We start from the raw sequence: 144,179 nt of genomic DNA, 5'->3' as shown, positions 1-144,179 counted from the left end.
TCTTCTCATTGTTTGTGGTTTACTTTGAACGTTTCCTGGGAGATCAGTATCAGATTCCGATGCACTACTGCAGCTTTACGCCAACCCTTGGACCTTCACATTGACGATGAAACACAGATATTGCGTCGTGATTTAATACAAAAGGCACAATGCCGACTTAAGTACAAGAAAAGAAAATCTTCTCATTGTATGTGGTTTGCTTTGAGCGTTTCCTGCGAGATCAGTATTAGATTCTGATGCACTACTGCAGCTTTACTCTATCGCTTGGTCCTTCACATTGACGATGAAATACAGAAATTGCGTCGGGATTTAATACATAAGGCACAATGCCGACTTAAGTACAAGAAGAGTAAATCTTCTCATTGTCTGTGATTTTTCTTTGAGCGTTTCCTGGGAGATCAGTATTAGATTTCGATGCACTACTGCAGCTTTACTATATCCCTTGGACTTTCACATTGACGATGAAACACAGAACTTGCGTCGGGATTTAATACAAAAAGCACAATGCAGACTTTAGTACAAGAAGAGTAAATCTTCCCATTGTTTGTGCCTTGCTTGGAGCGCTTCCTGGGAGATCAGTATTAGATTCCGATGCACTACTGCAGCTTCAGTCTATCCCTTGGTCCTTCCCATTGATGATGAAACACTGAAATTGCGTCGGGATTTAACACAAAAGGTACAATGCCGAGTTAAGGACAAGAAGAGTAAATCTTCTCACTGTATGTGGTTTGCTTCGAACGTTTCCTGGGAAGTCAGTATGAGATTCCGATGCACTACTGCAGCTTTACTCTATCTATTAGACCTTCACATTGACGACCAAACTCAGAAATTGCGTCAGGATTTAATATAAAAGGCACAGTGCCGACCTATGTCCAAGAAGAGTAAATCTTCTCATTGTTTGTGGTTTTCTTTGAGCGATTCCTGGGAGATCAGTATTAGATTCCGATGCACTACTGCAGCTTTACTCTATCCCTTGGACCTTCACATTGACTATGAAACAGAGAAATTGCGTTGGGATTCAATACAAAAGGAACAATGCCGGCTTAAGTACAAGAAGAATAAATCTTCTCAATGTTTGTGGTTTGCTTTGAGCATTTTCTGGGAGATCAGTATTTGATTCCGATGCACTACTGCAGCTTAACTCCATCCCTTAGGCCTTCACATTGCGATGAGACACAAAAATCGATTCGAGATTTAACACATAGGGCACTATGCTGGCTTAAGTACAAGTAGAGTAAATTTTCACATTGTCTGTGATTTGCTTTGAGCGTTTCCTGGGAGATCAGTATTAGATTCCGATGCACTACTGCAGCTCTACCCTATCCCTTGGACCTTCACATTGACGATGAAACACAGAAATTGCGTCGGGATTTAATACAAAAGGCACAATGCCGACTTAAGTAAAAGAAGAGTAAATCTTCTCATTGTGTGTGGTTTGCTTTGAGCGTTTCCTGGGAGATCAGTATTTGATTCCGATGCACTACTCCAGCTTTACTCTAATTATTGGCCTTCACATTGAAGATGAAGCACAGAAATTGCGTCAGGATTTATTATAAAAAGCACAATGTCGACTTAAGTACAAGAAGAGTAAATCTTCTCATTGTTTGTGGTTCGAGCGGTTCCTGCGGAATCAGTATTAGATTCCGATGCACTATTGCAGCTTTACTCTATAACCTGGACCTTCACATTGACGATGAAACACAGAAATTTCATAGGGATTTAATACTTAAGGCACAATGCCGACTTAAATACAAGAAGAGTAAATCTTCTCATTGTCTGTGGTTTGCTTTGAGCTTTTCCTGGGAGATCAGTATTAGATTCCGATGCACTACTGCAGCTTTACTCTATCCTTCGGACCATCACATTGACGATGAAACACATTAATTGCGTCGGGATTTAATACAAAAAGCACAATGCAGATATAAGTACAAGAAGAGTCAATCTTCTCATTGTTTAAGGTTTGCTTTGAGCGTTTCCCGGGAGATAAGTATTAGATTCCAATGCAATACTGCAGATTTACTCTATCTCTTGGACCTTCACATTGACGATGAAACACAGGAATTGCGTCGGGATTTAATACAAAAGGAACAATGACAACTTAAGTACAAGAAGAGTAAATCTTCTGATTGTTTGTGGTTTGCATTGAGCGTGTCCTGGGAGATCAGTATTAGATTCCGATGCACTACTGCAACTTTGCTCTTTACCTTGTACTTTCACATTGGCCATGAAAGAAAGTAAATGCGTCGGGATTTAATACCAAAGGCACAATGTCGACTTAAGTACAAGTAGGGTAAATGTTCCCATTGATTGTGGCTTATTTTGAGCGTTTCCTGGGAGATCAGTATTAGATTCCGATGCAGTACTGCAGCTTTACTCTATCCCTTTGACGTTCTCATTGACGGTGAAACACAGAAATTGCATCGGAAATTTAATACAAAAAGCACAATGCCGACTCAAGTACAAGAAGAGTAAATTTTCTCACTGTTTGTGGTTTCCTTAGGGCGTTTCGTGGGAGATCAGTATTAGATACCGATGCACTAGTGCAGCATTACTCTATCCCTCGGTGCTTCACATTGACGATGAAACACAGAAATTGTGTCGGGATTGAATACAAAAGGCACAATGCCTACTTAAGTACAAGAAGAGTCAATCTTCTCAATGTTTGTGGTTTGCTTTGAGCGTTACCCGGGTGATTAGTATTAGATTCCGATGCAATACTGCAGATTTACTCTATCTCTTGGACCTACACATTGACGATGAAACACAGAAATTGCATCGGGATTTAAAACAAAACACACAATGAAAACTTAAGGAAAAGTAGAGTATCACACCTCATTGTTTTTGGTTTGCTTTGAGCGTTTCCTGGGAGATCAGTATTAGATTCCGATGCACTACTGCTGCTTTACTCTATCCCTTGGACTCACACATTGACGATGAAACACAAAAATTGCGTCGGGATTTAATACAAAAGGCACAATGCCGACATAAGTACAAGAAGAGTAGATCATCTCATTGTTTGTCGTTTGTTTGAGCGTTTCCTGGGAGATCAGTATTAGATTCCGATGCACTACTGCAGCTTTACTGTATCCCTTGGACTTTCCTTTTGACGATGAAACACAGAAATTGCGTCGGGATTTAATACAACTGGCACAATGCAGACACAAGTACAAGGAGAGTAAATCTGCTCATTGTTTGCTGTTTGCTTTGGGCGTCTCCTGTGAAATCAGTGTTAGATTCCGATGCACTACTGCAGCTTTTCTCTGTCCCTTGCAGCTTCACATTGACGATGAAACACAGAAATTTCGTCGGAAATTAATACAAAAGGCACATTGCCGACTTAAGTACAAGTAGAGTCAATCTCCTCAATGTTTGTGGTTTGCTTTGAGCGCTTCTCGGGAGATCAGTATTAGATTTCGATGCAATACTGCAGATTTATTCTATCTCTATTACCTTCACATTGACGATGAAACACAGAAACTGCGTCGGGATTTAAAATAAAACACAGAATGCCGACTTAAGTACAAGAGAAGTAAATCATCTCATTGTGTGTGGTTTGCTTCCAGCGTTTCCTGGAAGGACAGTATTAGATTCCGATGCACTACTGCAGCTTTACTCTACCCATTCGAGCTTCACATTGACGATGAAACACAGAATTTGCGTCGGGATCTAATACAAAAGGCATATTGCCAACTTAAGTACAAGAAGAGTAAATCTTCTCATTGTTTGTGGTTTGCTTTGAGCGTTTCCTGGGAGATCAGTATTAGATTCCGATGCACAAATGCAGCTTTACTCTATCCCTTGGACCTTCACAATGACGATGAAACACAGAAATTGCGTCGGGACTTCCATACATAAGGCACAATGCCGAATTAAGTACAAGAATAGTAAATCTTCTGATTGTCTGTGATTTGCTTTGAGCGTTTCCTGGGAGATCACTATTAGATTCCGTTGCACTACTGCAGCTTTCCTCTATCCCTTGGACCTTCACATAGACCATGAACTACAGAAATGGGGTCGGGATTTAATACAAGAAGCACAATGCCGACTTAAATAAAAGAAGAGTAAATCTTCACATTGTGTGTGGTTTGCTTTGAGCGTTTCCTGGGAGATCAGTATTAGATTCCGATGCACTACTGCAACTTTACTCTATCCCTTGGAGCTCCACATTGACGATGAAACACAGAATTTGCGTCAGGATTTAATACAAAAGGCACAATTCCGATTTAAGTACAAGAAGAGTCAATCTCCTCATTGTTTTTGGTATGCTTTGAGCGTTTGCCGTCATATCAGTATTAGATTCCGAAGCACTACTGCACCATTACTCTATCCTTTGGACCTTCACATTGACGATTAAACACAGAACTTGCGTCGGGATTTAATACAAAAAGCCAATGCCGACTTTAGTATTAGAATAGTAAATCTTGCCATTGTTGTGCCTTGCTTTGAGCGTTTCCTGGGAGATCAGTAATAGATTCCGATCCACTACTGCAGCTTCAGTTTATCCCTTGGTCCTTCCCATTGATGATGAAACAATGAAATTGCGTCGGGATTTAACGCAAAAGGCACAATGACGACTTAAGGGCAAGAAGAGTAAATCTTCTCATTGTTTGTGGTTTGCTTGGAACGTTTCCTGGGATGTCAGTATGAGATTCCGATGCACTACTGCAGCTTTACTCTATCTATTGGACCTTCACATTGACGACCAAACTCAGAAATTGCGTCAGGATTTAATATAAAAGGAACAATGCCGGCTTAAGTACAAGAAGAATAAATAATCTCATTGCTTGTGGTTTGCTTTGAGTATTTCCTGGGAGATCAGTATTAGATTCCGATGCAATACTGCATCGTAACTGCATCCCTTAGGCCTTCACATTGACGATGAGACACAGAAATCGAGTCGGGATTTAACACATAAGGCAATATGCCGGCTTAAGTACAAGTAGAGTAAATCTTCACATTGTCTGTGATTTGCTATGAGCGTTTCCTGGGAGATCAGTATTAGATTCCGATGCACTACTGCAGCTTTACTCTATCCCTGGGACCTTCACATTGACGATTAAACTCAGAAATTGCGTCGGGATTTAATACAAAATGCACAATGCTGACTTAAGTACAAGAAGAGTAAATCTCCTCATTGATTGTGGTTTGCTTTGAGCGTTTCCTGGGAGATCAGTATTAGATTCCGGTGCACTACTGCAGCTTTACTCTATCCTTCGGACCATCACATTGACAATGAAACACATTAATTGCGTCGGGATTTAATACAAAAATCACAATGCCGATATAAGTACAAGAAGAGTCAATCTTCTCATTGTTTAAGGTTTGCTTTGAGCGTTTCCCGGGAGATAAGTATTAGATTCCGATGCAATACTGCAGATCTACTCTATCTCTTGGACCTTCACATTGACGATGAAACACAGGAATTGCGATGGGATTTAATACAAAAGGAACAATGACAACTTAAGTACAAGAAGAGTAAATCTTCTCATTGTATCTGGTTTGCTTTGAGCGTGTCCTGGGAGATCAGTATTAGAATCCGATGCACTACTGCAACTTTACTCTTTACCTTGGACTTTCACATTGACGATGAAAGAAAGTAATTGCGTCGGGATTTAATACAAAAAGCACAATGCCGACTCAAGTACAAGAAGAGTAAATTTTCACATAGTTTGTAGTTTGCTTTGAGCGTTTTCTGGGAGATCAGTAGTAGATTCCGATGCACAACTGCAGCCTTACTGTATCCCTTGGACCTTCACATTGATGATGAAACACAGAAATTGCGTCGGGATTTAATACAAAAGGCACAATGCCGACTTAAGTACAAGATGAGTAAATCATCTCGTTGTTTGTGGTTTCCGTAGGGCGTTTCGTGGGAGATCAGTATTAGATTCCGATGCACTACTGCAGCTTTACTCTATCCCTCGGTGCTGCACATTGACGATGAAACACAGAAATTGTGTCGGGATTGAATACAAAAGGCACAATGCCAACTTAAGTATAAGAAGAGTCAATCTTCTCAATGTTTGTGGTTTGTTTTGAGCGTTTCCTGGGAGATCAGTATTAGATTCCGATGCACTACTGCTGCTTTACTCTATCCCTTGGACTCTCACATTGACAATGAAACACAAAAATTGCGTCGGGATTTAATACAAAAGGCACAATGCTGACATAAGTACAAGAAGAGTAGATCATCTCTTTGTTTGTGGTTTGTTTGAGCGTTTCCTGGGAGATCAGTATTAGATTCCGATGCACTACTGCAGCTTTACTCTATCCCTTGGACCTTCCCATTGACGATGAAACACAGAAATTGCGTCGGGATTTAATACAACTGGCACAATACAGACACAATTACAAGGAGAGTAAATCTGCTCATTGTTTGCAGTTTGCTTTGAGCGTCTCCTGTGAAATCAGTGTTAGATTCCGATGCACTACCGCAGCTTTTCTCTGTCCCTTGCAGCTTCACATTGACGATGAAACACAGAAATTTCGTCGGGAATTAATACAAAAGGCACAATGCCGACTTAAGTACAAGTAGAGTCAATCCCCTCAATGTTTGTGGTTTGCTTTGAGCGCTTCCCGGGAGATCAGTACTAGATTTCGATGCAATACTGCAGATTTACTATATCTCTATTACCTTCACATTGACGATGAAACACAGAAACTGCTCCGGGATTTAAAATAAAACACAGAATTCCGACTTAAGTATAAGAAAAGTAAATCATCTCATTGTTTTTGGTTTGCTTTGAGCGTTTCCTGGGAGATCAATATTAGATTCTCTATCCCTTGGACTTTCAGATTGACGATGAAAGAATGAAATTGCGTCGGGATTTAGTACAAAATGCACTATGCCGACATAAGTACAAGAAGAGTAAATCTTCTCATTGCTTGTGGTTTGCTTTGAGCGTTTCCTGGGATATCAGTATTTGATTCCGATGCACCGCTGATGCTTTACTCTATCCCTTGGTCCTTCACATTGACGATGAAACACAGAAATTGCGTCCCTATTTAATACAAAAGGCACAATGCCGACTTCAGTACAAGAAAAGAAAATCATCTCATTGTCAGTGGTTTGCTGTGAATGTTTCCTGGGAGATCAGTATTAGATTTCGATGCACTACTGCAGCTTTACTGTATCCCTTGGACCTACTCATTGACAATGAAACACAAAAATTGCCTCGGGATTTAATACAAAAGGCACAATACCGACTTAAGTATAAGAAGAGTAAATCTTCTCATTGTTTGTGATTTGCTGTGAGCGTTTCCCGTCAGATCAGTATTAGATTCCGATGCACTACTGCAGCTTTACTCTATCCTTTGGACCTTCACATTGACGATTAAACACAGAACTTGCGTCGGGATTTAATACAAAAAGCACAATGCAGACTTTAGTACAAGAAGAGTAAATCTTCCCATTGTTTGTGCCTTGCTTTGAGCGTTTCCTGGGAGATCAGTATTAGATTCCGATGCGCTACTGCAGCTTCAATCTATCCCTTGGTCCTTCCCATTGATGATGAAACACTGAAATTGCGTCGGGATTTAACACAAAAGGCACAATGCCGACTTAAGGACAAGAAGAGTAAATCTTCTCACTGTATGTGGTTTGCTTCGAACGTTTCCTGGGATGTCAGTATGAGATTCCGATGCACTACTGCAGCTTTACTCTATCTATTGGACCTTCACATTGACGACGAAACTCAGAAATTGCGTCAGGATTTAATATAAAAGGCACAGTGCCGACCTATGTCCAAGAAGAGTAAATCATCTCATTGTTTGTGGTTTTCTTTGAGCGATTCCTGGGAGATCAGTATTAGATTCCGATGCACTACTGCAGCTTTACTCTATCCCTTGGACCTTCACATTGACTATGAAACAGAGAAATTGCGTCGGGATTCAATACAAAAGGAACAATGCCGGCTTAAGTACAAGAAGAATAAATCTTCTCAATGCTTGTGGTTTGCTTTGAGCATTTCCTGGGAGATCAGTATTTGATTCCGATGCACTACTGCAGCTTAACTCCATCCCTTAGGCCTTCACATTGCGATGAGACACAAAAATCGATTCGAGATTTGACACATAGGGCACTATGCTGGCTTAAGTACAAGTAGAGTAAATCTTCACATTGTCTGTGATTTGCTTTGAGCGTTTCCTGGGAGATCAGTATTAGATTCCGATGCACTACTGCAGCTCTACTCTATCCCTTGGACCTTCACATTGACGATGAAACATAGAAATTGCGTCGGGATTTAATACAAAAGGCACAATGCCGACTTAAGTAAAAGAAGAGTAAATCTTCTCATTGTGTGTGGTTTGCTTTGAGCGTTTCCTGGGAGATCAGTATTTGATTCCGATGCACTACTCCAGCTTTACTCTACTTTTTGGACCTTCACATTGAAGATGAAGCACAGAAATTGCGTCAGGATTTAATATAAAAAGCACAATGTCGACTTAAGTAAAAGAAGAGTAAGTCTTCTCATTGTGTGTGGTTTGCTTTGAGCGTTTCCTGGGAGATCAGTATTTGATTCCGATGCACTACTCCAGCTTTGCTCTACATATTGGACCTTCACATTGAAGATGAAGCACAGAAATTGCGTCAGGATTTAATATAAAAAGCACAATGTCGACTTAAGTACAAGAAGAGTAAATCTTCTCATTGTTTGTGGTTTGAGCGGTTCCTGCGGAATCAGTATTAGATTCCGATGCACTATTGCAGCTTTACTCTATAACCTGGACCTTCACATTGACGATGAAACACAGAAATTTCATAGGGATTTAATACTTAAGGCACAATGCCGACTTAAATACAAGAAGAGTAAATCTTCTCATTGTCTGTGGTTTGCTTTGAGCTTTTCCTGGGAGATCAGTATTAGATTCCGATGCACTACTGCAGGTATACTCTATCCCTTGGACCTTCACATTGACGATGAAAAACAGAAATTGCGTCGGGATTTAATACAAAAAGCACAATGCCGACATAAGTACAAGAATGGTAAATCTTCTCAATCTTTGTGGTTTGTTTTGAGCGTTTCCTGGGAGATCAGTATTAGATTACGATGCACTACTGCAGCTATACTCTATCCCTTTGACCTTCACATTGACATTGAAACACAGATATTGCGTCGGAATTTAATACAAGAGGCACAATGCCGACTTAAGGACAAGAAGAGTAAATCTCCTCATTGTTTTTGGTTTGCTTTGAGCGTTTCCTGGGAGATCAGTATTAGATTCCGATGCACTACTGCAGCTTTACTCTATCCCTTTACGATCACATTGACAATGAAACACAGATATTGCGTCGGGATTTAATACAAAAGGCACAATGTCGACTTAAGTACAAGAGGAGTAAATCTTCTCATTTTTTGTGGTTTGCTTTGAGCGTCTCCTGGGAGATCAGGATTAGATTCCGATGCACTACTGCAGCTTTACCCTATACATTTGACGATTACGTTGACGATGAAAAACAGAACTTGTGTTGGTATTTAATACATAAGGCACAATGCCGACTTAAGTACAAGGAGAGTATAGCTTCTCATTGTTTGTGGTTTGCTTTTGTGTGTTTCGTGGGAGATCAGTATTAGATTCCGATGCGCTATTTATTTATTTATTTATTGCCAAATTATAGACCTGTTACCTGATGTTTAAAACAGGTCGTACATCTTACAATTTTCATTTTTCATCTTTTTTCAGTTTTCTTTCCTTTTGTTTTATCTACAAAATTTACAACGAATGATTCAAAATAACAATAATTTGAGGTTGAAATATAAATAAAATTTTGTTGTTTTTAAGAAGAATATCAAAAGAAGATAGGATAGATGAGAGATTTGTTAGTACCATCACCGAGTGTGACTGACGGCGAATACCTCGGAATGGTTTGATCGAGCCGTTGACCGCCAGTCACACACACACACACACAAATGGTTATTAGTAGAGAAATGTTTCTTATCCTGTTTGTTACTAATCCTATGTATTAACTACATTAGGTGCGCATCCATGTACAGCATTTGGTGTTTTCTTGGCTAGATTGCCAGCAATTTACTTATTTACTGTCACATCTCAGCTTCCTCCTCCTGTTCCTCCTCATTGTCACTATTTTCGCTGTCACTGTGGGTATCGCTGTCCATCCCCTGGACATTTCTGTTACGCTGCACATAGGCATGTCTGTGACGTCGTGTCCGCATATACTCTTCATGTGTTGTTTTTGAAATACTGTTTGTCAGTGCGTTTAATTGTGCCCATTGTTCTTCGTCTCTTATTGCTGTGTATATATCTATGTCTGTATCTGTGTAATCTAAGTGTAGTGTATGTCTATTGTTCGCGTATTGCCCGTAGAAAAAGACAGTGTGTTCTGGGAAACCTTCTTCCCCGCATGTGCATGTAGGTGTCTGTCTCAGACTCACGCGGTTTAAGTGCGTGGGATAAGGTCCGTGCCCGGTTAAGAAATGTACCATACTGCGGCTGGGATCGATATGTCCCATTCTCAACCGCTCCCTTATGTCAGGGAGGAAGTTGTGCAATCTACGTCCCTTATCACTTACATCCCACTCACCTTGCCATGTATCCAAACGCCAACTTTTAAGGTGACGTATCGTCTCTATGGGCACACCGGTTATTGTGTGTACCTTATCTAGTCTCCCCACCTTTAACCAGTACCTTGCAGCTCTGTATTTGATCGTGATATCTATGGGGCATATTCCGAGCACCACACACAGTGCATCCGCAGAGGTGGTACCGAAGGCTCCGGATAACCTAAGTAGGACACTTCTCTGCCCTCGTCTGACGGATGCTTTGTTGGTGACCACGTTCAGTCTATGTGCCCACGTGCTAGCTGCAAAGCTGAGTACTGATTCGAAGAGCGCACAGTGGTATGTACGTATGACTGGTAGAGGTAGTCTGTCATCATCATCATCTTGGACAGTTTCCAGCCACTGGCTGGGTCTGTCGGGAACACAAGCCTCTCCACCGTGTTCTGTCTTTCCACCATTCCCCCTCTTCCACCTTCGTCCAGTTCTCTCCTCTTCTCATCACACATTCCTTCACTCCCTTCACCCATCTATCTCTTGGTCTTCCTCTGGGCCTCTTCCCCTCCAGTTGCAGATCAAACATCCTCTTTGGAATTCTTCCCTCATCCATTCTCTTCATGTGTCCATACCACTGCAGTCTTGATTTTTCTATCCTGTCCTGTACTGGTTCCTCCTTTAGTCTTTCCCTCACATACAAATTTCGCAATCTGTCTCGTCTTGTTACACCCAACCTGCTCCTCTGGAACTTCATTTCACTAGCCTGTATTCTACTTTTGTCGCTTTTGTGCATTACCCATGTCTCACTTCCGTATGTCAATATGGGGACAAAGTAGGTTCGGTATATAATTCCCTTGGATTTCTGTGGCACCTCCTTGCTCCAAATAAGCCCCCTAATGCATTTGTAGAACTGCCCTGCTTTTCTGCATCTTTCATTTATTTCCATTGCGTTTCCCCCCTTACTTTCAATCACGCTTCCCAGGTACTTGAAGTTCTCTACCACTTGTAGTTTTTCCCCTCCACAAGTTATATCCACATTTGGCCTATTCTTCTTCCTTGTTGTGACGATTATTTCACTTTTCTTTGCAGAGAAATGCATTCCATATTGTGCTGCCGTTGCCTCCCATGCATCTAACTGCTCTTGCACCTCCTTCACGCAATTTCCCCATAACATCAGGTCATCGGCAAAAAGCACTGCTTTCATTTTATGATCTCCAATTGCATCTGATACTTGCTGTAGGATTTCATCCATAACAATAATAAACAATAAAGGCGAAAGTGCACTTCCCTGTCGCAGCCCATTTTCCAGCTTGAACCATGCAGTACGTTCCCTCCCCACTTTCACACAACTCTCACTTCCCTCATACATTTTTCTGACTTTTCGTGTAATCTCTTCATCTATCCCTTTTGCGTTCAGCACATCCCAGAGCTTGTCCCTACAGATACTGTCATACGCCTTCTCAATATCCAAAAAGGCCATGATTAAGTCCTTCCCGTACTCATAGTGCCTTTCCTGCAGTTGCCTTACCGCAAATATGAGGTCCGTTGTTGATCTTCCCGGTCTGAAACCGTACTGCTCCTCTTGCAGTCTACTTTCAATACTGCTTCTTATTCTCTTCTCCAGCATCTTTTCATAGATTTTTCCACAGTGGCATAGCAGGGTGATTCCTCTGTAGTTCTCACATCTCCTTTTATCCCCTTTCTTGAAGATCGGGACTATAATTCCTTTCTTCCAATCCTCAGGAATTCTGTTCTCCTTCCACACCACCCTCAGCACTCTGTATAGCCACTGGGTTCCTACTTCTCCTGCTGCTCGTATCATATCCACTGTTACTTCGTCCCAACCTGGTGCCTTGCCCCCTTTCATCCTCTTTATGGCTTCTTCCACTTCGTTCCAAGTTAGATCATCAATTTCCCCACTATTATAATCGTCTGCTGCCTTAGGCTCTCCATCGCTGTTAGTTACCTGCTTGGCAGCATTCAACAGATCTTCAAAGTACTCCTTCCAAATCTTTTTGAGCTCATGCATTTCCTCCACAACTCTTCCATTATTATCCATGATCCTCAGGCACTCGCTTCTGTCATTCCTCTTATTTCTTACCATGGTGTAAAGTACTTTTTTGTTCCCTTCACTGTCCTCTTCTAACATTCTTGTCCATTTTTCCATCCACTTCTTCTTCTCCGCCCTTACTATGGTCTGTGCCGCTTTCTTGCTTTCCTTATATTTTACCCTAGCTTCCTCTGTTCGGGTCTGGAACCATTCTCTGAAGGCTTTGTTCTTTCGAAGTACTGCCTCTTTACATATGTTGTTCCACCATGGGGTTTCCCTACTTCTCCTCTTTGTGCTAGTTCTTCCGCACACAGTCTCAGCTGCCTCAACTAGAGCCCTCTTAAAATCGCCCCATTCTTCTTCCACTGTTCTCTGATCTTCCTTTGGCAGCTTCTTCCTGATCAGTGTCTGGTACTGGGTCCTCCGTTCATCCTCTTTCAGCATCCATGTCTTCAACCTTTTCTCCTGTATATCTGTTGCCCTCCTATCTTTTTTCTCTCTTAGGGTGGCTACCAACAGCCGATGGTCGCTGTCTAAGGCCTCAGATGGTATGACCTTAACATCTGTGAGGCTGCTCATCATCTGCCTATCCACTAGTACATAGTCTACTACTGAAGTTTGGGACCAGTCCCCACTGTACCAAGTTATTTTGTGACTACTCCTCTTCTTGTACCACGAATTTGCGATCGCCAGCCCATTCCTCTTGCAGAATTCCAGCAACAATTTTCCTTCTCTATTTCGGTTCCCCCAGCCCTCTGGTCCCATTATCTCCTCGAATCCTTTCCTGTCTGTGCCAACATGTGCATTGAGGTCCCCTATTATACTGTTTTGAATTTAGCCTCACCAGTTTGTGGAGTATTTTTTCTGCTTTGTCTGTTGTTAGCCTTATGTGTTCCTGGAAATTCAATTTTTCATCTATGTGTACCCCAAGATGGCGCGTAATGCGTGCTCGTTTGATGTTTGTGTCCCCAATTTTAACCGAAGGATTCCTTTGGAGTGATCCTTTCAGTAAAGTGTATGTTGTTTTGTTTTCGGCTATCCTTAGTTTGTTGTTGTGACACCACTGAGTAATTGTTTGTAGTGATCCACTGGCTTTCTCTTCTAACTGGGCTCTGTTGTTTGCAGTGACTACAACTAATAGGTCATCTGCGTAGGCGACAATTCCGTGTGACCTGTCATCCCCATCCAGAAGTTGTAGGAGGGGTTCGATTGTTATGTCCCAGAAGATGGGGCCGCAGATTGACCCTTGAGGACAGCCTTTGGTAATTCTTTTAATTACTTTCCGGCTGTCCATCTGCCATTCGACTACTCGGTCTTTACAGTAGTCCAGAAAACTGTTGTACAGTGATTGCGGTACCTCCAGATGTTTTAGCCTCTGAAAAAGTGCTGGCCACCAAAGATTATCAAAAGCTCCGGCAATGTCAATCATTATTGCCATGGCGTATTTCTGTTTTGTGGTGTTAACTATGTGCAGGGCCTGGTTGATGGCATCATCTATTGATCTGCCTGCTCTGAAGCCGAACTGGTGTTGGCTCATACCCCTGAGAGCTCTGTGTGTTTGCAGGCGCTTGCACAGTAGCTTCTCCTGAATCTTTGCTAGGGTGTTTATTAGGCATATTGGCCTGTAAGTCTTTGGATCTGAAGGATCACTGTCCGCTGATTTCTTAATAATGACTGCTTTGGAGGTTTTCCATACTGCAGGTACCCTGCCCAGCCGTAAGGCATCGTTCAGTAACGTTGTTAGGAACGGGGTGATCTGCGGTGCTAGTTTTTTCAGTGTTTCCGAGTGGATACCATCTGGTCCAGGTGCTTTTTTGTTTTTGAGCTCTGAGATTGCTAGCGCAACCTCTTCTTGCGCAAAAGGACAGGTGACAGTTGCAGTGTTGTATGGTGTGTGTAGGTTTCCTCTTAGTGTTGCATGATATTGTGTGTCTGTATCGATAACGTCGTCAGGGAGCAGTTTATACAGCAGAAACTCCGCTGTATTCCTCCATCCCCTCGTCATCGTGCCGTCATCCTGCCTTAGCGTTCCCAGAACTAGTGGGGTTTTTATCTTCTCTGTCAATATTTTGTATGGTTCCCCCCATATATTTTGCTCTGTTTGTGTTGTTACAAATAGCTCCCATTGTTGTCTACGCGTGTTGTATAGGGTCTGTCTGTATAAGTCTTGTGCAGGCCTATGTGCTTCAAGTCTTATTCGTCGGTCCCTATCTGCTATCGCCCTTTGATATAATTTTCGTTTGCGTCTTGCGTCTTGTTTGAGTCTCGTAAGTTCGTTGGTCCATGGTACTGGCGAGTAATTTGTGTTCTTTGCTGTCGGTATTGATGTGTTTTGTGCATGTTGTATCACCTGTGTTAACTTGTGTGCTCTATAATCGATACTTCCATTGATGTTTTGTAGATCGTGTCGTTGTATAATTTCCGTTAATTTGTTCCAGTCTGCTTTGTGCAACAGCAGGTGTCTGGTGTGTGATTTGGTCATTGTGTTCTGAGTGTGAGTTAGTGTGTATGTTATGACATTATGATCACTACTGGTTATGTTGTCGTGTACAGTCCAGTTTGTTACGTATGCCATTGCTGCATTATTTGCTAGCGTGAAGTCGATATTACTGCTCGTACCATCGAACCCTGCATATGTTGGTATAGGTCCTTCCGTATTCATTACATGTAGTTGTGTTTCTTGTATTAGATCGGTGATTATACGTCCTCTGTCATATGTTCTGTCTGAGTTCCAGAGGGTCGATCTGGAATTAATGTCAGCACTTATCACTAATTTTTTGCCTCTGGCATACATTACTAGGTCTCTGATGTAGTCTGCATACGGTTGTATTTGATGGCTGTATTGGGCGTACATGGATGCAATAACCCATGTGACGTTCCCGTTAGTTATCTCTACGGTAACCAAGTGTTGATTGCATAACTGTGTTACCTTAACTATGTTATAAGTTCTATTTAGAATTACTATTGCAGCCTTACAGTCATTGCTGCCTGTTATTGTGGTAGCATGTTTTGGTAGACATATCAGTTGCCCGTTTCTGTTATAGGGTTCTTGTAAGCACATGATGTCTGCCTGCAGGTCTAGTGCTATTTTAGGGGTTTCCGCGCTGACTGTCGTACTGTTTTTTGTATTATGTTGTAAGATATTCATTTTTTGTCTATGTGTTCTGGGAGTTTTACGTGTACAAAACATTTACTGCCAGTCTGTGAGTAATCAAAATATGTTCGTCCGTGTGCTCTTACATGATCTATATATGTTTTGTCCAAGTCGAAAGATTCTGACCTGCGCAGGCAGACCTGGAGCATGAGATCGAGTAGCAGCTCTGCTGATGTAGGAATATTTTCTGTCTTTAGGATGATTCTGTCTGTTTGCTCAGTTACTGGAAAACAGAGAGAATCTCCCTTTGGATGGCACAATCTAAGTAGCATCCGCTGCACTGTCTGCAGTATCTCTTTTTTCTCTAGCCTACTTAAAAGTAAGTTAAGTTCTAAATTATCATAATTAGGTGCAGCTGGATTGCTGTTGGTGCTGGTCTCTGTTGCGGTCTCTGAGGTGGTACTGGACGGATTGTGGCTTGGTGTTGGCCGCTGATTGGGGGACATTTTAAGACCTCTTTGGGATGTCACACGGTTACTTTTCGTTTTGTCACACGCCTCTTCAATGCTGTTTGCCTTCACACGTTTTTCACTGATGTTGGTGGTGCTTGCTTGCGTGGTGTCGGCGATGGTGGTGATTTGTATGGAACTGACTGTATATGTTACGTTGTCTTTGTTTGTGTTTGGAGTGGAGGTTGTTGCTAGACGCACGTTGACATCGTTGCAAATGTCACATGTCTCTCCCTCAGATTTGTCCTCATCTAATTGGTCTACTTTTATAAGTCTGGGTCCAGTAGTTTTGAGTTTTGTATTGGTCTGTAGCCTGAGTGTTTCGATGTGTTTTGATTCAGGGACTGCATGCCTGTCTGTTCCTTGTTCCATTTTCCCGGGGTGAAGAGTGCCTCCCGAGACAAATTTGACTGCTTTGATGTACTGTTCACATTTACGTGTGTCGTAGGGTTTTCCATGTGATGATGATTCTGGTTTGTGTTCATCCTGTGTATGTGTGGTGTGATGTACTTCGGCTGGGAGAAATTGTGAGGGAGTATGTCGGTTTTGTTTGTACATTTTCTTGTGCACAATATATGTAAGTTCATCTTCCAACTCATCTATCCTCTGCATTAATGTTATTTGGAAGTTTATCCAGTGGTGTAATTGTCTTTTAATTTGCTTTGCCACCTCGTAGTGGATGGAACCACAGATTGTCATGTCATCTATATATTCTATCGTATTAATGCAGCTATCCTGTAACGTCGTTGAGCGTGTTAGGGGCGGGATGGGTTCATTATCGACGTAATTCTCCGGCAGAAGATTCATTTGTCTTCTCCAGGAAATTGCTCTTTGGTAGCTTCTCTGTAATGTTGACGGTGATTTGTATTTATGTGTTTTGGGTGATTGGCTTTGGGCGTTCGTGTTTCTTGCGTGTGTGCTGATTTTAGCTGCCATAGTCTATACTGTCCAGGAGCCGGTCATGCAGCTGTTTATAGGTCTGACGATCACCTCCTTTTGTTTTATTGCAGACGCGGCCTCTGTATTTGCAGGGGATACAGACGCAAACCGCGGACCTGCACTCACTGCGCTTGTGTCCTTGGTTGCCGCACTTGGCACACGTGACGTCGGTTTTTCTGCAGGTTTTAGTCGTATGTCCTAGGTCGCAACACTTAAAACACTTGTTTACAACTGTATAGTCTTTCACAGAAAGTGATTCGAAGTCTATGTAGACTCTCTGTCTTCTTGTAAGGACTCTGTACAGGTGTGGGCTGACCTCCAGTATCTGGTGACTGAAACCCCTTCCCCTAGGCCCTGTTTTGAATCTTATTTTGACCTCTCTGTCGAAGTCTTCTTTCGTGGTGTCACCGCTTAGATTCTGCTCATAAAGGCTTTCTAGAAACTCTTCGTCGGTAAGTGTATCTGGCACGTGATATACTGCCACGAGTGGCTTGCGTTTTCGCGGTCCTTCACAGACAATGGTGTGCAGGTCTTTAGTCTCTTCTATTATTTTTCGACAGTCCTCCTGTGTTTCCGTTTCTACTATAACTGCAGTCTGCGTGGTTCTGATTGATTTTATATGTATATTCTCTTTCCTGGGATTTATATTCTTGGTGATGGTCTGTCGGACAGCTTTGGCGTCTTGATTTTCTGTCGATTTGATATAGAGGGTTGTGGCCTGTTTTGTTTTAGCCTGTTCTATTCTTCGAGCCTCTTTGGTTTTGGGCTCTATAGTTAAGGGGGCAGCATATGTCAGTGTCTGTGCTTGTGTCTGTGCTTGTTGTGTGACTTTATTAGTTAGTTCTCTTATTTGTTGCTGCAAGTCTTGGTTCGCTACACTCAATTAGCTATTTTCGTTCTCTAATTTCTCAGCCTTCTCTTGCAAAGTTTGTATTAGTAGGTCTTTGACTGGATTCGAGGCTCTCTGTAGTTATAGCCTTAGTCGCCTATTTTCATCGTTTAGGCAGGACAGTTTAGCTTCGAGGCTAGTTATTTCGAAAGCCAAGGGAAACACTTTGTCTCTAATGACGGTTAACAGGGCAGATGAAACATGCTTAGCTTTTAACTCTGCTCCTATTTCACTCAATATTTTGTCTATGGCTGCTATCTTTTGACTGGGGGACATGGGCACAAGTTGTTCCTCCGTGTGTTCCATACCTGGAGTGACGTTGATGGCTCTAGCAAGCGTCTTACCCCATGCTTTCCTTCTTCTTCCGTCGGCCTCTGGTGTGGTGGTGTCGCTGCTTCGTCGGCTGGAATCCAGGGCCGAAAGTAGGCAGTCGGTTGTTTACCAACAGCAGGGAGCACAGCTGGTGGCCGCTACTGCTGACGTCGACGGCGGGGCGCGGGGCAGCCGGTGGCCGCTGCCGACGCGTCGGATTCCGCTGCGGCTGGCGAGGTGAGGTGTCGCAGCGCGCGGCGCGGAGAGTGCTGACACGCGAGAACCGACGCTGCTGACTGGCGAAACCGACACGCGCTCGGCCAGCGGGAGAGCGACGGCCTCTCCGTTGACGCGTTTGACACGACGAACGCACTAAAGCACTTTAATCACTCTCTCTGTTTTATTTACAGTATTTAAAGAGTAAACGAGAACGGACTGTGTAAGACAACACTCCCGGTACACGATAATTAAAAATCAGTGTTCACAATCAAATATTTACCGAGAAAATCTGCGTCTGAATGCGGAGCCACATCACACTGCAACCTACTCGGCCGCCATCTTGACCAAGTAAAAGAAGAGTAAATCTTTACATTCTGTGTGGTTTGCTTTGAGCGTTTCCTGGGCGGTGCACTACTGCAGCTTTACTCTATCGCTTTGACCTTCACATTGACAAACAAACTCAGAAATTGCGTCGGGATTTAATACAAAAGGCACAATGCCGACTTAAGTACAAGAAGAGTAAATCTTCTTTCTGTTTGTGGTTTGCTTTGAGCGTTTCCTGGGAGATCAGTATTAAATTCCGATGCACTACTGCAGCTTTACTGTATCCCTTGGACCTTCACATTGACGATGAAACACAGAAATTGCGTCGGGATTTAATACATAAGGCACAAAGCCGCCTTAAGTACAAGAAGAGCAAATCTTCTCATTGTTTGTGGTTTGCTTTGAGCGTTTCCTGGGGATTGGTATTAGATTCCGATGCACTAATGCAGCTTTACTCTATCCCTTGGACCTTCACAATGACGATGAAACACAGAAATTGCGTCAGGATTTTCATACATAAGGCGCAATGCCGATTTAAGTACAAGAATAGTAAATCTTCTGATGGTCTGTGATTTGCTTTGAGCGTTTCCTGGGAGATCACAATTAGATTCCGTTGCACTACTGCAGCTTTACTCTATCCCTTGGACCTTCACATAGACCATGAAACACTGAAATTGGGTCGGGATTTAATACAAAAACACAATGCCGACATAAGTAAAAGAAGAGTAAATCTTTACATTCTGTGTGGTTTGCTTTGAGCGTTTCCTGGGCGATCAGTATTAGATTCCGATGCACTACTGCAGCTTTACTCTACCCCTTGGACCTTCACATTGACCATGAAACAGAGAAATTGCGTCGGGATTTAATACAAAAGGAACAATGCTGGCTTAAGTACAAGAAGAGTAAATCTTCTCATTGTTTGTGGTTTGCTTTGAGCATTTCCTGGGAGATCAGTATTTGATTCCGATGCACTACTGCAGCTTAACTCCAGCCCCCAGGCCAACACATTGACGATGAGATACAGAAATTGCGTCGGGATTTAATACAAAAGGCACAATGCCGACTTACGTACAAGAACAGCAAATATTCTCATTGTTTGTGGTTTGCTTTGTGCGTTACCTGCGAGATCAGTATTAGATTCCGATGCTCTACTGCAGCTTTAATCTATCCCTTGGACCTTCACATTGACGATGAAACACAGAAATCGCGTCGGTATTTAACACATAAGGCACTATGCCGGCTTAAGTACAAGAAGAGTAAATCTTCACATTGTCAGTGATTTGCTTTGAGCGTTTAATGGGAGATCAGTATTAGATTCCGATGCACTATTGCAGCTTTACTCTATCCCTTGGACCTTCACATTGACGATGAAACACAGAAATTGCGTCGGGACTTAATACAAAAGGCACAATGACGACTTAAGTACAAGAAGAGTAAATCACCTCATTGTTTGTGGTTTGATTTGAGCGTTTCCTGGGAGATCAGTATTAGATTCCGATGCACTACTGCAGCTTTACTCTATCCTTTGGTCCTTCACACTGACGATTAAACACAGAACTTGCGTCGTGATTTAATACAAAATTCACAATGCTGACTTAAGTACAAGAAGAGTAAATCATCCCATTGTTTGTGCCTTGCTTTGAGCGTTCCCTGGGAGATCAATATTAGATTCCGATGCACTACTGCAGCTTTACTCTATCCCTTGGACCTTCACATTGATGATGAAACACAGAAATTGCGTCGGGACTTAATACAAAAGGCACAATGACGACTTAAGTACAAGAAGAGTAAATCACCTCATTGTTTGTGGTTTGATTTGAGCGTTTCCTGGGAGATCAGTATTAGATTAGATTAGATTTCTATGCAGTACTGCAGCTTCAGTCTATCCCTTTGTCCTTCCCATTGATGATAAAACACAAAAATGGCGTCGGGATTTAATACAAAAGGCACATGCCGACTTAAGAACAAGAAGAGTAACTCTTCTCATTGTTTGTGGTTTGCTTCGAGCGTTTCCTGGGATGACAGGATTAGATACCGATACACTACTGCAGCTTTACTCTATCTATTGGACCTTCACATTGACGACCAAACTCAGAAATTGCATCAGGATTTAATGTAAAAGGCAAAGTGCCGACATAAGTACAAGAAGTGTAAATCATCTCATTGTTTGTGGTTTGCTTTGAGTGTTTCCTGGGAGCTCGGTATTAGATTCCGATGCAATACTGTAGCTTTACTCTATCCCTTGGACCTTCACATTGACTATGAAACACAGAAATTATGTCGGGATTTAATACAATAGGAACAATGCCGGCTCAAGTACAAGAAGAGTAAATCTTCTCATTGTTTGTGGTTTGCTTTGAGCATTTCCTGGGAGATCTGTATTTGATTCCGATGAACTACTGCAGCTTAACTCCATTCCTTAGGCCTTCACATTGACGATGAGACACAGAAATTGCGTCGGGCTGTAATACAAAAGGCAAAATGCCGACTTAAGTACAAGAACAGTAAATATTCTCATTGTGTGTGGTTTGCTTTGTGCGTTACCTGCGAGATCAGTATTAGATACCGATGCACTACTGCAGCATTTCTCTGTCTCTTGGACCTTCACATTGACGATAAAACACAGAAATTGCGTCGGGATTTAATACAAAAGGCACAAAGCCGACTTAAGTACAAGAAGAGTAAATCTTATCATTGTGTGTGGTCTGATTTGCGCGTTTCCTGGGCGATCAGTATTAGATTCCGATGCACTACTGCAGCTTTACTCTATCCCTTGGACCTTCACATTGACGATGAAACACAGAAATTGCGTCGGGATTTAATACAAAAGGCACAATGCCGACATAAGTAAAAGAAGAGTAAATCTTCTCATTGTGTGTGGTTTGCTATGAGCGTTTCCTGGCAGATCAGTATTAGATTCCGATGCACTACTGCAGCTTTACTCTATACCTTGGAGCTTCAAATTGACGATGAAACACAGAATTGGCGTCGGGATTTAATACAAAAGGCTCAATGCCTACTTAAGTACAAGAAGAGTAAATCCTCTCATTGTTTGTCGTTTGCTTTGAGCGTTTCCAGTTAGATCAGTATTAGATACCGATGCACTACTGCAGCTTTTCTCTGTCCCTTGGACCTTCACATTGACAATAAAACACAGAAATTGCGTCGGGATTTAATACAAAAGGCACAAAGCCGACTTAAGTACAAGAAGAGTAAATCTTATCATTGTGTGTGGTCTGATTTGCGCGTTTCCTGGGCGATCAGTATTAGATTCCGATGCACTACTGCAGCTTTACCCTATCCCTTGGACCTTCACATTGACGATGAAACACAGAAATTGCGTCGGGAGTTAATAGAAAAGGCATAATGCCGACTTAAGTACAAGTAGAATAAATGTTCTCATTGTTTACGGTTTACTTTGAGTAGTTCCTGCGAGATCACTATTAGATTCCGATGCACTAATGCAGCTTTATTCTATCCCTTGGAGCTTCACATTGACGATGAAACACAGAAATTGCATGGGGATTTAATACATAAGGCACAATGCCGACTTAAGTAAAGAAGAGTAAATCTTCTCATTGTCTGTGGTTTGCTTTGAGCATTTCCTGGGAGATCAGTATTAGATTCCGATGCACTACTGCAGCTTTACTCTATCCCTTGGACCTTCACATTGACGATGAAACACAGAAATTTCATCTGGATTTAATACAGAAGACACAATGCCGACTTAAGTACAAGAAGAGTCAATCTACGCATTAGTTGAGGTTTGCTTTGAGCGTATCCCGGGTGATCAGTATTATATTCCGATGCACTACTGCAGCTTTACTCTATCTCTGGGACCTTCACATCGACGATGAAACACAGAAATTGCATCGGAATTAAATACAATATTCACAATGCCGAATTAAGTACAAGAAGAGTAATTCTTATCACTGTTTTTGGTTTGCTTTGAGCGTTTCATAGGAGATCAGTATTAAATTCCGATGCACTACTGCAGCTTTACTCTATCCCTTGAAGTTTCACATTGACGATGAAACACAGAAATTGCGTCGGGATTTAATACAAAAGGCACAATGCCGCTTTAAGTACAAGAAGAGTAAATCTTCACATTGTCAGTGATTTGCTTTGAGCGTTTCCTGGGAGATCAGTATTAGATTCCGATGCACTATTGCAGCTTTACTCTATCCTTTGGTGCTTCACACTGACGATTAAACACAGATCTTGCGTCGTGATTTAATACAAAATTCACAATGCTGACTTAAGTACAAGAAGAGTAAATCATCCCATTGTTTGTGCCTTGCTTTGAGCGTTCCCTGGGAGATCATTATTAGATTCCGATGCAGTACTGCAGCTTCAGTCTATCCCTTTGTCCTTCCCATTGTTGATAAAACACAAAAATGGCGTCGGGATTTAATACAAAAGGCACAATGCCGACTTAAGTACAAGAAGAGTAAATCTTCTCATTGTTTGTGGTTTGCTTCGAGCGTTTCCTGGGATGTCAGGATTAGATACCGATACACTACTGCAGTTTTACTCTATCTATTGGACCTTCACATTGACGACTAAACTCAGAAATTGCGTCAGGATTTAATGTAAAATGCAAAGTGCCGACATAAGTACAAGAAGTGTAAATCATCTCATTGTTTGTGGTTTGCTTTGAGCGTTTCCTGGGAGCTCGGTATTAGATTCCGATGCAATACTGTAGCTTTACTCTATCCCTTGGACCTTCACATTGACTATGAAACACAGAAATTATGTCGGGATTTAATACAATAGGAACAATGCCGGCTCAAGTACAAGAAGAGTAAATCTTCTCATTGTTTGTGGTTTGCTTTGAGCATTTCCTGGGAGATCTGTATTTGATTCCGATGCACTACTGCAGCTTAACTCCATTCCTTAGGCCTTCACATTGACGATGAGACACAGAAATTGCGTCGGGCTGTAATACAAAAGGCAAAATGCCGACTTAAGTACAAGAACAGTAAATATTCTCATTGTGTGTGGTTTGCTTTGTGCGTTTCCTGCGAGATCAGTATTAGATTCCGATGCTATACTGCAGCTTTACTCTATCTCTTGGACCTTCACATTGACGATGAAACACAGAAATTGCGTCGGGATTTAATACAAAAGGCACAATGCCGACATAAGTAAAAGAAGAGTAAATCATCTCATTGTGTGTGGTTTGCTATGAGCGTTTCCTGGCAGATCAGTATTAGATTCCGATGCACTACTGCAGCTTTAATCTATACCTTGGAGCTTCAAATTGACGATGAAACACAGAATTGGCGTCGGGATTTAATACAAAAGGCTCAATGCCTACTTAAGTACAAGAAGAGTAAATCCTCTCATTGTTTGTTGTTTGCTTTGAGCGTTTCCAGTTAGATCAGTATTAGATACCGATGCACTACTGCAGCATTTCTCTGTCTCTTGGACCTTCACATTGACGATAAAACACAGAAATTGCGTCGGGATTTAATACAAAAGGCACAAAGCCGACTTAAGTACAAGAAGAGTAAATCTTATCATTGTGTGTGGTCTGATTTGCGCGTTTCCTGGGCGATCAGTATTAGATTCCGATGCACTACTGCAGCTTTACTCTATCCCTTGGACCTTCACATTGACGATGAAACACGGAAATTGCGTCGGGAGTTAATAGAATAAGCATAATGCCGACTTAAGTACAAGTAGAATAAATTTTCTCATTGTTTATGGTTCACTTTGAGTAGTTCCTGCGAGATCACTATTAGATTCCCATGCACTACTGCAACTTTATTCTATCCCTTGGACCTTCACATTGACGATGAAACACAGAAATTGCATCGGGATTTAATACATAAGGCACAATGCCGACTTAAGTACAAGAAGAGTAAATCTTCTCATTGTCTGTGGTTTGCTTTGAGCATTTCCTGGGAGATCAGTAATAGATTCCGATGCACTACTGCAGCTTTGCTCTATCCCTTGGACCTTCACATTGACGATGAAACACAGAAATTTTATCTGGAATTAATACAGAAGACACAATGCCGACTTAAGTACAAGAAGAGTCAATCTTCGCATTAGTTGAGGTTTGCTTTGAGCGTTTCCCGGGTGATCAGTATTATATTCCGATGCACTACTGCAGCTTTACTCTATCTCTGGGACCTTCACATCGACGATGAAACACAGAAATTGCATCGGAATTAAATACAATATTCACAATGCCGAATTAAGTACAAGAAGAGTAATTCTTATCACTGTTTTTGGTTTGCTTTGAGCGTTTCATAGGAGATCAGAATTAGATTCCGAAGCACTACTGCAGCTTTACTCTATCCCTTGAAGTTTCACATTGAGGATGAAACACAGAAATTGCGTCGGGATTTAATACAAAAGGCACAATGCCGCTTTAAGTACAAGAAGAGTAAATCTTCACATTGTTTATGGTTTGCTTTGAGTGTTTCATGGGAGATCAGTAATAGTTTCCGAAGCACTACTTAAGCTTTACCCTATCCCGTGGACCTTCACATTGACGATGAAACACAGATATTGCGTCGGGATATAATACAAAATGCGCAATGCCGACTTAATTACAAGAAGAGTAAATCTTCTCATTATCTTTGGTTTGCTTTGAGCGTTTCCTGCGAGATCAGTATTAGATTCCGATGCACTACTGCAGCTTTACTCTATCCCTTGGACCTTGACATTGACGATGAAACACAGAAATCGCGTCGGGATTCAACACATAATGCACTATGCCGGCTTAAGTACAAGAAGAAAAAATCTTCACATTGTCTGTGATTTGCTTTGAGCGTTTCCTGGGGGGTCAGTATTAGATTCCGATGCACTACTGCAGCTTTACTCTATCCCTCAGACCTGCACATTGACGATGAAACACAGAAATTGCGTCGGGATTTAATACAAAAGGCACAATGCCGACATAAGTAAAAGAAGAGTAAATCTTCTCAATGTGTGTGGTTTGCTTTGAACGTTTCCTGGCAGATCAGTATTAGATTCCGATGCACTACTGCAGCTTTACTCTATACCTTGGAGCTTCAAATTGACGGTGAAACACAGAATTGGCGTCGGGATTTAATACAAAAGGCACAATGCCGACTTAAGTACAAGAAGAGTAAATCTTCTCATTGTTTGTCGTTTGCTTTGAGCGTTTCCAGTTAGATCAGTATTAGATACCGATGCAGTACTGCAGCTTTTCTCTGTCCCTTGGACTTTCACATTGACGATAAAACACAGAAATTGCGTCGGGATTTAATACAGAAGGCACAAAGCCGACTTCAGTACAAGAAGAGTAAATCTTATCATTGTTTGTGGTTTGCTTTGAGCGTTTCCAGGGAGGTCAGTATTAGATTCCGATGTACTACTGCAGCTATACTCTATCCCTTGGAGCTTCACATTGACGATGAAACACAGAAGTTTCTTTGGGATTTGCTACAAAATGCACAATGCAGGCTTAAATACAAGAAGAGATAATCTTGTCATTGTTTGCGGTTTGCATTGAGCGTTTCCTGAGTGATCAATAGTAGATTCCGATGCATAACTGCAGCTTTACTATGTCCTTCGGACCTGCACACTGACGATGAAACACAGAGATTGAGTCGGGATTTAATACAAAAGGCACAATGATGACTGAAGCACAGGAAGAGTAAATCTTCTCATTCTTTGTGGCTTGCTTTGAGCGTTTGCTGGGAGATCAGTATAGGATTTCGATGCATTACTGCAGCTTTACTCTATCGTTTTGACTTTCACATTGCCGATGGAACACAGATTTTGCGTGGAGATTTAATACAAAAGTCTGAATGCCGACTTAAGTACAAGAAGAGTAAATCTTCTCATTGTTTGTGGTTCAATTTGAGCGTTTTTGGGTAGATCAGTATTAGATTCAGATGCAGTACTGCACCTTTACTTTATCCCTTGGTCCTTCACATTGATGATGAATCACAGAAATTGCGTCGGGATTTAACACAATGGGCACAATGCCGACTTCAGTACTAGAAGAGTGAATCTTCACATTGTTTGCGGTTTGCTTTGAGCGTTTCCTGGGAGATCAGTATTAGATTCCGATGCGCTACTGCAGCTTTACTCTATCGCTAGGACCTTCACATCGAAGATGAAACACAGAAATTGCTTCGGGATGTAATACAAAATGCTCAATAACCAATTAAGTACAAGAAAAGTAAATCTTCTCATTGTTTGTGGTTCAATTTGAGCGTTTTTTGGGAGATCAGTATTAGATTCAGATGCAGTACTGCACCTTTACTTTATCCCTTGGTCCCTCACATTGATGATGAATCACAGAAATTGCGTCGGGATTTAACACAATGGGCACAATGCCGACTTAAGTACTAGAAGAGTGAATCTTCACATTGTTTGCGGTTTGCTTTGAGCGTTACCTTGGAGATCAGTATTTGATTCCGATGCACTACTGCAGCTTTACTCTATCCCTTGGACCCTCACATTGACGATGAACCACAGAAATTGCGCCGGGATTTAATACAAAATGCACATTGCCGACTTAAGTACACTAAGAATAAATCTTCTCAATGATTGTGGTTTGCTTTGAGCGTTTTCTGGGAGATCATTATTAGATTCCGAAGCGCTACTGCCGCTTTACTCTATACCTTGGACTTTCACATTGACGATGTAACCCAGCAATTGCGTCGGGATTTAATACAAAACGCACAATGCCGACCTAAGTACAAGAAGAGTCAATCTTCTCGTTGTTTGTGGTTTGCTTTGACCGTTTCCTGGGAGATCAGTATTTGATTCCGATGCACTCATGCAGCTTTACTCTATCCCTTAGACGTTCACATTGACGATGAAACACAGAAATTGCGTTGCAATTTAATAAAAAACGCAGAATGAGGACTTAAGTACAAGAAGTGTAAATCTTCTCAATGTTTGTGGTTTGCTTTGAACGTTTCTTGTGAGATCAGTATTAGATTCCGATGCACTACTGCAGCTTTACTCAATTCCTCGGACCTTCACACTGAAGATGAAACACAGAATTTGCTTCGGGATTTAATACGAAAGTTACAATGCGGACTTCAGTGCAAGAGGAGTGAATCTTCTCATTGTTTGTGGTTTGCTTTCAGCGTTTCCTGGGTGACCAGTATTAGATTCCGATGCACTACTGCAGTTTTACTCTATCCCTTTGATGTTCACATTGACGATGAAACACAGAAATTGCTTTGGGATTTAATACGAAAGTTACAATGCCGACTTCAGTGCAAGAGGAGTAAATCTTCTCATTGTTTGTGGTTTGCTTTCAGCGTTTCTTGGGTGATCGGCATTAGATTGCGATGCACTACTGCAGCTTTACTCTATCCCTTGGACCTTCACATTGACGATGAAACGCAGAAATTGCGTCGGGATTTAATACAAAAGGCACAATGCCGACTTAAGTACAAGAAGAGTAAATCTCCTCATTGTTTTTGCTTTTGCTTTGAGCGTTTCCTGGGAGATCAGTATTAGATTCCGAACAATACTGCAGCTTTACTCTATCCCATGGACTTTCACATTGACGATCAAACACAGCTATTGCGTCGGGATTTAATACAAAACGCACAATGCCGACCTAAGTACAAGAAGAGTCAATCTTCTCGTTTTTTGTGGTTTGCTTTGAGCGTTTCCTGGGAGATCAGTATTAGATTCCGATGCACTACTGCAGCATTAATCTATCCCTTGGACCTTCACATTGACGATGAAACACAGAAATTGCGTTGGGATTTAATAAAAAATGCAGAATGATGACTTAAGTACAAGAAGATTAAATCTTCTTATTGTTGTGTTTTGCTTTGAACGTTTCATGTGAGATCAGTGTTAGATTCCGATGCACTACTGCAGATTTACTCTATCCCTTGGACCTTCACATTGGCGATGAAACACAGAAATTGCGTCGGGATTTAATACAAGAGGCACAATCCAGACTTGAGTACAGGAACAGTCAATCTTGTAATTGTTCGTGGTTTGCTTTGAGCGTTTCCTGGGTAATCAGTATTCGATTCTGATGCACAACTGCTGGTTTCCATATGCCTTGGAACTTCACATTGACGACGAAACAGAGATATTGCGTCGGGATTTAATACAAAAGGCAGAATGCTGACTTGAGCATAAGAAGAGTCAATCTCCTCATTGTTTGTGCTTTTGCTTTGAGCGATTCCTGGGAGATCTGTATTAGATTCCGAACAAAACTGCAGCTTTACTCTATCTCCTGGACTTTCACATTGACGATGAAACACAGCTATTGCGTCGGGATTTAATACAAAACGCACAATGCCGACCTAAGTACAAGAAGAGTCAATCTTCTCGTTTTCTGTGGTTTGCTTTGAGCGTTTCCTGGGAGATCAGTATTTGATTCCGATGCACTACTGCAGCTTTACTCTATCCCTTTGACATTCGCATTGACGTTGAAACTAAGAAATTGCGTCGGAGTTTAATCAAATATGCACAATGCCTACTTAAGGACAAGAAGAGAGAATCCTCTCATTGTTTGTGGTTTGCTTTGAGTGTTTCCTGGGAGATCGGTATTATATTCCGATGTACTACTGCAGCTTTACGCTATCCCTTGGACCTTCACATTGACGATGAGACGCAGAAATTGCGTCAGGATTTAATACGAAAGTTACAATGCCGACTTCAGAGCATGAGGAGTAAATCTTCTCATTGTTTGTGGTTTGCTTTCAGCGTTTCCTGGGTGATCAGTATTAGATTCCGATGCACTACTGCAGCTTTACTCTATCCCTTTTACGTTCACATTGACGATGTAACACAGAAATTGCGTCAGGTTTTAATACAAATGCACAATGCCGACTAAAGTACAAGAGGAGAAAAACTTCTCGTTGTTTGTGGTTTGCTTTGAGCGTATCCTGGGAGTTCAGTATTAGATTCCGATGCACTACTGCAGCTTTTTTCTGTCCCTTGGACCTTCACATTGACAATGAAACACAGATAATGCGTCCAGATTTAAACAAATGGCACAATGCCGACTTCAGTACAAGAAGAGTAAATCTTCTCAATCGTTGTGGTTTGTTTTGAGCGTTTCCTGGGATATCAGTATTAGATTCCGATGCACTACTGCAGCTTTACCCCATCCATTGGATCTTCCCATTGACGATGAAACACAGAAATTGCTACGGGATTTAATACAAAAGGCACAATGCCGACGTAAGTACAAGAAGAGTAAATCTTCTTATGTTAGTGGTTTGCTTTGAGCGTTTCCTGGGAGATCAGTATTAGATTCCGATGCACTACTGTAGCTTTACTCAATCCCTTGGACCTTCACATTGACAATGAAACACACATATGTTGCGTCGGGATTTAATACAAAAGTCACAATGCCGACTTACGTACATGATGAGTAAACCTCCTCATTGTTTTTGGTTTACTTTGAGCGTTTCCTGGGAGATCAGTATTTGATTACGATGACTACTGCAGCATTACTCTATCCCCTTACGATCACATTGACAATGAAACACAGATATTGCATCGGGATTTAATACAAAAGGCACAATGTCGACTTAAGTACAAGAACAGTATTTCTTCTCATTGTTTGTGGTTTGCTTTGAGTGTCTCCTTGGAGATCAGAATTAGATTCCGATGCACTACTGCAGCTCTACCCTATACCTTTGACGATCACATTGACGATGAAAAACAGAACTTGTGTTGGTATTTAATACATGAGGCACAATGCCGACTTAAGTACAAGGAGAGTATAGCTTCTCAATGTTTGTGGTTTGCTTTGTGTGTTTCCTGGGAGATCAGTATTAGATTCCGATGCAATACTGCAGCTTTACTCTACCGCTTGGACCTTCACATTGACGATGAAACACAGAAATTGCGTCGGGATTTAATACAAAAGGCATAATGCCGACTTTAGTACAAGTAGAGTAAATTTTCTAAATGTTTATGGTTAGCTTTGAGGAGTTCCTGTGAGATCAGTATTAGACTCCGATGCACTTCTGCAGCTTTACTCTATCCCTTGGACGTTCACGTTGACGATGAAACAAGGAAATTGCGTCGGGATTTAATACACAAGGCACAATGCCGACTAAAGTACAAGAAGAGCAAATCTTCTCATTGTCTGTGGTTTTCTTTGAGCGTTTCCAGGGAGATCAGTATTAGATTCCGATGCACAACTGCAGCTTTACTCTATCCCTTGGACCTTCACATTGACGATGAAACACAGAAATTACGTCGGGATTTAATACAAAAGGCACAATGCCGACTTAAGTAGAAGAAAAGTAAAACTTCTCATTGTTTGTTGTTTGCTTTGAGCGTTTCCTGCGAGCTTCAGCTTCAGTCTATCCCTTGGACATTCACATTGACGATGAAACACAGAAATTGCGTCGGGATTTAATACATAAGGCACAATGCCAACTTAAGTACAAGAAGAGTAAATCTTCACATTGTCTGTGATTTTCTTTGAGCATTTCCTGGGAGATAAGTATTAGATTCCGATGCACTACTGCAGCTTTACTCTACCCCTTGGACCTTCACATTGACGACGAAACACAGAAATTGCATCGGGATTTAATACAAAAGGCACAATGCCGACTTCAGTACAAGAAGAGTAAATCTTCTCATTAATTGTGGTTCGCTTTTAGCGTCTCCTGGGGATCAGTATTACATTCCGATGCACTACTTCAGCTTTACTCTATCCCCTGGAGCTTCACATTGACGATGAAACACAGAAATTTCGTCTGGATTTAATACAGAAGAAACAATGCCGACTTAAGTTCAAGGAGAGTCAATCTTCGCATTGTTTGTGGTTTGCTTTGAGCGTTTCCCGGGAGATCAGTATTATATTCCGAAGCACTACTGCAGCTTAACTCTATCCCTTTGACTTTCACATTGACGATGAAACACAGAAATTGCGTCGGGATATAATACAAAAGGCTCAATGCCGACTTAAGTACAGGAACAGTAAATATTCGCATTGTTTGTGGTTTGCTTTGTGCGTTTCCTGCGAGATCAGTATTAGATTCCGATGCTATACCGCAGCTTTACTCTATCCCTTGGACCTTTGCATTGACGATGAAACACAGAAATCGCGTCGGGATTTAACACATAAGGCACTATGCCGGCTTAAGTACAAGAATAGTAAACCTTCACATTGTCTGTGATTTGTTTTGAGCGTTTCCTGGGAGATCAGTATTAGATTCCGACGCACTACTGCAGCTTTACCCCATCCATTGGACCTTCCCATTGACGATGAAACACAGAAATTGCGTCGGGATTTAATACAAAAGGCACAATGCCGCCGTAAGTACAAGAAGAGTAAGTCTTCTTATGTTAGTGGTTTGCTTCGAGCGTTTCCTGGGAGATCAGTATTAGATTCCGATGCACTACTGCAGCCTTACTCTATCCCTTTACGATCACTTTGACAATGAAACACAGATATTGCGGTGGGATTTAATACAAAAGGCACAATGTCGACTTAAGTACAAGAAGAGTATTTTTTCTCTTTGTTTGTGGTTTGCTTTGAGTGTCTCCTGGGAGATCAGAATTAGATTCCGATGCACTACTGCAGCTCTACCCTATACCTTTGACGATCACATTGACGATGAAAAAGAGGACTTGTGTTAGTATTTAATACATAAGGCACAATGCCGACTTAAGTACAGGGAGAGTATAGCTTCTGAATGTTTGTGGTTTGCTTTGTGTGTTACCTGGGAGATCAGTATTAGATTCCGATGCAATACTGCGGCTTTACTCTACCCCTTGGACCTTCACATTGTCGATGAAACACAGAAATTGCGTCGGGATTCAATACAAAAGGCACAATGCCGACTTAAGTACAAGTAGAGTAAATTTTCTAAATGTTTATGGTTAGCTTTGAGGAGTTCCTGCGAGATCAGTATTAGATTCCGATGCACTATTGCAGCTTTACTCTACCCCTTGGACCTTCACATTGACGATGAAACACAGAAATTGCATCGGGATTTAATACAAAATTCACAATGCCGACTTAAGTACAAGAAGAGTAAATTTTATCACTGTTTTTAGTTTGCATTGAGCGTTTCATGGGAGATCAGTATTAGATTTCGATGCACTACTGCAGATTTACTCTATCCCTTGCACTTTCACATTGACGATGAAACTCAGAAATTGCGTCGTGATTTAATACAAAAGGCACAATGCCGCCTTAAGTACAAGAAGAGTAAATCTTCTCATTGTTTATGGTTTGCTTTGAGTGTTTCATGGGAGATCAGTATTAGTTTCAGATACACTACTGCGGCTTTACTCTATCCCTTGGACCTTCACATGAAACACAGAAATTGCGTCGGGAAATAATACAAAATGCACAATGCCGACTTAAGTACAAGAAGTGTATATCTTCTCATTGTCTGTGGTTTGATTTGAGCGTTTCCTGGGAGATCTGTATTATATTCCGATGCTCTACTGCAGCTTTACACTATCCCTTGCATATTCACATTGACGATGACACACAGAAATTGCGTCGTGATATATAACAAAAGGCACAGTGCCGACTTAAGTACGTGGAGAGTAAATCTCCTCATTTTTTGTGGTTTGCCTTTAACGTTTTCAGGGAGATAAGTATTAGTTTCCGAAACTCTACTGCAGCTTTACTCTATCCCATGGACCTTCACATAGACGATGAAACACAGAAATTGCGTCGGGATGTAATACAAATTGGCACAATGCCGACTTAAGTACAAGAAGAGTAAATCCTGTCATTGTTTATGGTTTGCTTTGAGTGTTTCCTGGGAGATCAGTATTAGATTCCGATGCACTACTGCAGCTTTACTACGTCCCTTTGACGTTCACATTGATGAAACACAGTCATTGCGTCGGGATTTATCACAAAAGGCACAGTGCCGACGTAAGTACAAGAAGAGTAAATTTTCTCATAGTTTGTAGTTTGCTTTGAGCGTTTCCTGGGAGATCAGTATTACATTTCGATGCACTACTGCAGCATTACTCAAACCCTTGTACCTTCAAATTGAAGACGGAACACTGAAATTGAGTCTCGATTTAATACAAAAGGCACAGTGCCGACGTATGTACAATAAGGGTAAATGTTCTCATTGTTTGTGGTTTGCTTTGAGCGTTTCCTGGGATATCAGTATTAGATTCCGATGCACTACTGCAGCATTACTCTATCCCTTTGACTTTCACATTGACGATGAAACACAGAAATTGCGTCGGGATATAATACAACAGGCACAATGCTGACTTAAGTACAAGAAGAGTAAATCTTCTCATTGTTTGTGGTTTGTTTTGAGCGTTTCCTGCGAGGTCAGTATTAGATTCCGATGCACTACTGCAGCTTTACGCTATCCCTTGGACCTTCACACTGACGTTGAAACACAGAAATTGTGTCGGGATTTAATACAAAATTCACAATGCCGACTTAAGTACAAGAAGAGTAAATCTTCTCATTGTTTGTGGTTTGCTTTGTGCGATTTCTGGGAGATCAGTATTACTTTCCGATGTACTCTTGCGGCTTTCCTCTATCCCTTTTACCTACACATTGACGAAAAAACACAGAAATTGCGTCGGGATTTAATTCAAAAGGCACAATGCCGACTTATGTAGAAGAAGAGTATATCTTCTCATTGTTTGAGGTTTGCTTTGAGCGTTTCCTGGGAGATCAGTATTAGATTCCGATGCACTACTGAAGCATTGCTCTATCACTTGGACCTTCACATTGAAGATGAAACACAGAATTTGCGATCCAATTTAATACAAAAGGCTCAATGCTGACTTAAGTACAAGAAGAGTAAATCTTCTCATTGTTTGTGGTTTGCTTTGAGCGTTTCCAGGGAGGTCAGTATTAGATTCCGATGTACTACTGCAGCTATACTCTATCCCTTGGAGCTTCACATTGACGATGAAACACAGAAGTTTCTTTGGGATTTGCTACAAAAGGCACAATGCAGGCTTAAATACAAGAAGAGATAATCTTGTCATTGTTTGCGGTTTGCATTGAGCGTTTCCTGAGTGATCAATATTAGATTCCGATGCATAAATGCAGCTTTACTATGTCCTTCGGACCTGCACACTGACGATGAAACACAGAGATTGCGTCGGGATTTAATACAAAAGGCACAATGATGACTGAAGCACAGGAAGAGTAAATCTTCTCATTGATTGTGGCTTGCTTTGAGCGTTTGCTGGGAGATCAGTATAGGATTTCGATGCATTACTGCAGCTTTACTCTATCATTTTGACTTTCACATTGCCGATGGAACACAGATTTTGCGTGGAGATTTAATACAAAAGGCTGAATGCCGACATAAGTACAAGAAGAGTAAATCTTCTCATTGTTTGTGGTTCAATTTGAGCGTTTTTTGGGAGATCAGTATTAGATTCAGATGCAGTACTGCACCTTTACTTTATCCCTTGGTCCTTCACATTGATGATGAATCACAGAAATTGCGTCGGGATTTAATGCAAAAGGCACAATGCTGACTTAAGTCTAAGAAGAGTAAATCTTCTCATTTTTTGTGGTTTCTTTGAGCGTTTTCTGGGAGTTCGGTATTAGATTCCGATGCACTACTGCAGCTTTACACTATCCCTTGGAACTTCACATTGACGATGAAACACAGAAATTGCGTCGGGATTCAATACAAAAGCACAATGCCGACTTAAGTACAACAAGAGTAAATCTTCTCATTGTTTGTGGTTTGCTTTGGGCGTTTCCTGGGAGATCCATATTAGATTCCGATGCACTACTGCAGCTTTACACTATCCCTTGGACCTTCACATTCACGATGAAACACGGAAATTGCGTCGGGATTTAATACGAAAGGCACAATGCCGACTTAAGTACAAGAAGAGTATATCTTCTCATTGTTTGTGGTTTGCTTTCAGCGTTTCCCTGGAGATCAGTACTAGAGTCCGAAGCACTACTGCAGCTCTACTCTATCCCTTGGACCTTCACATTCACAATGAAACACAGAAATTGCGTCGGGATTTAATACAGAAGGCACAATGCCGACTTAGGTACAAGAAGGGTAAATCTTCTCACTGTTTCTGGCGTGCTTTGAGAGTTTCCTGGGAGATCAGTATTAGATTCCGATGCACTACTGCAGCTCTACTCTATCCCTTGGACTTTTACATTGACGATGTAACATAGCAATTACGTCGGGATTTAATACAGAAGGTACAATTCCGACTTAAGTACAAGAAGAGTAAATCATCTCATTGTTTGGGGTTTGTTTTGAGCGTTTCCTGGGAGATCAGTATTAGATTCAGATGCACTAACGCAGCTTTACTCTATCCCTTGGACCTTCATATTGACGATGAAACACAGAAATTGCGTCGGGATTTAATACAAAAAGCACAATGCCGACTTAAGTACAGAATGAGTAAATCCTGTCATTGTTTGTGGCTTGCTTTGAGCGTTTCCTGGGAGATCAGTATTAGATTACGATGCACTACTGCAGATTTACTTTATGCCTTGGAGCTTCACATTGACGATGAAACACAGAAATTGCGTCGGGATTTAATACAAAAGGCACAATGCCACCATAAGTACAAGAAGAGTAAATCTTCTCTTTGTTTGTGGTTTGCTTTCAGTGTTTCCTGGGAGATCAGTATTAGATTCCGACGCACTACTGCAGCTTTACTCTATCCCTTGGACCTTCACAATGACGATGAAACACAGAAATTGCGTCGGGATTTAACACAATGGGCACAATGCCGACTTAAGTACTAGAAGGGTGAATCTTCACATTGTTTGTGGTTTGCTTTGAGCGTTTCCTGGGAGATCAGTATTAGATTCCGATGCACTACTGCAGCTTTACTCTATCGCTAGGACCTTCACATTGAAGATGAAACACAGAAATTGCTTCGGGATGTAATACAAAATGCTCAATAACCAATTAAGTACAAGAAAAGTAAATCTTCTCATTGTTTGTGGATTGCTTTGAGCGTTACCTTGGAGATCAGTATTTGATTCCGATGCACTACTGCAGCTTTACTCTATCCCTTGGACCCTCACATTGACGATGAACCACAGAAATTGCGCCGGGATTTAATACAAAATGCACATTGCCGACTTAAGTACACTAAGAATAAATCTTCTCATTTTGTGTGGATTGCTTTGAGCGTTTCCAGGGAGATCAGTAATTGTTTCCGATGCACTACTGCAGCTTTACTCTATCCCTTGGACCTACACATTGACGATGAACCACATACATTGCGACGGGATTGAATACATGAGTCAAACTGCAGACTTAAGTACAAGAAGAGTAAATCTTCTCAATGATTGTGGTTTGCTTTGAGCGTTTTCTGGGAGATCATTATTAGATTCCGAAGCGCTACTGCCGCTTTACTCTATACCTTGGACTTTCACATTCACGATGTAACACATCAATTGCGTCGGGATTTAATACAAAACGCACAATGCCGACCTAAGTACAAGAAGAGTCAATCTTCTCGTTGTTTGTGGTTTGCTTTGACCGTTTCCTGGGAGATCAGTATTTGATTCCGATGCACTCATGCAGCTTTACTTTATCCCTTAGACCTTCACATTGACGATGAAACACAGAAATTGCGTTGGAATTTAGTAAAAAACGCAGAATGAAGTGTAAATCTTCTCAATGTTTGTGGTTTGCTTTGAACGTTTCTTGTGAGATCAGTATTAGATTCCGATGCACTACTGCAGCTTTACTCAATTCCTCGGACCTTCACACTGAAGATGAAACACAGAAATTGCTTCGGGATTTAATACGAAAGTTACAATGCGGACTTCGGTGCAAGAGGAGTGAATCTTCTCATTGTTTGTGGTTTGCTTTCAGCGTTTCCTGGGTGACCAGTATTAGATTCCGATGCACTACTGCAGTTTTACTCTATCCCTTTGACGTTCACATTGACGATGAAACACAGAAATTGCTTTGGGATTTAATACGAAAGTTATAATGCCGACTTCAGTGCAAGAGGAGTAAATCTTCTCATTGTTTGTGGTTTGCTTTCAGCGTTTCTTGCGTGATCGGCATTAGATTCCGATGCACTACTGCAGCTTTACTCTATCCCTTGGACCTTCACATTGTCGATGAAACACAGAAATGTCGTCGGGATTTAATACAAAAGGCACAATGCCGACTTAAGTACAAGAAGAGTAAATATTCTCATTGTTTGTGGTTTGCTTTGAGCGTTTCCTGAGATATCAGTATTAGATTCCGATGCACTACAGCAGCTTTACTCTATCCCTAGGACCTTCAGATTGACGATGAAACACAGAAGTTGCGTCCGGATTTAATACAAAAGGCACAATGCCGACTTAGGTACAAGAAGAGTAAATCTTCTCATGGTTTGTGGTTTGCTTTGAGAGTTTCCTGGGTGATCAGTATTAGCTTCCGATGCACTACTGCAGCTTTACTCTATCTGTTGGACCATCACATTGACGATAAAACACAGAAATTGCGTCGGTAATTAATAGAAAAGGCACAATGCAGACATGGGTACAAGATGAGTAAATCCTCTCATTGTTAGTGGTTTGCTTTGAGAGTTCCATTCGGGATCAGTATTAGATTCCGATGCACTACAGCAGCTTTACTCTATCTCTTGGAACTTCACATTGACGATGAAATACAGAAATTGCGTCTAGATTTACCACAAAAGGCACACTGCCGACTCCAGTACAAGGGGAGTAAATCTTCACATTGTTTGTGGTTAGCTTTGAGCGTTTCCTGGGTGATCAGTATTAGATTCCGATCCACTAATGCAGCTTTACTCTATCCCTTGGACCTTCACATTCACGATGAAATACAGAGATTCCGTCAGGTTTTAATACAAAAGTCGCAATGCGGACTTAAGTACAAGGAGAGTAAATGTTCTCTATGTTTGTGCTTTGCTTTGAGCGTTTCCTGGGAGATCAGTATTAGTGTCCGATGCACTACAGCAGTTTTACTCTATGTCTTGGAACTTCACATGGACGACGAAACACAGAAATTGAATCGGGATTTAATACAAAAGGCATAATGCCGACTTAAGTACAAGATGAGTTAATCTTCTCACTGTTTGTGGTCTGCTTTGAGCGTATGCTAGGTGATCAGTATTACATTCCGATGCACTACTGCAGCTTTACTCTATCCCTTGGCCTTTCACACTGACGATGAAATACAGAAATTGCGTCAAGATTTTGTACAAAAGGCACAATGCCGACTTAAGTACAAGAGGAGTAAATCTTTTCATTGTTTTTAATTTGGTTTGAGCGTTCCTGGGAGATCAGTATTAGATTTCGATGCACTACTGCATCTTTACTCTATCCCTTTGACGTTTGCATTGACGATGAACCACAGAAATTTCATCGGGATTTAATACAAAAGGCACAATGGTGACTTATGTACAAGAAGAGTAAATCTCCTCACTGTTTGTGCTTTTGCTTTGAGCGTTTCCTGTTAGATCAGCATTAGATTCCTATGCACTAGTGATGCTTTACTCTATCCTTTGACCTTCGCATTGACGATGAAACTCAGAATTTGCGTCGGGATTTATTAAAAAAGGCACAATGCCTACTTATGTACAAGAAGAGTCAATCTTCTCATTGTTTGTGGTCTGCTTTGAGCGTTTGCTGGGTGATCAGTATTAGATTCCGATGCACTACTGCAGATTTACTCTATTCCTTGGACCTTCACTTTGTCGATCAAACACAGAAATTGTGTCGGGATTCAACACAAAAGGCACAATACCGACTTCAGTACAGGAAGATAAAATCCTCTCATTGTTTGTGGTTTGCTATGAGCGTTTCCTGGTAGATCAGTATTTCATTCCGATGCACTACTGCATCTTTTCTCTTTTCCTTGGACCTTCACATTGACGATGAAACACAGAAATTGCTTAGGGATTTAATACGAAAGGCACAATGCCGACTTTAGTAAAAGAGGAGTAAATCTTCTCATTGTTTGTGGTTTGCTTCAGCGTTTCCTGGGTGATCAGTATTAGATTCCGATGCACTACTGCAGCTTTACTCTATCCCTTTGGCTTTCACATTGATGATGAAACACAGTAATTGCGTCAGGTTTCAATAAAAGAGGCACAATGCCGACTTAAGTATAAGAAGAGTAAATCTTCTTGTTGTTTGTGGTTTGCTTTGAGCGTTACCTGGGAGATCAGTATTAGTTTCCTATGCACTAGTGCAGCTTTACTCCATCCCTTTGACATTAGCATTGACGATGAAACTGAGAAGTTGCGTCGGGATTTATTACAAAAGGCACAATGCCGCCTTAAGTAGAAGAAGAGTAAATCTTCTGATTGTTTGTGGTTTGCTTTGCGCGTTTCCTGGGAGATCAGTATTAGATTCCGATGCACTGCTGCAACTTTACTCAATGCCTTGGACCTTCACATTGACGATGAAACTCAGAAGTTGCGTCGGGATTTAATACAAAAGGCACAATGCAGTCTTAAGTACAAGAAGAGTATATCTTCTCATTGTTTGTGGTCTGCTTTGAGCGTTGCCTGGGAGATCAGTATTAGATTCCGATGCACTACTGCAGCCTTACTCTATCCATTGGAAATTCACATTGACGATGAAACATAGAAATTGCGTCGGGATTTAATACAAAAGGCATAATTCCAACTTAAGTACAAGAAGTGTAAATCTTCTCATTGTTTGTACACAGAAATTGCGTCAGGTTTCAATACAAAAGGCACAATGCCGATTTAAGTATAAGAAGAGTAAATCTTCTCGTTGTTTGTGGTTTGCTTTGAGCGTTACCTGGGAGATCAGTATTAGTTTCCGATGCACTACTGCAGTTTTACTCCATCCCTTGGACTTTCACATTGACGATGAAACACAGCAATTGCGTCGGGATTTAATACAAAAGCCACAATGCGGACTTCAGTACAAGAAGAGTCATTCTTCTAATTGTTTGTGGTTTGCTTTAAGCGTTTCCTGGGAGATCAGTATTCGATTCCGATGCACTACTGCAGCTTTACTCTATCCCTTGGAACTTCACATTGACGATGAAACACAGAAATTGCCTCGGGATTTAATACAAAAGGCACAATGCCGACTTCAGTACAAGGGGAGTAAAGCTTCTCATTGTTTGTGGTTTGCTTTGAACGTTTCTTGTGAGATCAGTATTAGATTCCGATGCACTACTGCAGATTTACTCTATTCCTAAGACCTTCACATTGGCGATCAAACACAGAAATTCCGTCGGGATTTAATACAAAAGGCACAATACCGACTTCAGTACAGGAAGATAAAATCCTCTCATTGCTCGTGGTTTGCTATGAGCGTTTCCTGGTAGATCAGTATTTGATTCCGATGCACTACTGCAGCTTTTCTCTTTTCCTTGGACCTTCACATTGACGATGAAACACAGAAATTGCGTCAGGTTTCAATACAAAATGCACAATGCCGACTTAAGTATAAGAAGAGTAGATCTTCTCGTTGTTTGTGGTTTGCTTTGAGCGTTACCTGGGAGATCAGTATTAGTTTCGGATGCACTACTGCAGCTTTACTCCATGCCTTGGACTTCACATTGACGATGAAACACAGCAATTGCGTCGGGATTTAATACTAAATTCACAATGCCGACTTGAGTACAAGAAGAGTCATTCTTCTAATTGTTTGTGGTTTGCATTAAGCGTTTCCTGGGAATTCAGTATTCGATTCCGATGCACTACTGCAGCTTTACTCTATCCCTTGGAAATTCACATTGACGATGAAACATAGAAATTGCGTCGGGATTTAATACAAAAGGCATAATGCCAACTTAAGTACAAGAAGTGTAAATCTTCTCATTGTTTGTGGTTTGCTTTGAGTGTTTCCTGGCAGATCAGTATTAGATTCCGATGCACTACTGCAGCTTTACACTATCTGTTGGACCTTCACATTTACGATGAAACACAGAAACTGCATCGGGGTTTAATACAAAAGGCACAATGCCGACTTAAGTACAAGAAAGGTAAACCTTCTCATTGTTTGTGGTTTGATTTGAGCGTTACCTGGGAGATCAGTATTAGATTCCGATGCAGTACTGCAGCTTTACCCTATCTTTTGGAACTTCACATTGACGATGAAACACAGAAATTTCGTCGGGATTAAATAAAATTTGCAGAATGCAGACTTAAGTACAAGAAGAGTGAATCTTCTCATTGTTTGTGGTTTGCTTTGAACGTTTCCTGCGAAATCAGTATTAGATTCCGATGCACTACTGCAGCTTTACTGTATCCCTTGGACCATCACATTGACGATGAAATACAGAAATTGCGTCGGGATTTAAGACAAAAGGCACAATGCCGACTTCAGTAGAAGAGGAGTAAAATTTCACATTGTTTGTGGTTTGCTTTGAACGTTTCCTGGGTGATCAGTATTAGATTCCGATGCCCTAATGCAACGTTACTCTAACCCTTGGACCTTCACTTTGACGATGAAGCACAGAAATTGCGTCGGGACTTAATACAAAAGGCATAATGCCGTCTTAAGTACAAGAAGAGTAAATATCCTCATTGTTTGTGGTTTGCTTTGAGCGTTTGCTGGAAGATCAGTATTACATTCCGATGCACTACTGCAGCTTTGCTCTATCACTTGGACCTTCACATTGTCGATGAAGCACAAAAATTTGCGTCGGGATTTAGTACGAACGGTACGATGCCGACATAAGTACAGGAGGAGTAAATCGTCTCATTGTTTTTGGTTTGTTTTGGGCGTTTCCTGGGAGATCAGTATTAGATTCCGATGCATTACTGCAGCTTTACTTTATCCCTTTGACGTTCACATTGGCGATGAAACACAGAAATTTCGTCGGGATTTAATACAAAAGGCAGAATGCCGACTTAAGTACAAGAAAAGTAAATCTGCTCACTGTTTGTGGTTTGCTTTGAGCGTTTCCTGACAGATCAGTATTAGATTCCGATGCACAACTGCAGCTTTACTCTACCCCTTGGACCTTCACATTGACGATGAAACACAGAAATTGCGTCCGGATTTAATACAAATGGCACAATACCGACATAGGTACAAGATGAGCAGATCTTCTCATTGTTTGTGGTTTGCTTTGAGAGTTTCCTGGGAGATCAGTATTAGCTTCCGATGCACTACTGCAGCTTTACTCTATCTGTTGGAGCTTCACATTGACGATGAAACACAGAAATTGCGTCGGTAATTAATAGAAAAGGCCCAATGCAGGTTGGGTACAAGATGAGTAAATCTTCTCATTGTCAGTGGTTTGCTTTTAGAGTTCCCTGCGGGATCAGTGTTAGATTCCGATGCACTACTGCAGCTTTACTCTATCCATTGGAAATTCACATTGACGATGAAACATAGAAATTGCGTCGGGATTTAATACAAAAGGCATAATGCCAACTTCAGTACAAGAAGTGTAAATCTTCTCATTGTTTGTACACAGAAATTGCGTCAGGTTTCAATACAAAAGGCACAATGCCGATTTAAGTATAAGAGGAGTAAATCTTCTCGTTGTTTGTGGTTTGCTTTGAGCGTTACCTGGGAGATCAGTATTAGTTTCCGATGCACTACTGCAGCTTTCCTCCATCCCTTGGACTTTCACATTGACGATGAAACACAGCAATTGCGTCGGGATTTAATACAAAAGCCACAATGCCGACTTCAGTACAAGAAGAGTCATTCTTCTAATTCTTTGTGGTTTGCTTTATGCGTTTCCTGGGAGGTCAGTATTGGATTCCGATGCACTACTGCAGCTTTACTGTACCCTTTGGACCATCACATTGACGGTGAAATACAGAAATTGCGTCGGGATTTAAGACAAAAGGCACAATACCGACTTCAGTACAAGAGGAATAAAACTTCACATTGATTGTGGTTTGCTTTGAGCGTCTCCTGGGTGATCAGTATCAGATTCCGATGCACTAATGCAGCTTTACTCTATCCCTTGGACGTCCACTTTGACGATGAAACACAGAAATTGCGTCGGGATTTCATACAAAAGGCATAATGCCGACTTAAGTGCAAGAGGAGTAAAGCTTCTCATTGTTTTTGAATTGCTTTGAGCGTTTCCTGCGAGATCAGTATTAGGTTCCGATGCATTACTGCAGATTTACTTTATCCCTTTGTCGTTCACAATGAGGATGAAACACAGAAATTTCGTCGGGATTTAATACAAAAGGCAGAATGCCGACTTAAGTACAAGAAGAGTAAATATTCTCATTATTTGTGGTTTGCTTTTTGCGTTTATTGAGAGGTCAGTATTAGATTCCGATGCACTACTGCAGCTTTACTCTATCCCTTGGACCCTCAGATTGACGATGAAACACAGAAATTGCGTCCGGATTTAATACAAAAAGCACAATGCCGAATTAGGTACAAGATGAGTAAATCTTCTCATTGGTTGTGGTTTGCTTTGAGAGTTTCCTGGGAGATCAGTATTAGATTCCGATGCACTACTGCAGCTTTTCTCTATCTGTTGGACCTTCACATTTACGAGAAACACAGAAATTGCATCGGGATTTAATACAAAAGGCACATTGCCGAAATGTACAAGAAAAGTAATTCTTCTCATTGTTTGAGGTTTGATTTGAGTGATACCTGGGAGATCAGTATTAGATTTCGATGCACTACTGCAGCTTTACTCTATGCCTTGGACCTTCAGATTGACGATGAAACACAGAAATTGCGTGTAGATTTAATACAAAAGGCACAATGCCGACTTCAGTACAAGAGGAGTAAATATTTATATTGTTTGTGGTGTGCTTTGAGCGTATCCTGGGTGATCAGTGTTAGATTCCGATCCACTAATGCAGCTTTACTCTATCTGTTGGACCTTCACATACACGATGAAACACAGAAATTCCGTCAGGTTTTAATACAAAAGGCGCAATGCCGACTTAAGTACAAGGAGACTAATTCTTCTCAATGTTTGTGGTTTGCTTTGAGCGTTTCCTGGGAGATCAGTATTAGTGTCCGATGCACTACAGCAGTTTTACACTATCTCTTGGACCTTCACATTGACCATGAAACACAGAAATTGAGTCGGGAGTTAATACAAAAGGCATGATACCGACTTAACTACAAGAAGAGTTAATCTTCTCATTGTTTGTGGTCTGCTTTGGGCGTTTGCTGCGTGAACAGTATTACATTCCGATGCACTACTGCAGCTTTACTCTATCCCTTGGCCCTTCACATTAACGATGAAATACAGAAATTGCGTCGGGATTTTGTACAGAAGGCACAATGAAGACTTAAAAACAAAAGGAGTAAATCCTCTCATTGTTTTTGATTTGCTTTGAGCGTTCCTGGGAGATCAGTATTAGATTCCGATGCACCACTGCAGCTTTACTCTATCCCTTGGACCTTCCCATTGGCGAAGAAACACAGAAATTGGGTCGGGCATTAAACCAAAAGGCATAATGCCGACTTAAGTGCTAGAAGTGTAAATCTTCTCATTGTTTGTGGTTAGCTTTGAGCGTGTCCTGGGGGATCAGTATTAGATTCCGATGCACTTCTGCAGCTTTACTTTATCTGTTGGACCTTCACATTGACGATGAAACACAGAAATTGCGTCGGTAATTAATAGAAAAGGCACAATGCAGACATAGGTACAAGATGAGTAAATCTTCTCATTGTCAGTGGTTTGCTTTGAGAGTTTCCTGCGAGATCAGTATTACATTCCGATGCACTACTGCAGCTTTACTCTATCCCTTGGACCTTCACATTGACGATGAAATACACATATTGCGTCGGGATTTAATAAAAAAGGCATAATGCCGTCTAAAGTACAAGAAGTGTAAATCTCCTCATTGTTTGTGGTTTGCTTTGAGCGTTTCCTGGGAGATCAGTATTAGATTCCAATGCACTATTGCAGCTTTACTCTATCCGTTGGACCTTTGCATAGACGATGAAACACAGAAATTGCGTCTGGATTTAATACAAAAGGCACAATGCCGACTTTGGTACAAGAGGAATAAATCTTCACATTGTTTGTTGTTTGCTTTGAGCGTTTCCTTGGTGATCAGTATTAGATTCCGATGCACTACTGCAGCTCTACTCTATCCCTTGCATATTCACATTGACGATGAAACACAGAAATGGCGTTAGGGTTTAATTCAAATGGCACAATGCCGACTTAAGCACAAGAAGAGTAAATGTTCTCATTGTTTGTGGTTTGCTTTGGGCGTTTCCTGGGATATCAGTATTACATTCCGATGCACTACTGCAGCGCTACTCTATCCCTTGGACCTTCACATTGACGACGAAACACAGAAATTGCGTCGGGATTTAATACAAAAGGCACTATGCCGACTTAAGTACAAGAGAAGTAAATCTCCTTATTGTTTGTGGTTTGCTTTCAGCGATGCACTACTGCAACTTTACTCTATCCCTTTGACGTTCGTATTGACGATGAAACACAGAACTTGCGTCGGTATTTAAAACGGTAAGCACAATGCCGACTTAAGTACAAGTAGAGTAAATCTTCCCTTTGTTTGTGGTTTTGTTTTGAGCGCTTCCTGGGAGAGCAATATTAGATTCCAATGCACAACTGCAGCTTTACCCTATACCTTGTCCCTTAGCATTGACGATAATACACAGACATTGCGTCGGGATTTAATTCATAAGGCACGATGGCGACTATAGTACAAGAAGAGTAAATCGTCTCAACTTTTGTGGTGTGATTATGAGCGTTACGTGGGAGATCAGTATAAGATTCCGATGCACTACTGCAGCTTTACTCTATCCCTTGCACCTTCACATTGACGATGAAACACAGAAATTGCGTCGGGATTTCGTACAAAAGGCACAATACCGACTGAAGCACAGGAAGAGAAGTCTTCTCATTTTTTGTGGTTTGCTTTGAGCGTTTCCTGGGAGATCAGTATCAGATTCCGATGCACTACTGCAGATTTACCCTACCCCTTGGTCCTTCACAATAACTATGAAACTCAGAAATTGCGTCGGAATTTAATACGATAGGCACAATGCCGACTTAAGTACAAGAGGAGTAAATCGTATCATTGTTTGTGGTGTGTTTATGAGCGTTACCTGGGATATCAGTATTAGATTCCGATGCACTACTGCAGGTTTACTGTATCCCTTGGACCTTCACATTGACGATGAAACACAGAAATTGGGTCGGGCATTAATATAAAAGGCATAATGCCGTCTGAAGTACAAAAAGTGTAAATCTTCCCATTGTTTGTTGTTTGCTTTGAGCTTTTCCTGGGAGATCAGTATTAGATTCCGATGCAATACTGCAGCTTTACTCTATCCGTTCGACCTTCACATAGACGATGAAACACAGAAATTGCGACGGGATTTAATACAAGAGGCACAATGCCGACATTAGTTCTAGAGGAGTAAATCTTCACATTGTTAGTGGTTTGCTTTGATCGTTTCCTGGGTGATCAGTATTAGATTCCGATGCACTACTGCAGCTTTACTCTATCCCTTGCGTATTCACATTGACGAAGAAACACAGAAATTGCGTAAGGTTTAATTCAAATGGCACAATGCCGACTTACGTACAAGAAGAGTAAATCCTCTCATTGTTTATGGTTTGCTTTGAGCGTTTCCTGGGATATCAGTATTACATTTCGTTGCACTACTGCAGCTTTACTCTATCCCTTGGACCTTCACATTGACGACGAAACACAGAAATTGCGTCGGGATTTAATACAAAAGGCACAATGCCGACTTAAGTATAAGAAGAGTAAATCTTCTCAATGTTTCTGCTATGCTTTGGGCGTTTCGTGGGAGATCAGTAATAGATTCCGAAGCACTACTGCAGATTTACTCTACCCCTTGGACGTTCACTTTGACTATGAAACTCAGAAATTGCGTCGGTATTTAATCCAAAAGCAAAATGCCGACTTAAGTACAAGAAGATTAAATCTTCTCATTGTTTGAGGTTTGCTTTGAGAGTTTCCTGCGATATCAGTATTAGATTCCGATGCACTACTGTACCTTTACTCTATCCCTTGGATATTCACATTGACGATGAAACAAAGAAATTGCGTCAGGTTTTAATACAAAAGGCACAATGCCGACATAAGTACAAGAAGAGTAAATTTCCTCATTGTTTGTTGTTTGCTTTGAGCGTTTCCTGGGAGATCAGTATTACATTCCTATGTACTACTGCAGCTTAACTCTATCCCTTGGACCATCACATTGGCAATGAAACACAGAAATTGCGTCGGGATTTTATACAAAAGGCACAATGCCCACTTAAGTACAAGAGGAGTAAATCTTCTCATTGTTTCTGGTTTGCTTTCAGAGCCTGCTAGGAGATCAGTATTAGATTCCGATGCACTACTGCAGCTTTACTCCATATCTTTGACGTTCGCATTGACGATGAAACACAGAAATTTCGTCGGGATTTAATACAAAAGGCACATTGACGACCTCAGTACAAGAAGAGTGAATCTTCTCATTGTTTCTGGTTTGCTTTGAGCGTTTCCTGGGAGATCAGTATTAGATTCCGATGCACCACTGCATCTTTACTCTATCCCTTGGAACATCACATTGACAATGAAACACGGAAATTGCGTGGGGGATTAAATCAAAAGCCACAATGGCAAATTAAGTACAAGAAGAGTAAATCTTCTCATTGTTTGTGGTTTGCTTTGTGCGTTTCCTCGGAGATCAGTATTAGGTTGCGATGCACTACTGCAGCTTTACTGTATCCCTTAGACCTTCACATTGACGGCGAAACACAGAAATTGCGTCGCGATTTAATACAAAAGGCACAATGCTGACTAACTTACAAGAAGAGTGTATCTTCTCGTTGTTTGTGGTTTGATTTGAGCGTTTCTGTAAGAACAGTATTACATTCCGATGCACTACTGCAGTTTTACTCCATCCCCTGCACTTTCACATTGACGATGAAACACAGAAATTGCCTCTGGATTTAATACAAAAGGCACAATGCCTACTTAAGTACAATAAGAGTAAATCTTCTCATTGTTTGAGGTTTGCTTTGAGAGTTTCCTGCGAGATCAGTATTAGATTCCGATGCACTACTGCAGCTTTACTCTATCCCTTGGAGCCTCACATTGACGATGAAACACAGAATTTGCGTCGGGAATTAATACAAAAGGCACAATGCCGACTCAAGTTCAAGAAGAGTGAACCTTCTTATTGTATGTGGTTTGTTTTGAGCGATTCCTGGGAGATCAGTATTAGATTCGGATGCACTACTGCAACTTCACTCTATCCCTTAGACTTTCACACTGACGATGAAACACCGAATTTGTGTCCAGATTTAATTCAAAAGGCACAATATCGACCTAAGTACAAGAAGAGAAAATCTTCTCATTGTTTGTGGTTTTCTATTAGCGTTTCCTGGGAGATCAATATTAGATTCTAATGCATTACTGCAGCACTATCCGTTTGACCTTCACATAGGCGATAAAACACAGAAATTGCATCGGGATTTAAAACAAAATTCACTATGCCGACTTTAGTACAACAGGAGGAAATTTTCACATTTTTTGTGGTTTGCTATGAGCGTTTCCTGGGTGATCAGTATTAGATTCCGATGCACTACTGCTGCTTTACTCTATCCCTTGGATATTCACATTGACGATGAACCACAGAAGTTGCGTCAGGTTTAATACAAAAGGAACAATGCCGACTAAAGTACAAGAAGAGTAAATCTTCTCATTGTTTGTGGTTTGCTTTGAGCGTTTCCTGGGAGATCAGTATTCCATTCCGATGCACTACTGCAGCTTCACTCTATCCCTTGGACCTTCACATTGACGATTGAACACAGGAATTGCGATGGGATTTGATACAAAAGGCACTATGCCAACTTAAGTAAAAGAGAAGTAAATCTTCTCATTGTTTGTGGTTTGCTTTCAGCGTTTCCTAGGAGATCAGTATTAGATTCCCATGCACTACTGCAGCTTTACTCTATCCATTTGACGTTCGCATTGACGATGAAACACAGAAATTTCGTAAGGATTTAATACAAAAAGCACAATGCCGGCATCAGTACAAGAAGAGTAAATCTGCACATTGTTTCTGGCTTGCTTTGGGCGTTTCCTCGTAGATCAGTATTAGATTCCGATGCACTACTGCGGCTTTACTCTATCCCTTGGACCTTCACATTGACAATGAAACACGGAAATTGCGTCGGGATTAAATCAAAAGGCACCATACCGACTTAAGTACAAGAAGAGTAAAACTTTTCATTGTTTGTGGTTTCCTTTTAGCGATTCCTGGGGGATCAGTATTACAATCAGATGCACTACTGCAGCTTTACTGTATCCCTTGGACCCTCACATTGACGATGAAATACAGAAATTGCGTCGGTACTTAATGCAAAAGGCACAATGCCGACTGAAGTACAAGAAGAGTAAATCTTCTCATTGTTTGTGGTCTGCTTTGCGCGTTTGCTGGGAGATCAGTATTAGATTCCGATGCACTACTGCAGCTTTACTCTATCCCTTATACCTTCTCATAGTCGACGAAACACAGAAATATCGTCGGGATTTAATACAAAGGAGACAATACCGACTTAAGTACAAGAAGAGTAAATCTTCTCGTTGTTTGTGGTTTGCTTTGAGCGTTACTGTGAGATCAGTATTAGATTCCAATGCTTGTTTCTGGCTTGCTTTGGGCGTTTCCTCGTAGATCAGTATTAGATTCCGATGCACTACTGCGGCTTTACTCTATCCCTTGCACCTTCACATTGACGATGAAACACAGTAATTGCGTCGGTTTATAATACAAAAGGCACAATGCCGACTTAAGTACAAGAAGAGTAAATCTTCTCATTGTTTGTTGTTTGCTTTGAGCGTTTCCTGGTAGATCAGTATTCGATTCCGAAGCTCAACTGCAGCTTTACTCTATCCCTTGGACCTTCACAATGACGATGAAACACAGTAATTGCGTCGGTTTATAATACAAGAGGCACAATGCCGACTTAAGTACAAGAAGAGTAAATCTTCTCATTGTTTGTTGTTTGCTTTGAGCGTTTCCTGGGAGATCAGTATTAGACTCCGATGCACTACTGCATCTTTACTCTATCCCTTGGAACTTCACATTGACGAAGAAACACAGAAATTGCGTTGGGATTTAAAACAAAAGGCACAATGCCGGCTTAAGTACAAGAAGAGTAAAAGTTCTCAATGTTTGTGGTTTGCTTTGAGCGTTTACTGGGAGGTCAGTATTAGATGCCGATGCACTACTGCAGCTTTACTCTGCCCCTTGCACCTTCACATTGACGATTGCGTCGGGATTTAATACAAAAGGCACAATGCCTTCTTATGTACAAGAAGAGTAAGTCTTGTCATTGTTTGTGGTTTGCTTTGAGCATTTCCTGTTAGATCAGTATTAGATTCCGACGCACTACTGCAGCTCTACTCTATCCCTTGGACCTTCACATTGACGATGAAACACAGAAATTGCGTCGGGAATTAGTACAAAATTCACAATGCCGACTTAAGTTCAAGAAGAGTGAATCTTCTCATTGTTTGTGATTTGTTTTGAGAGATTCCTGGGAGATCAGTATTAGATTCGGATGCACTACTGCACCTTTACTCTATCCCTTAGACCTTCACATTGACGATGAAACAGAGATATTGCGTCGGGATTTAATAGAAAAGGCGCAGTGCCGACTTAAGTACAAGAAGAGGAAATCTCCTCATTGATTGTGGTTTGCTTTGAGGGTTTCCTGAGATACCAGTATTAAATTTCGATGTACCACATCAGGTTTACTGTATCCCTGGGACCTTCATGTTTACGATGAAATACAGATATTGCGTCGGGATTTAATGTAAAAGGCACAATGCCAACTTAAGTTTAAGGAGAGTAAATCTTCTCGTTGTATGTGGTTTGCTTTAAGCATTTCCTGGGAGATCAGTATTTGATTCCGATGCTCTACTGCAGCTCTACTCTATCCCTTGGACCTTCACATTGACGATGAAACACAGAATATGCCTCGGGATTTACTATAAAAGGCACAATGATGGCTTAAGTACAAGAAGAGTAAATCTTCTCATTGTTTGTGGTTTGCTTTGAGCGTTTCCTGGGAAATCAGTATTTGGTTCCGATGCACTACTGCATCTTTACTCTATCCCTTGGAGCTTCACATTGGCGATGAAACACAGAATTTGCGTCGGGATTTAATACAAAACGCACAATGCCAAATTAAGTACAAGAAGAGAAAATCTTCTCTTTGTTTGTGGTTTGATTTCAGCGTTTCCTGGGAGCCCAGTATTAGATATCGATGCACCACATCAGGTTCACTGTATATCTTGGACCTTCAGGATTACGACGAAATACAGAAATTGATTCGGGATTCAATACAAAAGGCACAATGCCGACTTAAGTACAAGAAGAATAAATCTTCTCATTGTTTCTGGTTTGCTTGATCGTTTCCTGGGAGATCAGTATTAGATTGCGATGTACTACTGCTGCTTTACTCTATCCCTTGGACCTTCACATTGACGATGAAACACAGAAATTGCGTCGGGATTTAAAACAAAATGCACAATGCTGCCTTAAGTGCAAGAAGAGTAAATCTTCACATTGATTAATTTGAGGGTTTGCTGAGAGACCAGTATTAGATTTAGATGCACCACATCAGGTTTACTGTATCCCTTGGACCTTGACGTTTACGATGAAATACAGATATTGCGTCGTAATTTAATATAATAGGCACAATGCCGACTTAAATACAAGAAGAGTAAATTTTCTCATTGTTTGTGGTTTGTTTTGAGCGTTTCCTGGGAGATCAGTATTAGATTGCGATGCAATACTGCAGCTTTACTGTATCCCTGGGACCCTCACATTGACGATGAAACACAGTAATTACGGGGGATTTAATACAAAAGGCACAATGCCGACTTAAGCACATGAAGTGTAACTTTTCTCATTGTTTGTGGTTTGAATTGTGCCTCTTCTGGGATATCAGTATTAGAATCCGATGCAATACTGCAGCTTGACTCTATCGCTTGGACCTTCACATTGACGATGGAACACAGAAATTACATCGGGACTTAATACAAAAGGCACAATGCCCACTTAAGTACAAGAAGAGTAAATCATCTCATTCTTTGTGGTTTGCTTCGAGCATTTTATGGGAGATCAGTACTAGATTCCTATGCTCTAATGCATCTTTACTCTATCCCTTGGACCCTCACACTGACGACGAAACACAGAATTTGCCTCGGGATTTAATACAAAATGCACAATTACGGGTTAAGTACAAGAAGAGTTAATCTTCTCATTGTTTGTGGTTTTCTCTCAGCGTTTCCTGGGAGATCAGTATTTGGTTTCGATGCACTACTGCATCTTTATCCGTTGGACCTTCACATTTACGATAAAACACAGAAATTGCCTCAGGATGTAATACAAAAGGCACAATGTCGACTGAAGTGCAAGAAGAGTAAATCTTCTTATTATATGTGGTGTGCTTCGATCGCTTCCTGGGAGATCAGTGTTAGATTCCTATGCACTACTGCATCTTTACTCTATCAGTTGGACCTTCACATTGACGATGAAACACAGAAATTGCTTCGGGATTTAATAGAAAACGCACAATGACGGCTTAAGTACAAGAAGAGTAAATCTTCTCATTGTTTCTGGTTTGCTTGAGCGTTTCCTGGGAGATTATTATTAGATTCCGATGCACTACTGCTGCTTTACTCTATCCCTTGGACCTTCACATTGACGATGAAACACGGAAATTGCGTCGGGATTTTACACAAAATGCACAATGCCGACTTGAGTACAAGAAGAGTAAATCATCTCATTGTTTGTGGTTTGCTTTGAGCGCTTCCTGGGAGATCAGTATTTCATTCCGATGCACTACTGCAGCTGTACTCTATCCCTTGGACCTTCACATTGACGATGAAACACAGAAATTGCGTCGGGATTTAATACAAAACGCACAATGCCGACTTAAGTACAATGAGAGTAAATCTTCTCATTGTTTCTGGTTTGCTTTGAGCGTTTCCTGGGAGATCAGTATTAGATCCGATGCACTACTGCAGCTTTACTCTATGCCTTGGAAATTCACATTGACGATGAAACACAGAGATAGCGTCGGAACTTAATATAAAAGGCACAATGCCGACTTAAGTACAAGAAGAGAAGATCTACTCATTGTTTGTGTTTTGCTTTGTGCGATTCCTGGGGGATCAGTATTAGATTCCGATGCACTACTGCAGCTTTACTCTATCCCTTGGACCTTCACATTGGCGATGAAACACTGATATTGCGTTGGAATTTGTTAAAAAAGGCACAATGACGACTTAAGTACAAAAAGAGTAAATCTGCTCATTGTTTATGGTTTGCTTTGTGATTTGCTGGGAGTTCAGTATTAGATTCCGTAGCACTAATGCAGCTTTACTCCATCCCTTGCACCTTCACATTGTCGGTGAAACACAGAAATTGCGTGGGGATTTAATACGAAAGGCACAATGCCGACTTAAGCACAAGAAGTGTAAATTTTCTCATTGTTTGTGGTTTGAATTGAGCCTTTCCTGGGATATCAGTATTAGAATCCGATGCAATACTGCAGCTTGACTCAATCCCCTGGACCTTCAAATTGACGATGAAACACAGAATTTGCCTCGAGATTTAGTACAAAAGGCACAACGACGGTTTAAGTACAAGAAGAGTAAATCTTCTCATTGTTTGTGGTTTGCTTTCAGCGTTTCCTGAGAGCTATGTATTAGATTTCGATGCACCTCATCAGGTTTACTGTATCACTTAGACCATCACGATTACGATGAAATACAGAAATTGCGTCGGGATTTAATACAAAAGGCACAATGCCGACTTAAGTACAAGAAGAGTAAATCTTCTCATTGTTTGAGGTTAGCTTTGAGCATTTCCTGGGAGATCAGTATTAGATTCCCATGCACTACTGCAGCTTTACTCTATCTCTGGGACTTCACACTGACGATGAAACATAGAAATTGCGTCGGGATTTAATACAAAATGCACAATGCCGACATAAGTACAAGAAGTGTAAATCTTCTCATTGTTTGTGGTTTTCTTTGAGCGTTTTCTGAGAGATCGGTATTAGATTCCGAAGCACTACTGCAGTTTTACTCTATCCCTTGGACCTTCACATTGGCGATGAAACACAGAAATTGGGTCGGGATTTAATACAAAAGGCGCAATGCCGACTTAAGTACAAGAAGAGTAAATCTTCTCATTGATTGTGGTTTACTTTGAGGGTTTCCTGAGATACCAGTATTTAACTTCGATGCACCACAACAGGTTTACTGTATCCCTTGGACATTCTCGTTTACGTTGAAATACAGATATTGCGTCGGGATTTAATGTAATAGGCACAATGCCGACTTAAGATTAAGGAGAGTAAATCTTCTCATTGTATGTGGTTTGCTTTATGCATTTCCTGGGAGATGAGCAATTGATTCCGATGCTCTACTGCAGCTCTACTCTATCCCTTGGACTTTCACATTGATGATGAAACACAGAAATTGCGTCGGAATTAAATACAAAAGGCACAATGCCGACTTAAGTACAAGAAGAGTAAATCTTCTTATTTTTTGTGGATTGTTTTGAGCGTTTTCTGGGAGATCAGTATTAGATCCCGATGCAATACTGCAGCTTTACCGTATCCCTTGGACCTTAAAATTGACGATGAAACACAGAAATTGCTTGGGGATTTAATACAAAAGGCACAATGCCGACATAAGGACAAGAAGTGTAAATCTTCTCATTGTTTGTGGTTTTCTTTGAGCGTTTCCTGAGAAATCGGTATTAGATTCCGAAGCACTACTGCAGCATTACTCTATCCCTTGGAACTTCAGATTGACGATAAAACACAGAATTGGCCTCGGGATTTAATATAAAAGGCACAATGATGGCTAAAGTACAAGTAGAGTAAATCTTCTCATTTGTTTGTGGATTGCTTCGAGCGCTTCCTGGGAGATCAGTAGTAGATTCCTATGCACTACTGCATCTTTACTCTATCCCTTGGACCTTCACATTGACGATGAAACACAGAAATTGCTTCGGGATTTAACACAAATTGCACAATGACGGCTTAAGTACAAGAAAAGGAAATCTTCTCTTTGTTTGTGGTTTGATTTCTGCGTTTCTTGGGGGCCCAGATATAGATATCGATGCACCACATCAGGTTAACTGTATCCCTTGGACCTTCAGGATTACGACGAAATACAGAAATTGCGTCGGGATTTAAAACAAAAGGCACAATGCCGACTTAAGTACAAGAAGAATAAATCTTCTCATTGTTTCTGGTTTGCTTGATCGTTTCCTTGGAGATCAGTATTAGATTCCGATACACTACTGCTGCTTTACTCTATCCCTTGGACCTTCACATTGACGATGAAACACAGAAATTGCGTCGGGATTAAAAACAAAATGCACAATGCTGACTTAAGTACAAGAAGTGTAAACCTTCTCATTGTTTGTGGTTTCCTCTGAACGTTTCCTGAGAGATCGGTATTAGATTCCGAAGCACTACTGCAGCTTTACTCTATCCCTTGGACCTTCACATTGGCGATGAAACACAGAAATTGCGTCGGGATTTAATACAAAAGGCACAATGCCAACTTAAGTACAAGAAGAGTAAATCTTCATATTGATTGCTTTGAGGGTTTGCTGAGAGACCAGTCTTAGATTTTGATGCACCACATCAGGTTTACTGTATCCCTTGGACCTTCACGTTTACGATGAAATACAGATATTGCGTGGGGATTTAATGTAATAGGCACAATGCCGACTTAAGTTTAAGAGGAGTAAATCTTCTCATTGTATGTGGTTTGCTTTGAGCATTTTCTGGGAGATCAGTGTTAGATTCCGATGCACTACTGCAGCCTTACTCTATTCCTTGGACCTTCACATTGACGATAAAACACAGAAATTGCGTCGGGATTTAATACAAAAGGCACAATGCCGACTTAAGTACAAGAAGAGTAAATCTTCTCCTGTTTGTGGTTTGTTTTGAGCGTTTGCTGGGAGATCAGTATTAGATTGCGATGCAATACTGCAGCTTTACTGTATCCCTGGGACCCTCACATTGATGATGAAACACAGTAATTACGTGGGGAATTAATACAAAAGGCACAATGCCAACATAAGCACATGAAGTGTAAATTTTCTCATTGTTTGTGGTTTGAATTGAACCTCTCCTGGGGTATCAGTTTTAGAATCCGATGCAATACTGCAGCTTGACTCTATCCCTTGGACCTTCACATTGACGATGAAGCACAGAAATTGTGTCGGGATTTAATACAAAAGGCACAATGCCCACTTAAGTACAAGAAGAGTAAATCTTCTCATTGTTTGTGGTTTGCTTCGAGCCATTCCTGGGAGATCAGTACTAGATTCCTATGCACCAATGCATCTTTACTCTATCCCTTGGACCTTCACACTGACGACGAAACACAGAATTTGCCTCGGGATATAATACAAAAGGCACAATGTCGACTGAAGTGCAAGAAGAGTAAATCTTCTTATTATATGTGGTGTGCTTCGATCGCTTCCTGGGAGATCAGTGTTAGATTCCTATGCACTGCTGCATCTTTACTCTATCCCTTGGACCTTCATATTGACGATGGAACACAGAAATTGCTTCGGGATTTAATACAAAACGCACAATGACGGCTTAAGTACAAGAAGAGGAAATCTTCTCTTTGTTTGTGGTTTGTTTTCAGCGTTTCCTGGGAGCTCAGAATTAGATACCGATGCATCACATCAGGTTTACTGTATCCCTTAGACCATCACGATTACGATGAAATACAGAAATTGCGTCGGGATTTAATACAAAAGGCACAATGCCGACTTAAGTACAGGAAGAGTAAATCTTCTCATTGTTCTGGTTTGCTTTGAGCGTTTCCTGGGAGATCAGTATTAGATTCCGATGCACTACTGTATCTTTACTCTATCCCTTGGACCTTCACATTGACGATGAAACCCAGAAATAGCGTCAAGACTTAGTACAAAGGGTACAATGCCGACTTAAGTACAGGAGGACCAGATCTTCTCATTGTTTGTGGTTTGCTTTGAGCAATTCCTGGGGGATCAGTATTATATTCCGATGCCTTACTGCATCTTTACTCTATCCCTTGGACCTTCACATTGGCGATGAAACACTGATATTGCGATGGAATTTGTTAAAAAAGGCACAATGCCGACTTAAGTACAAGAAAAGTAAATCTGCTCATTGTTTTTTTATAGTTTGCTTTGTGATTTGCTGGGAGTTCAGTATTAGATTCCGTAGCACTAATGCAGCTTTACTCCATCCCTTGCACCTTCACATTGTCGGTGAAACACAGAAATTGCGTCGGGATTCAATACAAAAGCAACAATGCCGACTTAAGTACAAGAAGAGTAAATTTTCTCATTGTTTGTGGTTTGAATTGAGCCTTTCCTGGGATATCAGTTTTAGAATCCGATGCAATACTGCAGCTTGACTCTATCCCCTGGACCTTCAAATTGACGATAAAACACAGAATTGGCCTCGGGATTTAATATAAAAGGCACAATGATGGCTAAAGTACAAGAAGAGTAAATCTTCTCATTTGTTTGTGGATTGCCTCGAGCGCTTCCTGGGAGATCAGTAGTAGATTCCTATGTGCTACTGCATCTTTACTCTATCCCTTGGACCTTCACATTGACGATGAAACACAGAAATTGCTTCGGGATTTAACACAAATTGCACAATGACGGCTTAAGTACAAGAAAAGGAAATATTCTCCTTGTTTGTGGTTTGATTTCTGCGTTTCTTGGGAGCCCAGATATAGATATCGATGCACCACATCAGGTTAACTGTATCCCTTGGACCTTCAGGATTACGACGAAATACAGAAATTGCGTCGGGATTTAATACAAAAGGCACAATGCCGACTTAAGTACAAGAAGAATAAATCTTCTCATTGTTTCTGGTTTGCTTGATCGTTTCCTGGGAGATCAATATTAGATTCCGATGCACTACTGCTGCTTTAATCTCTCCCTTGGACCTTCACATTGACGATGAAACACAGAAATTGCGTCGGGATTTAAAACAAAATGCACAATGCTGACTTAAGTACAAGAAGTGTAAACCTTCTCATTGTTTGTGGTTTCCTCTGAACGTTTCCTGAGAGATCGGTATTAGATTCCAAAGCACTACTGCAGCTTTACTCTATCCCTTGGACCTTCACATTGGCGATGAAACACAGAAATTGCGTCGGGATTTAATAGAAAAGGCACAATGCTAACGTAAGTACAAGAAGAGTAAATCTTCACATTGATTGCTTTGAGGGTTTGCTGAGAGACCAGTATTAGATTTAGATGCACCACATCAGGTTTACTGTAGCCCTTGGACCTTCACGTTTACGATGAAATACAGATATTGCGTGGGGATTTAATATAATAGGCACAATACCGACTTAAGTTTAAGAGGAGTAAATCTTCTCATTGTATGTGGTTTGCTTTGAGCATTTCCTGGGAGATCAGTGTTAGATTCCGATGCACTACTGCAGCCTTACTCTATTCCTTGGACCTTCACGTTGACGATAAAACACAGAAATTGCGTCGGGATTTAATACAAAAGGCACAATGCCGACTTAAGTACAAGAAGAGTAAATCTTCTCACTCTTAGTGGTTTGTTTTGAGCGTTTCCTGGGAGATCAGTATTAGATTGCGATGCAATACTGCAGCTTTACTGTATCCCTGGGACCCTCACATTGACGATGAAACACAGCAATTACGTGGGGATTTAATTCAAAAGGCACAATGCCAACTTAAGTACAAGAAGAGTAAATCTTGTCATTGTGTGTGGTTTGCTTTGTGCGTTTCCTGGGAGATCAGTATTAGATTCCGTTGCATTTCTGCAGCTTTACTCTATGCCTTGGAAATTCGCATTGACGATGAAACACAGAGATAGCGTCGGAACTTAATAGAAAAGGCACAATGCCGACTTAAGTACAAGAAGAGAAGTTCTACTCATTGTTTGTGTTTTGCTTTGTGCGATTCCTGGGGGATCAGTATTAGATTCCGATGCACTACTGCAGCTTTACTCTATCCCTTGGACCTTCACATTTGCGATGAAGCACTGATATTGCGTTGGGATTTGTTACAAAAGGCACAATGCCGACTTAAGTACAAGGAGAGTAAATCTTCTCATTATTTATGGTTTGCTTTGTGATTTGCTGGAAGATCAGTATTAGATTCCGATGCACTAATGCTGCTTTACTCCATCCCTTGCACCTTCACATTGACGATAAAAAACAGAAATTGCGTGGGGATATAATACGAAAGGCACAATGCCGACTTAAGCACAAGAAGTGTAAATTTTCTCATTGTTTGTGGTTTGAATTGAGCCTTTCCTGGGATATCTGTATTAGAATCCGATGGAATACTGCAGCTTGATTCTATCCCTTGGACCTTCACATTGACAATGAAACACAGAATTTGCATCTGGATTTAATACAAAAGGCACAATGACGGTTTTAGTACAAGAAGAGTAAATCCTCTCATTGTTTGTGGTTTGCTTTCAGCGTTTCCAGGGAGCCCTGAATTAGATTTCGATGCACCACATCAGGTTTACTGTATCCCTTAGACCATCACGATTACGATGTAATAAAGAAATTGCGTCGGGACTTAATACAAAAGGCACAATGCCAACTTAAGTACAAGAAGAGTAAATCATTTCATTGTTTGAGTTTAGCTTTGAGCATTTCCTGGGAGATCAGTATTAGATTCCGATGCACTACTGCAGCTCTACTCTATCCCTGGGACTTCACATTGACGATGAAACATAGAAATTGCGTCGGGATTTAATACAAAAGGCACAATGCCGACTTAAGTACAAAAGGAGTAAATCTTCTCATTGTTTGTGGTTTACTTTGTGCGTTTCCTGGGAGATCAGTATTATATTCCGATGCGCTACTGCAGCTTTACTCTATCCCTTGGACCTTCACATTGACGATGGAACACAGATATTGCGTCGGGATTTAATACAAAAGGCACAATGCCGACTTAAGTACAAGAAGTGTAAATCTTCTCATTGTTTGTGGTTTGCTTTCAGCGTTTCCTGGGAGACAGTATTAGATTTCGATGCACCACATCAGGTTTTCTGTATCCCTTGGACTTTCACGTTTACCATGAAATATAGAAATTGCGTCGGGATTTAATACAAAAGGCACAATGCCGAATTAAGCACAAGAAGAGTAAATCTTCCCATTGTTTCTGGTTTGCTCTGAGCGTTTCCTGGGAGATCAGTATTAGATTCCGATGTACTACTGCATCTTTACTCTATCCCTTGGACCTTCACATTGACGATGAAACACAGAAATAGCGTCAAGACTTAGTACAAATGGCACAATGCCGACTTAAGTACAGGAAGAGTAGATCTTCTCATTGTTTGTGGTTTGCTTTGAGCGATTCCTGGGGGATCAGTATTAGATTCCGATGCCCTACTGCATCTTTACTCTATCCCTTGGACCTTCACATTGGTGATGAAACACAGATATTGCGTCGGGATTTATACAAAAGGCACAATGTCAACTTAAGTACAAGAAGAGTAAATCTTCTCATTGTGTGTGGTTTGCTTGTGCGTTTCCTAGGAGATCAGTATTAGATTCCGTTGCATTTCTGCAGCTTTACTCTATTCCTTAGACCTTCACATTGTCGACGAAACACAGAAATTGCGTCGGGATTCAATACAAAAGCAACAATGCCGACTTAAGTACAAGAAGAGTAAATCTTCTCCATGTTTGTGGTTGCTTTGAGCGTTTCTGGGAAATCAGTATTAGGTTCCGAATCACTACTGCAGCTTTACTCCATCCCTTGCACCTTCACATTGACGATGAAACGCAGATATTGCAACCGGATTTAATACAAAAGGCACAATGCCGACTGAAGAACAAGAAGAGTAAATCTTCTCATTGTTAGTGGTTTGCTTTTAGCGTGTCCTGGGAGATCAGTATTTGATTCCGATGCTCTACTGCAGCTCTACTCTATCCCTTCTACCTTCACATTGGTGATGAAACACAGAAATTGCGTCGGGATTTAATACAAAAGGTACAATACCGACTTAAGTACAAGAGGAATAAAACTTCTCATTGTTTGTGGATTGCTTTGAGCGTTTCCTGGGAGATCAGTATTAGATTCCGATGACTACCGCAGCTTTACTCTATCCCTTGGACCTTCACAATGGCGATGAAACACTGATATTGCGTAGGGATTTGTTACAAAAGGCACAATGCCGACTTAAGTACAAGGAGAGTAAAACTTCTCATTGAATATTGTTTGCTTTGTGATTTGCTGCGTGATCAGTATTAGATTCCGATGCACTGATGCAGCTTTACTCCATCCCTTGCACCTTCACATTGACGATCAAAAACAAATATTGCGTCCGGATATAATACAAAAGGCACAATGCTGACATAAGTACAAGATGAGTAAACCTTCTCATAGTTTGTGGTTTGCTTGGAGCGTTTCCTGGAAGATCAGTATTAGATTCCGATGCACTACTGAAGCTCTACTCTATCCCCTGGACCTTCACATTGACGATGAAACACAGAAGTTGCGTCGGGAACTTATACAAAAGCACAATGTCGACTTAAGTAAAAGAAGTTTAAGTCTTCTCATAGTTTGTGGTTTCCTTTGAGCATTTCCTGAGAGATCGGTATTAGATTCCGAAGCACTACAGAAGCTTTACTCAATCCCTTGGACCTTCACATGTTCGATGAAACACAGAAATTGCGTCGGGATTTAATACAAAAGGCACAATGCCGACTTAAGTACAAGAAGAGTACCACTTCACATTGATTGTGGTTTACTTTGAGTGTTTCCTGAGAGACCAGTATTAGATTTCGATGCACCACATCAGGTTTACTGTATCCCTTGGGCTTTCACGTTTACCATGAAATATAGAAATTGCGTCGGGATTTAATACAAAAGGCACAATGCCGACTTAAGTATAAGAAGAGTAAATCTTCTCATAGTTTGTTGTTTGCCTTGAGCGTTTCCTGGGAGATCAGTATTAGATTCCGAAGCACAACTCCAGATTTACTCTAGCCCTCGGACTTTCACCTTGACGATGATACACAGAAATCGCGTCGGGACTTAATACAAAAGGCACAATGCCGACTTAAGTACAAGAAGAGTAAATCTGCTCATTGTTTGCGGTTTGCTTTGAGTGTTTCCTGGGAGATCAGTATAAGATTCCGATGCACTACTGGATCTCTACTCTATCCTTTAGACTTTCACATTGACGATAAAACACAGCAATTGCCTCACGATTTAATACAAAATGCACAATTACGTCTTAAGCACAAGAAGAGTAAATCTTCTCAGTGGTTTTGGGTTGCTTTCAGCTTTTCCAGGGAAACCAGTATTTATTTCGATGCACCACATCAGGTTTACTGTACCCCTAGGACCTTCACGTTTACGATGAAATACAGATATTGCGTCGGGATTTAATACCAAATGCACAATGCCGACTTAAGTAGAAGAAGAGTAAATCCTCTCATTGTTTGTGGTTTGCATTGATCGGTTCCTGAGAGATCAGTAGTCCTTTCCGATGCACTACTGCAGCCTTACTCTATCCCTTGGACCATAACATTGACGATGAAACACAGAAATTGCGTCGGGATTTAATACAAAAGGCACTGTGACGAATTAAGCAGAAGAAGAGTTAATCCTCTCATTGCTTGTGGATTGCTTTGAACGTTTCCTGAGAGATCTGTATGAGATTCCAATACACTACTGCAGCTTTATTCTATCCCTTGGACCATCACATTGACGATGAAACACAGAAATTGCTACTTGATTTAATACGAAAAACGCACAATGCTGGCATAAGTACAAGAAGTGTAAAACTTCTCATCGTTTGTGGTTTGCTTTGAGCGTTTCCTGGTAGATCAGTATTAGATTCCGATGCACTACTGCAGCTTTACTCTATCCCTTGGACCTTTACATTGACGATAAAACACAGAAAATGCGTCGGGATTTGATACAAAAGGCACAATGCCGACTGAAATACACGAAGAGTAGATCTTCTCATTGTTTGTGGTTTGGTTTGAGCGATTCCTGGATGATCAATACTAGATTCCGATGCACTTCTGCAGATTAACACTATCCGTTGGACCTTTACATTGGCGATGAAACACAGATATTGCGTCGGGCTTTAATACAAAACGCACAATGCTGACTAAAGGACAAGAAGAGTAAAAATGCTCATTGTTTGTGGTTTGCTTTGTGCGTTTGCTGAGAGATCAGTATAAGATTCCGATTCACTACCGCATCTTTACTCCATCACTTGCACCTGCACAATGACAATGAAAAACAGAAATTGCGTCCGGATTTAATACAAATTTCACAATACCAACTTAAGGACAAGAAGAGTAAATCTTCTCATTGTTTGTGGTTTGCTTTGAGCGTTTCCTGGGAGATCAGTATTAGATTCCAAAGCACTACTGCCGCTTGTCCCTTGGACCTTCACATTGACGATGAAACACAGATATTGCGTCGGGATTTAATACAAGAGGCAGAATGCCGACTTAAGTACAAGAAGAGTAAATCTTCTCAGTGTTTGTGGTTTAAATTGGGCGTTGCCTGGGAGATCAGTATTAGAGTCCGATGCACTACCGTATCTTTACTCTATCCCTTGGACCTTGACTTTGATGATGAACAACAGAAATTTCCTCAGGATTTCAAACAAAAGGCACAATGACGACTTAAGCACAAGAAGAGTAAATCTCCTCATTTTTTTTGGTTTGCTTTGAGCGTCTCCTGGGATTTCAGTATTAGATTCCGATGCACTACTGCAGCTTTACTCAATACCTTGGACCTTCACATTGACGATGAAACACAGAAATAGCGTCAGGATTTAGTACAAAAGGCGCAATGCCGACTTAAGTACAAGAAGAGTAAAGCTTCTCATTGTTTGTGGTTTGCTTTGAGCTTTTCATGGGAGATCAGTATTAGATTCCGAAGCATAACGTCAGCTTTACTCTATCCCTTGGACCTTCACATTGACGATGAAACACAGAAATTGCGTCGAGATTTAATACAAAACGCACAATGTCGACTTAAGTACAAGAAGAGTAAATCTTCTCATTGTTTGTTGTTTGCTTTGAGCGTTTCATGGGCGATCTGTATTAGATTCCGAAGCACATCTACGGATTTACTCTATCCCTTGGACCTTCACATTGACGATGAAACTCAGAAATTATGTCGGGACTGAATACAAAAGTCACTATGCCTTCTAAAGTACAAGAAGTGTAGTATTTCTCATTGTTTGTGGTCTGCTTTGAGCGTTTCTTGAGAGATCAGTACTAGATTCCGAAGCACTACTGCAGCTTCACTCCATCCCTTCGACCTTCACATTGCCGATGAAATACAGAAATTGCGTCGGGAGTTAATACAAAAGGCACAATGCCGACTTAAGTACAAGAAGAGTTAATCTTCTCATTGTTTGTGGTTTGCTTTGAGCGTTTCCTGGGAGATCAGTATTAGAATCCGATGCACTACTGCAGCTTTACTCTATACCTTGGACCTTCACATTGACGATGAAACACAGAAATAGCGTCGGGATTTAATACAAAAGGCACAGTGCCGACATAAGTACAGGAAGGCTGACTCTTCTCATTGCTTGTGGTTTGCTTTAAGCGTTTCCTGGGAGATCTGTATTAGATTCCGGAGCACTACTGCAGCATTACTCTATCCCTTGGACCTTCACATTGACGATGAAACACAGAAATTGTGTCGTGATTTAATACAAAAGGCACAATGCCGACTTAAGTACAAGAAGAGTAAATTTTCTCATTGTTTGTGGCTTGCTTTGAGCTTTTCCTGGGAGATCAGTATTAGATTCCGAAGCACAACGTCAGCTTTGCTCTAACCCTTGGACCTTCACATTGACGATGAAACACAGAAATTGCGTCGAGATTAAATACAAAACGCCCAATGTCGACTTAAGTACAAGAAGAGTAAATCTTCTCATTGTTTGTTGTTTGCTTTGAGCGTTTCCTGGGAGATCAGTATTAGAATCCTACGCACTACTACAGCTTTAGTCTATCCCTTGTACCTTTACATTGAAGATGAAACACAGAAATTGCGTCGGGATTTAATACAATAGGCACAATACCGATTTTAGTTCAAGAAGAGTAAATCTTCTCAATGTTTGTGGTTTGCTTTGAGCGTTTCCTGGGAGATCAGTATTATATTCCCTTGCACTACTACAACTTTACTGTATCCCGTGGAACTTCGTAATGACGATGAAACACGGAAATTCCGTCGGGACTTAATACAAAAGGCACAATGCCGACTTAAGAACAAGAGCACTAAATCTTCTCATTGTTTGTGGTTTGAATTGAGCGTTTCCTGTGAGATCAGTATTGTATTCCGATGCAATACTGCAGCTTTACTCTATCCCTTAGACCTTCACATTGACGAGGAATCACAGAAATTGCGTCGGCACTTAATACAAAAGGCACAATGCCAACTTGAGTACAAGAAGAGTAAATCTTCTCATTGTTTGTGATTTGCTTTGAGCGTTTGCCGGGAGATCAGTATTAGATTCCAAAGCACTACTGCCGCTTTACTCTATCCCTTGGACCTTGAGATTGACGATGAAACACAGATATTGCGTCGGGATTTAATACAAAAGGCACAATGCCGACTTAGGTACTAGAAGAGTAAATCTTCTCATTGTATGTGATTTGCTTTGAGCGTTTCCTGGGAGATGAGTATTAGATTCCAATGCACTACTGCAGCTTTACTCTATCCCTTGGAACTTCACATTGACGATGAAACACAGAAATTGCGTCGCAACTTAATACAAGAGGCAGAATGCCGACTTAGGTACAAGAAGAGTAAATCTTCTCAGTGTTTGTGGTTTGCTTTGGCCGTAGCCTGGGAGATCAGAATTAGATTCCGATGCACTACTGCATCTTTACTCTATCCCTTCGACCTTCACATTGACGATGATACACAGAAATTACGTCGGTTTGTAAGAAAAAAGGCACAATACCGACTTAGGTACAAGAATAGTAAATCTCATTGTTTGTGGTTTGCATTGAGCGTTTACTGGGAGATGAGTATTAGATTCTGAAGCACAACAGCAGCTTTACCTCATCCCTTGGACCTTCACATTGACGATGAAACACAGAAATTGTGTCGGGACTTAATACAAAAGGCACAATGGCGACTTAATTACATGGTTTGTGGTTGGCTTTGAACGTCTCCTGGGAGATCAATATAAGATTCCGAGGCACTACTGCAGCTTTATACTATCCCTTGGACCTTCACATTGATGATGAAACACAGAAATTGCGTCGGAAAATAATACAAAAGGCACAATTCCGACTTAAGTACCAGAAGAGTAAATCTCCTCAGTGTTTGTGGGTTGCTTTGGGCGTTGCCTGGGAGATCAGTATTAGATTCCGATGCACTACTGTATCTTTACTCAATCCCTTGGACCTTGACATTGACGATGAAACACAGAAATTTCCTCAGGATTTCATACAAAAGGCACAATGACGACTTAAGCACAAGAAGAGTAAATCTTCTCATTTCTTGTGGTTTGCTTTGAGCGTCTCCTGGGATTACAGTATTAGATTTCGATGCACAACTGCAGCTTTACTCAATACCTTGGACCTTCACATTGACGATGAAACACAGAAATAGCGTCGGGATTTAGTACTAAAGGCACAGTGCCGACTTAAGTACAGGAAGGATGACTCTCCTCATTGTTTGTGGTTAGCTTTGAGAGTTTCCTGGGAGATCAGTATTAGATTCCGAAGCACAACGGCAGCTTTACTCTATCCCTTGGACGTTCACATTGACGATGAAACACAGAAATTGCGTTGAGATTTAATACAAAATGCCAAATGCCGACTTAAGTAAGGAAGAGTAAATCATCTCATTGTTTGTTGTTTGCTTAGAGCGTTTCATGGGAGATCTGTATTAGGTTCCGAAGTACATCTACAGATTTACTCTATCCCTTGAACCTTCACATTGACGATGAAACGCAGAAATTGGGTCGGGACTTAATACAAAAGTCACAATGCCTTCTGAAGTACAAGAAGAGTAGATTTTCTCTTTGTTTGTGGTTTGCTTTGAGCGTTTCCTGAGAGATCAGTATTAGATTTCGATGCAGTACTGCAGCTTTACTCTATCCCTTGGACCTTCACATTGACGATGAAATACAGAAATTCCGTCGGGACTTAAATCAAAAGGCACAATGCCGACATATGTACAAGAAATCATTTCATTGTTTGTGGTTCGCTTTGAGCGTTTCCTGAGATATCAGTTTGACTTTACAATGCACTACGGCAGCTATACTCTACCCCTTGGACCTTCACGTTGACGATGAAACACAGAAATTGCGTCGAGATTTAATAAAAAAGGCACAATGCCGTCTTAAGTACAAGAATAGTAAATCTTCTCATAGTTTGTTGTTTGCTTTGAGCGATTCGTGGGAGATCTGTATTAGATTCCAAAGCACAACTCCAGATTTACTGTATCCCTTGGACCTTCACATTGACGATGAAACACAGAAATTGCGTAGGGACTTAATACAAAAATCACTATGCCTTCTTAAGTACAAGAGGAGTAACCTTTCATTAATTGTGGTTTGCTTTGAGCGTTTCCTGGGAGATCAGTATTAGATTCCGATGCACTACTGCATCTTTACTCTATCCCTTGGACCTTCACATTGACGAAGAATTGCAGAAATTGCCTCAGGATATAATACAAAATGCACATTGTCGACTTAAGTACAAGAAGAGTAAACGTTTGCATTGTTTGTGGTTTATTTTGAGCGCTTCCTGGGAGATCAGTATTAGATTCCGAATCACTACTGCAGCTTTACTCTATCCCTTGGACGTTCACATTGACGATGAAACACACAAATTGCGCGGGGACTTAATACAAAAGGCACAATGCTGACTTAAGTACAAGAACAGTAAATCTTCTCATTATTTGTGGTTTGCTTCGATCGCTTCCTGGGAGATCAGTATTATATTCCGAAGCACTCTTGCAGCTTTAATCTATCCCTTGGGCCTTACAGTGACGATGAATCACAGAAATTGCGTCGGGATTTAATAAAAAAGGCACAATGATGACTTAAGTAAAAGAAGAGTATAACTTCTCATTGTTTGTGGTTTGCTTTCTGCGTTTCCTGGGAGATCAGTGTTAGATTCCGATGCACTACTGCATCCTTATCTATCCCTTGGATCTTCAAATTGTCGATGAAACACAGAAATTGCGTTGGGATTTAATACAAAAGGCACAATGCCGACTTAAGTACAAGAAGAGTAAGTCTTTTCATTGTTTGTGGTTTGTTTTGAGCGTTTCCTGGTAGATCAGTTTTATATTCCAATGCCCTACTGCAGCTTTACTCTATCCCTTGGACTTTCTCATTGACGATGAAACTCAGAAATTGCGTCGGGATTTAATACAAGAGGCACAATGCCGACTTAAGTACAAGAAGAGTAAATCTCCCATCTGATTGTGGTTTGCTTTGAGCGTTTCCTGGGAGATCAGTAATAGATTCCGATGCACTACTGCAGCTTTACTCTTTACCTTGGCCTTGCACACTGACAATGAAACATAGAAATTGCGTCGGGATATAGTACAAAAAGCACAGTGCCGACTTAAGTATAAGAAGAGTAAATCTTCTCATTGTTTGTGGTTTGCTTTGATCGTTTCCTGGGAGATCAGTATTGGATTCCATTGCACTACTGCAGCTTTACTCTATCCCTTGCACCTTCAAATTGACGATGAAACCCAGAAATTGCGTTGGGATTTAATACTAAAGGCACAATGCTGACTTAAGTATAAGAAGGGTAAATCTTTTCATTGTTTGTGGTTTGTTTTGAGCGTTTGCTGGGAGATCAGTTTTAGATTCCAATGCCCTACTGCAGCTTCACTCTATCCCCTGGTCTTTCTAATTGACGATGAAATACAGAAATTGCGTCGGGATTTAATACAAAAGGCACAATGTCGACTTATGTAGAAGATCAGTAAATCCATCATTGTTTGTGGTTTGCTTTGAGCGCTTCCTGGGAGACCAGTATTACATTCCGATGCACTACTGCTACTTCACTCTATCAATTGGACCTTCACATTGACGATGAAACACAGAAATTAGGCCGGGATTTTATAACAAGGCATGTTGCCGACTTAAGCACAAGAACAGTAAATCTTCTCATTGTTTGTGGTTTGCTTTGAATGTTTCCTGGGAGATCAGTATTAGATTCCGTTTCACTACTACAGCTTTACTCTACCCCTAGGAACTTCTTATTGATGATGAAACACAGAAATAGCGTGGGGATTTAAAACAATAGGCACAATGCCGCCTTAAGTACAAGAAGAGTATAACTTTTCATTGTTTGTGGTTTACCTTCAGCATGTCATGGGAGACCAGTATCAGGTTTCGATGCACCACATCTGGTTTACGGTATCCCTTGGACTTTGCCGTTAACGATGAAATACAGACATTTCGTCGGGATTTAAAACATAAGGCACAATGCCAACTTAAGTACAAGAAGAGTGAGTCTTTTCATTGTTTGTGGTTTGCTTTGACTGTTTCCTGGGAGAACAGTATTAGATTGCGAAGCACAACTGCAGCTTTACTCTATCTCTTGGACCTTCACATTGACGATGAAACACAGAAATTGCGTCGGGACATAATACAAATGGCACAATGCCGACTTAAGTACAAGATGAGTAAATCCTCTCATAGTTTGTGGTTTGCATTGGGTGCTTCCTGGGAGATCAGTATTACATTCCGAAGCACTACTGCAGCTTTACTCTATCCCATGGACCTTCACATTGACGATGAAACACAGTAATTGTGTCGGGATTTAATACAATAGGCACAATGCCGACTTAAGTACAAGAAGAGTAAATCTTCGCATTGTTTCTGATTTTCTCTGAGCGTTTTCTGGGATATTAGTATTTGATTCCGATGCACTACTGCAGCTTTACTTTATCCCTTGGACCTTCACATTGACGATGAAACACAGAAATTGCGTCGGGACTTAATGCAAAAGGCAGAAACCCGAGTTCAGTACAAGAAGAGTAATTCTTCTCATTGTTTGTGGTTAGTTTTGAGCGTTTCCTGGGAGATCAATTTTAGATCCCAATGCCCCACTGCAGGCTTACTCAATGCCATGGACTCTCTCATTGACGATGAAATACAGAAATTGCATCGGGATTTAATACAAAAGGCAAAATGCCGACTTAAGTACAAGAACAGTAAATCTTCTCATTGTTTGTGGTTTGCTTTGAGCGCTTCCTGGGAGATCAGTATTACATTCCGATGCACTACTGCAGCTTTACTCTATCCCTTGGACCTTCACATTGACGATGAAACACAGAAATTGCGCCGGGATTTAATACAAATGTCACTATGCCCACTTAAGCCCAAGAAGAGTTAATCTTCTCATTGCTTGTGGTTTTCTTTGAACGTTTCCTGGGAGATCAGTATTACATTCCGATGCACTACTACAGCTTTACTCTATCCCTTGGACCTTCACGTTGATGATGAAACACAGTTATTGCGTCGGGATTTAATACAAAAAGCACAATGCCAACATAAGTACAAAAAGTGTCAATCTTCTCAATGCTTTTGTTTGCTTTGAGCGTTTACTGAGAGAATACTACTAGATTACGATGCACTACTGCCGCTTTACTCTATCCCTAGGACCTTTAAAGTGCCGATGAAACACAGAAATTGCGTCGGGATTTAATACAAAAGGCACAATGCCCACTTCAGTACAAGAAGAGTAAATCTTCTCATTGTTTGTGGTTTGCTTTGAGAGCCTCCTGGAGATCAGTATTACATTCCGATGCACCACTGCAGCTTTACTCTCTCCCCTGGATCTTCACATTGACGATGAAACACAGAAATTACGCCGGGATATAATCCAAAAGCACAATACCGACTTAAGTACAAGAAGAGTAAATCTTCTCACTGTTTGTAGTTTGCTTGGAGCGTTTCCTGGGAGATCAGTATTAGATTACGATGAACTACTGCCGCTTTACCCTATCCCTTGGACCTTAAAATTGACGATGAAACACAGAAATTGCGTCGGGATGTAATACAAAAGTCACAATGCCGACTTCAGTACAAGAAGAGTAAATCTTCTCATTGTGTGTGGTTTCCTTTGAGCATTCCCTAGGAGATCAGTATTAGTTTCCGATGCACTACTGCAGCTTTACTCTATCCCTTGGACCTTCAGATTGACGATGAAACACAGAAATTGCGTCGGGAGTTAATACATAAGGCACAATGCCAACATAAGTACAAAAAGTGTCAATCTTCTCATTGCTTTTGTTTGCTTTGAGCGTTTACTGAGAGACCACTACTAGATTACGATGCACTACTGCCGCTTTACTCTATCACTAGGACCTTTAAATTGACGGTGAACACAGAAATTGCGTCGGGATTTAATACAAAAGGCACAATGATGACTTTAGTACAAGAAGAGTAAATCTTCTCATTGATTGTGATTTGAATTGGGAGCTTCCTGGAGATCAGAGTTAGATTCCGATGCACTACTGCAGCTTTACTCTATCCCTTGGATATTCACATTGACGATGAAACACAGAAAGTTCGTCCGGACTTAATACAAAAGTCACAATACCGACGTAAGTACAAGAAGAGTAAATCTTCTCATTGTTTCTGGTTTGCTTGGAGCTTATCCGGGTGATCTGTATTACATTCCGAAGCACTACTGCAGCTTTACTTTATCCCTTGGACCTCCACATTGACGATGAAACACAGTAATTATGTCGAGATATAATACAAAAGGCACAATGCCGACTTACGTACAAGAAGAGTAAATCTTCTGATTGTATGTGGTATGAATTGAGCGTTTCCTTGGAGATCAGTATTAGATTCCGATTCACTACTGCAGCTTTAGTCTATCCCTTGCACCTTCAAATTGACGATGAAACACAGAAATTGCGTTGGGATTTAATACAAAAGGCGCAATGCCGACTTAAGTACACGAAGAGTAAGTCTTTTCATTGTTTGTGGCTTGTTTTGAGCGTTTCCTGGTAGATCAGTTTTAGATTCCAATGCCCTGCTTCAGCTTTACTCTATCCCTTGGATTTTCTCATTGACGATGAAACTCAGAAATTGCGTCGGGATTAAATACAAAAGGCACAATGCCGACTTAAGTACAAGAAAAGTAAATCTCCTCTTTGATTGATGTTTGCTTTGACCGTTTCCTGGGAGATCAGTATTAGATTCCGATGCACTACTGCAGCTTTACTCTATACCTTGGACCTTCACACTGACGATGAAACACAGAAATTGCTTCGGTATTTAATAAATAAGGCACAATGCCCACTTAAGTACAAGAAGAGTAACACTTCTCATTGTTTGTGGTTGGCTTTGAGCTTTTTCTGGGAGATCAGTATTAGATTCCGATCCACCACATCAGGTTTACTCTATCCATTGGACCTTCACGTTAAAGATGAAATACAGAAATTGCGTCGGGAATTAATACATAAGGCACAATGCCGTCATAAGAAGAGTATATCTTCTCATTGCATGAGATTTGCTTTGAGCGTTTAATGGGAGATGAGTATTAGATTTCAATGCACTACTGGAGCTTTACTCTATCCCTTAGCCCTGCACATTGACGGTGAATGACAGAAATTGCGTCGGGATATAATACATAATGCACAGAGCCAACTGAAGTATAAGAAGAGTAAATCTTCCCATTGTTTGTGGTTTGCTTTGATCGTTTCCTGGGAGATCAGTATTAGATTCCATTGCACTACTGCAGCTTTACTCTATCCCTTGGACCTTTAGATTGACGATGAAAGACAGAAATTGCGTCGGGATTTAGTACTTAAGGCACAATGCTGACTTAAGTACCACAAGAGTTAATCTTCTCAATGTTTGTAGTTTGCTAGGAGTGTTTCCTGGGAGATCAGTTTTAGAGTCCGATGCACCACTGCAGCATAACTCTATCCCATGGACCTTCACTTTGACGAAGAAGCACATAAATGGCGTCAGGATTTAATACATAAGGCACAATGCCTACTTAAGTACAAGAAGAGTAAATCTACTCATTGTTTGTGGTTTGCTTTGAGCAATTCCTGGAAGATAAGTATTAGATTCCGATGCACTACTGCAGCTTTGCTCCATCCCTTGGACCTTCACATTGACGATGAGACACAGAAATTGCGTCGGGGCTTAATACCAAAGGCACAATGCCGACATAAGTACAAGAAGAGTAAATCTTCTCATTGTTTGTGGTTTGCTTGGAGCGTTTCCTGGGTGATCAGTATTAGATTACGGATGCACTACTGCCGCTTTACCCTATCCCTTGGACCTTAAAATTAACGATGAAACACAGAAATTGCGTCGGGATGTAATACAAAAGTCACAATGCCGACCTCAGTACAAAGAGAGTAAATCTTCTCATTGTTTGTGGTTTGCTTGGAGCGTTTCCTGGGTGATCAGTATTAGATTACGGATGCACTACTGCCGCTTTACCCTATCCCTTGGACCTTAAAATTAACGATGAAACACAGAAATTGCGTCGGGATGTAATACAAAAGTCACAATGCCGACCTCAGTACAAAAAGAGTAAATCTTCTCATTGTTTGTGGTTTGCTTTTAGCATTTCCTGGGAGATCAGTATTAGATTTCGAAGCACCACTGCAGCATTAGTCTATCCCTAGGATCTTCACATTGACGATGAAGCACATAAATTGCGACGAGATTTAATACATAAGGCACAATGCCTACTTAAGTACAAGAAGAGTAAATCTTCTCATTGTTCGTGGTTTGCTTTGAGCGTTTCCTGGGAGATCAGTATTATATTCCGATGCACTACTGCAGCTTTACGATATTCCTTGGACCTTCACATTGACGATGAAACACAGAAATTGCGTCGGGATTTAATACAAAAGGCACAATGCCAAGATAAGTACAAAAAGTGTCAATCTTCTCTTTGCTTTTGTTTGCTTTGAGCGTTTACTGAGAGACCACTACTAGATTACGATGCACTACTGCCGCTTTACTCTATCCCTAGGACCTTTAAATTGACGATGAAACACAGAAATTGAGTCGGGATTTAATACAAAAGGCACAATGCCGACTTCAGTACAAGAAGAGTAAATCTTCTCATTGTTTGTGGTTTGCTTTGAGCGTTTCCTGGGTGTTCAGTGTTAGATTCCGATGCACCACATCAGGTGAACCATATGCCTTATACCTTCACGTTGTCCAATGAAACACAGAAATTGCTTCGGGAATAAATACAGAAGTAACAAAGCCGACTTAAGTACAAAAAGAGTAAACCTTCTCATTGTTTGTGGTTTCCTTTGAGCATTCCCTAGGAGGTCAGTATTAGATTCCGATGCACCACTGCAGCTTTACTCTCTCCCCTGGACCTTCACATTGACGATGAAACACAGAAATTGGTTTGGGATTTAATACAAAAGGAAGAATGCCGACATAAGTACAAGAAGAGTAAATCTTCTCATTGTTTGTGGTTCGCTTTGAGCGTCTCCTGGGAGATCTGTATTAGATTCCGATGCACTACTGCAGCTTTATTCTATCCCTTGGACCTTCAGATTGACGATGAAACACAGAAATTGCGTCGGGATTTAATACAAAAGTCACAATGCCGACCTCAGTACAAAAAGAGTAAATCTTCTCATTGTTTGTGGTTTGCTTTTAGCATTTCCTGGGAGATCAGTATTAGATTTCGAAGCACCATTGCAGCATTAGTCTATCCCTAGGATCTTCACATTGACGATGAAGCACATAAATTGCGACGGGATTTAATACATAAGGCACAATGCCTACTTAAGTACAAGAAGAGTAAATCCTCTCATTGTTCGTGGTTTGCTTTGGGCGTTTCCTGGGAGATCAGTATTATATTCCGATGCACTACTGCAGCTTTACGATATTCCTTGGACCTTCACATTGACGATGAAACACAGAAATTGCGTCGGGATTTAATACAAAAGGCACAATGCCAAGATAAGTACAAAAAGTGTCAATCTTCTCTTTGCTTTTGTTTGCTTTGAGCGTTTACTGAGAGACCACTACTAGATTACGATGCACTACTGCCGCTTTACTCTATCCCTAGGACCTTTAAATTGACGATGAAACACAGAAATTGCGTCGGGAGTTAATACATAAGGCACAATGCCGGCTTAAGTACAAGAAGAGTAACTCCTCTCATTGTTTGTGGTTTGCTTTTAGCATTTCCTGGGGGATCAGTATTAGATTCCGAAGCACCACTGCAGCATTAGTCTATCCCTTGGATCTTCACATTGACGATGAAGCACAGTAATTGCATCGGGATTTAATACATAAGGCACAATGCCGACTTAAGTACCAGAAGAGTTAATCTTCTCATTGTTTGTGATTTGCTAGGATAGTTTCCTGGGAGATCAGTATTAGATTCCGATGCACTACTGCAGCTTTACTCTATCCCTTGGATCTTCAGTTTGACGATGAAACACAGAAATTGCGTCGGGATTCAAAACAAAAGGCACAATGCCGACTCAAGTAAAAGAAGAGTAAATCTTCTCATTGTTTGAGGTTTGCTTTGAACGTTTCCTGGTAGATTAGTTTTAGACTCCGATGCAATACAGTAACTTCACTCTATCCCTTGGACCTTTACATTGACAATGAAACACAGATATTGCGTCGGGATTCAATACAAAAGGCACAATACTGACTTAAGTACAAGAAGCGTATATCTTCTCATTGTTTGTGGTTTGCTTTGAGCGTGTCCTGGGAGATCAGTATTAGATTCCGATGAACTACTGCAGTTTTTCTGTATCGCTTGGAACTTCAGATTGATGATGATATACCGAAATTGACTCCGGATTTAATACAAAAGGCAGAATGCCGACTTAAGTACAAGAAGAGTAAATCTCCTCATTGTTTGTGGTTTGCTTTGAGCGTTTCCTGGGAGATCAGTATTAGATTCCGATACACTACTGCAGCTTTACTCTATCCCTTGGACCTTCACATTGACGATGAAACACAGATATTGTGTCGGGATTTAATACAAAAGGCACATTGCCGACTGAAGTACAAGAAGAGTAAATCATCTCATTGTTTGTGGTTTGCTTTAAGCGTTTCCTGGGAGTTCAGTATTAGATTCCGATGCAGTACTGCAGCTTTTATCTATACCTTGGACCTTCACACTGGCGATGAAACACAGAAATTGCGTCGGGAATTAATACAAATGTCACAATGCCGACTTAAGTACAAGAAGAGTAAGTCTTCACATTGTTTCTGGTTTGCTTGGAGCTTATCCTGGGTGATCAGTATTAGATTCCGAAGCACTACTGCAGCTTTACTTTATCCCTTGGACCTCCACATCGACGATGAAACCCAGAAATTGTGTCGGGATATAATACAAAAGGCACAATGCCGACTTACTTACAAGAAGAGTAAATCTTCTCATTGTTTGTGGTATGAATTGAGCGTTTCCTTGGAGATCAGTATTAGATTCCGATGCACTACTGCAGCTTTAGTCTATCCCTTGCACCTTCAAATTGACGATGAAACACAGAAATTGCGTTGGGATTTAATACAAAAGGCACAATGCCGACTTAAGTACAAGGAGAGTAAGTCTTTTCATTGTTTGTGGCTTGTTTTGAGCGTTTCCTGGGAGATCAGGTTTAGATTCCAATGCCCTGCTGCAGCTTTACTCTATACCTTTGACTTTCTCATTGACGATGAAATACAGAAATTGCTTCGGGATTTTATACAAAATGCACAAAACCGACTTAAGTACAAGAAGAGAAAATCTTCTCATTGTTTGTGGTTTCTTTGAGCTTTTCCTGGGAGATCAGTATTAGATTCCGATGCACTACTGCAGCTTTACTCTATCCCTAGGACCTTCACATTGACGATGAAACACAGAAATTGCGTTGGGATTTAATACAAAAGGCACAATGCCGACTTATGCACAAGAAGAGTTAATCTTCTCATTGTTTGTGATTTGAATTGACAGCTTCTTGGAGACAGAATTAGAATCCGATGCACTACTGCAGCTTTACTCTATCCCTTAGATCTTCACAATGACGATGAAACACTGAAATTTCGTCCGGACTTAATACAAAAGTCACAATGCCGACTTAAGTACAAGAAGAGTAAATCTTCTTATTGTTTCTGGTTTGCTTGGAGCTTATGGTGGGTGATCAGTGTTAGATTCCATTGCACTACTGCAGCTGGAAATACAGAAGCGTCCGATCTTACCCGTCGGCTTTGACCCATGACGTCACAAATACCGCGGAAACGACTATAAACAATTCCAATATGGCGGATATAAAAACATCGCATACGTATTGTAAACGCTGAAATACACAAGTTTCACAAAAAGCCTAATGACTGTAACGGGACAAGCGTGGGAAATTAGGGGTTTTTGGGTGCGGAGAAACTAAATATACAGAAATGTAGCCACCGACCGCCATTCAAACCCACGCAAAACAACGAAATAAATCAACATCACAAAACTGACCAAATACCAAAAAACACATTCCTATCCATAATCGGACATTTCCCTTAACCTATATAGCTCAACAGAACCTACCGATCACATTCCCCAATAGAAAACTAAGAAACGAAAGCTTCCATTACACCTACATACATCGGCACTTATGCAGTTTAGCAGGTACGGAAAAAATTTTTCATTTTTTTTCAAAATTTGATCATCATGTGTCGTTATGCGGTGGGGGGAGTCTGCAGTGCCCCCCCATCCCCCCACAGGCTTCATTAGTGTCAAATCAATATTTTCGAATCATAGGCGGCCGCTGCCGCGGCCGCATTCCAAAAAAAAACTCCCAACCTAAGCTCAAGTGGGCTACGCTACAGATCAATATGTTCATCAAATTGCTTCATATTACGTATACATGTTCATTAGTGTCAAATCAATATTTTCGAATCATAGGCGGCCGCTGCCGCGGCCGCATTCCAAAAAAAAAAACTCACAACCTAACCTCAAGTGGGCTACGCTACAGATCAATATGTTCATCAAATTGCTTCATATTACGTATACATGTTCATTAGTGTCAAATCAATATTTTCGAATCATAGGCGGCCGCCGCCGCGGCCGCATTCCAAAAAAAAACTCCCAACCTAACCTCGTATTCAGGGCTACGCTACAGATCAATGTGTAGGTCCCTTACGTCACGGGTCAAAGCCGACGCGTGAGATCGGATGTTTCCAACCTATACGCAATACACAAAACATACATAAATAACCAAAAAAAAAAAACGGAACTTACCTCAAAAAAGTTCCAGCTCCACAAACTAGATTGGCCACCACAATCACACACAAATGCACACACGCACGCACGCACACACACACACACACACACACACACACACATACAAAAACACACACACACAGACCAACGAAAAAATACTGAACTAAAATAAAAACCCAACCCACCCAAACGTCAACCCCCTCCCCCACAACTCCAAAATACAACACACAAACACTATACAACAAAATAAACCACCCACCCACCTACCCAGCCCACCCTAACTAACCACTTTCGGTCTATACATTTTACCCACAGCCCTTAAAAAAACCCGAAGAATGCAATAGCCCTCTGGGACACTCTTCCGCCAACAGTACTCATCTAAATGAGACTGAAGGTTGGAAGAGCGCCTCTTCCCCCTCCCAAGAACTGACTTAACCGCTCCCCACATCCCCTCAATTGTGTTAGTGCAAGCCCCAGTATCATAATTCTTAAACTCTAAACTGTGGTTCACTACTAAATGATTAAATCCCCTCTCACCCAACCCCCTATATGAAGAAAACGCATCTGAAACTACTGTGGACCCCGGCTCTACATACTCCTCAATTAACCCCACTAATTCAGGCTTCGACCTCCCCTCCACAACCCTAAAAACACATTCAGTACCCCCACCCCCCTGAACAACAGCCCCCCACACCCAAAGACCAGCCACAGACTTCCCCCTCCCATACTTCCTTTTACCAAACTGCGACTCATCCACCTCCACAAGCACCCCATGCCCACCCAACTTACCCCTGTACTTAATAAATTCGGAACACACCTCACGACAAAAGGAATACCAGTCTAAAACAGTCCTCTCACTCACACCAGTCTCAAACGCGCAAAAACTCTGCCCGCAACTATAACAAAAATAATACGTAATAAGCACAATCTCACGCATGGCCAATCTAGACTTCTCGAACCAGGTACCACGCCTTACAGAACGCCATACGCCATCTTTCCGGCAACACCACATGTATCCGTCCCTGGTCCGAGAGTCCGGAACTTTAACCAATTTCATAGGTTCACGGCACACACCGCACTTCACGACCTCGGCAATTAAGCCAAATAGCTGAAGAAATTTAATCAGCTCTAAAGCTGTCTCCCCCATCATCGCCCTCAACCGAACACTGTTAAGGCGGTCTTTCATATCCATTCCTGAACAAAAAACCACAACCAAATACACTCAATAACAAACTCACCCGATGTACAGCAATGAGCATTAAATTAACCATTAACTCACTAATAGAAATTCCGCTTCAAATCCAACACCTGAGCAACAGAAAACTGACCCACCACACGAAACAAACGAAACAAACGAAAACCATGAACACACCACCAGAGAGCACGACAAACAAAAACAAGACATCTACAAACACGCCACAATCGCAAATCAAACTCCGCGCCGTAATGACGTCACACACCACAACACGCTTACGTCACGGGTCAAAGCCGACGGGTAAGATCGGACGCTTCTGTTGACCCCTGCAGCTTTACTTTATCCCTTGGACCTCCACATTGACAATGAAACCCAGAAATTGCGTTGGGATTTAATACTACAGGCACAATGCCGGCTTAAGTACAAGAAGGGTAAATCTTTTCATTGTTTGTGGTTTGTTTTGAGCGTTTCCTGGGAGATCAGTTTTAGATTCCAATGTCTTGCTGCAGCTTTACTCTATCCCCTGGTCTTTCTCATTGACGATGAAATAAAGAAATTGCGTCGGGATTTAATACAAAAGGCACAATGTCGACTTATGTAGAAGATCAGTAAATCCTCTCATTGTTTGTGGTTTGCTTTGAGCGCTTCCTGGGAGATCAGTATTACATTCCGATGCACTACTGCAACTTTACTCAATCCCTTTGACCTCCACATTAACGATGACACGCAGAAGTTGCCTCAGGATTTAATACAAAAGGCACAATGACGACTTAAGAACATTAAGAGTAAATCTTCTTATTGTTTGTGGTTTGCTTTCAGCGTTTTATGGGAGACCAGTATAAGGTATCGATGCACCACATCTGGTTTACGGTATCGCTTGGACTTTGCCGTTACCGATGAAATACAGACATTGAGTCGGGATTTAATACAAAGGCACAATGCCAACTTCAGTACAATAAGAGTAAGTCTTTTTCATTTTTTGTGGTTTGCTTTGAGCGTTTCCTGGGAGATCAGTATTAGAGTCCGATGCACTACTGCAGCTTTACTCTATCACTTGGACTTTCAAATTGACGACGAAACACAGAAATTGCGCCGGGATTTAATACAAAAAGCACAACGCCGACGTAAGCGCAAGAACAGTAAATCTTCTCATTGTTTGTGGTTTGCTTTGAACGTTTCCTGGGATATCAGTATTAGATTCCGATGCACTACTACAGCTTTACTCTATACCTTGGAACTTCTTATTGATGATGAAACACAGAAATTGCGTCGGGATTTAATACAATAGGCACAATGCCGACTTAAGTACAAGAAGAGTATAACTTCTCATTGTTTGTGGTTTGCTTTGAGTGTTTCCTGGGAGATCAGTATTAGATTGCGAAGCACAACTGCAGCTTTACTCTATCTCTTGGAGCTTCACATTGACGATGAAACACAGAAACTGCGTCGGGACTTAATACAAAAGACACAATGCCGACTTAAGTACAAGATGAGTAAATCCTCTCATTGTTTGTGGTTTGCATTGGGCGCTTGCTGGGAGATCAGTATTAGATTCTGAAGCACTACTCTAGCTTTACTCTATCCCATGGACCTTCACATTGACGATGAAACACGGAAATTGCGTCGGGAGTTAATACAAAACGCACAATGCCGACTTAAGTACAAGAACAGTAAATCGTCTCACTGTTTGTGGTTTGGTTTGAGCACTTCCTGGGAGATCAGTATTACATTCCGATGCACTACTGCAGCTTTACTCTATCCCTTGGTCCTTCACATTGACGATGAAACACAGAAATTGCGCCGGGATTTAATACAAAAGGCACTATGCCCACTTAAGCACAAGAAGAGTTAATCTTCTCATTGTTTGTGGTTTTCTTTGAACGTTTCCTGGGAGATCAGTATTAAATTCCGTTGCACTACTACAGCTTTAATCTATCCCTTGGACCTTCACATTGATGATGAAACACCGAAATTGCGTCGGGATTTAATACAATAGGCACAATGCCGACTTAAATACAAGAAGAGTAAATCAACTCATTGTTTCTGGTTTGGTTTGAGCGTTTACTGGGAGATCAGTATTAGATTCCGATGCACTACTACAGCTTTACTCTATACCTTGGAACTTCTTATTGATGATGAAACACAGAAATTGCGTCGGGATTTAATATAAAAGGCACAATGCCGACTTAAGTACAAGAAGAGTATAACATCTCATTGTTTGTGGTTTGCTTTGAGCGTTTCCTGGTAGATCAGTGTTAGATTCCGATGCACTACTGCGTCTTTACTCTATCTCTTCGGCTTCACATTGACGATGAAACGTAAAAATTGCCTCTGGATTTAGTACAAAAGGCACAATGACGGCTTAAGAACATGAAGAGTAAATCTTCTTATTGTTTGTGGTTTGCTTTCAGCGTTTCATGGGAGACCAGTTTTAGTTTTGGATGCACTACATCAGGTTTACTGTATCCCTTGGACCTTGCCGTTAACGATGATATACAGAAATTGCGTCGGGATTTAATACAAAGGGCACAATGCTGTCTTAAGTACAAGAAGAGTAGATCTTCTCATTGCATGAGAATTTGCTTTGAGCGTCCCCTGGGAGATCAGTATTAGATTCCGATGCACTACTGCAGCTTTACTCTATCCCTTGGACCTTCACATTGACGATGAAACACAGAAATTGCGTCGGGATTTCATACGAACGGCACAATGCCGACTTACGTACAAGAAGAGTAAATCTTCTCATTGTTTGTGGTTTGCTTTGATTGTTTCCTTGGAGATCAGTATTAGATTTCCGATTCACAACTGCAGCTTTACTCAATCACTTGGACCTTCACATTGACGATGTAACAGAGAAATTGCGTCGGGATTAAATATATAATGCTCAATGCCGACTTAAGTAAAAGAAGAGCAAATCTTCTCATTGTTTGGGGTTTGCTTTGAGCGTTTCCTGCGAGATCAGTATTAGATTCCGATGCACTACTGCAGCTTTACTCTATCCCTTGGACCTTCACGTTGAGAATGAATCACAGAAATTAAGTCGGGATTTAATACAAAATGCACAACGCCAACTTAATTAGAAGAAGAGTAAATCTTCTCATTGTTTGAGGTTTGCTTTGAGCGTTTCCTTGCGAGATCAGTATAAGAGTCCGATGCACTATTGCAGCTTTAATCTATCCCTTGGACCTTCACATTGACGATGGAACACAGAAATTGCGTCGGGATTTAATACAAAAGGCAGAATGCCGACTTAAGTACAAGAAGAGTAAATCTTCTCATTTTTTGTGGTTTGCTTTGAGCGATTCCTGGGAGTTAAGTATTAGATTCCAATGCACTATTGCGGCTTTACTCAATCCCTTGGACCTTCACAGTGACGATGAAACACAGAAATAGCGTCGGGATTTAATACAAAAGGCACAATGTCGACTTAAGTACAAGAAAAATAAATATTCTTTTGGTTTGTGGTTTGCTTTGAGCGTTTCCTGGGAGATCAGTATTAGATTCCGATGCACTACTGCAGCTTTACTCTATCCCTCGGACGTTCACATTGACGACGGAACACAGAAATTGTGTCGGGATTTAACATAAAAGGCACAATGCCAACTTAAGTACAAGGATGGTAAATCTTCTCATTGTCCGTGGTGTACTTTGAGCGTTTCCTGGGAGATCAGTACTATATTCCGATGCACTACTGCACCTTTACTCTATCCCTTGAACCTTCACATTGACGATGAAACACAGAAATTGCCTCGGGATGTAATGCAAAAGGCACAATGCCGACTTAAGTACAAGAAGAGAAAATCTTCTCATTGTTTGTGATTTGCTTTGAGCGTTTTCTGGGAGATCAGTATAAGATACCGATGCACCACTGCAGCTTTACTCTATCCCTTGGATCTTCAGATTGACGATGAAACACAGAAATTGCGTCGGGATTCAAAACAAAATGCACAATGCCGACTCCAGTACAAGAAGAATATATCTTCTCATTATTTGAGTTTTGCTTTGAGCGTTTCCTGTTAGTTCAGTATTAGACTCCGATGCAATACTGCAGCTTTACTCTATCCCTTGGACATTCACATTGACGATGAAACACAGAAATTTCGTCGGGATTTAATACAAAAGGCACAATGCCGACTTAAGTACAAGAAGAGTATATCTTTTCATTGTTTGTGGTTTGCTTTGAGCGTTACCTGGGAGATCAGTAGTAGATTCCGATGAACTACTGCAGCTTTACTCTATCCCTTTGACCTTCACATTGACGATGAATCTCAGAAATTGCCTCGGGATTTAATACAAAAGGCAGAATGCCGACTTAAGTACAAAAAGAGTCAATCTTCTCAGTGTTTGTGGTTTGCTTTGAGCGCTCCCTGTGGAATCAGTATTAGATTCCGATGCACTACTGCAGCTGTACTCTATCCCTTGGACCTCCACATTGACGATGAAACACAGAAATTGCGTCTGGATTTAATACACAAGACACAATGTCGACTGATTTACGAGAAAAGAATATATTCGTTTTGATTGTGGTTTGCTTTAAGCGTTTCCTGGGAGATCAGTATTAGATTCCGATGCATTACTGCAGCTTTACTCTATCCCTTGGGCCTTCACATTGACGATGAAACACAGATATTGCGTTGGGATTTAATATAAAAGGCACAATGCCGACTTATGTACAAGAATAGTAAATCCTCTCATTGTTCGTGGTGTGCTTTGAGCGTTTCCTGGGAGATCAGTATTAGATTCCGATGCACTACTGCAGCGTTACTCTATCGCTTGGACCCTCTCATTGACGTTGAAGCACAGAAATTTCTTCGGTATTTAATACATAAGCCACAATGCCGACTTAAGTACAAGAAGAGTAAATCTTCTAATTCTTTGTGGTTTGCTTAGAGTGTTACCTGGGAGATCAGAATAAAATTCCGATGCACTACAGCAGCTTTACTCAATCACTTGGACTTTCACATTATCAATGAAACACAGAAATTGCGTCGCGATTTAATATATAAGGCAGAATGGCAACTTGAGTACAAGAAGTGTAAATCCTCTCAATTTTTGTGATTTTCTTTGAGCATTTCCTGGGAGATTATTATCAGATTCCGATCCACTACTGCAGCTTTACTCTATCGCTTGGACCTTCACATTGACGATGAAACACACAAATTGCGTCGGGATTTAATACAAAAGGCACAATGCCAACTTAAGTACAAGATGAGTAAAACTTCTTATAGTTTGTGGTTTGCTTTGAGCGTTTCCTAGGAGATCAGTATTAGATTCCGATGCACTACTGCAGCTTTATTCTATCCCTTGGACCTTCAGATTGACGATGAAACACAGAAATTGCGTCGGGATTTAATACAAAAGTCACAATGCCGACCTCAGTACAAAAAGAGTAAATCTTCTCATTGTTTGTGGTTTGCTTTTAGCATTTCCTGGGAGATCAGTATTAGATTTCGAAGCACCATTGCAGCATTAGTCTATCCCTAGGATCTTCACATTGACGATGAAGCACATAAATTGCGACGGGATTTAATACAAATGTCACAATGCCGACTTAAGTACAAGAAGAGTAAGTCTTCACATTGTTTCTGGTTTGCTTGGAGCTTATCCTGGGTGATCAGTATTAGATTCCGAAGCACTACTGCAGCTTTACTTTATCCCTTGGACCTCCACATCGACGATGAATCCCAGAAATTGTGTCGGGATATAATACAAAAGGCACAATGCCGACTTACTTACAAGAAGAGTAAATCTTCTCATTGTTTGTGGTATGAATTGAGCGTTTCCTTGGAGATCAGTATTAGATTCCGATGCACTACTGCAGCTTTAGTCTATCCCTTGCACCTTCAAATTGACGATGAAACACAGAAATTGCGTTGGGATTTAATACAAAAGGCACAATGCCGACTTAAGTACAAGGAGAGTAAGTCTTTTCATTGTTTGTGGCTTGTTTTGAGCGTTTCCTGGGAGATCAGGTTTAGATTCCAATGCCCTGCTGCAGCTTTACTCTATACCTTTGACTTTCTCATTGACGATGAAATACAGAAATTGCTTCGGGATTTTATACAAAATGCACAAAACCGACTTAAGTACAAGAAGAGAAAATCTTCTCATTGTTTGTGGTTTCTTTGAGCTTTTCCTGGGAGATCAGTATTAGATTCCGATGCACTACTGCAGCTTTACTCTATCCCTAGGACCTTCACATTGACGATGAAACACAGAAATTGCGTTGGGATTTAATACAAAAGGCACAATGCCGACTTATGCACAAGAAGAGTTAATCTTCTCATTGTTTGTGATTTGAATTGACAGCTTCTTGGAGACAGAATTAGAATCCGATGCACTACTGCAGCTTTACTCTATCCCTTAGATCTTCACAATGACGATGAAACACTGAAATTTCGTCCGGACTTAATACAAAAGTCACAATGCCGACTTAAGTACAAGAAGAGTAAATCTTCTTATTGTTTCTGGTTTGCTTGGAGCTTATGGTGGGTGATCAGTGTTAGATTCCATTGCACTACTGCAGCTGGAAATACAGAAGCGTCCGATCTTACCCGACGGCTTTGACCCATGACGTCACAAATACCGCGGAAACGACTATAAACAATTCCAATATGGCGGATATAAAAACATCGCATACGTATTGTAAACGCTGAAATACACAAGTTTCACAAAAAGCCTAATGACTGTAACGGGACAAGCGTGGGAAATTAGGGGTTTTTGGGTGCGGAGAAACTAAATATACAGAAATGTAGCCACCGACCGCCATTCAAACCCACGCAAAACAACGAAATAAATCAACATCACAAAACTGACCAAATACCAAAAAACACATTCCTATCCATAATCGGACATTTCCCTTAACCTATATAGCTCAACAGAACCTACCGATCACATCCCCCAATAGAAAACTAAGAAACGAAAGCTTCCATTACACCTACATACATCGGCACTTATGCAGTTTAGCAGGTACGGAAAAAATTTTTCATTTTTTTTCAAAATTTGATCATCATGTGTCGTTATGCGGTGGGGGGAGTCTGCAGTGCCCCCCCATCCCCCCACAGGCTTCATTAGTGTCAAATCAATATTTTCGAATCATAGGCGGCCGCTGCCGCGGCCGCATTCCAAAAAAAAACTCCCAACCTAACCTCAAGTGGGCTACGCTACAGATCAATATGTTCATCAAATTGCTTCATATTACGTATACATGTTCATTAGTGTCAAATCAATATTTTCGAATCATAGGCGGCCACTGCCGCGGCCGCATTCCAAAAAAAAAACTCACAACCTAACCTCAAGTGGGCTACGCTACAGATCAATATGTTCATCAAATTGCTTCATATTACGTATACATGTTCATTAGTGTCAAATCAATATTTTCGAATCATAGGCGGCCGCCGCCGCGGCCGCATTCCAAAAAAAAACTCCCAACCTAACCTCGTATTCAGGGCTACGCTACAGATCAATGTGTAGGTCTCTTACGTCACGGGTCAAAGCCGACGCGTGAGATCGGATGTTTCCAACCTATACGCAATACACAAAACATACATAAATAACCAAAAAAAAAAAAAACGGAACTTACCTCAAAAAAGTTCCAGCTCCACAAACTAGATTGGCCACCACAATCACACACAAATGCACACACGCACGCAGGCACACACACACACACACACACACACACACACACATACAAAAACACACACACACAGACCAACGAAAAAATACTGAACTAAAATAAAAACCCAACCCACCCAAACGTCAACCCCCTCCCCCACAACTCCAAAATACAACACACAAACACTATACAACAAAATAAACCACCCACCCACCTACCCAGCCCACCCTAACTAACCACTTTCGGTCTATACATTTTACCCACAGCCTGGGACACTCTTCCGCCAACAGTACTCATCTAAATGAGACTGAAGGTTGGAAGAGCGCCTCTTCCCCCTCCCAAGAACTGACTTAACCGCTCCCCACATCCCCTCAATTGTGTTAGTGCAAGCCCCAGTATCATAATTCTTAAACTCTAGACTGTGGTTCACTACTAAATGATTAAATCCCCTCTCACCCAACCCCCTATATGAAGAAAACGCATCTGAAACTACTGTGGACCCCGGCTCTACATACTCCTCAATTAACCCCACTAATTCAGGCTTCGACCTCCCCTCCACAACCCTAAAAACACATTCAGTACCCCCACCCCCCTGAACAACAGCCCCCCACACCCAAAGACCAGCCACAGACTTCCCCCTCCCATACTTCCTTTTACCAAACTGCGACTCATCCACCTCCACAAGCACCCCATGCCCACCCAACTTACCCCTGTACTTAATAAATTCGGAACACACCTCACGACAAAAGGAATACCAGTCTAAAACAGTCCTCTCACTCACACCAGTCTCAAACGCGCAAAAACTCTGCCCGCAACTATAACAAAAATAATACGTAATAAGCACAATCTCACGCATGGCCAATCTAGACTTCTCGAACCAGGTACCACGCCTTACAGAACGCCATACGCCATCTTTCCGGCAACACCACATGTATCCGTCCCTGGTCCGAGAGTCCGGAACTTTAACCAATTTCATAGGTTCACGGCACACACCGCACTTCACGACCTCGGCAATTAAGCCAAATAGCTGAAGAAATTTAATCAGCTCTAAAGCTGTCTCCCCCATCATCGCCCTCAACCGAACACTGTTAAGGCGGTCTTTCATATCCATTCCTGAACAAAAAACCACAACCAAATACACTCAATAACAAACTCACCCGATGTACAGCAATGAGCATTAAATTAACCATTAACTCACTAATAGAAATTCCGCTTCAAATCCAACACCTGAGCAACAGAAAACTGACCCACCACACGAAACAAACGAAACAAACGAAAACCATGAACACACCACCAGAGAGCACGACAAACAAAAACAAGACATCTACAAACACGCCACAATCGCAAATCAAACTCCGCGCCGTAATGACGTCACACACCACAACACGCTTACGTCACGGGTCAAAGCCGACGGGTAAGATCGGACGCTTCTGTTGACCCCTGCAGCTTTACTTTATCCCTTGGACCTCCACATTGACAATGAAACCCAGAAATTGCGTTGGGATTTAATACTACAGGCACAATGCCGGCTTAAGTACAAGAAGGGTAAATCTTTTCATTGTTTGTGGTTTGTTTTGAGCGTTTCCTGGGAGATCAGTTTTAGATTCCAATGTCTTGCTGCAGCTTTACTCTATCCCCTGGTCTTTCTCATTGACGATGAAATAAAGAAATTGCGTCGGGATTTAATACAAAAGGCACAATGTCGACTTATGTAGAAGATCAGTAAATCCTCTCATTGTTTGTGGTTTGCTTTGAGCGCTTCCTGGGAGATCAGTATTACATTCCGATGCACTACTGCAACTTTACTCAATCCCTTTGACCTCCACATTAACGATGACACGCAGAAGTTGCCTCAGGATTTAATACAAAAGGCACAATGACGACTTAAGAACATTAAGAGTAAATCTTCTTATTGTTTGTGGTTTGCTTTCAGCGTTTTATGGGAGACCAGTATAAGGTATCGATGCACCACATCTGGTTTACGGTATCGCTTGGACTTTGCCGTTACCGATGAAATACAGACATTGAGTCGGGATTTAATACAAAGGCACAATGCCAACTTCAGTACAATAAGAGTAAGTCTTTTTCATTTTTTGTGGTTTGCTTTGAGCGTTTCCTGGGAGATCAGTATTAGAGTCCGATGCACTACTGCAGCTTTACTCTATCACTTGGACTTTCAAATTGACGACGAAACACAGAAATTGCGCCGGGATTTAATACAAAAAGCACAACGCCGACGTAAGCGCAAGAACAGTAAATCTTCTCATTGTTTGTGGTTTGCTTTGAACGTTTCCTGGGATATCAGTATTAGATTCCGATGCACTACTACAGCTTTACTCTATACCTTGGAACTTCTTATTGATGATGAAACACAGAAATTGCGTCGGGATTTAATACAATAGGCACAATGCCGACTTAAGTACAAGAAGAGTATAACTTCTCATTGTTTGTGGTTTGCTTTGAGTGTTTCCTGGGAGATCAGTATTAGATTGCGAAGCACAACTGCAGCTTTACTCTATCTCTTGGAGCTTCACATTGACGATGAAACACAGAAACTGCGTCGGGACTTAATACAAAAGACACAATGCCGACTTAAGTACAAGATGAGTAAATCCTCTCATTGTTTGTGGTTTGCATTGGGCGCTTGCTGGGAGATCAGTATTAGATTCTGAAGCACTACTCTAGCTTTACTCTATCCCATGGACCTTCACATTGACGATGAAACACGGAAATTGCGTCGGGAGTTAATACAAAACGCACAATGCCGACTTAAGTACAAGAACAGTAAATCGTCTCACTGTTTGTGGTTTGGTTTGAGCACTTCCTGGGAGATCAGTATTACATTCCGATGCACTACTGCAGCTTTACTCTATCCCTTGGTCCTTCACATTGACGATGAAACACAGAAATTGCGCCGGGATTTAATACAAAAGGCACTATGCCCACTTAAGCACAAGAAGAGTTAATCTTCTCATTGTTTGTGGTTTTCTTTGAACGTTTCCTGGGAGATCAGTATTAAATTCCGTTGCACTACTACAGCTTTAATCTATCCCTTGGACCTTCACATTGATGATGAAACACCGAAATTGCGTCGGGATTTAATACAATAGGCACAATGCCGACTTAAATACAAGAAGAGTAAATCAACTCATTGTTTCTGGTTTGGTTTGAGCGTTTACTGGGAGATCAGTATTAGATTCCGATGCACTACTACAGCTTTACTCTATACCTTGGAACTTCTTATTGATGATGAAACACAGAAATTGCGTCGGGATTTAATACAAAAGGCACAATGCCGACTTAAGTACAAGAAGAGTAAATCTCCTCTTTGATTGATGTTTGCTTTGACCGTTTCCTGGGAGATCAGTATTAGATTCCGATGCACTACTGCAGCTTTACTCTATACCTTGGACCTTCACATTGACGATGAAACACAGAAATTGCTTCGGTATTTACTACAAAAGGTACAATGCCCACTTAAGTACACGAAGAGTAACACTTCTCATTGTTTGTGGTTTGCTTTGAGCTTTTTCTGGGAGATCGGTATTAGATTCCGATCCACCACATCAGGTTTACTGTATCCATTGGACCCTCACGTTAAAGATGAAATACAGAAATTGCGTCGGGAATTAATACAAAAGGCACAATGCCGTCATAAGAAGAGTATATCTTCTCATTGCATGAGATTTGCTTTGAGCGTTTAATGGGAGATCAGTATTAGATTTCGATGCACTACTGCAGCTTTACTCTATCCCTTAGCCCTGCACATTGACGATGAATCACAGAAATGGCGTCGGGATATAATACAAAATGCACAGTGCCAACTTAAGTATAAGAAGAGTAAATCGTCTCATTGTTTGTGGTTTGCTTTGATCGTTTCCTGGGAGATCAGTATTAGATTCCATTGCACTACTGCAGCTTTACTCTATCCCTCGGACCTTCAGATTGACGATGAAACACAGAAATTACGTCGGGATTTAGTACTTAAGGCACAATGCTGACTAAGTACCAGAAGAGTTAATCTTCTCAATGTTTGTAGTTTGCTAGGAGTGTTTCCTGGGAGATCAGTTTTAGAGTCCGATGCACCACTGCAGCATAACTCTATCCCATGGACCTTCACTTTGACGAAGAAACACATAAATTGCGTCGGGATTTAATACATAAGGCACAATGCCTACTTAAGTACAAGAAGAGTAAATCTACTCATTGTTTGTGGTTTGCTTTGAGCAATTCCTGGGAGATAAGTATTAGATTCCGATGCACTACTGCAGCTTTGCTCCATCCCTTGGACCTTCACATTGACGATGAGACACAGAAATTACGTCGGGGCTTAATACCAAAGGCACAATGCCGACATAAGTACAAGAAGAGTATATCTTCTCATTGTTTGTGGTTTGCTTTGAGCGTTTCCTGGGAGATCAGTATTAGAGTCCGATGCACTACTGCAGCTTTACTCTATCATTTGGACTCTCACACTAACGATGAAACACAGATATTGCGTCGGGATTAATTACAAAAGCACAATGCCAACTTAATTACAAGAAGAGTAAATCTTCTCATTGTTTGTGGTTTGCTTTGAGCGTATCCTCTGGGATCAGTATTAGATTCCGATGCACTATTGCGGCTTTACTCTATCCCTTGGACCTTCACAGTGACGATGAAACAGAAATAGCGTCGGGATTTAATACAAAAGGCACAATGTCGACTTAAGTACAAGAAAAATAAATATTCTTTAGGTTTGTGGTTTGCTTTGAGCGTTTCATGATAGACCAGTATTAGTTTTCGATGCACCACATCAGGTTTTCTGTATACCTTGGACCTCGCCGTTAACGATGAAATACAGAAATTGCGTCTGGATTTTATACAAAAGGCACAATGCCGACTTAAGTACAAGAAGAGTAACACTTCTCATTGTTTGTGGTTTGCTTTGAGCTTTTTCTGGGAGATCAGTATTAGATTCCGATCCACCACATCAGGTTTACTGTATCCATTGGACCTTCACGTTAAAGATGATATACAGAAATTGCGTCGGGAATTAATACAAAAGGCACAATGCCGTCATAAGATGAGTATGTTTTGCATTGGGCGCTTCCTGGGAAATCAGTATTAGATTCCGAAGCACTACTGTAGCTTTACTGTATCCCATGGACCTTCACATTGACGATGAAACACAGATATTGCGCCGGGATTTAATACAAAAGGCACTATGCCCACTTAAGCACAAGAAGAGTTAATCTTCTCATTGTTTGTGGTTTTCTTTGAACGTTTCCTGGGAGATCAGTATTACATTCCGTTGCACTACTACAGCATTAATCTATCCCTTGGACCTTCACATTGATGATGAAACACAGAAATTGCGTCGGGATTTAATACAATAGGCACAATGCCGACTTAAGTACAAGAAGAGTAAATCAACTCATTGTTTCTGGTTTGCTTTGAGCGTTTACTGGGAGATCAGCATTAGATTCCGATGCACTACTGCAGCTATAATCTACCGTTGGGCCTCACATTGACGATGAATCACAGACATTGCGTCGGGATTTAATACAGAAGGCACAATGCCGACATAAGTACCAGAAGAGTAAATCCTCTCATGGTTTGTGGTTTGCTTTGAGCGTTTCCTCGGAGATCAGTATTAGATTCCGATGAACTACTGCAAATTTACTCTATACATTGGACTTTCACATTGACGATGAAACACAGAAATTGCGCCGGGATTTAATATAAAAGGCACAATGCCGACTTAAGTACAAGAAGAGTATAACATCTCATTGTTTGTGGTTTGCTTTGAGCGTTTCCTGGTAGATCAGTGTTAGATTCCGATGCACTACTGCGTCTTTACTCTATCTCTTCGGCTTCACATTGACGATGAAACGTAAAAATTGCCTCTGGATTTAGTACAAAAGGCACAATGACGGCTTAAGAACATGAAGAGTAAATCTTCTTATTGTTTGTGGTTTACTTTCAGCGTTTCATGGGAGACCAGTTTTAGTTTTGGATGCACTACATCAGGTTTACTGTATCCCTTGGACCTTGCCGTTAACGATGATATACAGAAATTGCGTCGGGATTTAATACAAAGGGCACAATGCTGTCTTAAGTACAAGAAGAGTAGATCTTCTCATTGCATGAGAATTTGCTTTGAGCGTCCCCTGGGAGATCAGTATTAGATTCCGATGCACTACTGCAGCTTTACTCTATCCCTTGGACCTTCACATTGACGATGAAACACAGAAATTGCGTCGGGATTTCATACGAACGGCACAATGCCGACTTACGTACAAGAAGAGTAAATCTTCTCATTGTTTGTGGTTTGCTTTGATTGTTTCCTTGGAGATCAGTATTAGATTTCCGATTCACAACTGCAGCTTTACTCAATCACTTGGACCTTCACATTGACGATGTAACAGAGAAATTGCGTCGGGATTAAATATATAATGCTCAATGCCGACTTAAGTAAAAGAAGAGCAAATCTTCTCATTGTTTGGGGTTTGCTTTGAGCGTTTCCTGCGAGATCAGTATTAGATTCCGATGCACTACTGCAGCTTTACTCTATCCCTTGGACCTTCACGTTGAGAATGAATCACAGAAATTAAGTCGGGATTTAATACAAAATGCACAACGCCAACTTAATTAGAAGAAGAGTAAATCTTCTCATTGTTTGAGGTTTGCTTTGAGCGTTTCCTTGCGAGATCAGTATAAGAGTCCGATGCACTATTGCAGCTTTAATCTATCCCTTGGACCTTCACATTGACGATGGAACACAGAAATTGCGTCGGGATTTAATACAAAAGGCAGAATGCCGACTTAAGTACAAGAAGAGTAAATCTTCTCATTTTTTGTGGTTTGCTTTGAGCGATTCCTGGGAGTTAAGTATTAGATTCCGATGAACTACTGCAGCTCTACTCTATCCCTTGCAACTTCACATTGATGATGATACACAGAAATTCACTCGGGATTTACTACAAAACGCAGAATGCCGACTTAAGTACAAGAAGTGTAAATCTCCTCATTGTTTGTGGTTTGCTATGAGCGTTTCCTGGGAGATCATTATTAGATTCCGGTTCACTACTGCAGCTTTACTCTATCATTTGGACTTTCACACTGACGATGAAACACAGATATTGCGTCGGGATTAATTACAAAAGCACAAAGCCAACTTCAGTACACGAAGAGTAAATCTTCTCATTATTTGCGGTTTGCTTTGAGCGTATCCTCTGGGATCAGTATTAGATTCCAATGCACTAATGCGGCTTTACTCAATCCCTTGGACCTTCACAGTGACGATGAAACACAGAAATAGCGTCGGGATTTAATACAAAAGGCACAATGTCGACTTAAGTACAAGAAAAATAAATATTCTTTTGGTTTGTGGTTTGCTTTGAGCGTTTCCTGGGAGATCAGTATTAGATTCCGATGCACTACTGCAGCTTTACTCTATCCCTCGGACGTTCACATTGACGACGGAACACAGAAATTGTGTCGGGATTTAACATAAAAGGCACAATGCCAACTTAAGTACAAGGATGGTAAATCTTCTCATTGTCCGTGGTGTACTTTGAGCGTTTCCTGGGAGATCAGTACTATATTCCGATGCACTACTGCACCTTTACTCTATCCCTTGGACCTTCACATTGACGATGAAACACAGAAATTGCCTCGGGATGTAATGCAAAAGGCACAATGCCGACTTAAGTACAAGAAGAGAAAATCTTCTCATTGTTTGTGATTTGCTTTGAGCGTTTTCTGGGAGATCAGTATAAGATACCGATGCACCACTGCAGCTTTACTCTATCCCTTGGATCTTCAGATTGACGATGAAACACAGAAATTGCGTCGGGATTCAAAACAAAATGCACAATGCCGACTCCAGTACAAGAAGAATATATCTTCTCATTATTTGAGTTTTGCTTTGAGCGTTTCCTGTTAGTTCAGTATTAGACTCCGATGCAATACTGCAGCTTTACTCTATCCCTTGGACATTCACATTGACGATGAAACACAGAAATTTCGTCGGGATTTAATACAAAAGGCACAATGCCGACTTAAGTACAAGAAGAGTATATCTTTTCATTGTTTGTGGTTTGCTTTGAGCGTTACCTGGGAGATCAGTAGTAGATTCCGATGAACTACTGCAGCTTTACTCTATCCCTTTGACCTTCACATTGACGATGAATCTCAGAAATTGCCTCGGGATTTAATACAAAAGGCAGAATGCCGACTTAAGTACAAAAAGAGTCAATCTTCTCAGTGTTTGTGGTTTGCTTTGAGCGCTCCCTGTGGAATCAGTATTAGATTCCGATGCACTACTGCAGCTGTACTCTATCCCTTGGACCTCCACATTGACGATGAAACACAGAAATTGCGTCTGGATTTAATACACAAGACACAATGTCGACTGATTTACGAGAAAAGTATATATTCGTTTTGATTGTGGTTTGCTTTAAGCGTTTCCTGGGAGATCAGTATTAGATTCCGATGCATTACTGCAGCTTTACTCTATCCCTTGGGCCTTCACATTGACGATGAAACACAGATATTGCGTTGGGATTTAATATAAAAGGCACAATGCCGACTTATGTACAAGAATAGTAAATCCTCTCATTGTTCGTGGTGTGCTTTGAGCGTTTCCTGGGAGATCAGTATTAGATTCCGATGCACTACTGCAGCGTTACTCTATCGCTTGGACCCTCTCATTGACGATGAAGCACAGAAATTTCTTCGGTATTTAATACATAAGCCACAATGCCGACTTAAGTACAAGAAGAGTAAATCTTCTAATTCTTTGTGGTTTGCTTAGAGTGTTACCTGGGAGATCAGAATAAAATTCCGATGCACTACAGCAGCTTTACTCAATCACTTGGACTTTCACATTATCAATGAAACACAGAAATTGCGTCGCGATTTAATATATAAGGCAGAATGGCAACTTGAGTACAAGAAGTGTAAATCCTCTCAATTTTTGTGATTTTCTTTGAGCATTTCCTGGGAGATCATTATCAGATTCCGATCCACTACTGCAGCTTTACTCTATCGCTTGGACCTTCACATTGACGATGAAACACACAAATTGCGTCGGGATTTAATACAAAAGGCACAATGCCAACTTAAGTACAAGATGAGTAAAACTTCTTATAGTTTGTGGTTTGCTTTGAGCGTTTCCTAGGAGATCAGTATTAGATTCCGATGCACTACGGCACCTTTACTCTAACACTTGGACTTTCTCATTGACGATGAACCACAGAAATTGCGTCGGGATTTTATACAAGAGGCACAATGCCGACATAAGTACAAGAAGAGTACATCTTCTCAATGTTTGTGGATTCCTTTGAGCGTTCCTGTGAGATCAGTATTAGATTGCGATGCACTAATGATGCTTTAATCCATCCCTTGGACCTACACATTGACGATGAAACACAGAAATTGCGTCGGGATTTCATACAATAGGCACAATGCCGACTTAAGTACAAGAATAGTAAATCTACTCATTGTTTCTGGTTTGCTTTGAGCGTTTACTGGGAGATCAGCATTAGATTACGATGCCCTACTGCAGCTTTAATCTATCCCTTGGGCCTCACATTGACGATGAATCACAGAAATTGCGTCGGGATTTAATACAATAGGCACTATGCCGACTTAAGTACAAGAAGAGTATAACATCTCATTGTTTGTGGTTTGCTTTGAGCGTTTCCTGGTAGATCAGTGTTAGATTCCGATGCACTACTGCATCTTTACTCTATCCCTTTGACTTTCATATTGACGATGAAACGTAGAAATTGCCTCAGGATTTAATACAAAAGGCGCATTGACGACTTAAGAACATGAACAGTAAATCTTCTTATTGTTTGTGGTTGGCTTTCAGCGTTTCATGGGAGACCAGTGATAATTTTCGATGCACCACATCAGGTTTACTGTATCCCTTGGACCTTGCCGTTAACGATGAAATACAGAAATTGCGTCGGGATTTAATACAAAATTCACAATGCTGTCTTAAGTACAAGATAAGTGGATCTTCTCATTGCATTAGATTTGCTTTGAGCGTCTGCTGGCAGATCAGTATTATATTCCGATGCACTACTGCAGCTTTACTAAATTCCTTGGACCTTCACATTGACGATGAAACACAGAAATTGCGTCGGGATTTAATACAAAAGGCACAATGCCAACATAAGTACAAAAACTGTCAATCTCCTCATTGCTTTTGTTTGTTTGAGCGTTTACTGGGAGACCAGTATTAGATTCCGATACACTACTGCAGCTTTATTTTTTCACTTGGACCTTGACATTGACGATGAAACACAGATATTTTGTCGGGATTAATTACAAAAGCACAATGCCAACTTAAGTACACGAAGAGTAAATCTTCTCATTATTTGCGGTTTGCTTTGAGCGTATCCTCTGGGATCAGTATTAGATTCCGATGCACTATTGCGGCTTTACTCAATCCCTTGGACATTCACAGTGACGATGAAACTCAGAAATAGCGTCGGGATTTAATACAAAAGGCACAATGTCGTCTTAAGTACAAGAAAAATTAATATTCTTTTGGTTTGTGGTTTGCTTTGAGCGTTTCCAGGGAGATCAGTATTAGATTCCGATGAACTACTGCAGCGTTACTCTATCCCTCGGACGTTCACATTGACGACTAAACACAGAAATTGCGTCGGGATTTAACATAAAAGGCACAATGGCGACTTAAGTTCAAGGATAGTAATTCTTCTCATTGTCCGTGGTGAACTTTGAGCGTTTCCTGGGAGATTAGTACTATATTCCGATGCACTACTGCAGCTTTACTCTATCCCTTGGATCTTCAGATTGACGATGAAACACAGAAATTTCGTTGGGATTTAATACAAAAGGCACAATGCCGACTTAAGTACAAGAAGAGTATATCTTCTAATTGTTTGTGGTTACCTGGGAGATCAGTATTAGATTCCGATGAACTACTGCAGCTTTACTCTATCCCTTTGACCTTCACATTGGCGATGAATCTCAGAAATTGCATCGGGATTTAATACAAAAGGCAGAATGCCGACCTAAGTAAAAAAAGAGTCAATCTTCTCATTGTTTGTGGTTTGCTTTGAGCGTTCCCTGTGGGATCAGTATTAGATTCCGATGCACTACTGCAGCTGTACTCTATCCTTTGCATCTCCACATTGACGATGAATCACAGAAATTTCGTCTGGATTTAATACACAAGGCACAATGTCGACTGAAGTACGATAAAAGTAAATATTCGTTTTGATTGTGGTTTGCTTTTAGCGTTTCCTGGAAGATCATTATTAGATTCCGATTCATTACTGCAGCTTTACTCTATCCCTTGGGCCTTCACATTGACGATGAAACACAGATATTGCGTTGGGATTTAATATAAAAGGCACAATGCCGACTTATGTACAAGAATAGTAAATCCTCTCATTGTTTGTGGTGTGCTTTGAGCGTTTCCTGGGAGATCAGTATTAGATTCCGATGCACTACAGCAGCTTTACTCTATCACTTGGACTTTCACATTGTCGATGAAACACAGACATTGCGTCGCGATTTAATATAAAAGGCAGAATGGCAACTTGAGTACAAGATGTGTAAATCCTCTCAATTTTTGTGATTTGCTTTGAGCGTTTCCTGGGAGATCATTATCAGATTCCGATGCACTACTGCAGCTTTACTCTATTGCTTGGACCTTCACATTGACGATGAAACACAGAAATTGCGTCGGGATTTAATACAAAAGGCACAATGCCAAATTAAGTACAGGATGAGTAAATCTTCTTATAATTTGTGGTTTGCTTTGAGCGTTTCCTCGGAGATTAGTTTTAGATTCCGATACACTACCGCAGCTTTACTCTAACACTTGGACTTTCTCATTGACGATGAACCACAGAAATTGCGTCGGGATTTAATACAATAGGCACAATGCCGACTTAAGTACCAGAAAAGTAAATCTACTCATTGTTTCTGGTTTGCTTTGAGCGTTTACTGGGTGATCAGCATTAGATTCCGATGCCCTACTTCAGCTTTAATTTATCCCTTTTGCCATCATATTGCTGTTGAAACACAGAAATTGCGTCGGGATTGAAAATAAAAGGCAAAATGCAGACTTATGTATTAGATGAATATATCTTCTCATAGTTTGTGGTTTGCTTCGAGTGTTTCCTGGGAGATCAGTATTACATTCCGATGCACTACTACAGCTTTACTCTATCCCTTGGACCTTCACATTGATGATGAAACACAGAAATTGCGTCGGGATTTAATACAATAGGCACAATGCCGACTTAAGTGCAAGAAGAGTAAATCTACTCATTGTCTCTGGTTTGCTTTGAGCGTTTACTGGGAGATGAGCATTAGATTCCGATGCACTACTGCAGCTTTAATCTATCACTTGGGCCTCACATTGACGATGAATCACAGAAATTGCGTCGGGATTTAATACAAAAGGCACAATGCCGACTTAAGTACCAGAAGAGGAAATCTTCTCATTGTTTGTGGTTTGCTTTGAGCGTTTCCTGGGAGATGAGTATTAGAGTCCGATGCACTACTGCTGGTTGACTCTATCCTTTGGACCTTACCAATGACGATGAAACACAGAAATTGCGTCGAGATGTAATACAATAGGCACTACGCCGACTTAAGTACAAGAAGAGAATAACATCTCATTGTTTGTGGTTTGCTTTGAGCGTTTCGTGGGAGATCAGTATTAGATTCCGATGCACTACTGCAGCTTTACTGTATCCCTTGGACCATCACATTGACGATGAAACACAGAAATTGCGTCGGGATTTAATACAAAAGGCACAATGCCGACTTACGTACAAGAAGAGTACATCTTCTCATTGTTTGTGGTTTGTTTTGAGCGTTTCCTTTGAGATCAGTATTAGATTTCTGATTCACAACTGCAGCTTTACTCTATGCCTTGGACTTTCACATTGACGATGAAACACAGAAATTGCGTCGGGATTTAATACAAAAGGCACAATGCCGACTTAAGTACAAGATGAGTAAATCTTCTGATAGTTTGTGGTTTGCTTTGAGCGTTTCTTTGGAGATCAGTATTAGATTCCGATGTACTGCTACAGCTTTACTCTATCGCTTGGACCTTGACATTGACGATGAAACACAGAAATTACGTCGAGATTTAATACAAAAGGCACAACGCCAACTTAAGTAGAAGGAGAATAAATCTTCTCATTGTTCGAGGTTTGCTTTGAGCGTTTGCTGGGAGATCAGTATTAAATTCCGATGCACTACTGCAGCTTTACTCTATCCCTTGGACCTTCACATTGGCGATGAAACACAGAAATTGCGTCGGAATGTAATGCAAAAGGCACAATGGCGACTTAAGTACAAGATGAGTAAATCTTCTCATTTTTTCTGGTTTCCGATGAGCGTTTCCTGGGAAAACAGTATTAGATTCGGATGCACTACTGCAGCTTTACTCTATCCCTTGGACCTCCACATTGACCATGAAACACAGAAATTTCGCCGGGATATAATCCAAAAGCACAATACCGATTTAAGTACAAGAAGAGTAAATCTTCTCACTGTATGAGGTTTGCTTGGAGCGTATCCTGGGAGATCAGTATTAGATTACGATGCACTAGTGCCGCCTTACTCTATCCCTTGGACCTTTAAATTGCCGATGAAACACAGAAATTGCGTCGGGATTTAATACAAAAGGAACAATGCCGACTTCAGTACAAGAAGAATAAATCTTCACATTATTTGTGGTTAGCTTTGAGCGTTTCCTGGGAAATCAGTATTAGATTCCGATGCACTACTGAAGTTTTTCTCTATCCCTTGGACCTTCAGATTGACGATCAAACACAGAAATTGCTTTGGGATTTAATACAAAAGGCAGAATGCCGACTTAAGTACAAGAAGAGTAACTCCTCTCATTGTTTGTGGTTTGCTTTTAGCATTTCCTTGGGGATCAGTATTAGATTCCGAAGCACCACTGCAGCATTAGTCTTTCCCTTGGATCTTCACATTGACGATGAAGCACAGAAATTGCGTCGGGATTTAATACATAAGCTACAATGCCGACTTAAGTATTAGAAGAGTTAATCTTCTCATTGTTTGTGATTTGCTAGGAGCGTTTCCTGGGCGATCAGTATTAGATTCCGATGCACTACTGCAACTTTACTCTATTCCTTCGATCTTGACATTAACGATGAAACACAGAAATTGCGTCGGGATTTAATACAAAAGGCACAATGCTGACTTAAGCACAAGAAGAATATATGTTCTGATTGTTTGTGGTTTGCTATGAGCGTGTCCTGGGAGATCAGTATTAGATTCCGATGAACTACTACAGCTTTACTCTATCCCTTGGAACTTCACACTGTCGATGATACACAGGAATTGACTAGGGATTTAATACAAAAGCAGAATGCCGACTTAAGCACAAGAAGAGTAAATCTTCTCATTGTTTGTGGTTTGCTTTGAGAGTTTCCTGGGAGATCAGTAATAGATTCCGATACACTACTGCAGCTTTGCTCTATCATTTGGACTTCACATTGACGATGAAACACAGAAATTGCGTCGGGATTATTAAACAAAAGCACAATGCCAACTTAAGTACAAGAAGAGTAAATCATCTCATTGTTTGTGGTTTGCTTTGAGCGTTTCCTGTGGGGTCAGTATTAGATTCCGATGCACTATTGCGACTTTACTCTAACACTTGGACCTTCACAGCGACGATAAAACACAGAAATATCGTCGGGATTTAATACAAAAGGCACAATGTCGACTTAAGTTCAAGAAAAATAAATATTCTTTTGGTTTGTGGTTTGCTTTGAGCGTTTCCTGGGAGATCAGTACTAGATTCCGATGCACTACTGCAGCCTTACTCTATCCCTCGGACGTTCACATTGACGACGAAACACAGAAATTGCGTCGGGATTTAACATAAAAGCCACAACGCCGACTTAAGTACAAGAACAGTAAATCTTCTCATTGTTCGTGGTGTACTTTGAGCGTTTAATGGGAGATAAGTACTATATTCCGATGCACTACTGAAGCTTTGCTCTATCCCTTGGACCTTCACATTTACGATGAAACACAGAAATTGCATCGGGATTTAATGCAAATGGCACAATGCCGACTCAAGTACAAGAACAGTATATCTTCTCATTGTTTGATGTTTGCTTTGAACGTTTCCTGTTAGATCAGTTTTAGACTCCGATGCAAAACCGCAGCTTTTCTCTATCTCTTTGACCTTCACATTGAGGATGAATCTCAGAAATTGCCTCGGGATTAAATACAAAAGGCAGAATGTCGACTTAAGTACAAAAAGAGTCAATCTTCTCATTGTTTGTGGTTTGCTTTGAGCGTTTCCTGTGGGATCAGTATTAGATTCCGATGCACTACTGCAGCTCTAGTCTATCGCTTGGACCTCCACATTGACGATGAAACACAGAAATTGCGTCTGGATTTAATACAAAATGCACAATGTCGACTGAAGTGCAAGAAAAGTAAATATTCGTTTTGATTGTAGTTTGCTTTGAGCGTTTCCTGGCAGATCAGTATCAGATTCCGATTCACTACTGCAGATTTACTCTATCCCTTGGGCATTCACATTGACGATGAAACACAGAAATTGCGTCGGGATTTAGTACAAAAGGCACAATGCCAACTTAAGTACAAGATGAGTAAATCTTCTCATAGTTTGTGGTTTGCCTTGAGCGTTTCCTCGGAGATCAGTATTAGATTCCGATGCACTACCGCAGCTTTACTCTAAGCCTTGGACCTTCTCATTGACGATGAACCACAGAAATGGCGTCGGGATTTTATACAAGATGCACAATGCCGACTTAAGTACAAGAAGAGTAAATCTTCTCATTGTTTGTGGTTTTCTTTGTGCGTTTCCTCGGAGATCTGCATTCGATTCCGATACACTACTGCAGTGTTACTCTATCCCTTGGAGCTACACATTGACGATGAAACAAAGAAATTGCGGCGGGATTTAATACAAAATACACAATGTCGACTTAAGTACAAGAAAAGTAAATCTACTCATTGTTTCTGGTTTGCTTTCAGCGTTTACTGGGAGATCAGCATTAGATTCCGATGCCCTACTGCAGCATTAATTTATCCCTTTTGCCATCATATTGCCGTTGAAACACAGAAATTGCGTCGGGATTGAAAGTAAACGGCAAAATGCCGACTTATGTATTAGATGAGTATATCTTCTCATTGTTTGTGGTTTGCTTCGAGCGTTTCCTGGGAGATCAGTATTACATTCCGATGCATTACTACAGCTTTACTCTATCCCTTGGACCTTCACATTGATGATGAAACACAGAAATTGCGTCGGGATTTAATACAATAGGCACAATGCCGACTTAAGTACAAGAAGAGTAAATCTACTCACTGTTTCTGGTTTGCTTTGAGCGTTTACTGGGAGATGAGCATTAGATTCCGATGCACTACTGCAGCTTTTATCTATCCCTTGGTCCTCACATTGACGATGAATCACAGAAATTGCGTCGGGATTTAATACAAAAGGCACAATGCTTAAGTACAAGAAGAGTAGATCTTCTCAATGCATGAGATTTGCTATGAGCGTCTCCTGGGAGATCAGTATTAGATTCCGATGCACTACTGCAGCTTTACTCTATCCCTTGGACCTTCACATTGACGATGAAACACAGAAATTGCGTCGGGATTTAATACAAAAGGCACAATGCCGACTTACGTACAAGAAGAGTACATCTTCTCATTGTTTGCTTTGAGTGTTTCCTTTGAGATCAGTATTAGATTTCTGATTCACAACTGCAGCTTTGCTCTATGCCTTGGACCTTCACATTGACGATGAAACACAGAAATTGCGTCGGGATTTAATACAAAAGGCACAATGCCGACTTAAGTACAAGAAGAGTATATGTTTTCATTGTTTGTGGTTTGCTTTGAGTGTGTCCTGGGAGATCAGTAATAGATTCCGGTGAACTACTACAGCTTTACTCTATGCCTTGGAACTTCACACTGACGATGATACACAGAAATTGACTCGGGATTTAATACAAAAGCAGAATGCCGACTTAAGTACAAGAAGAGTAAATCTTCTCATTGTTTGTGGTTTGCTTTGAGAGTTTCCTGGGAGATCAGTAATAGATTCCGATACACTACTGCAGCTTTACTCTATCATTTGGACTTCACATTGACGATGAAACACAGATATTGCGTCGGGATTATTAAACAAAAGCACAATGCTAACTTAAGTACAAGAAGAGTAAATCATCTCATTGTTTGTGGTTTGCTTTCAGCGTTTCCTGTGGGATCAGTATTAGATTATGATGCACTATTGCGACTTTACTCTATCCCTTGGACCTTCACAGTGACGATAAAACACAGAAATAGCGTCGGGACTTAATACAAAACGCACAATGTCGACTTAAGGTCAAGAAAAATAGATATTCTTTTGGTTTGTGGTTTGCTTCGAGCGTTTCCTGGGAGATCAGTACTAGATTCCGATGCCCTACTGCAGCTTTACTCTATCCCTCGGACGTTCACATTGACGACGAAACACAGAAATTGCGTCGGGATTTAACATAAAAGGCACAACGCCGACTTAAGTACAAGAACAGTAAATCTTCTCATTGTTCGTGGTGTACTTTGAGCGTTTAATGGGAGATCAGTACTATACTCCGATGCACTACTGAAGCTTTACTCTATCCCTTGGACCTTCACATTCATGATGAAACACAGAAATTGCGGCGGGATTTAATACAAAATACACAATGTCGACAGCAGTTTTACTCTATCCCTTGGACCTTTACATTGCCAATGAAACACAGAATTAGCGTCGGGATTCAAAACAAAAGGCACAATGCCGAATCAAGTAAAAGAAGAGTAAATGTTCCCATTGTTTGAGGTTTGTTTTGAGCGTTTGCTGGTAGATCAGTATTAGACTCCGATGCAATACTGCAGGTTTCCTCTATCCCTTGGACCTTCACATTGACGATGAAACACAGAAATTGCGTCGGGATTTAATACAAAAGGTACAATACCGACTTCAGTACAAGAAGAGTATATCTTCTCATTGTTTGTGGTTTGCTTTTAGCATTTCCTGGGAGATCAGTATTAGATTCCGAAGCACCACAGCAGCATTACTCTATCCCTTGGACCTTCACGTTGACGATGAAGCACAGAATTTGCGTCGGGATTTAATACATAAGGCACAATGCTGTCTTAAGTACCAGAATAGTTAATCTTCTCATTCTTTGTGTTTTGCTAGGAGCTTTTCCTGGGAGATCAGTATTAGATTCCGATGCACTACTGCAGATTTACTCTATCCCTTGGACCTTCAGATTAACGATGAAACATAGAAATTGCGTCGGGAGTTAATACATAAGGCACAATGCCATCTTAACTACAAGAAGAGTAACTCCTCTCATTGTTTGAGGTTTGCTTTCAACGTTTCCTGGTAGATCAATATTAGACTCCGTTGCAATACTGCAACTTTATCCCTTGGACTTCACATTGACGATGAAACAGAGAAATTGCGTCGGGTTTTAATACAAAAGGTACAATACCAACTTAAGTAAAAGAACAGTATATCTTCTCATTGTTTGTGGTTTGCTTTGAGCGTTTCCTTGGAGATCAGTATTAGATTCCGATGAACTACTGCAGCTTTACTCCATCCCTTGGAACTTCACATTGACGATGATACACAGAAATTGCCTCGGGATTTAATACAAAAGGCACAATACCGACTTAAGGACAAGAAGAGTAAATCTTCTCATTGTTTGTGGTTTGCTTTGAGCGTTACCTGGGAGATCATAATTAGATTCCGATACACTACTGCAGCCTTACTTTTTCACTTGGACCTTGCCATTGACGATGAAACACAGATATTGCGTCGGGATTAATTACAAAAGCGCAAAGCAAACTTAAGTACAAGAAGAGAAAATCTTCTCATTGTTTGTGGTTTGCTTTGAGCGTTTTCTGGGAGATCAGTATTAGATTCCGATGCACCACTGCAGCTTTACTCTATCCCTTGGATCTTCAGAATGACGATTAAACACAGAAATTCCGTCGTGATTCAAAACATAAGGCACAATGCCGACTCAAGTACAAAAAGAGTAAAACTTCCCATAGTTTGAGGTTTGCTTTGAGCGTTTCCTGTTAGATCAGTATTACACTCCGATGCAAGACTGCAGCTTTACTCTATCCCTCGGACTTTCACATTGCCGATGAAACACAGATATTGCGTCGGGATTTAAAACAAAAGCCAAAATGCCGACTTATGTATTAGATGAGTATATCTTCTCATTGTTTGTGGTTTGCTTTGAGCGTTTCCTGGGAGGTCAGTAATAGATTCCGATGTACTACTACAGCTTTATTCTATCCCTTGGACCTTCACATTGACGATGAAACGACGAAATTGCGTCGGGATTTAATGCAAAAGGCACAATGCCTACTTAAGTACAAAAAGAGTAAATCTTCTCATTGTTTGTGGTTTGTTTTGAGCGTTTCCTGGGAGATCAGTATTAGATTGCGATGCACTACTGCAGCTTTACTCTTTCCCCTGGACCTTCACATTGACGATGAAACACAGATTTGCGTCGGGAATTAATACAGAAGGAACAATGCCGTCTTAAGTACAAGAAGAGTAAATCTTCTCATTGTTTGTGGATTGATTTGAGCATTCCCCGGGAGATCAGTATTAGATTCCGATGCACCACTGCAGCATTACTCCATCCCCTGGACCTTCACATTGACGATGAAACACAGAAATTGCGTCGGCATATATCGCAAAAGGCACAATGCCGACTTAAGTACAAGAAGAGTAAATCTTCTCATTGTTTGTGGTTTGCTTTGAACATTCCCTGGGAGATCAGTATTATATTCCGATGCACCACTGCAGCATTACTCTATCCCCTGGACTTTCACATTGACGATGAAACACAGAAATTGAGTCGGGATATAACGCAAAAGGCACAATCCCGACTTCAGTACAAGAAGAGTAAATCTTCTCATTGTTTGTAGCTTCTTTGCGCGTTTCCTGCGCGATCAGTAGTAGATTCCGGTGCACTAATGTAGCTTTACTCCATCCCTTGTACCTTCACATTGACGATGAAACACAGAAATTGCGTCGGGATTTAATACAAAAGGCAGAATGCCGAACTAAGTACAATAAGAGTAAATCTTCTCATTGTTTGTGGTTTGCTTTGAGCGTTTCCTGGGAGATCAGTATTAGATTCCGATGCACTACTGCAGCTTTACTCAAGCCCTTGGATCTTCAGATTGACGATGTAACACAGAAATTGCGTCGGGATGCAAAACAAAAGGCACAATGCAGACTGAAGTAAAAGAAGAGTGAATCTTCTCTTTTTTTGAGGTTTGTTTTGAGCGTTTCCTGGTAGATCAGTATTAGACTCCGAAGCAATACTACAGCTTTACTCTATCTCTTGGACTTCCACATTGAATCCCAGAAATTGCGTCTGGATATAATACAAAAGGCACAATACCGACATAAGCACAAGAAGAGTATATTTTCTGATTGTTTGTGGTTTGCTTTGAGCGTTTCCTGGGAGATCAGTATTAGATTCCGATGAACTACTGCAGCTTTACTCTATCGCTTGGAACTTCACAATGATGATGATACAGAGAAATTGCCTCGGGATTTAATACAAAAGGCACAATACCGACACAAGTAAAAGAAGAGTATATCTTCTCATTGTTTGTGGTTTGCTTTGACCGTTTTCCGCGATATCAATATTAGATTCCGACACACTACTGCAGCTTTACTCTATCATTTGGACCTTCACATTGACGATGAAACACAGATATTGCGTCGGGATTAATTACAAAAGCACAATGCCAACTTAAGTACAATAAGAGTAAATCGTCTCATTGTTTGTGGTTTGCTTTGAGCGTTTCCTGTGGGATCAGTATTAGATTCCGATGCACTATTGCGGCTTTACTCTATTCCTTGGACCTTCACAGTGACGATGAAACACAGAAATTGAGTCGGGATTTAATACAAAAGGCACAATGTCGACTTTAGTACAAGAAAGGTAAATATTCTTTTTGTTTGTGGTTTGCTTTGAGCGTTTCCTGGGAGATCAGTATTAGATTCCGATGCACTACTGCAGCCTTACACTATCCCTTGGACGTTCACATTGACGATGAAACACAGAAATTTCGTCGGGATTTAACATAAAAGGCATAATGCCGACTTAAGTACAACAATTGTAAATCTTATCATTGTTCGTGGTGTACTTTGAGCGTTTCCTGGGAGATCAGTATTACATTCCGATGCACTACTGCACCTTTACTCTTTCCCTTGGACCTTTACATTGACGAAGAAGCACAGATATTACGTCGGTTTTAATACAAAAGGCACGATGTCGACTTAAGAACAAAAAGAGAAAATCTTCTCAATGTTTGTGGTTTGCTTTGAGCGTTTCCTGGGAGATCAGTATTAGATTGCGATGCACTACTGCAGCATTACTCTATCCCTTGGATCTTCACATTGACGATGAAACACAGAAATTGCGTCGGGATTTTATACAAAGGGCACAATGCCGTGTTAAGTACAAAAAGAGTAAATCTTCTCAATGTTTGTGGTTTGTTTTGAGCGTTTCCTGGGAGATCAGTATTACATTCCGATGCTCTACTGCGGCTTTATTCTGTCCCTTGGACCTTCACATTGACGATGAAACGCAAAAATTGCGCCGCGGTTTAATACAAAAGCACAATGCCGACTTAAGCACAAGAACAGTAAATCTTCTCATTGTTTGTGGTTTGCTTTGAACGTTTCCTGGGAGATCAGTATTAGATTCCGATGCACTAATACAGCTTTACTTTACCCCTTGGAACTTCTTATTGATGATGAAACCCAGAAATTGCGTCGGGATTTAATACAAAAGGCACAATGCCTACTTAAGTACAAAAAGAGTAAATCTTCTCATTGTTTGTGGTTTGTTTTGAGCGTTTCCTGGGAGATCAGTATTAGATTGCGATGCACTACTGCAGCTTTACTCTTTCCCCTGGACCTTCACATTGACGATGAAACACAGATTTGCGTCGGGAATTAATACAGAAGGAACAATGCCGTCTTAAGTACAAGAAGAGTAAATCTTCTCATTGTTTGTGGATTGATTTGAGCATTGCCCGGGAGATCAGTATTAGATTCCGATGCACCACTGCAGCATTACTCCATCCCCTGGACCTTCACATTGACGATGAAACACAGAAATTGCGTCGGCATATATCGCAAAAGGCACAATGCCGACTTAAGTACAAGAAGAGTAAATCTTCTCATTGTTTGTGGTTTGCTTTGAACATTCCCTGGGAGATCAGTATTAGATTCCGATGCACCACTGCAGCATTACTCTATCCCCTGGACTTTCACATTGACGATGAAACACAGAAATTGAGTCGGGATATAACGCAAAAGGCACAATCCCGACTTCAGTACAAGAAGAGTAAATCTTCTCATTGTTTGTAGCTTCTTTGCGCGTTTCCTGCGCGATCAGTAGTAGATTCCGGTGCACTAATGTAGCTTTACTCCATCCCTTGTACCTTCACATTGACGATGAAACACAGAAATTGCGTCGGGATTTAATACAAAAGGCAGAATGCCGAACTAAGTACAATAAGAGTAAATCTTCTCATTGTTTGTGGTTTGCTTTGAGCGTTTCCTGGGAGATCAGTATTAGATTCCGATGCACTACTGCAGCTTTACTCAAGCCCTTGGATCTTCAGATTGACGATGTAACACAGAAATTGCGTCGGGATGCAAAACAAAAGGCACAATGCCGACTGAAGTAAAAGAAGAGTGAATCTTCTCTTTTTTTGAGGTTTGTTTTGAGCGTTTCCTGGTAGATCAGTATTAGACTCCGAAGCAATACTACAGCTTTACTCTATCTCTTGGACTTCCACATTGAATCCCAGAAATTGCGTCTGGATATAAGACAAAAGGCACAATACCGACATAAGCACAAGAAGAGTATATTTTCTGATTGTTTGTGGTTTGCTTTGAGCGTTTCCTGGGAGATCAGTATTAGATTCCGATGAACTACTGCAGCTTTACTCTATCGCTTGGAACTTCACAATGATGATGATACAGAGAAATTGCCTCGGGATTTAATACAAAAGGCACAATACCGACACAAGTAAAAGAAGAGTATATCTTCTCATTGTTTGTGGTTTGCTTTGACCGTTTTCCGCGATATCAATATTAGATTCCGACACACTACTGCAGCTTTACTCTATCATTTGGACCTTCACATTGACGATGAAACACAGATATTGCGTCGGGATTAATTACAAAAGCACAATGCCAACTTAAGTACAATAAGAGTAAATCGTCTCATTGTTTGTGGTTTGCTTTGAGCGTTTCCTGTGGGATCAGTATTAGATTCCGATGCACTATTGCGGCTTTACTCTATTCCTTGGACCTTCACAGTGACGATGAAACACAGAAATTGAGTCGGGATTTAATACAAAAGGCACAATGTCGACTTTAGTACAAGAAAGGTAAATATTCTTTTTGTTTGTGGTTTGCTTTGAGCGTTTCCTGGGAGATCAGTATTAGATTCCGATGCACTACTGCAGCCTTACACTATCCCTTGGACGTTCACATTGACGATGAAACACAGAAATTTCGTCGGGATTTAACATAAAAGGCATAATGCCGACTTAAGTACAACAATTGTAAATCTTATCATTGTTCGTGGTGTACTTTGAGCGTTTCCTGGGAGATCAGTATTACATTCCGATGCACTACTGCACCTTTACTCTTTCCCTTGGACCTTTACATTGACGATGAAGCACAGATATTACGTCGGTTTTAATACAAAAGGCACGATGTCGACTTAAGAACAAAAAGAGAAAATCTTCTCAATGTTTGTGGTTTGCTTTGAGCGTTTCCTGGGAGATCAGTATTAGATTGCGATGCACTACTGCAGCATTACTCTATCCCTTGGATCTTCACATTGACGATGAAACACAGAAATTGCGTCGGGATTTTATACAAAGGGCACAATGCCGTGTTAAGTACAAAAAGAGTAAATCTTCTCAATGTTTGTGGTTTGTTTTGAGCGTTTCCTGGGAGATCAGTATTACATTCCGATGCTCTACTGCGGCTTTATTCTGTCCCTTGGACCTTCACATTGACGATGAAACACAAAAATTGCGCCGCGGTTTAATACAAAAGCACAATGCCGACTTAAGCACAAGAACAGTAAATCTTCTCATTGTTTGTGGTTTGCTTTGAACGTTTCCTGGGAGATCAGTATTAGATTCCGATGCACTAATACAGCTTTACTTTACCCCTTGGAACTTCTTATTGATGATGAAACCCAGAAATTGCGTCGGGATTTAATACAAAAGGCACAATGCCGCCTTAAGTACGCGAAGAGTATAACTTCCCATTGTTTGTGGTGTGCTGTGAGCGATTCCTGGGAGATCAGTGTTGGATTCCGATGCACTACTCCACCTTTACGCAATACCTTTGACCGCTACATTGACGATGAAACGCAGAAATTGCCTCAGGATTTAATACAAAAGGCACAATGACGACTTATGAACATGAAGAGTAAATCTTCTTAATGTTTGTGGTTTGCTTTCAGCGTTTCATGGGAGACCAGTATTTGTTTTCGATGCACCACTTCAGGTTTACGGTATCTCTTGGACTTTGCCGTTAACGATGAAATACAGAAATTGTGTCGGGATATAATACAAAAGGCACAGTGCCGACTTAAGTACAAGAAGATAAAATATTCTCATTGTTTGCGGTTTGCTTTGAGCGTTTCCTGGGAGATCAGTATTAGATTCGGATGCACTACTGCAGCTTTACTCAATCCCTTGGACCATCACATTGACGATGAAACACAGTATTTGCGTCGGTATTTAATACAAAAGGCACAATGCCGACTTAAGCACAAGAACAGTAAATGTTCTCATTGTTTGTGGTTTGCTTTGAGCGCTTCCTGGGTGATCAGTATTACATTCCGATACACTACTGCAGCTTTACTCTATCCCTTGGACCTTCACCTTGACGATGAAACACAGAAATTGCGTCGGGATTTAATACAAAAGGTACAATGCCGTCTTAAGTACAAGAAGAGTAAATCTCCTCATTGTTTGTGGTTTGCTTTGAGCGTTTCCTGGGAGATCAGTATTGGAGTCCGATGCACTACTACAGCTTTACTCTATCCCTTGGACCTTCTGATTGACGATGAAAAACAGAAATTGCTTCGGGATTTAATACGAAATGCACAACACCGACTTAAGTACAAGAAGAGTAACTCTTCTCATTGTTTGTGGTTTGCTTTTAGCATTTCTTGGGAGATCAGTATTAGATTCCGAAGCACCACTGCAGGATTACTCTATCCCTTGGATCTTCACATTGATGATGAAACACAGAAATTGCGTCATGATTTAATACATCAGGCACAATGCCGACTTAAGTACCAGAGGAGTTAATCTTCTCAATGTTTGTAGTTTGCTAAGTGTGTGTCCTGGGAGATCAGTATTAGATTCCGATGCACCACTGCAACATAACTCTATCCCATGGACCTTCACTTTGACAATGAAACACATAAATTGCGTCGGGATTTAATACATAAGGCACAATGCCTACATAAGTGCAAGAAGAGTAAATCTACTCATTGTTAGTGGTTTGCTTTGAGCGATTCCTGGGAGATAAGTATTAGATTCCGACGCACTACTGCAGCTTTACTCTAACCCTTGGACCTTGACATTGACGATGAAACAGAGAAATTGCGTCGGCATTTAATACCAAAGGCACAATGCCGACTAAAGTACAAGAAGAGTAAATCTTCTCATTGTATGTGGTTTGCTTTGAGCGTTTCCTGGGATATCAGTATAAGAGTCCGATGCACTATTGCAGCTTTACTCTATCCCTTGGACGTTCACATTGACGAAGAAACACAGAAATTTCGCCGGGATATAATCCAAAAGCACAATGCCGACCTAAGTACAACTAGAGTAACTCTTCTCATTGCTTGTGGTTTGCTTTTAGCATTTCCTGGGAGATCAGTATTAGATTCTGAAGCACCACTGCAGCATAAGTCTATCTCTTGGATCTTCACATTGACGATGAAGCACAAAAATTCCGTCGGGATATAATACATAAGGCACAATGCCGACTTAAGTACCAGAAGAGTTAATCTTCTCATTGTTTGCGATTTGCTAAGAGCGTTTCCTGGGACATCAGTATTACATTCCGATACACTACAGCAGCTTCAATTTATCCCTTGGATCTTCAGTTTGCCGATGAAACACAGAATTTGCGTCGGGATTCAAAACAAAAGGCACAATGCCGACTCAAGTAAAAGAAGAGTAAATCTTCGCAATGTTTGAGGTTTGCTTTGAGCGTTTCCTGGTAGATCAGTATTAGACTCCGATGCAATATTGCAACTTTACTCTATCCCTTGGACCATCACATTGACGATGAAGCACAGATATTGCGTCGGGATTTAATACAAAAGGCACAATACCGACTTAAGTACAAGAAGAGTATATCTTCTCATTGTTTGTGGTTTGCTTTGAGCGTGTCCTGGGAGATCAGTATTAGATTCCGATGAACTACTGCAGCTTTACTCCACCCCTTGGAACTTCACATTGACGATGATACACAGAAATTGACTTGGGATTTAATACAAAAGGCAGAATGCCGACATAGGAACAAAAAGAGTCAATCTTCTCATTGTTTGTGGTTTGCATTGAGCGTTTCCTGGGAGATCAGTATTAGATTCCGATACACTACAGCAGCTTTACCCTATCATTTGGACCTTCATATTGACGATGAAACACAGATATTGCATCAGGATTAATTACAAAAGCACAATGCCAAACTAAGTACAAGAAGAGAAAAACTTCTCATTGTTTGTGGTTATTTTTGAGCGTTTCCTCTGGGATCAGTATTAGATTCCGAAGCACTATTGTGGCTTTACTCTATCCCTTGGACCTTCACAGTGACGATGAAACACAGAAATAGCGTGGGGATGTAATACAAAAGGCACAATGTCGACTTAAGTACAAGAAAAGTAATTATTCTTTTTGTTTGTGGTTTGCTTTGTGCGTTTCTTGGGATATCAGTATTCGATTCCGATGCACTACTGCAGCTTTACTCTATCCCTCGGACGTTCACATTGACGATGAAACACAGAAATTGCGTCAGGACTTAGTACAAAAGGCACAATGCCGTCTTAAGTACAAGAACAGTAAATCTTCTCATTGTTAGTGGTTTGCTTCGAGCGTTTCCTGGGAGATCAGTATTGGATTCCGATGCACTACTGCAGCTTTAATCTTTCCCTTGGTCCTCACATTGACGATGAATCACAGAAATTGCGTCGGGATTTAATACGAAAGGCACAATGCCGCCTTAAGTACACGAAGAGTGTAACTTCTCATTGTTTGTGGTGTGCTGTGAGCGATTCCTGGGAGTTCAGTGTTGGATTCCGATGCACTACTGCACCTTTACTCTATACCTTTGACCGACACATTGACGATGAAACGCAGAAATTGCCTAAGGATTTAATACAAAAGGCACAATGACGACTTATGAACATGAAGAGTAAATCTTCTTAATGTTTGTGGTTTGCTTTCAGCGTTTCATGGGAGACCAGTATTAGTTTTCGATGCACCACTTCAGGTTAACGGTATCTCTTGGACTTTGCCGTTAACGATGAAATACAGAATATGTGGTGAGATTTAATACAAAAGGCACAATGCCGACTTAAGTACAAGAAGATTAAATATTCTCATTGTTTGAGGTTTGCTTTGAGCGTTTCCTGGGAGATCAGTATTAGATTCGGATGCACTACTGCAGCTTTACTCTATCCCATGGACCTTCACATTGACGATGAAACACAGTAATTGCGTCGGTATTTAATACAAAGGGCACAATGCCGCCATAAGGAAAGGAACAGTAAATGTTCTCATTGTTTGTGGTTTGCTTTGTGCGCCTCCTGGGAGATCAGTATTACATTCCGATGCATTACTGCAGCTTTACTCTATCCCTTGGACCTTCACAATGACGATGAACCACAGAAATTGCGTCGGGATTTAATACAAAAGGAACAATGCCGACTTAAGTACAAGAAGATTAAATATTCTCATTGTTTGAGGTTTGCTTTGAGCGTTTCCTGGGAGATTAGTATTAGATTCCGATGCACTACTGCAAATTTACTCTATACTTTGGACCTTCACATTGACGATTAAACACAGAAATTGCGCCGAGATTTAATAGAAAAGGCACAATGCCGAATTAAGTACAAGAAGAGTATTACGTCTCATTGTTTGTGGTTTGCTTTGAGCGTTTCCTGGGAGATTAGTTTTTAGATTCCGATGCACTACTGCAAATTTACTCTATACATTGGACCTTCACATTGACGATGAAACACAGAAATTGCGTCGGGATTTAATACAAAAGGCACAAGTCCGCCTTACTTACAAGAAGAGTAAATCTTCTCATTGTTTGTGGTTTGCTTTGAGCGTTTACCTGGAGATCAGCATTAGATTCCGATGCACTACTGCAGCTTTAATCTATGCCTTCGGCCCTATATTGACGATGAATAACAGAAATTGCGTCGGGATTTAATGCAAAAGGTACAACGCCAACTTAAGTAGAAGAAGATTAAATCTTCCCATTGTTCGAGGTTTGCTTTGGGCGGTTCCTGGGGAATCAGTATTAGATTCCGATGCACTGCTGCAGCTTTACTCTATCCCTTGGACTTTCTGATTGACGATGAAACACAGAAATTGCGTCGGGATTTAATACATAAGGCACAAAGCCTACATAAGTACAAGAAGAGCAAATTTACTCATTGTTTGTGGTTTGCTTTGAGCGATTCCTGGGAGATAAGTATTAGATTCCGACGCACTACTGAAGCTCTACTCTATCCCTTGGACCTTGACATTGACGATGAAACACAGATATTGCGTCGGCATTTGATACCAAAGGCACAATGCCGACTAAAGTACAAGAAGGGTAAATCTTCTCATTGTTTGTGGATTGCTTTGAGCGTTTCCTGGGATATCAGTATAAGAGTCCGATGCACTACTGCAGCTTTACTCTATCCCTTGGACATTCACATTGACGATGAAACACAGAAATTTCGCCGGGATATAATCCAAAAGCACAATGCCGACTTAAGTACAAGTAGAGTAACTCTTCTCATTGTTTGTGGTTTGATTTTAGCATTTCCTGGGAGATCAGTATTAGATTCCGAAGCACCACAGCAGCATTAGTCTATCTCTTTGATCTTCACGTTGACGATGAAGCACAGAATTTCCGATGGGATTTAATACATAAGGCACAATGCCGACTTAAGTACCAGAAGAGTTAATCTTCTGATTGTTTGTGATTTGCTAGGAGCGTTTCCTGGGAGATCTGTATTAGATTCCGATGCACTACCGCAGCTTCAATTTATCCCATGGCTCTTCAGTTTGACGATGAAACACAGTAATTGCGTCGGGATTCTAAACAAAATGCACAATGCCGACTCAAGTAAAAGAAGAGTAAATCTTCTCATTGTTCGAGGTTTGCTTTGAGTGTTTCCTGAAGGATCAGTATTAGACTCCGATGCAATATTGCGACTTTACTCTATCCCTGGGACCTTCACATTGACGATGGAACACAGAAATTGCGTCGGGATTTAATACAAAAGGCACAATACCGACTTAAGTACAAGAAGAGTATATCTTATCATTGTTTGTGGTTTGCTTTGAGCGTGTCCTGGGAGATCAGTATTAGATTCCAATGAACTACTGCAGCTTTACTCCATCCCTTGGAACTTCGCATTGAAGATTATACACAGAAATTAACTCGGGATATAATACAAAAGGCAGAATGCCGACATAGGTACAAAAAGAGTCAATCTTCTCATTGTTTGTGGTTTGCATTGAGCGTTTCCTGGGAGATCAGTATTAGATTCAGATACACTACTGCAGCTTTAACCTATCATTTGGACTTTCACATTGACGATGAAACACAGATATTGCATCGGGATTAATTACAAAAGCACAATGCCAAATTAAGTACAAGAAGAGAGAATCTTCTCATTGTTTTTGGTTTGCTTTGAGCGTTTCCTCTGGGATCAGTATTAGATTCCGAAGCACTATTGCGGATTTACTCTATCCCTCGGACCTTCACAGTGACGATGAAACACAGAATTAGCGTCGGGATGTAATACAAAAGGCACAATGTCGACTTCAGTACAAGAAAAATAAATATTCTTTTTGTTTGTGGGGTGCTTTGAGCGTTTCTTGGGATATCAGTATTAGATTCCGATGCACTACTGCAGCTTTACTCTATCCCTCAGACGTTCACATTGACGACGAAACACAGAAATTGCGTCGGGATTTAACATAAAAGGCACAATGCCGACTTAAGTACAAGAATAGTAAATCTTCTCATTGTTCGTCATGTAGCTTGAGCGTTTCCTGGGAGATCAGTACTACATTCCGATGCACTACTGCAGCTTTACTCTATCCCTTGGACGTTCGCATTGACAATGAAGCACAGATATTTCGCCGGTTTTAATACAAAATGCACAATGCCGACTTAAATACAGAAAGAGTAAATCTTATCATTGTTTGTGGTTTGCCTTGAGCGTTTCCTGGGAGATCAGTATTATATTGCGATGCACAACTGCAGCTTTACTCTATCCCTTGGACCTTCAAATTGACGATGAAACACAGAAATTGCGTCGGGATTTAATGCAAAAGGCACAATGCCGACTTAAGTACAAGAAGAGTAACTCTCTTCATCGTTAGTGGTTTGCTTTTAGCAATTCCTGGGTGATCAGTATTAGATTCCGAAGCACCATTGCATAATTACTCTATCCTTTGGACCTTCACATTGACGATGAAGCACAGAAATTGCGTCGGCATTTAATACATAAGGCACAATGCCGACTTAGGAACCAGAAGAGTTAATCTTCTCATTGTTTGTGGTTTGCTTTGAGCGTTTCCTGGGAGATCAGTATTAGATTCCGATGCACTACTGCAGCTTTACTCTATCCTTTGGGTCTTCAAATTGACGATGAAACACAGAAGTTGCGTCGGGATTCAAAACAAAGGGCTCAATGCCGACTCAAGCAAAAGAAGAGTAATTCTTGAATTGTTTGAGGATTGTTTTGAGCATTTCCTGGTAGTTAAGTATTAGACTCCGATGCAATAGTGCAGCTTTGCTCTATCCCTGGGACCTTCACATTGACGGTGAAACACAGAAATTGCGTCGGGATTTAATACAAAAGGCACAATACCGACTTAAGTACAAGAAGAGTATATCTTCTCATGGTTTGTGGTTTGCTTTGTGCGTTTCCTGGGAGATCAGTATTAGATTCCGATGAACTACTGCAGCTTTACTCTATCCCTTGGACCCTCACAGTGACAATGAAACACAGAAATTGCGTCGGGATTTAATACAAATGCACAATGTCGACTTAAGTACAAGAAAGGTAAATATTCTTTTTGTTTGTGATTTGCTTTGAGCGTTTAATGGGAGATCAGTATTATATTCCGATGCATAACTGCAGCTTTACTCTATCCCTTGGACCTTCACATTGACGATGAAGCACAGATATTTCGTCGGTCTTAATACAAAAGGCACAATGAAGACTTAAGTACAAGTAGAGTAAATATTCTCATTGTTTTTAGTTTGCTTTGAGCGTTTCCTGTGAGATCAGTAATAGATTCCGATGCACTACTACAGCTTTACTCTATCCCTTGGACCTTCACATTGATGATGAAACACAGAAATTGCGTCGGGAATTAATACAGAAGGAACAATACCGACTTAAGTACAAAAAGAGTATATCTTCTCATTGTTTGTGATTTGCTTTGAGCATTCCCTTGGAGATCAGTATTAGATTCCGATGGACCACTGCAGCTTTACTCTATCCCCTGGACCTTCACATTGACGATGAAACACAGAAATTGCGTGGCGTTGAATACATAAGGCAGAATGCCGACTTAAGTACAAGAAGAGTAAATCATCTCATTGTTTGTGTGTTTGCTTTGAGCGTCTCCTGGGAGATCAGTATTAGATTCCGATGCACTACTGCAGCTTTACTCTACCCCTTGGACCTTCAGATTGACGAAGATACACAGAAATTGCGTCGGGATTTAATACATAAGTCACAATGCCGACTTAAGTACAAGAAGAGTAACTCGTCTCATTGTTTGTGGTTTGCTTTTAGCATTTCCTGGGAGATCAGTATTAGATTCCGAAGCACTGCTGCAGCACTACTCTATCCCTTGGACCTTCACATTGACGATGAAGCACAGAAATTGCGTCGTGATTTAATACATAAAGCACAATGCCGACTTAAGTACCAGTAGAGTTAATTTGTCATAGTTTGTGGTTTGCTAGGTGCGTTTCCTGGGAGATCAGTATTAGATTGCGATGCACTACTGCAGCTTTACTCTATCTCTTGGAACTTCACATTGACGATGATACAGAGAAATTGCCTCGGGATATAATACAAAAGGCACTATGCCGACATAAGTACAAGAAGATTAACTCTTCTCATTGTTTGTGGATTGCTTTTAGCATTTCCTGGGAGATTAGCATTAGAATCGGAACACCATTGCAGCAATACTCTATCCCTTGGACCTTCACATTGACGAATAAGCACAGAAATTGCGTCGGGATTTAATACATAAGGCACAATGCAGACACAAGTACAAGGAGAGTAAATCTGCTCATTGCTTGCTGTTTGCTTTGAGCGTCTCCTGTGAAATCAGTGTTAGATTCCGATGCACTCCTGCAGCTTTTCTCTGCCCCTTCGATCTTCAGTTTGACGAAGAAACACAGAAATTGCGTCGGGATTCAAAACAAGAGGGACAATTCCGACTGAAGTAAAAGAAGAGTAAATCTTCTCATTGTTTGAGGTTTGTTTTGAGCGTTTCCTGGTAGATCAGTATGAGACTGCGATGCAATACTGCAGCTTTACTCTATCTCTTGGACCTTCACATTGACGATGAAACACAGAAATTGCGTCGGGATTTAATACAAAAGGCACAATACCGACTTAAGTTCAAGAAGAGTATATCTTCTCATTGTTTGTGGTTTGCTTTGAGCGTTTCCTGGGAGATCAGTATTAGATTCCGATGAACAACTGCAGCTTTACTCTATCCCTTGGAACTTCACATTGACGATGATACACAGAAATTGCATCGGGATTTAATGAAAAAGACACAATACCGACTTAAGTACAAGAAGAGTAAATCTTCTCATTGATGGTGGTTTGCTTTGAGCGTTTCCTGGGAGATCAGTATTAGATTCCGATACACTACTGCAGCTTTACTCTATCATTTGGACCTTCACATTGACGATGAAACACAGATATTGCGTCGGGATTATTTACAAAAGCAGAATGCCAATTTAAGGACAAGAAGAGTAAATCGTCTCATTGTTTGTGGTTTGCTTTGACCGTTTCCTTTGGGATCAGTATTAGATTCCGATGCACTATTGCGCCTTTAATCTATTACTTGGACCTTCACAGTGACCATGAAACACAGAAATTGCGTCGGGATTTAATACAAAAGGCACAATGTCGACTTAAGTACAAGAAAGGTAAATATTCTTTTTGTTTGTGCTTTGCTTTGAGCATTTCCTGGGAGATCAGTATTAGATTCCGATGCACTACTGCAGCTTTACTCTATACCTTGGACGTTCACATCGACGATGAAACACAGAAATTGCGTCGGGGTTTAACATAAAAGGCACAATGCCGACTTAAGTACATGAATAGTAAATCTTCTCATTGTTCATCGTGTACTTTGAGCGTTTCCTGGGAGATCAGTATTATATTCCGTTGCACGACTGCAGTTTTGCTCTATCCCTTGGACCTTCACATTGACGATGAAGCACAAATATTTCGTCGGCGTTAATACAAAAGGCACAATGCCGACTTAAGTACAAGAAGAGAAAATCTTCTCATTGTTTGTGGTTTGCTTTGAGCGTTTCCTGTAAGGTCAGTATTACACTGCGATGCAATACGGCAGACTTACTCTATCCCTTGGACCTTCGCATTGCCGATGAAACACAGAAATTGCGTCGGGATTTAAAACAGAAGGCAAAATGCCATCTTATGTATTAGATGAGTATATCTTCTCATTGTTTGTGGTTTGCTTTGAGCGTTTCCTGGGTGATCAGTATTAGATTCCGATGCTCTACTGCAGATTTACTCTATCCCTTGGAACTTCACATTGACGATGAAACACAGAAATTGCGACGGAATTTAATACAAAACACACAATGCCGACTTAAGTACAAGGAGAGTAAATATTCTCATTGATAGTAGTTTGCTTTGAACGTTTCCTAGGAGATCAGTATTAGATTCCAGTGCACTACTACAGCTTTACTCTATCCCTTGGACCTTCAGGCTGACGATGAAACACAGAAATTGCGTCGGCATTTAATACAAAAGGCACAATACCGACTTAAGTACAAGAAGAGAATATCTTCTCATTGTTTGTGGTTTGTTTTGAGCGTTTCCTGGGAGATCAGTATTAGATTCCGATGAACTACTGCAGCTATACCCTATCCCTTGGAACTTCACATTGACGATGATACGCAGAAAATGCCTCTGAATTTAATACAAAAAGCACAATACTGACTTGAGTACAAAAAGAGTAAATCTTCTCATAGTTTCTGGTTTGCTTTGAGCGTTTCCTCAGAGATCAGTATTGGATTCCGATGCACCACCGCAGCTTTATCCCTTGGAACGTCTCATTTACGATGAAACACAGAAATCGCGTCGGGACCTAATGCAGAGAGAACAATGCAGACGTAACTACAAGAAGAGGAAATCTTCTCATTGTTTGTGGTTTGCTGTGAGCATTTCCTGATAGATCAGTATTGGATTCAGATGCACTACTGCAGCTTTACTCTATCCCCTGGACCTCCACACTGACGATGAAACAGAGAAATTGCGACGGGATTTAATGCAACATGCACAATGCCGACTTAGGTACAAGAAGAGTAAATCTTCTCATTGTTTGTGGTTTGCTTTGAGCGTTTCCTGGGGGATCGGTATTAGATTCCGATGCACTGCAGCTATACTCTATCCCTTGGACCTTCACATTGACGATGAAACATAGAAATTGCGTCAGAGTTTAATACAAAAGACACAATTCCGACTTAAGTACAAGAAGAGTAAATCTTCTCAGGGTTTGTGGTTTGCTATGGGCGTTGCCTGGGAGATCAGTATTAGGTTCCGATGCGCCACTGCAGCATTACTCTATGCCTTGGACTTTCACATTGTCGATGAAACACAGAATATGCGTTGGGGATTTAATACAGAAGGCACAATGCCGACTCAAGTACAAAAAGAGTAAATCTTATCATAGTTTGTGGTTTGCTTTGAGCCTTTCCTGGGGGATCAGTATAGATTCCGATGCACTACTGCAGCTTTACTCTATCCCTTGGACCTTCCCATTGACGATGAAACACAGAGATTGCGTCGGGATTTAATACAAAAGGCACAATGTCGACTTAAGTACAAGAAGAGTAAATATTGTTTTTTTTTGTGATTTGCATTGAGCATTTCCTGGGAGATCAGTATTAGATTCCGATGCACTACTGCAGCTTTACTCTATCCCTTGGACCTTCACATTGACGATGAAACACAGAAATTGCGGCGGAATGTAATACAAAAGACACAATGCCGACTTAAGTACAAGTAGAGTAAATATTCTCATGGTTTGCGGTTTGCATTGAGCGTTTCCTTGGAGATCAGTAATGGATTCCTATGCACTACTGCAACTTTACCCTATCCCCTGCACCATCACATTGACGATGAAGCAGAGAAATTGCGACGGAATTTAATACAAAAGGCACAATGCCGACTTAAGCACAAGGAGAGTAAATCTTCTCATTGTTTGTGGTTTGCTTTGAGCGTTTCCTGGGAGATCAGTATTAGACTCCAATGCACTACTGCGGCATTACTCTATCCCCTGGACCTTCACATTGACGAAGAAACACAGATATTGAGTCGGGATTGATTACAAAAGGAACAATGCCGACTTAAGTACAAGAAAGTACATCTTCTCATTGTTTGTGGTTTGGTTTGAGCGTTTCCTGTGGGATCAGTATTAGATTCCGATGCACTACTGCAGCATTACTCTATACCTTGGAACTTCACATTGACGATGAAACACAAAAATTGCGTCGGGATTTAATATAAAAGGCACAATGCCGACTTAAGTACAAGAATAGTAAATCTTCTCATTGTTTGAGGTTTGCTATAAGCTTTTCCTGGGAGATCAGTATTAGTTTCCGATGCACCATTGCAGCATCACTCTATCCCTTGGACCTTCACATTGACGATGAAACACAGAAATTGCGTCGGGATTTAATACAAATGGCACAAAGCCGACTTAAGTACAAGAAGGGTAAATCGCCTCATTGTTTGTGGTTTGCTTTGAGCGTTTCCTGGGAGATCAGTACTAGATCCCGATGCACTACTGCAGCTTTACTCCAACTCTTGGGCCTTCACATTGACGATGGAACACAGAAATTGCGTCGGGAGTTAATTCAAAAGGCACAATGCCGACTGAAGTACAAGAGGAGTAAATATTCCATTTTTTAGTTTGTGGTTTGCTTTGAGCGTTTCCTGGGAGATCAGTATTGGATTACGATGCACTACTGCTGCTATACTTTATCCCTTGGACCTTAACATTGACGAATAAACACAGAAATTGCGTCGGGATTTAATACAATAATGCACAATGCCGACTTAAGTACAAGAAGAGTAAATCTTCTCATTGTTCGTGGTTTGCTTTGAGGGTTTCCTATGAGATCAGTATTAGAATCCTATGCACTACTGCAGCGCTTCCCTATCCCTAGGACATTCACATAGACGATGAAACACAGAGATTGCGTCGGGATTTAATACAAATTACACAATGCCGACTTAAGTTCAAGAAGAGTAAATATTCTCATTGTTTGTGGTCTGCATTGAGCGATTCCTGGGAGATCAGTTTAGATTCTGATGCACCACTGCAGCTTTACTCTATCCCTTGGACCTTCGGATTGACAATGAAACACAGAAATTGCGTCGGGATTTAAAACAGAAGGCACAATGCCGATTTAAGTCCAAGAAGAGTATACCTACTCATCGTTTGAGGTTTGCTTTGAGCGTTTCCTGGGAGATCACTGTTAGATTCCGATGCACTACTGCAGCTTTACTCTATACCTTGGACCTTAAAATTGACGATGAAACACAGAAATTACGTCGGGATTTAATACAATAGGCACAATGCCGACTTAAGTACAAGATGAGTAAATATTCTCAAACTTGTGGTTTGCTTTGAGCGTTTCCTGGGAGATCTGTATTAGACTCCGATATACTATTGCGTCTTTACTCTATCCCTTGGCCCTTCACATTGACGATGAAACACAGAAATTGCGTCGGGACTAAATGCAGAGAGCACAATGCCGACGTAACTACAAGAAGAGGAAATCCTCTCATTGTTTGTGGTTTGCTGTGAGCATTTCCATGGAGATCAGTATTAGATTCCGATGCACTACTGCAGCTTTACTCTATCCCCTGGACCTTCACATTCATGACGAAACACAGAAATTGAGTCGGGATTTAATACAAAAGGCACAATGCCGACTTAAGTACAAGAAGGTTAAATCTTCTCATTGTTTGTGGTTTACTTTGAGCGTTTCCTGCGAGATCAGTATTAGTTTCCGATACACTACTGCAGCTTTACCCTATCCCTTGCACCTTCACAATGACGATGAAACACAGAAATGGCGTCGGGACTTAATACAAAAGGCACAATCCCGTCTTAAGTACAAAAACAGTAAATCTTCTCATTGTTTGTGGTTTGCTTTGAGCGTTTCCTGGGAAATCAGTATTAGTTTCCGATGCACTGCTGTAGCTTTCCCCTATACCTTGGACCTTCACAATGCTGATGAAAAACAGAAATCGCGTCGGGATTTAATCCAAAAGGCACAATACCGATTTAAGTACAAAAAGAGTAAATCCTTTCATAGTTTGTGGTTTGCTTTGAGCCTTTCCTGGGGGATCAGTATTAGATTCCGATGCACTACTGCATGATTATTTTAACCCTTGGACCTTCACATTGACGATGAAGCACAGAAATTGCATCGGGATTTAATAGAAAAGGCACAATGTCGACTTAAGTACAAGAACAGTAAATAAACTTTTTGTTTGTGGTTTGCTTTGAGCATTTCCTGGGTGATCAGTATTATTTTCCGATGCACTACTGCAGCTTTACTCTATACCTTGGACCTTCACATTGACGATGAAATACAGAAATTGCGTCAGGATTTAATACAAAATGCACAATCCGACTTAAGTACAAGAAGGGTAAATCTACTCATTGTTTGTGGTTTGCTTTGAGCGTTTCCTGGTAGATCAGTATTAGATTCCGATGCACTATTGCAGCTTTAATCTATCCCTTGGACCTTCACATTGAAGATAAAACACAGAAATGGTGTCGGGATTTAATACAAAAGGCATAATGCCGACATAAGTACAAGAACAATAAATATTCTTTATGTTTGAAGTTTGCTTTGAGCGTTTCCTGGGAGATCACTATTAGATTCCGACGCACTACTGCAGCTTTACTCTATCCCTTGGAACTCCACATTGACGATGAGACACAGAAATTGCGTCGGGATTTAGTATATAAGGCACAATGTCAACTCAAGTACGAGAATAGTAAATCTTCTCATTGTTCGTGGTTTGCTTGGAGCGTTTCCTGGGTGATCAGTATTAGATTCCGATGCCTTACTGCAGGTTTAGTATATCCCTAGGACCTTAACTTTGAGGATGACACACAGAGATTGCGTCGGGATTTAATATAAAAGGCACAATGCAAACTTAAGTTCAAGAAGAGTAAATCTTCTCAATGTTTGTGGTTTGCTTTGAGCGTTTCCTGGGAGAACAGTATTAGATTCAGATGCAGTACTGCAGCTTTACTCTATCCCTTGGACCTTCAGATTGACGATAAAAGTCAGAAATGCCGTCAGGATTGAAAACAAAAGGCACAATGCCGACATAAGTACAAGAAGAGTATACCTTCTCATTGTTTGTGGTCTGCTTTGCGCGTCTCCTGGGAGATCAGTATTGGATTCCGATGCACTACTGCAGCTTTACTCTAATCCCTGGGGCCATCACACTGCCGATGAAACACAGAAATTGCGTCGGGATTTAACATAAACTGCACAATGCCGACTTAAGTACAAGAAGAGTAAATATTTTTTTGTTTGTGGTTTACTTTGAGCGTTTCCTGGGAGTTTAGTATTAGACTCGGATGCACTAGTGCAGCTTTACTCCATCCCTTGGTCTTTCACATTGACGATGAAACTCAGAGATTGAGTTGGGATTTAACAAAAAAGGCAAAATGCCGAATTAAGTACTAGAAGAGTAATTCATCTCATTGTTCGTGGTTTGCTTTGAGCGTTTCCTGTGAGATCAGCATTAGATTCCGATCCACTACTGCAGCTTTACTCTATCCCTAGGACCATCACATTGACGATGAAACACAGAGATTGCGTCGGGATATAATACAAAAGGCACAATGCTGACTTAAGTTCAAGAAGAGTAAACTTTCTCATTGTTTCTGGTTTGCTTTGAGCGTATCCTGGGAGATCAGTATTAGATTCCGATGCACTACTGCAGTTTTACTCTATCTGTTGGACCTTCACATTGACGATGAAACACAGAAATTGCGTCGGGATGAAATACAAAAGGCACAATGCCGACTTAAGTAGAAGAAGAGTACATCTTCTCATTGTTTGTGGTTAGCTTTGAGCGTCTCCAGGGAGATCAGTATTAGATTCCGATGCACTACAGCAGCTTTACTCTATCCCTTGTACCTTCCCATTGCCGATGAAACTCAGAAATTGCGTCGGGATTTAATACAAAAGGCACAATGCCGACTTAAGTACAAGAAGAGTAATTCTTCTTATTGTTTTTGGTTTGCATTGAGCGTTTCCTGGGAGATCAGTGTTAGTTTCCGATGCACTACTGCAGCGATACTCTGTCCCTTGGACCTTCACATTGACGATGAAACACAGAAATTGCGTCGCGATTTAATACAAAAGGCACAATGTCGACTTAAGTACAAAAAGAGTTAATATTATTTTGTTTGTGGTTTACTTTGAACGTTTCCTGGGAGATCAGTATTAGACTCGGATGCACTATTGCAGCTTTACTCTATACCTTGCACCTTCACAATGACGATGCAACACAGAAATGGCATCGGGTTGTAATACTAAAGGCACAATGCCGACATAAGTACAAGAAGAGTAAATCTTCTCATTGTTTGTGGTTTGCTCTGAGCGTTTCCTGGGAAATCAGTACTAGATTCCAGTGCACTACTGCAGCTTTAATCTATCCCTTGGAACTTCACATTGACGATGAAACACAGAAATATGCGTCGGGATATAACGCAAAAGGCACAAGGAGGACTGAAGTACAAATTGAGTCAATCTTCTCATTGTTTGACGTTTGCGTTGAGCGTTTCCTGGGAGATCAGCATTAGATTCCGATGCACTACCGCAGCTATACTCAATCCCTTGAACCTTCACTTTGACGATGAATCTCAGAAATTGCGTCGGGATTTAATACAAATGTCACAATGCCAACTTAAGTACGAGAAGAGTAAATCTTCTAATAGTTTGTGGTTTGCTTTTAGCGTTTCCTGGGGGATCAGTATTAGATTCCGCTGCACTACTGCAGCTTTACTCTATCCCTTGGACCTGCACATTGACGATGAAACACAGAAATTGCGCCGGGATTTAAAACAGAAGGCACAATGGTGACTTAAGTACAAGAAGAGTGTATCTTCTCATTGTTTGTGGTTTGCTTTGAGCGTCTCCTGGGAGATCAGTATTGGATTCCGATGCACTACTGCAGCTTTACTGTATCCCTAGGACCTTCACATTGACGATGAAACACAGAAATTGCGTCGAGATTTAATTCTAAAGGCACAATGCCGACATAAGTACAAGAAGAGTAAATCTTCCCATTGTTCGTAGTTTGCTTTGAGCGTTTCCTGGATGATCAGTACTAGATTCCGATGCACTATTGCTGCTTAACTCTATCCCTTGGACCTTCACATTGAGAATGAAACACAAAAATTGCGTCGGGATGTAATACAAAAGGCTCAATGCCTACTTTAGTACAAGAAGAGTAAATCTTCTCATTGATTGTCTTTGCTTTGAGTGTTTCCTGGGAGATGAGTATTAGATTGCGATGCACTACTGCAGCTTTACTCTATCCATTGGACCTTCACATTGACGATGAAAGACAGAATATGCCTCGGGGTTTAATACAAAACGCACAATTACGACTTAAGTACGAAAAGAATCAATCTTCTCATTGTTTGTGGTTTGCTTTGAGCGTTTCCTGTGAGATCAGCATTACTTTCCGATGCACTACTGCAGCGTTACTCTATCCCTTGGAACTTCTCATTGACGATGAAACACAGAAATTGCGTCGGGATCTAATACAAAAGGCACATTGCCGACTTAAGTACATGGAGAGTAAATCTTCTCTTTGTTCGTGGTATGCTTCGAGGGTTTCTTGGGAGATCAGTACTAGATTCCGATGCACTACTGCAGCTTTACTCTATACATTGGACCTTCACAATGATGATGAAACAAAGAAATTGCGTCGGGATTTTATACAAAAGGCACAATGTCGACTTAAGTACAAGAAGAGTAAATATTTTTTTGTTTGTGGTTTACTTTGAGCGTTTCCTGGGAGTTTAGTATTAGACTCGGATGCACTAGTGCAGCTTTCCTCCATCCCTTGGACTTTCACATTGACGAAGAAACACAGAGATTGAGTTGGGATTTAATAAAAAAGGCAAAATGCCGAATTAAGTACTAGGAGAGTAATTCATCTCATTGTTCGTGGGTTGCTTTGAGCGTTTCCTGGGAGATCAGCATTAGATTCCGATCCACTACTGCAGCTTTACTCTATCCCTAGGACCATCACATTGACGATGAAACACAGAGATTGCGTCGGGATATAATACAAAAATCACAATGCTGACTTAAGTTCAAGAAGAGTCAACTTCCTCATTGTTTCTGGTTTGCTTTGAGCGTATCCTGGGAGATCAGTATTAGATTCCGATGCACTACTGCAGTTTTACTCTATCCGTTGGACCTTCACATTGACGATGAAACACAGAAATTGCGTCGGGATGTAATACAAAAGGCACAATGCCTACTTAAGTACAAGAAGAGTAAATCTTCTCATAGTTTGTGGTTAGCTTTGACCGTTTCCTGGGAGATCAGTATTAGATTCCGATGCACTACAGCAGCTTTACTCTATCCCTTGTACCTTCCCATTGCCAATGAAACTCAGAAATTGCGTCGGGATTTAATACAAAAGGCACAATGCCGACTTAAGTACAAGAAGAGTAATTCTTCTTCTTGTTTGTGGTTTACTTTGAGCGTTTCTTTGGAGACCAGTATTAGATTCCGATGCACTGCTGCAGCTTTACTCTATCCCTTGGACCTTCACATTGGCGATGAAGCACAGAAATTGCGTCGGGAATTAACCCAAAAGGCACAATGCCGACTTAAGTACAGAAGACTAAATCTTCTCACTGTTTGTGATTTGGTTTGGGCGTTTCCTGGAGCATCAGTATTGGATTCCGATGCACTACTGCAGCTTTACTCTATCCCTTGGACCTTCACATTGAAGATGAAACACAGAAATTGTGTCGGGATTTAATAGAAAAGGCACAATGCCGATTTAAGTACAAGAAGAGTAAATTCTCTTATTGTTTGTCGTTTGCTTTGAGCGATTCCTGGGAGATCAGTATTAGATTCCGATGCACTACTGCAGCTTTACTGTATCCCTAGGACCTTCACATTGACGATGAAACACAGATATTGCGTCGAGATTTAATTCAAAAGGCACAATGCCGACATAAGTGCAAGAAGAGTAAATCTTCCCATTGTTCGTGGTTTGCTTTGAGCGTTTCCTGGATGATCAGTACTAGATTGCGATGCACTATTGCTGCTTAACTCTATCCCTTGGACCTTCACATTGAGAATGAAACACAAAAATTGCGTCGGGATGTAATACAAAAGGCTCAATGCCTATTTCAGTGCAAGAAGAGTAAATCTTCTCATTGATTGTCTTTGCTTTGAGTGTTTCCTGGGAGATGAGTATTAGATTCCGATGCACTACTGCAGCTTTACTCTATCCCTTGGACCTTCACATTGACGATGAAACACAGAAATTGCGACGGGATTTAATACAAAAGGCACATTGCCGACTTAAGTACATGAAGAGTAAATCTTCTCTTTGTTCGTGGTGTGCTTCGAGGGTTTCCTGGGAGATCAGTACTAGATTCCGATGCACTACTGCAGCTTTACTCTATACATTGGACCTTCACAATGACGATGAAACACAGAAATTGCGTCGGGATTTTATACAAAAGGCACAATGTCGACTTAAGTACAAGAAGAGTAAATATTTTTTTGTTTGTCGTTTACTTTGAGCGTTTCCTGGGACTTTAGTATTGGACTCGGGTGCACTAGTGCAGCTTTACTCCATCCCTTGGAGTTTCACATTGACGATGAAACACAGAGATTGAGTTGGGATTTAATAAAAAAGGCAAAATGCCGAATTAAGTACTAGGAGAGTAATTCATCTCATTGTTCGTGGTTTGCTTTGAGCGTTTCCTGGGAGATCAGCATTAGATTCCGATCCACTACTGCAGCTTTACTCTATCCCTAGGACCATCACATTGACGATGAAACACAGAGATTGCGTCGGGATATAATACAAAAGGCACAATGCTGACTTAAGTTCAAGAAGAGTAAACTTCCTCATTGTTTCTGGTTTGCTTTGAGCGTATCCTGGGAGATCAGTATTAGATTCCGATGCACTACTCCAGCTTTACTCTATCCCTCTGACCTACTCTTTGACGATGACGCACAGAAACTTGTTCGGTATTTAATACAAAAGGCACAATCCCGACATAAGGACAAGAAGAGTAAATCTTCTCATTCTTTGTGGTTTGCTTTGAGCGTTACCTGGGAGATCAGAATAAGATTCCGATGCACTACAGCAGCTTTACTCTATCACTTGGACTTTCACATTGTCGATGAAACACAGAAATTGCGATGGTATTTAATACGAACGGCACAATGCCGACATAAGTACAAGCAGAGTAAATCGCCTCATTGTTTGTGGTTTGCTTTGTGCGTTTTGTGGGAGATCAGTATTATATTCCGATGCACTGCTGCAGCTTTACTCTATACCTAGGACCTTCACATTGACGATGAAACACAGAGATAGCGTCGGCATTTAATACAAAAGGCAGAATGCCGTTTTAAATTCAAGAAGAGTAACTCTCCTCATTGTTTGTGGTTTGCTTTGAGCGTTTCCTGGGAGATCAGTATTAGATTTAGATGCACTACTGCAGCTTAACTCCATCCCTTGGGTCTTCAGATTAACGGTGGAACACAGAAATTGCGTCGGGATTTAACACAAAAGGCACAATGCCGACTTAAGTACAAGAATAGTAAATCTTCTCATTGTTTGAGGTTTGCTATAAGCGTTTCCTGGGAGATCAGTATTAGTTTCCGATTCACTATTGCAGCATCACTCTATCCCTTGGACCTTCACATTGACGATGAAACACAGAAATTGCGTCGGGATTTAACACAAAAGGCACAATGCCGACTTAAGTACAAGAATAGTAAATCTTCTCATTGTTTGAGGTTTGCTATAAGCGTTTCCTGGGAGATCAGTATTAGTTTCCGATTCACTATTGCAGCATCACTCTATCCCTTGGACCTTCACATTGACGATGAAACACAGAAATTGCGTAGGGATTTAATACAAATGGCACAATGCCGACTGAAGTACAAGAGGAGTAAATATTCCATTTTTTTGTTTGTGGTTTGCTTTGAGCGTTTCCTGGGAGATCAGTATTGGATTACGATGCACTACTGCTGCTATACTTTATCCCTTGGACCTTAACATTAACGAATAAACACAGAAATTGCGTCGGGATTTAATACAATAATGCACAATGCCGACTTAAGTACAAGAAGAGTAAATCTTCTCATTGTTCGTTGTTTGCTTTGAGCGTTTCCTATGAGATCAGTATTAGAATCCTATGCACTACTGCAGCGCTTCCCTATCCCTAGGACATTCACATTGACGATGAAACACAGAGATTGCGTCGGGATTTAATACAAATTACACAATGCCGACTTAAGTTCAAGAAGAGTAAATATTCTCATTGTTTGTGGTCTGCATTGAGCGATTCCTGGGAGATCAGTTTAGATTCTGATGCACCACTGCAGCTTTACTCTATCCCTTGGACCTTCGGATTGACAATGAAACACAGAAATTGCGTCGGGATTTAAAACAGAAGGCACAATGCCGACTTAAGTCCAAGAAGAGTATACCTACTCATCGTTTGAGGTTTGCTTTGAGCGTTTCCTGGGAGATCACTGTTAGATTCCGATGCACTACTGCAGCTTTACTCTATACCTTGGACCTTAAAATTGACGATGAAACACAGAAATTACGTCGGGATTTAATACAAAAGGCACAATGCCAACTTTAGTACAAGATGAGTAAATATTCTCAAACTTGTGGTTTGCTTTGAGCGTTTCCTGGGAGATCTGTATTAGACTCCGATATACTATTGCGTCTTTACTCTATCCCTTGGCCCTTCACATTGACGATGAAACACAGAAATTGCGTCGGGACTAAATGCAGAGAGCACAATGCCGACGTAACTACAAGAAGAGGAATTCCTCTCATTGTTTGTGGTTTGCTGTGAGCATTTCCATGGAGATCAGTATTAGATTCCGATGCACTACTGCAGCTTTACTCTATCCCCTGGACCTTCACATTCATGACGAAACACAGAAATTGAGTCGGGATTTAATACAAAAGGCACAATGCCGACTTAAGTACAAGAAGGTTAAATATTCTCATTGTTTGTGGTTTGCTTTGAGCGTTTCCTGCGAGATCAGTATTAGTTTCCGATACACTACTGCAGCTTTACCCTATCCCTTGCACCTTCACAATGACGATGAAACACAGAAATGGCGTCGGGACTTAATACAAAAGGCACAATCCCGTCTTAAGTACAAAAACAGTAAATCTTCTCATTGTTTGTGGTTTGCTTTGAGCGTTTCCTGGGAAATCAGTATTAGTTTCCGATGCACTGCTGTAGCTTTCCCCTATACCTTGGACCTTCACAATGCTGATGAAAAACAGACATCGCGTCGGGATTTAATCCAAAAGGGACAATACCGATTTAAGTACAAAAAGAGTAAATCTTATCATAGTTTGTGGTTTGCTTTGAGCCTTTCCTGGGGGATCAGTATTAGATTCCGATGCACTACTGCATGATTATATTAACCCTTGGACCTTCACATTGACGATGAAGCACAGAAATTGCATCGGGATTTAATAGAAAAGGCGCAATGTCGACTTAAGTACAAGAACAGTAAATAAACTTTTTGTTTGTGGTTTGCTTTGAGCATTTCCTGGGTGATCAGTATTAGATTCCGATGCATTACTGCAGCTTTACTCTATCCGTTGGACCTTCACATTGACAATGAAACGCGGAAATTGCGTCGGGATTTAATATATAAGGCAGAATGCCGACTCATGTACAAAAATAGTCAATCTTCACATGGTTCGCGGTTTGCTTTGAGCGTTTCCTGGGAGATCAGTATTAGATTCCGATGCCATACTGCAGCTGTACTCTATCCCTAGGACCTTCACATTGAGGATGAAACACAGAGTTTGTGTCGGGGTTTAATACAAATAGCACAATGCCGCCCTAGGTTCAAGAAGTGTAAATTTTCTCATTGTTTCTGCTGTGCATTGAGCGTTTCCTGGGAGATCAGTATTAGATTCCGATGCACTACTGCAGCTTTACTCTACCACTTGGACCTTCACATTGACGATGAAACGGAGATATTGCGACGGGATTTAATACAAGATGCACAATGCCGACTTAAGTACAAGACGAGTAAATCTTCTCATTGTTTGTGGTTTGCTTTGAGCGTTTCCTGTGGGATCGGTATTAGATTCCGATGCACTGCAGCATTACTCTATCCCTTGGACCTTCACATTGACGATGAAACATAGAAATTGCGTCGGAGTTTAATACAAAAGACACAATGCCGTCTTAAGTACAAGAAGAGTAAATTTTCTCAGGGTGTGGTTTGCGATGGGCGTTTCCTGGGAGATCAGTATTAGATTCAGATGCACTACTGTAGCTTTACTCTATCACTTGGACCTTCACATTGACGATCAAACGCAGAATTTGCGTCGGTATTTAATACAAAATGCACAATGACGACTTAAGTATAAAAGGAGAATATCTTGTCATTGTTTCCGGTTCGCTTTGAACGTTTCCTGGGAGATCAGAATTACATTCCGATGCCCAACTGCAGGCTTACTCTATCCCTTGGACCTTCACATTGACGATGAAACACAGAAATTGTGTCGGGATTTAAAACAAAAGGCACAATGCCGACTCAAGTACATGAAGAGTAAATCCTCTCATAGTTTGTCGTTTGATTTGGGCGTTTTAGGGAGATCACTATTATTTTCCGATGCACCACTGCAGCTTTACTCTATACCTTGGACCTTCACATTGACGATGAAACACAGATATACCGTCGGGATTTAATACAAAAGGCACATTGCAGACTTAAGTGCAAAAGAGTCAATCCTATCATTGTTTGTGGTTTGTTTTGAACACTTCCTGGGAGATAAGTATTAGATTCCGTTGCACTACTGCAGCTTTACTCTATCCCTTGGACCTTCACATTGACGATGAAATACAGAAATTGCGTCAGGATTTAATACAAAATGCACAATCCGACTTAAGTACAAGAAGGGTAAATCTACTCATTGTTTGTGGTTTGCTTTGAGCGTTTCCTGGTAGATCAGTATTAGATTCCGATGCACTATTGCAGCTTTAATCTATCCCTTGGACCTTCACATTGAAGATAAAACACAGAAATGGTGTCGGGATTTAATACAAAAGGCATAATGCCGACATAAGTACAAGAACAATAAATATTTTTTATGTTTGAAGTTTGCTTTGAGCGTTTCCTGGGAGATCACTATTAGATTCCGACGCACTACTGCAGGTTTACTCTATCCCTTGGAACTCCACATTGACGATGAGACACAGAAATTGCGTCGGGATTTAGTATATAAGGCACAATGTCAACTCAAGTACGAGAATAGTAAATCTTCTCATTGTTCGTGGTTTGCTTGGAGCGTTTCCTGGGTGATCAGTATTAGATTCCGATGCCTTACTGCAGGTTTAGTATATCCCTAGGACCTTAGCTTTGAGGATGACACACAGAAATTGCCTCGGGATTTAATATAAAAGGCACAATGCCAACTTAAGTTCAAGAAGAGTAAATCTTCTCATTGTTTGTGGTTTGCTTTGAGCGTTTCCTGGGAGAACAGTATTAGATTCAGATGCACTACTGCAGCTTTACTCTATCCCTTGGACCTTCAGATTGACGATAAAAGTCAGAAATGCCGTCAGGATTGAAAACAAAAGGCACAATGCCGACATAAGTACAAGAAGAGTATACCTTCTCATTGTTTGTGGTCTGCTTTGCGCGTCTCCTGGGAGATCAGTATTGGATTCCGATGCACTACTCCAGCTTTACTCTAATCCCTGGGGCCATCACACTGCCGATGAAACACAGAAATTGCGTCGGGATTTAACATAAACTGCACAATGCCGACTTAAGTACAAGAAGAGTAAATCTTCTCACTGTCCGTGGTTTGCTTTGAGCGATTCCTGGGAGATCAGTATTACATTCCGATGCACTACTGCAGCTTTACTCTATCCCTTGGACCTGCACATTGATGATGAAACACAGAAATTGCGTCGAGATTTAATTCAAAAGGCACAATGCCGACATAAGTTCAAGAAGAGTAAATCTTCCCATTGTTCGTGGTTTGCTTTGAGCGTTTCCTGGATGGTCAGTACTAGATTCCGATGCACTATTGCTGCTTAACTCTATCCCATGGACCATCGCATTGACGATGAAAGACAGAAATTGCGTCGCGATTTAATACAAAAAGCGCAATGTCGACTTAAGTACACGAAGAGTAAATATTCATTTTGTTTATGGTTGTCTTTGAGCGATTTCTGGGAGATCAGAATTAGATTCCGTTGCATTACTGCAGCTTTACTCTATCCCTTGGACCTTCACATTGAGAATGAAACACAAAAATTGCGTCGGGATGTAATACAAAAGGCTCAATGCCTACTTCAGTACAAGAAGAGTAAATCTTCTCATTGATTGTCTTTGCTTTGAGTGTTTCCTGGGAGATGGGTATTAGTCTCCGATGCACTACTGCAGCTTTACTCTATCCCTTGGACCTTCACATTGACGATGAAACACAGAAATTGCCTCGGGATTTAATACAAAAGGCACAATTACGACTTAAGTACGAAAAGAATCAATCTTGTCATTGTTTGTGGTTTGCTTTGAGCGTTTCCTGTGAGATCAGTATTAGTTTCCGATGCAACTGCAGCGTTACTCTATCCCTTGGAACTTCACATTGACGATGAAACACAGAAATTGCGTCGGGATCTAATACAAAAGGCACATTGCCGACTTAAGTACATGAAGAGTAAATCTTCTGTTTGTTCGTGGAATGCTTCGAGGGTTTCCTGGGAGATCAGTACTAGATTCCGATGCACTACTGCAGCTTTACTCTATACATTGGACCTTCACAATGACGATGAAACACAGTAATTGCGTCGGAATTTTATTCAAAAGGCACAATGTCGACTTAAGTACAAGAAGAGTAAATATTTTTTTGTTTGTGGTTTACTTTGAGCGTTTCCTGGGAGTTTAGTATTAGACTCGGATGCACTAGTGCAGCTTTACTCCATCCCTTGGTCTTTCACATTGACGATGAAACTCAGAGATTGAGTTGGGATTTAACAAAAAAGGCAAAATGCCGAATTAAGTACTAGAAGAGTAATTCATCTCATTGTTCGTGGTTTGCTTTGAGCGTTTCCTGTGAGATCAGCATTAGATTCCGATCCACTACTGCAGCTTTACTCTATCCCTAGGACCATCACATTGACGATGAAACACAGAGATTGCGTCGGGATATAATACAAAAGGCACAATGCTGACTTAAGTTCAAGAAGAGTAAACTTTCTCATTGTTTCTGGTTTGCTTTGAGCGTATCCTGGGAGATCAGTATTAGATTCCGATGCACTACTGCAGTTTTACTCTATCTGTTGGACCTTCACATTGACGATGAAACACAGAAATTGCGTCGGGATGAAATACAAAACGCACAATGCCGACTTAAGTACAAGAAGAGTACATCTTCTCATTGTTTGTGGTTAGCTTTGAGCGTCTCCAGGGAGATCAGTATTAGATTCCGATGCACTACAGCAGCTTTAATCTATCCCTTGTACCTTCCCATTGCCGATGAAACTCAGAAATTGCGTCGGGATTTAATACAAAAGGCACAATGCCGACTTAAGTACAAGAAGAGTAATTCTTCTTATTGTTTGTGGTTTGCATTGAGCGTTTCCTGGGAGATCAGTGTTAGTTTCCGATGCACTACTGCAGCGATACTCTGTCCCTTGGACCTTCACATTGACGATGAAACACAGAAATTGCGTCGCGATTTAATACAAAAGGCACAATGTCGACTTAAGTACAAAAAGAGTTAATATTATTTTGTTTGTGGTTTACTTTGAACGTTTCCTGGGAGATCAGTATTAGACTCGGATGCACTATTGCAGCTTCACTCTATACCTTGCACCTTCACATTGCCGATGCAACACAGAAATGGCATCGGGTTGTAATACTAAAGGCACAATGCCGACATAAGTACAAGAAGAGTAAATCTTCTCATTGTTTGTGTTTTGCTCTGAGCGTTTCCTGGGAAATCAGTACTAGATTCCAGTGCACTACTGCAGCTTTAATCTATCCCTTGGAACTTCACATTGACGATGAAACACAGAAATATGCGTCGGGATATAACGCAAAAGGCACAAGGAGGACTGAAGTACAAATTGAGTCAATCTTCTCATTGTTTGACGTTTGCGTTGAGCGTTTCCTGGGAGATCAGCATTAGATTCCGATGCACTACCGCAGCTATACTCAATCCCTTGAACCTTCACTTTGACGATGAATCTCAGAAATTGCGTCAGGATTTAATACAAATGTCACAATGCCAACTTAAGTACGAGAAGAGTAAATCTTCTAATAGTTTGTGGTTTGCTTTTAGCGTTTCCTGGGGGATCAGTATTAGATTCCGCTGCACTACTGCAGCTTTACTCTATCCCTTGGACCTGCACATTGACGATGAAACACAGAAATTGCGTCGGGATTTAAAACAGAAGGCACAATGGTGACATAAGTACAAGAAGAGTATATCTTCTCATTGTTTGTGGTTTGCTTTGAGCGTCTCCTGGGAGATCAGTATTGGATTCCGATGCACTACTGCAGCTTTACTGTATCCCTCGGACCTTCACATTGACGATGAAACACAGAAATTGCGTCGAGATTTAATTCAAAAGGCACAATGCCGACATAAGTACAAGAAGAGTAAATCTTCCCATTGTTCGTGGTTTGCTTTGAGCGTTTCCTGGATGATCAGTACTAGATTCCGATGCACTATTGCTGCTTAACTCTATCCCTTGGACCTTCACATTGAGAATGAAACACAAAAATTGCGTCGGGATGTAATACAAAAGCCTCAATGCCTACTTCAGTACAAGAAGAGTAAATCTTCTCATTGATTGTCTTTGCTTTGAGTGATTCCTGGGAGATGAGTATTAGATTGCGATGCACTACTGCAGCTTTACTCTATCCATTGGACCTTCACATTGACGATGAAAGACAGAATATGCCTCGGGGTTTAATACAAAAGGCACAATTACGACTTAAGTACGAAAAGAATCAATCTTCTCATTGTTTGTGGTTTGCTTTGAGCGTTTCCTGTGAGATCAGTATTACTTTCCGATGCACTACTGCAGCGTTACTCTATCCCTTGGAACTTCTCATTGACGATGAAACACAGAAATTGCGTCGGGATCTAATACAAAAGGCACATTGCCGACTTAAGTACATGGAGAGTAAATCTTCTCTTTGTTCGTGGTATGGTTCGAGGGTTTCCTGGGAGATCAGTACTAGATTCCGATGCACTACTGCAGCTTTACTCTATACATTGGACCTTCACAATGATGATGAAACAAAGAAATTGCGTCGGGATTTTATACAAAAGGCACAATGTCGACTTAAGTACAAGAAGAGTAAACTTCCTCATTGTTTCTGGTTTGCTTTGAGCGTATCCTGGGAGATCAGTATTAGATTCCGATGCACTACTCCAGCTTTAGTCTATCCCTTTGACCTACTCTTTGACGATGTTTGTGGTTTACTTTGAGCGTTTCCTGGGAGTTTAGTATTAGACTCGGATGCACTAGTGCAGCTTTCCTCCATCCCTTGGACTTTCACATTGACGAAGAAACACAGAGATTGAGTTGGGATTTAATAAAAAAGGCAAAATGCCGAATTAAGTACTAGGAGAGTAATTCATCTCATTGTTCGTGGTTTGCTTTGAGCGTTTCCTGGGAGATCAGCATTAGATTCCGATCCACTACTGCAGCTTTACTCTATCCCTAGGACCATCACATTGACGATGAAACACAGAGATTGCGTCGGGATATAATACTAAAGGCACAATGCTGACTTAAGTTCAAGAAGAGTAAACTTCCTCATTGTTTCTGGTTTGCTTTGAGCGTATCCTGGGAGATCAGTATTAGATTCCGATGCACTACTCCAGCTTTAGTCTATCCCTTTGACCTACTCTTTGACGATGACGCACAGAAACTTCTTCGGTATTTAATACAAAAGGCACAATCCCGACATAAGGACAAGAGGAGTAAATCTTCTCATTCTTTGTGGTTTGCTTTGAGCGTTACCTGGGAGATCAGAATAAGATTCCGATGCACTACAGCAGCTTTACTCCATCACTTGGACTTTCACATTGTCGATGAAACACAGAAATTGCGATGGTATTTAATACGAACTGCACAATGCCGACATAAGTACAAGCAGAGTAAATCGCCTCATTGTTTGTGGTTTGCTTTGTGCGTTTCGTGGGGGATCAGTATTATATTCCAATGCACTGCTGCAGCTTTACTCTATACCTAGGACCTTCACATTGACGATGAAACACAGAGATAGCGTCGGCATTTAATACAAAAGGCAGAATGCCGTTTTAAATTCAAGAAGAGTAGCTCTCCTCATTGTTTGTGGTTTGCTTTGAGCGTTTCCTGGGAGATCAGTATTAGATTTAGATGCACTACTGCAGCTTAACTCCATCTCTTGGGTCTTCAGATTAACGGTGGAACACAGAAATTGCGTCGGGATTTAACACAAAAGGCACAATGTGGACTTAAGTACAAGAACAATAAATATTCTTTATGTTTGAGGTTTGCTTTGAGCGTTTCCTGGGAGATCACTATTAGATTCCGATGCACTACTGCAGCTTTACTCTATCCCTTGGAACTCCACATTGACGATCAGACACAGAAATTGCGTCGGGATTTAGTATATAAGGCACAATGTCAACTCAAGTACAAGAATAGTAAATATTTTCATTGTTCGTGGTTTGCTTGGAGCGTTTCCTGGGAGATCAGTATTAGATTCCGATGCCCTACTGCAGGTTTAGTATATCTCTAGATCCTTAGCTATGAGGATGACACACAGAGATTGCGTCGGGATTTAATATAAAAGGCACAATGCCGACTTAAGTTCAAGAAGAGTAAATCTTCTCATTGTTTGTGGTTTCCTTTGAGCGTTTCCTGGGAGAACAGTATTAGATTCAGATGCACTACTGCAGCTTTACTCTATCCCTTAGACCTTCAGATTGACGATAAAAGTCAGAAATGCCGTCGGGATTTAAAACAAAAGGCACAATGCCGACATAAGTACAAGAAGAGTATACCTTCTCATTGTTTGTGGTCTGCTTTGCGCGTCTCCTGGGAGATCAGTATTGGATTCCGATGCACTACTGCAGCTTTATCTATCCCTTGGACCTTCACATTGACGATGAAACACAGAAACTCCGTCGGGATTTAACATAAAATGCACAATGCCGACTTAAGTACAAGAAGAGTAAATCTTCTCATTTTTCGTGGTTTGCTTTTAGCGTTTCCTGGGAGATCAGTATTAGATTCCGATGCACTACTGCAGCTTTACTCTATCCCTTGGACCTTCACATTGAGAATGAAACACAAAAATTGCGTTGGGATGTAATAAAAAAGGCTCAATGCCTACTTCAGTACAAGAAGAGTAAACCTTCTCATTGATTGTCTTTGCTTTGAGTGTTTCCTGGGAGATGAGTATTAGTTTCCGATGCAACTGCAGCGTTACTCTATCCCTTGGAACTTCACAATGACGATGAAACACAGAAATTGCGTCGGGATCTAATACAAAAGGCACATTGCCGACTTAAGTACATGAAGAGCAAATCTTCTCTTTATTCGTGGTATGCTTCGAGGGTTTACTGGGAGATCAGCACTAGATTCCGATGCACTACTGCAGCTTTACTCTATACATCGGACCTTCACAATGACGATGAAACACAGAAATTGCGTCGGAAATTTATTCAAAAGGCACAATGTCGACTTAAGTACAAGAAGAGTAAATATTTTTTTGTTTGTGGTTTACTTTGAGCGTTTCCTGGGAGCTTAGTATTAGACTCGGATGCACTAATGGAGCTTTACTCCATCCCTTGGACTTTCACATTGACGATGAAACTCAGAGATTGAGTTGGGATTTAATAAAAAAGGCAAAATGCGGAATTAAGTACTAGAAGAGTAATTCATCTCATTGTTCGTGGTTTGCTTTGAGCGTTTCCTGGGAGATCAGCATTAGATTCCGATCCACTACTGCAGCTTTACTCTATCCCTAGGACCATCACATTGACGATGAAACACAGAAATTGCGTCGCGATTTAATACAAAAAGCACAATGTCGACTTAAGTACAAAAAGAGTTAATATTATTTTGTTTGTGGTTTACTTTGAGCGTTTCCTGGGAAATCAGTACAAGATTCCAGTGCACTACTGCAGCTTTAATCTATCCCTTGGACCTTCACATAGACGATGAAACTCAGAAATAAGCGTCGGGATGTAACGCAAAAGGCACAAGGAGGACTGAAGTACAAATTGAGTCAATCTTCTCATTGTTTGATGTTTGCGTTGAGCGTTTCCTGGGAGATCAGCATTACATTCCGATGCACTACCGCAGCTATTCTCAATCCCTTGAACCTTCACTTTGACGATGAATCTCAGAAATTCCGTCGGGATTTAATACAAAAGGCACAATGGCAACTTAAGTACAAGAAGAGTAAATCTTCTAATAGTTTGTGGTTTGCTTTTAGCGTTTCCTGGGGGATCAGTATTAGATTCCGCTGCGCTACTGCAGCGTTACTCTATACCTTGGACCTTCGCATTGACGAAAAAACATAGAAATTGCGTCGGGATTTAATACAAAACGCACAATGCCGACTTAAGTACAAGAAGAGTAAATCTTCTGATTGTTTGTAGTTTACTTTGAGCGTTTCTTGGGAGATCAGTATTAGATTCCGAAGCACTACTGCAGCTTTACTCCATCCCTTGGACCTTCACATTGACGATGAAGCACAGAAGTTGCGTCGGGAATTAACCCAAAAGGCACAATAGCGACTTAAGTACAGAAGACTAAATCCTCCCACTGATTGTGATTTGGGTTGGGCGTTTCCTGGGACATCAGTATTAGTCTCCGATGCACCTCTGCAGCTTCACTCTATCCTTTGGACCTTCTCCTTGACGATGAAACAGAGAAATTGCGTCGGGATTTAATACAAAATGCAGAATGCCGACATAAGTACAAGAAGAGTAAATCTTCTCATTGTTTGTGATTTCTTTGAAGGTTTCCTGGGAGATCAGTAGTAGATTCCGAAGCACTACTGCAGCTTTACTCTATCCCTAGAACCTTCACATTGACGATGAAACACAGAATTGGCGTCGGGATTACATACAAAAGGCACAATGCCGACTTAAGTACAAGAACAGTATATCCTCTCGGTGTTTGTGATTTGCTTTGAGCGTTTCCTCGGAGATCAGTATTAGATTACGATGCACTACTTCAGTTTTACTCTATCCCTAGGACCTTCACATTGACGATCAAACACAAAGATTGCGTCGGGATTTAATACAAAACGAACGAAGCCGACTTAAGTGCAAGAAGAGTAAATCTTCTCATTGTTTGTGGTTTGCTTTGAGCAAATCCTGGGAGATCAGTATTAGATTCCGATGTACTACAGCAGCTTTACTCTATCCCTTGGACCTTCAGATTGACGATGAAACACAGAAATTGCGTCGGGTCTTAATACA

Source organism: Schistocerca piceifrons, chromosome 2, assembly GCF_021461385.2.
Source record: "Schistocerca piceifrons isolate TAMUIC-IGC-003096 chromosome 2, iqSchPice1.1, whole genome shotgun sequence".
In the NCBI taxonomy this organism is placed as follows: domain Eukaryota; kingdom Metazoa; phylum Arthropoda; class Insecta; order Orthoptera; family Acrididae; genus Schistocerca; species Schistocerca piceifrons.
Note: the sequence above shows the minus strand (reverse complement) of the source record.